Genomic DNA, 142,543 nt, shown 5'->3' on the forward strand with positions numbered 1-142,543 from the left:
ATTTCATTAATTTGCTTTAAAACTTAAAGTTTATTCCACTCACCTCTGGCTAGCTCTGAAGAGACTCTGAAGCAGCTGGCTCACTGCTGGGGGTCTCGGTTCCTCAGGTCCGAACCTACACAGGTGGACTCAAATGAGGGACCAAACATACATGAACATGACTCTAAAATACTCCCCAAAAACCCCCTAAAACATCCTGAAAACATCACATGAAAACATGCAAGAAATGGCTGAACAGGGCACTTTCGGCGGCAGGTTCGGCGGCCGAAAGTCCCTGTGCAGCCGAAAGTCATGCAGGTTCGGCGGCACTTTCGGCGGCCGAACCTCCCAGACAGAGACGAAACTTGAGTTTCGGGGGCAGGCTTCGGCAGCCGAAACTGCCTCCACAAGGGGGTTCGGCGGCCGAAAGTCACTTCGGCGGCCGAACCTGAGTTTCTGCCGAAGGGCAGAAACTTGGTTCCCTTGTGTCCACAGCCTCCAAAACGCCTCAAAACATGCATAAACTTGTTTCTAAACATGCATACACATCATACAACACACCTAGGGGTCTCAAACTATGATATACCCCAACTACAACACTTCAAACACACAAACATCAACATACATTGTTCATCAAAGCATCAAAACCCATAAACCTAACAACAAGCCTAAACATGCATTCTACCCCATCAACTTGCATAAAACTTTCATAAAGCATAAGAGAAGCATAGATCGAAGCTTACCTCTTGAAGAAACGAGAGGAAAGGCGATCCTAGCTTGGAGATGGAGAGATTGAGCTCTTTGAACCTCCAAGTACCCAAAACTTGCTCTTAGCTCACAGATCTTAAAAAAGGAAGTTAAAACTCATGAAAACCATGAAAGATCTAGGGAAAACATTCAAGATTGAGGGAGGAGCGGCGGAGACTCACCTTGGCCGACAATGGGAGAGAAAAAGCTCACCCGTGCGGACCAAAGGGACCCTTTTATATGTGGCTGGCCAGGCCACGTTCGGGGGCCGAAAGTGCCTCCGTATCCATGCAATGTTCGGCGGCCGAACATAAGGTTCGGCGGCCGAACCTGCACTTCCCTCACTCATGCTTTCGGGGGCCTAACGTGCCTCCTAATCACATGCATGTTCGGCGGCCGAAAGTCAAGTTCGGCGGCCGAACCTGGGTTTTCCTTCAAGCTATATTCATGCAAAAACTCATTTAATTTCTTACTTAAAAACATGAAATACATGAAAACATTTCATAAAATCATAGTTTTACCCTTCTAGAGGTTTCTGACATCCGTGGTCCCACCGGACGGTAGGGATTCCGATACCGGAGTCTAGCCGGGTATTACACCAGAGGTGAGTGGAAACAAGTTTAATGTTTTAAATCAAGCAATTAAATGTTTTGAGCATGTTTCATGCATCATGATGACATGTAATAGGCTGATTGCATTAGTTCACGAATATGTCGCATTGCATTTCATTTTGTGGTTGTGGGTGAATGCTGTATGATCCAATTAGTCCACGAGACTTTATATATGTTATGACAGGAAGACCAGGACCCCATGCTACGGCCTGGCACGAGACTTTATATATGTTATAACAGGAAGACCAGGACCCCATGCTACGGCCTGGCACGAGGCTTTATATATGAGATGACAGGAAGACCAGGACCCCATGCTACGGCCTGGCACGAGACTTTATGTATGTTATGACAGGGAGACCAGGACCCCATGCTACGGCCTGGCATGAGACTATGTTGGGACTAATTGGTGACAGGTTCACCCTTGATGTGGATTGTCTGTGATATGATGCATTTCATGAAAGCATGAACTTTAATATAATGTTTTTAGTTTCTGCTCACTGGGCTTTTAGCTCACCCCTCTCCCCTAACCCCAGGTTTGCAGGTACGGGAGTGATAGAGAAGAAAAGAAGAGAAAAGTCATATGTATGTAATAGCTAGAGTATGTGGACATGACAAATGATAAGAATGTAATGTAATTATGTTATTGAGGATAGAGTTGTGCTTGACCATAGTATATGTTAATCCCTTGGTATGTACATGATCTTGTGTTTTGATATTGATGTAAACCAACTCACCATATGATGTATAGCCCTTGAGGCTTTGATGAAATCCCACAGAGGGATTAATGTTTATGTATATGAAGAATATAGTGCATGCACAGGTTGAGTTTGGTGAATGAAGAAAAAGAAAAGTTTTTAATTCTTATGTATGTTTGTTGATCATGTATGGGATTAAACAGGTGAACAGGATGTATGTAGGCTTGCTACGGGTTCCGGCGGCCTTAAGCCGACCTGAATCCTAGCGCCGGTAGCGGTCCGGATTTCCGGGGCGTTACATTCTATATAAGGGTAGGAGCTATGGTTGCTTTGTGTTATGAGGTGTTTTATGGTTTTATAGTTCTTTAGTTTTGAGTTTTGAGTTGAAATGACCTAAGGCAGTTGAGCCAAGTTCGGCCGCCGAAAGTAAGTTCGGCCGCTGAAAGTGTTTGGCTTCCGAAGGGAAGTTCGGCCCCCGAATGTTGCATGGTCTTGCCTGTGATTGGGCAGCCGACGATGAGTTGGCCAGCCAAGCTGAGTCATGGCGTTTGACAGATGTTGGCCTCAGATTCTTGCCATGAATTAGCCACGTCTTCTATGACTCATCTGCAAGTATTTTGAGCAGCTCATGCAGGAGTTTGCTCATTTACCACGTTTTTGAAGGGTTTGAAGAAAAGTGAGCTTTGAAGAGTTTGTGAGGGTAAAGCAGAGTTGAGCCGTTTCCCTTGTTCAGTACGTGCATCTTCCTGTTTATAGAGGTAAGGGACCCTGTTTTTCAGTTTTCTGAAGGTTTTATGGGATTAAAGGAAAGAAGATGCATGCTTAGGGTATAAATGAGTGTTTTGATAGTTTATGTATGTATATACATGTTTATGTGTTATGTTGGCTTTGTTGTTTGGGGTTATTAGCTAGTTTTGGACCCCTGTGATCATATACTCATGTATATGTGTGTTGAGGAATTGGTATATACATGTTTGGAGGTATTGAAGGGAAGGAGGAGATGGTTTGCCGTTGAAGCTGAGTTCTGGATGAACTCAGGTTCGGCAGCCGAAGGTTCATTCGGCCGCCGAACCTCTTGCATGGTGGCTTTGGCTGCCACAGCTTGCCCCCGAGAGTTTTGCATGTTCGGCTCTGTTTGAGGACTTCGGCCGCCGAAGGTGCCGCCGAAGGTGCTTGAGTTTCGTCTCTGGAGAGGACATTCGGCCGCCGAACCTGCCGCCGAAAGTGTTCTGTCCAGCTTTTCTTTTGCATGCTTTGCATGGCTAGTTAAGTGAGTTTCAGGGGATTCTTGGGGAGGATAATAGAGGTATTGATAAGTTAGTTTGGTCCCTCATTTGAATCTTTATGTGTTTCAGACCAGAGGAACCAGAGAGAGCAGCAGTGAGTACTGCTCCAGAGGTAAACCTGCAGAGTCAGTCAGTCCAGATAGCCAGAGGTGAGTGGAACTAAACAGTAATCTTTGAATTGAACTATAAACTGCTTTTCGCATATCTCATGCATCATGATTATGCCATAGGTTGATTGCATTAGTATTCACGAATATGTTGCATTGCATCGTTATTTGATGATGTGAGTGAATGCTGAATGATCCAATAGTCTCAGACAGGAAGTCCAGGAGCCTTTGACTACGCCCTGGCAAGTATAGCAAAGTCCAGGAGCCTTTGACTACGCCCTGGCAGGTTTATAGTAAAGTCCAGGAGCCTTTGACTACGCCCTGGCAATGGTAAGTTCACAGGTGTTATATACACATATACATATATGACAGGAAGACCAGGTGCTCGATTCTACGCCCTGGCACAGAGGTACTGGGACTATGTGGTGACAGGTTTACTCTTGATGTGGCTTGTCTGTGATATGGTGCATTCCATGAGATCATGTTTTACTGAGATGTTTTACTGTTCTACTCACTGGGCTATAGAGCTCATCCCACTCCCTTAACCCCAGTTTTGCAGGTTCAGTGTACAGTGTACAGGGACAGTCCAGCAGATTACAGGAAGAGTAAAGAGAGTTGTAATAGTTTAGAGTGGACATGTAAATTGTAAAAAGATGTTATAGTTGTGTATACCGTTAGAGTTGTGCTTGACTTAGTGATGTATGTGTTATACATGATCTGGATATGTATCTATGTCTATGTTTTTCTGTATGTTTTATAACCAGGCTTAACAGGTATGTGTTAACCCATCTAGAGCAAGCTCTAGTCAGGGGTACAGAGTACAGAGTACAGAGTACAGAGTACAGAGTACATGAGTACAGAGTACAGAGATAGTTCATGCACAGGTTAAGCCTTGGTTCAGAAAAGAGTTTTATTTTCACAGAAAATGTATGATCATGTATGAGGTTTACAGGTACACAGAGAGTATAGCAGGCTTGCTACGGGTTCTGGCGGCCTTAAGCCGACCTGAATCCTAGCGCCGGTGACGGTCCATTTTGGGGTCGTTACAGATTGGTATCAGAGCCCTAGGTTCACATGATCGGACCTATAGAGACAGTGTTGGGCTCAGACAGGTTAGAAGTGGTCAAGCACAATAGGAAATCATGTCCACTAGGATAGGGTTTTCAGTCCTATCTGTTATGTTATGCCATGAGTTAAGCATGTATCTGATTGATATGTGATATGTTTGTGCTAAAATGGTATGTTATATGTTGTGTTTCCAGAGTCAAGATGCGAGGAACTCGTCGATCAGCTCGATTGACTGGAGTCCCACCAGAGAATGAGCCAGCTGCTCGTCCTCCTGCATTGCCAAGAGCAAGGTCTCAGAGATCTAGCAGGGAAGGTACGTCAATAGACCCTAGAAGGTCTGTCGACGAGAGCAGAAGAGGAACAGCTAGGGGAGGAAGATCAGAGGAAAGGAGGGAAGCTATGGAGATTGATCAGTCTAGAGATGATAGTATGGGTATAGGCAGTTTTGAGGAAGGCATGGGAGAGTCACAGGGAGGTGCTCAGACCTCAGGTTTTGGCTATCCAGAGTATCCGATGGGAGGTATGTCGGAGTACTCGAGTTTTGTGCCATATCCTCCGTATATGCCTTATATGCCTTATCCTTACTACCCACCATATCCGATGTATCCCTCTTCCCCTACCCATCCAAGTGCAGCACACCTAGAGCCAAATGAACCAGTATTACCACCAGAACCAGTAGCCCCTGTTATTGACAGACATGAACCTAGCTCATCTGGAGGTAAAGTCCAAATGACGGAGTATTTGAAATTGGATGCTCCTAAATATAACACAGGAGATGATCCATTTGATTACCTCAGAGCAGTTAGGATGATCACGGGTGAATTGGGTGCAGATGATAGGAGAGCCATTGAGATGGCAGGTTTCACAATCAAATGCAAGAAGGCCAGAGAATGGTTTAAGAATTATGTGGAGCCTAGAATGGACAGCATGTCATGGGGAGAGTTCGCCAATGAGTTTGCAGGGTGGGCTTTTCCTGACAGTTCCAGAGAGATGAAGATAATTGAATTTGAACAGCTGAGACAGACAGATGAGATGAGTGTTGATGAATTCACAGATAAGTTCCTGGATTTGCTTCAGTATGTGGGTCAAGCCTATGATACTGATCAGAAGAAGGCGAGGAGATATACCATGAGACTTCATCCCAGGTATTCTTCTTTGATTCTTCCAGCAGAAAAGGAGAGTTTCCACACCATAGTGGACGCAGCCAGGAAAATGGAAGCTAGTGCCAATATTCAGAAACAGTCAAAGGCACAGGCTTCGGGTTCTAAGGCCCCCAGTTCAGGTTCAACAGGCAGTAAAAGATGGGATAGAGCGAGAGGAACAAAGAGTAAGTTCTGGAATAAAGTCAAGTCAGGTCTGGGAATAGGTAGTGGCTCAAGCTCTGGCACAGCTCCAGTCTGCAGACGATGCGGAAAACCACATGGAGGAGTTTGTCGGTTGGGATCTACAGCTTGTTTTCGATGTGGACAGGAAGGGCATATTGCTCGGGATTGTCCACAGATGACTTTTGCACCATCCCAGCAGATGAGTTCAGGCAGTGTGGTACAGCCAGTTGTCCGGCCAGCAGCTCCAGTCATGCCTCAGACTAGTGGCAGAGGTAGAGGGAGAGGGGTAGCCTCTACTTCAGTAGCAGGTTCCCGAGGTGGAAATCCGGTAGCCCCAGCACGGATTTTCACAGTGACACAGGAGGAGGCTAACACGTCGAACACAGTGGTGTCAGGTAATCTCATCATTGGGTGTTCAGATGTGTATGCTTTGATGGACCCCGGTGCTTCTCATTCCTTTATTGCTTCGAGAGCCATAGAGAGGTTGGGTTTGATCAGGTCTGAGTTAGAGTATCCTCTCTGGGTCAGTGGACCCAAATGCGACCCATCAGTGGCAGTGTCAGTCTGTCGTTTCAGTCCAGTGTTTATCGATGGTAGATACCTTCCAGCTGACCTTGTGGTTCTAGATTTGACGGATTTTGATGTCATTCTAGGGATGGATTAGTTATCTACATATAGTGCTACGTTGGACTGTCGAGAGAAGTTAGTGAGTCTCAGAGACCAGGATGGGTCAGAGTGTGTCTTCAGAGGAGACATGAGAGGTACACCCAGAGGTATGATTTCAGCCCTTCAGGCTCGTCGTTTGCTTAGGAGGGGTTGTCAGGGGTTTCTAGCTCATGTGAGAGAGCTAGACAGTCAGGTGAGGGAACCAGCCACAGTACCAGTAGTTCGAGAGTTTCTTGATGTATTCCCAGACGATTTGCCAGGACTACCACCTGATAGGGAGATAGGATTTGAAATTGAGTTACTGCCAGGTACTAGACCTATCTCTATTCCTCCCTACAGGATGGCGCCAGCTGAGTTAACATAGTTGAAAGAACAGTTGCAGGACTTGGTAGATAAGGGTTTCATCCGCCCTAGTACCTCACCTTGGGGTGCTCCAGTGCTCTTTGTCAGAAAGAAGGATGGATCCCTCAGACTTTGTATCGACTACAGACAGTTGAACAAGGTCACTATCAAGAATAGGTATCCTCTACCTAGGATTGATGATCTATTTGACCAGCTAGCTGGAGCAGGTTGTTTCTCGAAAATAGATCTGAGATCTGGGTATCATCAGTTGAGAGTCAGAGAGGCAGATGTGCCTAAGACAGCTTTTCGGACCAGATATGGGCATTATGAGTTCTTAGTGATGCCGTTCGGGTTGACTAACGCCCCTGCAGCATTTATGGATCTCATGAACAGGGTATTCAGTGAGTTCCTGGATCACTTTGTCATTGTGTTTATCGATGATATCTTAGTGTATTCCAGAGATGCAGAGGAGCATGCCCAGCATCTGAGGATCGTGTTGCAGACACTGAGAGAGCATGGTTTATATGCCAAGTTCTCGAAGTGTGAGTTTTGGTTACGGAGCATTGCCTTCTTGGGACATGTAGTATCAGCAGAGGGTATTGAGGTAGACCCCAAGAAGATAGAGGCTGTAGCTAACTGGCCCAGACCCACGACAGTGACTGAGATTAAAAGCTTTCTGGGACTGGCAGGTTACTACAGGAGGTTCGTTCAGAACTTCTCAAAGATAGCAGCTCCAATGACCAAATTGACTCAGAAGAACCAGAAGTTTATCTGGTCAGACCAGTGTGACGAGAGCTTTGAGGAGCTCAAGAGGAGATTGACAACAGCACCAGTGTTAGCTCTGCCTGTGAGTAATGAAGAGTTCACAGTGTTCTGTGATGCGTCTCGAGTGGGATTGGGTTGTGTATTGATGCAGAGTGATAGAGTAATCGCTTATGCTTCGAGACAGTTGAAGAAGCACGAGTTGAATTACCCTACCCATGACCTAGAGATGGCAGCAGTTATCTTCGCACTTAAGATGTGGCGGCATTACCTCTACGGGGTTAAATGCGAGATCTTCACTGATCACAAAAGTTTACAGTACATCTTAAGTCAGAGAGAGCTGAATTTGCGGCAGAGAAGGTGGGTCGAATTGCTCAGTGATTATGATTGTAAGATCCAGTATCATCCGGGTAAGGCGAATGTTGTCGCAGACGCCCTAAGCCGGAAGTCACTAGGCAGTTTGTCCCATATAGCAGCAGAGCGGAGACCAGTTGTGATGGAGCTTTATAAGCTCTTTGACGAGGGATTACAGCTAGAGTTGTCTGGTACAGGTGCGTTGATAGCACAGATGAGAGTGACACCTGTGTTTCTGGAGCAGATAGCTCAGAGACAACATGAAGACCCTGAGTTGATGAAAATTGCCAGGACTGTTCAGTCAGGCAAGAGTGTAGAGTTCAGATTTGACAGCAAAGGGATCCTTCGCTATGGGAGTCGACTTTGTGTACCAGATAGGGGCAGTGTGAAGGAAGACATTATGAGAGAAGCTCATAATGCGAGGTATAGTGTTCACCCAGGAGCCACCAAGATGTATCAAGATCTGAAACGGGTCTATTGGTGGCCAGCCATGAAGAAAGAAGTGGCGCAGTTTGTGACAGCTTGTGAGGTGTGTCAGCGGGTGAAATTAGAGCATCAGAAACCAGCAGGAACGCTTAACCCATTACCGATTCCAGAGTGGAAATGGGAGAACATAGCCATGGATTTTGTAGTGGGTTTACCAGTAGCGTCCAACAGGATAGACTCTATATGGGTGATTGTGGACAGACTCACGAAATCTGCTCATTTTCTTCCAGTACGGAGTAACTATTCTGTGGATAAGTTAGCACAGATCTATCTGGATGAGATCGTGAGATTACATGGAGTTCCAGTGTCTATAGTGTCAGACAGAGGACCTCAGTTTACCTCCCGTTTTTGGCGGAGTCTGCAAAGTGCGATGGGCACGAGATTGGATTTTAGTACTGCTTTCCACCCACAGACTGATGGACAGTCAGAAAGGACCATCCAGACCATAGAGGATATGCTTCGACTATGTGTGTTAGACTTTGGCGGTTCTTGGAGGCAGCATCTACCTTTGGTGGAATTTGCCTACAATAACAGCCATCATGCTAGCATTGGGATGGCTCCTTATGAAGCATTATATGGGAGGAAGTGCAGATCCCCTGTTTGCTGGGAAGAGGTAGGAGAGAAGGCTCTTGCAGGGCCAGAATTAGTCGACATTACCAGTAGAATGGTGCCCATGATCAGAGAGAGAATCAGAACAGCTCAGAGTAGACAGAAAAGTTATGCAGACGTTCGCAGAAAACAGTTAGAATTTCAGGAGGGTAATTGGGTATTGCTGAAAGTGTCTCCAATGAAAGGAGTGGTTCGTTTTGGGAAGAAAGGTAAATTGGCTCCACGGTACATTAGACCCTTTGAGGTGGTACAGAGGATCGAAAATGTGTCGTATAAGCTGGATTTACCTGCTTCTATGGAGAGAATTCACCCGGTATTTCATGTTTCTATGCTACGGCAGTTTGTGTCAGATCCAAATCAGGTTCTGAGTGAGCCTGAGGTGGAGATTCATACAGATCTCACCTATATAGAGCAGCCAGTGCGGATTCTGGACACACAGATCAGACAGCTAAGGAACAAGGAGATTCCGATGGTGAAAGTTCTATGGAACCACCATAATCTAGAAGAGTGCACCTGGGAGACGCGGGAGTCTATGCTCCAGCAGTATCCATATTTGTTTTGAGGTTAGTTTTCGCTGTTTCACGTGTTAATTGTGTGTTTTAGGAACATCCGAGGACGAATGTTCTTAAGGAGGGGAGAATGTAATACCCGGCTCGAATCCGGCACCGGAATTCCTTTTGTCTGATGGAATCCGGGGTGTGGGGATTCTATATAAGGGTAGGAGCTATGGTTGCTTTGTGTTATGAGGTGTTTTATGGTTTTATAGTTCTTTAGTTTTGAGTTTTGAGTTGAAATGACCTAAGGCAGTTGAGCCAAGTTCGGCCGCCGAAAGTAAGTTCGGCCGCCGAAAGTGTTTGGCTTCCGAAGGGAAGTTCGGCCCCCGAATGTTGCATGGTCTTGCCTGTGATTGGGCAGCCGACGATGAGTTGGCCAGCCAAGCTGAGTCATGGCGTTTGACAGATGTTGGCCTCAGATTCTTGCCATGAATTAGCCACGTCTTCTATGACTCATCTGCAAGTATTTTGAGCAGCTCATGCAGGAGTTTGCTCATTTACCACGTTTTTGAAGGGTTTGAAGAAAAGTGAGCTTTGAAGAGTTTGTGAGGGTAAAGCAGAGTTGAGCCGTTTCCCTTGTTCAGTACGTGCATCTTCCTATTTATAGAGGTAAGGGACCCTGTTTTTCAGTTTTCTGAAGGTTTTATGGGATTAAAGGAAAGAAGATGCATGCTTAGGGTATAAATGAGTGTTTTGATAGTTTATGTATGTATATACATGTTTATGTGTTATGTTGGCTTTGTTGTTTGGGGTTATTAGCTAGTTTTGGACCCCTGTGATCATATACTCATGTATATGTGTGTTGAGGAATTGGTATATACATGTTTGGAGGTATTGAAGGGAAGGAGGAGATGGTTTGCCGTTGAAGCTGAGTTCTGGATGAACTCAGGTTCGGCAGCCGAAGGTTCATTCGGCCGCCGAACCTCTTGCATGGTGGCTTTGGCTGCCACAGCTTGCCCCCGAGAGTTTTGCATGTTCGGCTCTGTTTGAGGACTTCGGCCGCCGAAGGTGCCGCCGAAGGTGCTTGAGTTTCGTCTCTGGAGAGGACATTCGGCCGCCGAACCTGCCGCCGAAAGTGTTCTGTCCAGCTTTTCTTTTGCATGCTTTGCATGGCTAGTTAAGTGAGTTTCAGGGGATTCTTGGGGAGGATAATAGAGGTATTGATAAGTTAGTTTGGTCCCTCATTTGAATCTTTATGTGTTTCAGACCAGAGGAACCAGAGAGAGCAGCAGTGAGTACTGCTCCAGAGGTAAACCTGCAGAGTCAGTCAGTCCAGATAGCCAGAGGTGAGTGGAACTAAACAGTAATCTTTGAATTGAACTATAAACTGCTTTTCGCATATCTCATGCATCATGATTATGCCATAGGTTGATTGCATTAGTATTCACGAATATGTTGCATTGCATCGTTATTTGATGATGTGAGTGAATGCTGAATGATCCAATAGTCTCAGACAGGAAGTCCAGGAGCCTTTAACTACGCCCTGGCAAGTATAGCAAAGTCCAGGAGCCTTTGACTACGCCCTGGCAGGTTTATAGTAAAGTCCAGGAGCCTTTGACTACGCCCTGGCAATGGTAAGTTCACAGGTGTTATATACACATATACATATATGACAGGAAGACCAGGTGCTCGATTCTACGCCCTGGCACAGAGGTACTGGGACTATGTGGTGACAGGTTTACTCTTGATGTGGCTTGTCTGTGATATGGTGCATTCCATGAGATCATGTTTTACTGAGATGTTTTACTGTTCTACTCACTGGGCTATAGAGCTCATCCCACTCCCTTAACCCCAGTTTTGCAGGTTCAGTGTACAGTGTACAGGGACAGTCCAGCAGATTACAGGAAGAGTAAAGAGAGTTGTAATAGTTTAGAGTGGACATGTAAATTGTAAAAAGATGTTATAGTTGTGTATACCGTTAGAGTTGTGCTTGACTTAGTGATGTATGTGTTATACATGATCTGGATATGTATCTATGTCTATGTTTTTCTGTATGTTTTATAACCAGGCTTAACAGGTATGTGTTAACCCATCTAGAGCAAGCTCTAGTCAGGGGTACAGAGTACAGAGTACAGAGTACAGAGTACAGAGTACATGAGTACAGAGTACAGAGATAGTTCATGCACAGGTTAAGCCTTGGTTCAGAAAAGAGTTTTATTTTCACAGAAAATGTATGATCATGTATGAGGTTTACAGGTACACAGAGAGTATAGCAGGCTTGCTACGGGTTCTGGCGGCCTTAAGCCGACCTGAATCCTAGCGCCGGTGACGGTCCATTTTGGGGTCGTTACAGTTATTAAATAAACAAATTTCAGTTTACTTACCTGATAGTAATACTGTAAAAGTCTGTTATACTGCTTCTAACATGCTTTCAGAATATATGCACCTAGAAAATATTTTGTTTGTTCCAAAGTTCAATTATAATCTCGTTTTTGTTAGCAAACTGATCATAGATTCCAAACTAAGTTGTCTCTTCCTCATTTGTTGCATTATTCAGGACCCTCTGACTAAGAGAGTGGTTACTATGGGCAAGGAGGAGACAATTTTATACAGATTAAATCAGATGAGTTTTTTACCTGTTGAGATTGATAAACAATTGGTTACTATTATGAATACCATACCTGGCATACAATCCTTTGTGAATATCATGCCTTTTACATCTTCAGTTAATAAAGAAAGCCACTTTAAATTTGAATCTTGTATTTCTGCTGTTAATATCATTGACTGGCATGATAAACTAGGCCATGCATCTCTTGGAAAACTAAAACATATTGAAATGCTTAAACATACTGAGGGTAACCCCTTAGAGTGTCAAACTTGTCCTCAGGCCAAGCAGGCTAGGTTGCCCTTTCCCCTTAGCTATATTGTTGCCAAGGAGGCCTTTGACCTCCTGCACATAGACATTTGGGGACCTTATAATATAGAAAGTATCATAAGAGCCAAATATTTTTTAACTATAGTTGATGACCATACTAGGGTTACCTGAACTTTCCTGATACACCTTAAGAGTCAAACTGTTCATGTTTTATCTACGTTTCTGAGTATGATGCAAACTCAATTTAACACTTCTGTTAAGACAATAAGAATAGATAATGGATGTGAAATTCTCAATAATGAATGCTCCAGACTATTAAGTCAAAGGGGCATAATTCATCAAAGATCTTGTCCTCATACTTCTCAACAAAATAAAGTTGTTGAGAGAAAGTATAGACATATTTTAGACACGGCAAGAGCCATCAAAATTCACTCTCATGTTCCTAAAACTTTTGGTCTGAATGTATCCTCACTGCCACCTACTTAATAAACAAACTTTCTATGGCTCAATTTGGGTGGCAGAGCCCTTATGAACTACTCTATGGGAAGGTCCCTGACTATTTCCATCTCAAAAAGTTTGGATGTCTTTGTTTTGCCACAAAAATAAATACTCACAAAGACCAATTTGGTAGTAAGTCCATTAAGGCAGCCTTCATTGGCTATGCCAGTAATCACAAAGCTTATAAGCTCTATGATCTAGCTACTGGTACTATCTTTGTTAGTCATGATGTTGTTTTCTATGAACATATTTTTCCTTTTAGCACATCATCACTTCCACCAACTGTGATGCTGCCTATTCCAATACATGATTCAGAACATATCCCATCCTTGCCATTACCTTCTCCTTCTCACCCTTCGTCCTTTTCAAACCCATCTGGTCCTCGGAGGTCATCCATAGTCACTAAACCTCCTTCTTAGTTGGAGGACTTTATTGCTTCAGCAACCACTACTGTCCATCCTTCTCTTTTCTCAATTTGCCTTATACCTTCATACCATACATATGTTCTGAATGTTTCTCACATCCCATAACCTACTACTTACACTCGACATCCCAAAATACCAATTAGATTAATGTAATGCAACATGAGTTGCATGCACTGGAACAGAACAACATTTGGACAGTTATAACCCTTCCCAAAGGCAAGAAAACCATAGGTTGCAAATGAGTTTACAAGGTAAAATGTAAACCCAATGGTGAAATTACTAGATTCAAGGCCCAGTTGGTGGCCAAGGGCTACAACCAAATTGAAGGTCTAAACTACAAAGACAGGTTTTCTCCTGTTGCAAAATTGGCTACTGTAAGAATTCTCATTGCCCTTGCTACTCATAAGCAATGACCTGTGTTCCAGTTTGATATAAACAGTGCTTTCCTGTATGATACTTTAGAAGAGGAAGTTTATATGCATCCTCCACAGAGGTATGATAAGGCCTTACCAAGGCAAGTCTGCCTTCTGAAAAGATCTTTATATTGCCTTAAATAGGCCTCTCGGTAATGGAATCTTGAATTTATAAGCTTTCTCAAATCACTTGGTTTCAATTAGTTTGCTCATGATTATTGCCTTTTTGTTAAATACACTAATGCTTACTTTTTGGCATTGCTAATATATATGGATGACATTATTCTTATTGATACATCCATACTGCTATGACTGAGATTAAATATACCTTGCATTCCAAGTTTACCATTAAAGATTTGAGTTTTTTCAAATATTTTTTCGGCCTTGAAGTGGCCAGGTCCTCTAATGCCACTCTTTTAAGTCAAACTAAATTTGTTTTTGATATTCTGAGGGATGCTGGTATGTAATCATGCAAACCAATCCCCTTTCCTCTACCTAAAGGCTTGCACCTTTTTCTGGATATAGGAGGTATTCTCTCTGACCCTCATGCTTACAGTTGCTTGATTGGGAGATTACTTTATGTTAATCTAACGATACCTGACCTCAATTATACTGTTCAACATCTGAGTCAATTCATGCATCAACCTAGAAAGCCTCATTGGGAGGCTGCTATGCATGTCCTTCTATACTTGAAAGGCACTATACATCAAGGCTTATGTTTTCCTGTTACTGCAACAATGCCTCTCACAACATATTGTGACTCTAATTGGGCATCTTGCACTTTGTCCTGAAAATCTCTTACTGGATTCTGCATATTCTTTGGCTTTTCATTGGTTTCTTAGAAAACCAAGAAATAGCTCACTGTGTCTAAATCCTCTGTTGAAGTAGAATATTGAGCAATGGCTAGTACCGTTTGTGAATTATTATGGATTTCTTATATTCTTCAAGACTTGCAAGTACCTATTCAGCTGCCAATCCCTTCACATTGTGACAACAAGGCTGCCTTGCACATCACTGCTAATCCGATTTCCACGAACGTGCGAAATATATTACTATCGATTGTCACATAGTACATGAACAACTTCCGCGCGGATTCATCTATCCCTCACACGTCTCAACTAGTGCTCAGCTTGCAAACCTGCTCACTAAGCCGTTATCTTCAGATTAGCATCAACAATTGTGTTCCAAGTTGCCACTGGTCTCTATCCCAGTTTCAATTTGCAGGGGGCATGTAGAGAATACATGCTAAATAATGGTTTATTGTATTTTATGTTTGTGTATCTCATGGGCATGTTTATCCTTTTGAACCAAATAAAAAGGGACTATTTTGTATTTTCTCCTAGCTCTCACGTGTCACACTTCATGTGTGCAGTAGGACTATATAAGTCCTTCTTGAATAGGTCTCAGACCAATTCTTATACATTTATTACAATCTTGATTAAATCAGACATGTTTCTTTCTTGTTTTTCTCTTCAAATCTTTCTTAAATATTTCATGTTTTAGTAATTTTAAATATTTTTTATTTTTAATTAATTTTGAAATGAATTATGTCTGAATAGTGAGATATGGCCAACAAATCAAGTTTATTAACTAATTAAATTATAAAATTATAGGGCTTAGCACTTGTCCGAACTTGGGATTAATTTTTTTTTTTAAGGCTATAGTTGGCGAAGCCCACAATGTTAATTATATAAATATATAGTAGCTAGGAATTATGATGTGTGGCTACTTCTTTCACATGTGGGCTATTTAGATTTTGGATTTATTGGTTTTGTTAGTTTGTTGTTGTTTCTAATTATTATAAACTAAACTATGTTCCGAAATTTGTCTATAATTAGGTTAAATTCTTTTTCCTTTTCCCCTCTCAATTGAGGTTTGACATTGATAGAGCACTCTTCCAATAACTTTTGGGGTTTTGTTTATGTAGTTTCATAATAATTTCTATCTTTATATCTCCTGAATTGTATCATCACTACTTAGTCTTAGGCATAGGCCTCAACACTAAATCATTTCACTTCACATCTTTTTCCCAGCTTTTGGGTGTCTTCTCCACCGTTGATTATGACAATATTGGCTTCTTGTTTCACTGTCTGAAAGGGAAATTTCTTGAGATTCATTAAACTTAGAGGGAGCTATACTTTATAATTTATATGCTTAATTTGACGTTGTAGCCGTTTTAATTGACAATTTAGCAAAGTAATGGCCATGTGCAATGTTTATTGCTTTAATTAAATAACACAAAATTGGATTATTGTGTTAGGTAATCTTGCATTCGCATTTTAATATTAACTCATAGATACTAATTAGCCCAAGGCTCCAAGCTCCAAGCTCCACAACCACAGGGAAAGTGTTAATTTACCCTTTTTTAAATATTAAATAATTATATAATTAAATGCTTTTTTATTTCTGTCTCTGTAAATTTTTCACCCGGTTTAGATATATACCAAATTGCCAAATTAAGCCTTTCATTATTTCGATACCTAATTTAATATTTACTTTTCTGGTTAGCTATATTGAATGGACCATGCACAGAGGAGACGATGTCAATAACGTAAACCTAACGATAAAAGTCCAGTTCTAGGGTTAGGTCCACAGTAAATTATGGAGGGTGAATCAAGAAATTAGATGGATAAATTTCATAATACCAAATTAAAGTACAAAAAATAAATCATGAAAAGAAAATGGTCCCCAATTAACTCTTCCAACTAATTTAATTCAATAAAGCTGAAATTTTCATAGCCCAATTATTTCTATATGATTGTAATATGAATAACCAATTGAAAAAAAGAACAATGAAATAATAACCCGGCTTGCATTTTTTTTTTTTTAAAAAAATAGAAGATTGGGTGTGAAAATTAAGCTTTTTTGGGATTTTTATCATCCTAAAAACAAAAGCATCTTGATTTTTTATTATTTTTTAATGTTTTATTCTTTTTAATGAAATTATTAAGATTTTTTATTAGTGAAATATTTTATTTTTTTGAGAATAATGATTTACGAGATGCAAATTTTTTATATATTAAATATGAAATTTAGAGATGATTTGATGGACTTATTAAAAGACTATTATTTTTTTTTCTTTATTTTCTATAAAAAAATATTGCTGCAAATATTTAGAATCACAAAAAATATTTAGATTATGAAAAAGAAAGTAAAATTAATTTCAATAATATACGTATAATCTAATTGTCAAAATTTTCAATCAAATAAATTATTAAAAAAAAAAGGAATTAATTAAGCTGAAGAACCCTAATTCAGTATAATTATAGCTGAGACTATGATAAATCCAATAGTGATACGTAATTTCAAAGGTTTATTTCCCAGTTATTGGTATGGATAAAGTATATAAAAAGCCGTTGATAATTTTTTTGAAGACGTAAGATTAAACTGATTTGAGTATTAAGCGGCTTGATTATTGAAGCCGAAATTAAGCATACCATAAATATAATGAGGCTGTCCCAACAGTATCATAGCCGTAGGACATGCTTATTATTAATAATTAAAAACAATAAATTTATTTAAATTTATTTTAAAAAATGTTTCTGTTTTTTTAATTAAATTATCATTTCGTAAAAATAATTTTTCATAATACCGTATCGTTACGGTGATGGGAAAAAGGGAAAGCTAAGAGAGACCAAGAAAAGGACAAAAGAGCATGTGGTAATAATAAAAAAATGAAAATTAGTATAGTTTAGTAATTTACTTAAAATGAAAATCCAAAAATTAATTTAAAAAAAGAAACTGTGACATGGTGTACACGTGCACGTGTTTAGTTAACTTGTTATTAAGCCCCTTCTTCGTCTGTCCATCTTCTTCTCTTCTAAGCCTCTAATCCTCTCTCTCTTTCTCTCTCTCTCTCTCCCGCACGACTTACAAAGTGAACAAAAACAGTAATGGAAGAAGCAGATTCAGTTGAAACACAGAGAAGAAGATAATCCAATTAAGAGGAAACTGTTAAGCGAGGAAAAAGGAAAAGAAAAAGGAAAACCCATTATATATAATATTATTTGTATTTTATAATTGCATACAGATGTTGCAGTAGTCATTGTTGGGGAGGTACTCTGAGCAGAGCGCAGAGAAGCCAATCTCAAGTTTTATTCTTATACTCTCTATATTTCTATCTCTTTTCTCTCACTGCTCAGTCCTCATCACAGTCTTAGACAAGTACATTCAGTTGTTCAGTTGCTTAAGGTTCCCTCTTGGGGGTACCAACGTATCCCTTCTCATTCTGCATTCTTTGTCTCTTCCCTGAAATTCGCTCTCTCCCCTTGCTTCAATGTTTCTTTCTTGAAATTGTCTGCCAAAAATGGTTGAAGAATCCTTAGAAGCAGTGCCCTTCGACAGAACTGTGGAACAGGTCTATCTCGTTTTCTTTCTTCTTTCTTTTTTTATTTTCAAATGATCGAATGAGCGATCTTTCTTTCTTCTCTTCTCTTGTCTGCATTGTAAACTTATTGTGTTCTCTCCTTTTCAACTTATTTTTAGTGTAAATTGAGTGATCAATCACTTTATTGACTTCCCAATTTGTTCTAAGCTTTATCAATTCAAATTTTGCTTTGCTTTGCTGGATTTGCTTTATGCATAACTTTTTAAGCAAGGTTGATTGATTAGCCTTTCCGAGATCATGTTGTATTTGATTCTCTCTTATCCCTCTCTTTTAATAATCAAATTTGCGTTGCATTATGTAATGGATCCTTCTATTTGTTTCTCATTTCTAGATGAAATGCTTCTTGTAATTCGTTTTCTTGTTAGTCATAACTTATGTCATGTCCTTGTTATACTACGATAGTTGGGATCTCTGTTAAGGATTTCACAGAGTTGTCTGTTCTTTCACATTCTTGTTAGCAATGCACTTCCTTTTGCATAGGTATACAGTTTTTTTTTTTTTTTTTTTTTTTTTAAAAGAAGAAAAATCTGCAAAGTTTGGCTTCTGGGTTCTCAAGTCTTTACTGTCTGTTAATGTCTTTTTGCTTCATGTGATTCTTCCTCTAATTTTGAACTTTTAACTTTGGATTTTAACTAACACTTCGATTTTGCTCTTTTTTTTTTTTTTTCTATATTTGTTCCTTGTTGATTTATTTGGTTTGTCCGAGGTGGGAGTCTTATTCTTAAAAGTTATATTTAATGGCATGCAGGCAATTTTAGCTTTGAAGAAGGGAGCGCACCTGTTGAAATGTAGAAGAAGAGGGAAGCCCAAGTTCTGTCCCTTCAGGCTTTCTACGGTAGGTACATATCAAAAGGGCAAGAGGTTGTGGTCACTAATGTGAGAATTAATGATTAGCTGTTAGTTCCATTGCTTAGTGATTATGTTGCTTCTGCTTTGATAATAGTCTTAATCAGTCAGTACTGAGTACTTCTCCAAAGCCACCTGCTTCAGCAACAACTTTCGTTGCAACAAAAAAAAAAACATCTGTACTCTTTTTCTCCTAAAATATGGGTTCTCAATTGTTTTTTTTTTTTTTTTTTTTTTTCATTTTTGGTTAGTTGAGGGTGGATTAGTATTGAGAGCCTGTTTTTTTATAAGAGAGATGTGTGGTTAATCCATTGGCATTTCCTGCTGAAGCTTTGTTGTATCTTGGTGTTTCTGTTTTCTGCTTGCACTTTTGCAGTAGATATGCAAAAATTTTAGTTTTGTTTCATGTTTCAGGATGAAAAATATTTGATATGGTATTCAGGACAGGAAGAAAAGCAATTGAAATTGAGCTCAATTGTACAGATTATTACTGGCCAAAGGACTGTATGTAATCAAGAATGTTTATGTAAATTAAATTACATCTTAATTTTGTTCCCAGTTGACTCTTTGCTGTTATGGTAATAGTTAATTCAATTGTCACAGGTCAATTTTCAAAGGCAACTTCAACCAGATAAAGAGCATCAGTCATTCTCACTGATCTATGCTAATGGTGAACGTTCGCTAGATCTGGTAACTTCTTGAAAGGGTTTTATATGCACAACTGAGCTATCTTACATGTCATGTATTTCATTTTCTAAAAAAGATTCATGGTTCCATAATCTTTGGCATAGATATGCAAGGACAAGGCACAGGCTGATTCTTGGTTCATAGGTTTAAGAGATGTTATATCCAGATGTCACCGTTCTAGGCCTTTTACTGGTCTCACATGCAACAGAGGGGCACTTAGTTGTGTAAATAGCCCAGCTGGTTATATTAGAAGGAAGCATAATCTGGGAATTCTGGAGAATGCCGCAGAACTTTCGCAGGTACTGAGATCATGTATGACAAAAGAAGAAATCAGCATGCATCAGTTTTTGTAAAGTTAATGAGTAGCTCATATCAATATAATGTTACTTTACATTTTTCTGGAGTCATTCATGAGGTTTAGATATTATTGCTTAAGCAGTCCTCTGTAATTTATCATCCTGCATGCTGAAAACCTTTGATGTATTGCATAGAAAATCATTACCATGGTTCAGCTGTTATTTAGAGTGCCACAAAATCTCTTTCATGCTACTCATTATAATTATTGGATTTTGTTGTCTTATATCTTGAAGGTGCGCAGCTTATGTGGAAGTCCTACTCAGTCACTGTCAGAGAGGTGTTTTTCTGATGGTTTGTCTCTTTCTTCTGATAGCTTTTGTTTATCAGAATCAAGTCTTCAACAAGTGCAGAATACTATGGATGTCTTTGTTCCAAATTCACCATATGTTGAACGAAATATCAAGAAATGTGGATCTATGCATGCTTGTTCTGAATTTCCAAATGATATGTCACGTAGGTTTGTTGCCCCGAGATACAGATCTCCAAAGATAAGGCAAAATGACATCCTGAAGGATGTTCTGATCTGGGGGGAAGGTGTGGAAGGAGGAAATATAAGAGGTATGGTTCAGAGGATTGGTAACCAAGGCATGCAAGTTGATGCTTTAGTGCCAGCATTACTGGACTCCACTGCCATGATAGATGTACAAAGCATATCGTTAGGAGGGAGACATGCTGCCTTGATCACCAAAAGGGGGGAGGTTTTCTGCTGGGGGGAGGGAAGTGGTGGAAAGCTTGGACATAAAGTTAACATGGACGTGAACTACCCCAAACTTGTTGAATCCCTGGACAGTGTCCATATAAAATATGTTGCCTGTGGTGAATACCAAACATGTGCTCTGACACAGTCTGGAGAACTATACATGTGGGGTGACAACAAATATGGTGCTGATTTAGGTGACGAAGTGAAAACCAGAAACCATTGGTTACCATATAAACTTTCTGGCCCTTTCGATGGTATAACTATATCGAGAGTTGCTTGTGGAGAATGGCATACAGCAATTGTATCCTCATCTGGACAGTTATTTACCTATGGAGATGGAACTTTTGGGGTTCTTGGGCATGGGAATCTTCAAAGTGTTTCTCAGCCCAAGGAAGTTGAATCTCTAAGAGGTTTATGTGTCAAATCTGTTGCTTGTGGATCGTGGCACACTGCTGCAATCGTGGACATTGTTGCTGACCGATTCAAGTATAATTCTGTCGGTGGGAAATTATTTACATGGGGAGATGGTGATAAAGGAAGACTTGGGCATATTGAGACAGGAAAAAAACTTGTACCAACTTGTGTTTCACAACTTCTGCAATATGATTTTATTCAAGTTTCTTGTGGAAGGATGCTTACTGTTGTACTTACCAATACAGGTAAGGTCTATGCAATGGGAAGCTCAGTGTATGGGCAATTAGGTAATCCACGGGCCAAAGATAAATCAATCACAATTGTTGAAGGAAATCTTAAAGAGGAGTTTGTTAAGGAGATATCATCAGGATCATATCATGTTGCTGCCTTGACGTCGGGAGGAAGTGTATATACTTGGGGGAAGGGGACAAATGGGCAGCTAGGATTAGGCAACACTGAAGATAGAAACTCACCAACTTTTGTTGAGGCTTTGAGAAACAGGCAGGTTGAAAGTATAACTTGTGGATCAAATTTAACTGCTGCAATCTGTCTGCACAAATTTATCTCAGTTACTGACCAATCAGCCTGTAATGGTTGTAGGACGCCCTTTGGACTTGCAAAGAAGAAACATAACTGTTATAATTGTGGTATTCTGTTCTGCCATGCATGCAGCAGCAGGAAGGTCATAAATGCATCTTTGGCTCCTAATAAAAGCAAGCCTTCTCGTGTCTGTGATTCATGTTTTAATCATCTACAGAAAGTTACATCTTCAGGTAGAATATTGAAGCTTGAAAATCACGGTCCAAAGCAGAAATCATCAGCGAATAAGATGTTATCAGATGAGAAAGAATGCAGGGGGGAAGCAACACCAGCAGGAAGTTATATACTGTCATTGAGCCAGTTGTATAATCTCGATGCCCAAGGTGGTCAGAAGAAGACTCATAAAAGTCAAGGGGAAAAGGAGCAGCAGTTAGAAACTGTCTCTTCCTTTTCAGCCGCATTGCCACGATGGGGCCAAGTCTCGTGCCCTGCTGTGTTTGAATCATATTATAGTAAGAACGACGCCTTTCCAGTGGACTCAATGTCAACTGTTTCTAGTGCAATAAATATAGATGAAGGCATGCTTGAAGCAAACAAGAAGCTTGCTGAAGAAGTTCAGAGACTAAGAGCAGAGGTAATGGCTGCATATGGTTTAGCTTCAAATTGTATGTTATTTATCCTTGGTGACTTTCTCTGCTTTCATTGTATTGCACTCTTTCTTCAGAGTGCAAAAACAAAATGACATGCTCATTTTTATACACACAAATGAAAGTTTTCTCATGAAACTGAAATTAGCATCACTTGTAAGTATAAAATGTTAGCCTTAGCCATCACCATTTTCACCTGTTTGATCCTTGATATGTGTTTTTTATATATAGCCCATGGATTGCTTCAGTTTGTTAATTAATCTCTATTTGAAGTCGTATTCTATAATGTAGTAATGGACCTTGGTAGACTGTTATGCATGACAATCACTTGAGTAAAATAAAAGTTGAGTCAAGTGGCTCAGAGAATGTATAATCTACTTTCCACAATTAGGAACTGACATCGAAATGAGAAATGTCTAGGAGTATAGACGCTGATTAAAGAAATCCTGGAGTTGTGCTGATGAGTCCAATAACTAACCTAGCAAAGAGTTTAAAATTACTCAAGTTGGAAATCAGGGTTATCGACAGGGCTTCAAACATTGGGCTAAATGCTCAGGGGTGCAAGATTTTGGTTGTCATATTGGGCTATTTTCATGGTTATGACTCTCTTTTGCTGTTTGGTTCTTTTGCATATGTGGTAATATGGCACTTGATGTTGTTTTATTCTTCTGGAATGGAGATATTTCTCACAGTGTTTTTCTCTCTTGGCTTTTTCATATTTGGGAAGCATGCCTGAACATAACCTTTTTGTTTGCTGTAGGCTAGGAGACTCGAAATGCAATGTGAAATTGGAAACCAGAAGATTGAAGAATGTCAAGAAACTATAGAGAAAACTTGGTCTGTGGCCAGAGAGGAAGCAGCTAAGCGTAAAGCAGCAAATGAGATTATAAAAGCTTTGGCATTAAGGGTAATTTATTTCTGTGACACGGCATAGCTTACTAAGTTATTTTGTTTATCAGCACTTCAGTAAATAGGCATTGTTGTGCCAATATAATTCTTAGATTAAGCAATAATCGTTGAGCAATGATGCAGCTTCATGGAATGTCGGAGAGAATATCTGCTGGAAAAGAAGCAAAAACTGGACTTGATGTGAACGCTTCCCAGAACACTCGGGCATATACAAACAGCCCTACTGTGACTCCAAGGCCTCCGTTTTCATCTATTCATTTGCCTCCTGAAGTAAAATTACCAAAAGATAGACAAGTAGATAGTTTATCAAGCTCTCCTATTGTATTCTCTAATACATTGAAGTCCCTGGATGGGAGAGGATTGTTCCAAGAAAATGGCAGATCAGAGGATGAATCTTCTGTCCCGAGAACAGACTCTAGGCAAAATGGAACTAAAGGCTCAAGACTTGAATGGTTAGAACAATATGAACCTGGTGTATATATTACATTCACAACTTTGCCCAGCGGGCAAAGGGGGCTAAAGCGAGTCAGGTTCAGGTAATTTCTTTCATCAACCATCCTGTTCCTGTTGGTTCTTCCAAACTGTTCTGAGTGACATTTCCAAACTGTGTTTTGCAGCCGGAAACGGTTTTCTGAGAAAGAAGCCGAGCGATGGTGGGAGGAGAATCAAGTTACGGTATACCAGAAATATGGCATTGAAGGATACGTCAACTCAAACCAAACCCAGGTAAAGAGCTAAATTTGAGTCATCCTCTATGCGATCACATTGCTTCTCACAGAGAGACAGGCTGAAATTGCACATTCGCCAAAGATATAAAAATTCCAGGCAATGGAAATTGCTTGTTGCAATTCGGAAATGAGATTTTAAGTGGTTCAGGAGAGGTGGAAATTATTTTCTTGTAATGTACTAAAAACTTGATGCATGTCTTGTCTCCTTGATTACCCAAGGCGTCTACGTATAGTCACCAATAAAGCAAGTTCTGAATGACACATTCAGGTGATATCTCAGTTGTTAAGGCAAAGAGAAATGTTTGAATGCAGGTAAAAGCTTGGTCAAATCTGGTCAATAAACCGAAAATCGAATAAAATGGGAATGATAATTAACAATTGAAAATCAAATTACATCGAAATTTTCAATCTTTATATTGTAAAATTTCTACAAACTAATGTTAATATCTCAAATTAACAATTGAAAATCTAAAAATCAAAACTCGCTGTTCAATAAAATAGCTAAGATTTATTCTTCAACATCCTAATTATCTAAGAGACAATGGCTTGCTTTCCTAATTAAAGAATATTAATAATACAATTATACATAGCATTTCCCTTTTTTCTTTTTTTCAGCCCTAAGATAAGATTCATGTGAGGCTTAGAATTTAGGGCATTCAAACTTCAAGGTTGATAAGTGGGAAATAAAAAAGATTTCCTTTCGGCAATAATAAATTATATAATAATATTTCGTTTCTTTTCCAAAATAATAACATGGTCTGAACCTGTGCATTCAAATTTGCTTTTCTTATAAGAAGCCAGGCATTTCTTTCCACCCAACTATTGTTTTAAATATAATATTTCCTTAAAAATGAAAAAAAAAGGTATAAAAATAATAAATTCATAATTTCTTTCACTCAGCTTTGTTATTCTTTTTCCTTTCGCCCTTTTCCCATTTTACTTGTTAAATCATAAATGGGAAACATTGTTTTAGGTGTTTCAAGAATATACACATCATTGATTCTCATTATTTAAAAAAAAATAAAAAATTTTAATTTTTGAGTTAATATGTTTTAAATAATTTTTTATTATAAAATTTGAAAACTTATATGTATCCATAATTTTTAAAAAATAAATTTTTTTTTTTTTTTAAAAAAAAAAAAAGGACAATGCTGTTGTAGTGTGGTGAGACGAGAACAAGAAAGAATAAACCCAAGAAAAAGGGGAAAACACATAAAGATTGATTGATGTAAAGGAAAAGCATGGGATGACAATTCTCCCAAGTCATCCTGTACCGCCACGTGTCATCTTTTCTTCACGGGCCTACAACTGGCCCCACATGCCTACAACTTCATCGATTCCACCTATGTTAATGTCCTGTCTCTTTTACTTTCTTGTTTTTTTTTTTTTTTTTTTTTTTTCCTTTAAATTTGTTATTATTCCACTTAATTTTTTCACAATACATAAAATATAATGAGATTATTATTAAATATATCTACACATATCTAAAATATAATGAGATTATTATTATTATTGATAACAAAAGCAAATCCACGAGTTGATGACTTGTACTAACAAAAACATCTTATATGTTTTTCAATAATTTAAAATAGTGTATTAATAAAAATCAAACAACAACCAAATCAAATCCATGAGAAAGAACAAAAATACAATACTCTAAGAATTAAAGAGAAAGAATTTAAGATGTAATTTCTTGTGAGAAGGTAGCAGTAGCTAGCAATGGCATCCATAGCACAACCCCTTTTCGTAAGAGCAGTTAATTTACACATAAGACTTAGTTTAGGTTACCAAAGGAAGTTAAAAAGTGCAATCGAGCTTTTCCTTAAAGTATTGATTCTAACCTTATAATTGGCTGATGGAATCATATCAATAGTCTTTGCAACCCCATATACACACATTAACAAGAAGCAATTCTTAATAAATTTTAAATTAAATGCAATGTGAAAGAAAGTATAAATTTATAGGATATGGAAGAGTTGAGAAATGGCCGCCGAAATTCTTTTAGTACATAACAGTTTCTCGTTAACGTTAGAGATGCTTGATCTAACGTGAAAAGGCCGGTAATGCATGGAATTCAGATATGGCATGTGTTGTTCAAGATTCCGAGAAAGGACAAGAATGAAGCATGGGATAATCGGGCACACAGAAGAGAGATGGAGGGGTCCTCAATCTTGAGACCAACGATAACAAGAATAATTTCATGGGAAAAAAACAAATGAAAAGTGCAAAGGGTGTTAGAGGGGGGCAGCCTCCTTTGCTTTTCTTCTATTCTCTTCTTTTGTTATTTCGTCTCTCTTTTTGTCTTCTATCAAAACCCCCCCACCTCCTCTCTCATTTTGCCTCTTCCTCCTTCTACCCTCAGCTCTCTCGCTCTCCCTCTCCTTAATTTCTCTTGGCTTTCGGCCTTCTTCTGCTCAAGGTCTCTATCTCTCTCTTATCCTTGTCCTGTATCGTTCATGCAAAAGATCAGGTTTATTTATTAGTTCTTACTGGGAATTTTTTGCATTTTGATTGTCTGCAGTTGGTTTTTGAAGGTCGGTCTCGTTCTTTTTTCCCTGGTATACGAGAAGTTCATTTTTTTTTTCCGCTTTTGGATTGTCTTCATCAAGAAAGATACAGAAGTTCCAAAGAAAGAGAGAAAGAGATGGCTCCAGTTTCATTGCCTCCTGGTTTCCGTTTCCACCCTACTGATGAGGAACTCGTTGCTTACTATCTCAAAAGAAAGATCAATGGACATAAGATAGAGTTAGAGATCATCCCTGAAGTTGATCTTTACAAGTGTGAGCCATGGGATTTACCAGGTACTATAGATAAATTGGTTTATATATTCCCTTCCCTATATATATCACACTTACTTTATTCTTTTTTTCTTCCCCTCTTCGTTTTTTTTTTCAAATCATAAATTTCATGTTCATCTCAAACCAATTTTGCTAGAATGTTGCTTCAATATTGAGGTGGTTGCGTTCTACTTCATATTTTTAGTGTTTATGCAATGTTCCCTACATGAACACCACATAGTAAATATTGAGCGAACATTAGGGAGAGTAATATTGACAAAAGGAACTAAATTAATTAGCCTCAATTTAATTTACATGCTTTCTTTCTCTCGAAAATTTGGAGAAATGCCTAGTGTGATTTACAAGCCAAACGTACAATAATAACAGTATCATCTTCTATATTTCTGGTTTAATTGATTTTCAGGGATATTGATATGCGTCATCCTTAACCATTGCATAGAGAAAAGCACCTAATATATATGCAATCTTTTTCATTACGTGATAATATTGATTTGACAGTGTGCCTTATATGTTGAAGACCACAAATGGGTCGCCACCCTTTTTCTAAAGGTGGTGGACACAAAGAATGGCTCCAAATACTCTCTAGGGGTGCCTGTTCTTCTTTTTTCCCCTAATAATGATGTTTATAAATCTACTTACATGCATTGATTCTGCTTTATTGGTCAAATTTCCTAAGCTTTAGCAAATCAAACATATATACGTTTTCTAGTGTAAAAGTAGGTACTTATTGGGACGATAAGGCATATGGTCCCACCATCTTTAGGGTTCCTGCAGCTGTGAACATGAAATCTGGTTGCAGCAATAAATTAATATCCAAGTCAAAAAGCTAGAAGGAAAGAAAAGGATTGCATTGTCTGCAAAAGATATGAGTTACGTTCCATCCATTTTGCTTTTTCATTTCTTTAACATATTTACCTCTTCTATGGGCGAAGCCATTGCTATTTTTCAACATTTTGCCAAAGCCTAACACAAGACCAAATTGATCCATTGATCTTAGATATCCCTCTCTAAAAAGATAAACATATAATGGATGGTTAATTAATTTTCAGTTACTTGCTAGTCAATCCTATCGGTTTTTATATCTTTACTTTATAATTATAAAGCTCAAGCATGATTTCAGTTTGAGATAATGCATGTAATAAGAACGAATCATGGTTGTTACAGGGAAATCATTATTACCCAGCAAAGATCTAGAGTGGTACTTCTTTAGCCCTCGAGATCGAAAGTACCCAAATGGATCAAGAACTAATCGTGCAACAAAAGCTGGGTATTGGAAGGCCACAGGGAAGGATCGAAAAGTGAACTCCCACACACGTCCTGTGGGCATGAAGAAAACCCTGGTTTACTATAGAGGTAGAGCCCCCCATGGTGCTAGAACCGGTTGGGTAATGCATGAATATCGCCTCGATGAAAGAGAATGCGAAACTGCTTCTGGCCTGCAGGTGGAGCTCATTTATTTTATTGTACAAATACTTTTCAATTAGCTTCGAATAATATGTTTTGATGAATAATTCAGTGATCATGGAAAAATTTTCAGGACGCATATGCACTTTGTCGTGTGTTCAAGAAGACTGCAAATATCCCCAAGATTGGAGAGCATTTTGCCTCAACATCAAATCAAATGGCTAGTGAACTTTCTTCTAGTATGGAACTATATTCAGAAGGAAGATGTGAAGATTTTGAGAGCTCAAATTATCCTATGCCTTTAGACACATGCTCACCCAGCATTGCCAATAATGGATCCCCTCTTCATCTGGGTGAAACAAGAGATGGGAAATGGGGGCAATGCTTGTCAGAAGAAGCTTTTGGCTTCTCATCTCCATCGTTTTCAGGTTATGGAAATGTTCCTTATTACCCACCATCAAAGGTACAAATATCTGAAATAAGACACTAAATACAAAAGGACAACTGATAGAGTGTCTTACATACATATTTGTATATGTTTGATTTATTTGCAGGTTGATATAGCATTAGAATGTGCTAGGTTGCAGCATAGATTTTCACTGCCCCCATTGGAGGTAGAGGACTTCCCTCAAGTGGGACTCACTGACTTGAGAGTGATGCACTCAAATCCCACGTATGATCAAAACACAAATAGTACAGATATTCTGCAGGAAATCCTTTCGGTAGCTCATGCATCCCAAGAACTGATAAATCAATCTAATCTTCAAGATACATGGGGTGGAAATTATTCTGCTGATAATAATGACTTCACTTTCATAGCTGGGAAAGATGCTCATGGTCATCTCTATAGCGACATTTGCTCTACGAGATGTATGGACAAATCATGGGAGGATCCTAACTTAAGGTCTATAGAAATTGGAAATTTGGATGAAGATTTCAAGACAGGGAGGATGATAGAAAACTTGAGATGGGTAGGAATGTCAAATGAAGAACTAGAGAAGGTACAATTCCTTGCTTGTCATAAAATCTTTTTTTTTATTTTTTTTATTTTTTCATACTCAAAAAGAGAAAAATGCCTCGTAGAATAGCTGCATCATAATAACCATGGATTTTCGCCTTTTATAATTTCAGAGTTTCATGGAGGAACACAAGGTTGTCCCAATAGAAAATATTTCGACTTTCCAGACAAGAAAAGAGAATGAATTTCAAGGTAACACTAGCATATATATATATATATATACACAGTTGCATGTCTTTCCTTTGTTTTTTGGCTGCATAATTTATTTTGACAACTTCTTTAATTTGCAGGAGAAAAAGGAGACTGCTTAGGATTCAATGGGACAGATGATTATTCACTCGAATTCATCAATGATGATCCTAACGGTAACTTCATCGATGAAGGAAATGTGGATGATTTAGCAAGTTCGCCAAGCTTCGAGGTTGTTGAGGAGATCAAAGTCAATCATGGAATGTTTGTTTCGACTCGCCAGGCAGCTGAGACATTTTTTCACCGATTAGTGCCTTCCCAAACTGTCAAGATCCACTTGAACCCCGAGATGACTGATAGCTTCTCAATACAGAAAGTAGACATGCAAGGTGCACTAGATGAGACAACAAGGTCCTATAACACATTTTCCAGGGAAAGTAAATTCCTGGAAATCAGCAAGTTAATTATACATCCATGGAAGACAATGGCAACAACTGTTATTTGCATGATTCTGATAATCCTGATGCGGTTTTTTGAGGTGGGAGAAAATGTGGGAAATGAGAATAAGGTGATGCGGGGTTTCAGGGAAATTGGCAACGTGAGGCCCAAGAAAAAGGAAGAAAGAAACAGGTGCTGGAATGAGAAAACTGAAAAGGATTTGGTGGTGAGCATAAGAGGTAGGAATCAATTTAGTGTTTTACTAAAGAAATTAGGGGTTTTTCTAACAATTTCTTTGGCTGTTTGTACCATGTGGGTGAACCATGTCATCCTTGCCTCTTGAATTTCCATTTTTATTATTTTATTTTTCCATCTAACAAATTATAACTTAATTTGGGGTAGAAATTAATGGAGCCTTCTCTAATGGTGAAGGCAGATTTCTTTTATTTTATTTTATTTTATTACATTTGTATTCATTCATATATTACAGATACTTGTAATTGAATAATTGTCTCAGAATTAATTAGACATCAAATTGTTTTTTTATTTTTCAAACATTTTAAAAGAATTGTTATGGTTTGATTTCATGATTATGCATTATAAATTAATTGACAAAGGATAGAACAATGCTTCTAAATTTGAACTAAGAAAAAGGATAAGGAAAACAAATTTCATTTATTTTACAAATGATATTCTTTCAATAATTTTTTGAAATTCGGCCACATTAACTAAAGCTGAAGCCTGTATGTCAGATTGGGCCTCCAATAGTATTGACTCTTATATACCTGGAAAATTCTAAAAGAAACAAAGCCCACATTGAACATGGACGTACCTACGTTTAGGATTATACTTTGTAATTTTACTATTCGGAATTAACAATGTTTCTATTAATTTTTTAAGAAATGTGGTTATCAGAGGTTTTTAAATTTTGTTTATTTGATTATTATTATTATTATTTGATGTTCTATACGAGGTCGAATTCAAGAAAATAATGCTGACTTAAAATCCATGAAACCTTTCTTCAATTGACCGGTTCAACGTCTCAAGTTTTAGTCTAAATACGCGGAGTAGGCCGAATCGGTTGCAAGTTTACGACCAGTGAAAAATGATTCAGCTCGGTGATGTGACGTGAAAGAGAGCAGATGTTTCAATCACTTCGCAGCCCTACCCACATCCACACTTGAGGAAATTAAATAACCGTTTAGCATGGAGATGAATCTGACATGTCCATACGTACGAATCTGAGTAACAAAAACAAATGGCACTATAGTAGAAAACCGTTAGACGTCACTGGCAAATAAAAAAGAAGAAAAAAACAGAGAAACATATTTCTCTTCATTTAAATTTACACCGACCATAAATTCTATTTTTCAAATTTCATAACATCATTATTATTTCCATTAAAAACAATTCACATTTTTTATTTATGCTATGTATCTAAAAATTGTTAATATTTTTAATTGAACAAATCATGTGCTTGAAGAATAGAAAACGAAATAAACAAATCTCAAATTTATTATTTTTTCCATAAACAGAATTCAAGTGAGCTATTGATTCTAGCTAGCTCATCACTCATCAGTATGAAAAATAGGTTAAATTATAACAATATGCTTTAGTTTAATGATATTAGAATTATTTTAAAGAGTTTAGAAAAAGATGAAGCAGTGTACGGAGAAAGAAGAGAGTTGATCATCATTATTAGGGGAACCTGGGGAGAGCACATGGTAACACACAAACAAAATGAGTAAGCAAATAGAAGCCAGCAGAAAGGTGATAAAAAGAAGAAGACAAATAAGGCAAAGAAAGGGTTCACGGGTCACCAAACTTCATCAAATCATTCACACACCCTGCCCCACCACTTTGAATCCCCCATAAGCTGCTGCTGCTGCCATAGCTGGCTAGGTTTGGCAGTAGTGAGAAAAATCTCGAGAGATATACGAGGTGGGTTTTGTTTCTTCTTGGTCACTCGCCATGTCTTCTTCTTCTTCCTGTTGGGTGAAAATTTTGTTGTCTGTAGTTGGGTTGGTGACGTGTCTAGAAGGTGTAAATGGTGGAGTGAGAGTGAGTAACACATCAAAGATAGAAGAAGCAGTGAACTTCCATCTTTATTATGGACAGACCTTCAAAGTCATCAAGAATGCCGTTGATGGCAAGAGCTACCTTCTCATTCAGGTTTATATTCTTTTTCATCCATTAGCTTAATCACTTTCTTCGTTTTATCTTTTGTCTTCCTGCGGTGTTGGGTCACGGGACTAACACAGAGTTAGTGATATAGAAATCTACATATGCATTCTTTTCTTTTATTTTTGTCTTCCTGTGTTTGCTCACGAGACTACAGAGAATTCGCAGAAGCTTTCCTTTAAAAAAAAAAAAAAAAAATCTATATCATCTTTATGTTCATTCTAGAAGAGTGCTTATCGCAATGTGGGAAGAATTTGAAAGAAAATATTTGTGATTTGAAGGATATGAGATATTGAGTTTATGTGAATGATTGAAATTGAATGGTAAATCAACAGAATAAATCAAGGATGGCAACAAGGACAAGATACTGCGCCTCAAGGATCAAATCTTTTGTCATCCCCCTCTCAAACTTCTCTGCTGATACCCACTTCTTTCCAGGTACTCTCCTTTTAAAACAACTCTACCATCTTTTTACTTGAAAATCACTCCATTTCAATTTCTCTTACACTAAATTAATTACCATATCAAAATTTAATATAAGAGAGTGAAGCATCATTTCTTAATTTCTGATCTCTCCCTTTTGTCTCCGCTTTTTCATTTACAGTGTCCTTTTTCGAGGTGAGAGTCGTCCATTTCTGTAAGTTATAGTTCTATTATTGATCCGTGAGCTGCAGATTTAAACTCTAATGCTTAAAACATTACTAATATTGAATCTGAAAATTTGACAATTTTTTTTTGAATATTACAATATTTTTCTTTTATATATAGTTTTTACTTATTGAAAGATATAATATGGTGTTATTGGATTTGTTTTGTACATAATTTTTTTTTATATGTTTCCTCAGCTACTGGGCATACTGGAGAGTATGAAAGGCATAACATCAAACAATTTGGCTTCTGAATGTGCCTTAAAATTGTATGAAAGAGGAGAAACTGAGATGATCAACAGGAATGACCCACAACAATTTGCTCAATTTTCAGCCCATTTTGTTAGTGATACTGATCAATCTCAGGCTTGTAATTTTGCAAATTTTGTTCCTTTTGGAGAGGATAACCCTCTGCAGGTTAATTTTTCAACTCTTCTTTTCTACATTCACAAGTTTTGACTCACTACTTTCCGAGTTAAATCGTCTCCAGAACTATTATGTTACGAATTCCAACTCTAACCAAATCTAATTAAAAAAAGTTAAGACTTCAATTTCAAAAACTTTGTATTTACAGAGAGCAGAGTGGATCAAGTTCTTGGGAGTTTTTGCAAACCTTGAATCCAGAGCCAACCAAGTCTTTGACACAGTGAGAACTGCATTTCATACTCTTTTTTCTTTTTAGTAAGAAGGGTATGATTCCAGAATACTTTTAAAATTATTTATGAGAATAATAAAATATTTAACTTTGGCAGGTCAGACAGAACTATCTCTGCCTAGCTAAGGTTGCAGCAAATAAGACAAACTCCTTTAAACCAATAGTTGCTTGGATGGAATATTACAATGTTAGTATGAGAGGCCTTCACTATTTTTTTTTTTCTTAGTTCTCACATATATTACTAATTATTTTCTTTTTAACAAAATCATAGAGACTTTCAAAATGGGGGAGAAAGGAAAATCAGTGTGGTAGATGTTGATGAGTTTTCTCTTCCTTTGCAGGGTATATGGTCTTTCACAAAGGAAACATATAAGTTGAAGGTATATCGACAATAATTAATACCATTATTTATATATATTTTTTTAAAAAAATAATTATTATAAAAATTTATACAGTATGTGGAAGATGCTGGTGGAGAAAATATAGATAATTCCATCAACAAGATCACTTACAACGTCTCAAATCCTGATGACTTGGATGAATTACATGCAATTCTATGTGTAAGTTGCTTCTTAAAGATGAGTTTTTTTAATCATGAGATGCTCTAAAATTTTTCCTAACAATTTCTTTTTACAATTTGATCAGACCGTTGATGTGGTGATTGATGAAACATTCGCTCTTGATCCAGCTGAGTACAATCAATCAACCTTTCTTCAAAATGTGAATGTTGAAGATAAATCTTGTTTTGCATTTCTCACTAATCAAAGCTTATGGAGATATGATAAAAGAGTCCAGAATTCTACTGCACTTGGTAACTTTCTTCTACATTTTCCATTCCTTTTCACAATCAAATTTATTATTATACGTTTTATTATTCATATAATTGACTTTCCACAAAACCAAATTTTATTAAATTTCAAAAAATAAATTAAATAAATATCAGTAATTCTTTTTCTTCCTCCTCTTTCTCTCCATGTGATTGTGCAGACTGGTTTGATGGAGCAGTCTCCCAACCGCAATTGGTTTTAGCAGATCTTATTGAAGCTTTGTTTCCTACTGGGAATTACACAACAACATACTTCAGAAATATTGCAAAGGTAAAATCTTTTTTTTTTTTTTTTTTGCAATTCCTAAAAATTGCAAATATAATATAACTGAACTTTAGTCAACAAATTATATATTCAATTTTTATTTAATATGCAGGGGGAAGGGATTATAAGCATTGGAGCTAACATGTGTGACAGAGATACCTCCAATCCAATGGATCCTACAACAATAGCTTGTCAATGATGGCACTATTTTAAATATATTTGAAATTTTTTATTTGTTTTGATGATTTTTTTTTTCAAATTTTCATTTAGGATTCTAAAATTTAATATTGTTTAGTACATTATAATCTTTTTTTTTAAGAAATATATTTATTCATGAATGTTTTCCAAGTGAAAGGATTGTTGGTCTTGTATTATGCAATTTCTGTATTTTATTTGGAAGTCTCAGACTATTAATATTTTTATTTTTACAATCTAATTGAGTTCTTTTATACTTTAAATAATTTTTTATGATTCATATTGCCTTTACTATATTGATTTATAAATTAGGATTACATGTTAAACAAAATAACTACCTTCAGAATTTGAAGGCTTTTTAATAACATAATTGTTTTTTACAGAAAAAGTTCTCTCTTATCCATACCACACAATATACACATAGTTATAAATTTTAGTCTGCAAAAGATTTTCAGTCTTAAAAGAAATAACCTGAACAATTTCCTCCCTTTGTTAGTAAAAACTTAAAATGCAAAAATTGTTTGTCCTCCAAGGATTCTCTATTCCTACAAGTATTAAGGTTGTGGGAAATTCAGTTCCCTCTCCTTTCTGATGCACTAAAGAAAATTAAAAGAACAGGACAACATAAAGTGGGCAAATAATTCCGGCTCTAAATCTACTACTTTTGCTGCCTCATGGATACCTAGAATAAATAAAACAAGTCTTAAAACTCATTTACCACTCTAACTAGGATTGTTTGTTACAAAGCAACAATGAAACTGAAGCTAGCTATGCTAGTTACTGCCACCTTACTATTGAATCATTGCAGAGCTCCCTGCTCCTCGACAGACTTTCTCGAACCAAGCATGTTGAGGTCAACTTGGAAAGAGCAGAAAGTAGTTTTGAGTTCTAATTCAGTTGTCCTATTGGATTCTTGTTCCAAGACAAGTAGGATGGGTCACCAAGAGGCCTACAACAGCATAAAACTCATAACAGTAAACCAAAAAAGATCTCTATGGATGCAAAAATTATAATGTCAGTAGCAGAAACAAAGTGACATTCGGTCATTTTAGAAATGTCATTAAGATTTTGAAACCATCACTCACCTGGGCTTGATCACGTATACAAGTATGAAGCTTATTGCCATGAACAAGCAGAATCCCCCAACGGTAAGATATGCTCTGCCCAGGAAATCATTTTTTCCACCTATCCAACTCGTGGTTGAAAGGACCAGCTTTTTTTTACCTCCAAAACTGTAAGTATTATAATTATTCTGTATAGTAACTGTAATTATATCATTAGCCTCAAGGTCCGCTTCAATCCTTCCATAAAGTTTTCTGAAATTTGGCAGTGCTGCAGTACGCATCCAAACAATAAGATCCTCTTGTTCATTCAACTGTTTAATCAAAAGAGGCAAATTAGAATTATTGGACAAGAGGAAGAGAGCAGATAGTATATATGAGGAAAATATATGAAGTGAAATCTATTTTAACAAAAAAGAACACCAAAACAGAAGGGAAAAAAATGAGATAAGAAGATGGGGATGCTTACAGGTATGCTTGAATTGAGTTTTGCACCTCCAATTAAACCTCCACTCTGGAAATTTTTAGGATAGACATCAGACCCAAATTTATAATCTTGGTCACTTTTCCATGCTATATTTTTTTTGCTGACATCTAAGGCCTTGTTTTTCAGAGAAAATCCGTAAGTGTCATTGAATAAACTCCATGCGACAAGGCCACAAGGAACTATTGGGGCATTAGTTGGTGTGAGTGCTTCAGGTTTACAGTTATCTGTGTCTCTCTCACCTGCCTTGCTGCGCAACTGCTTGTCACTTCGACTTTTAACATATCTAGAAGAAAACGTTTCACATACTGATTAGAAAGATCATTCAAAAAATCTCAAACATCAAGGAGAGGGAGAAAAATGGCACAAGCAGAAGCTGTATACTTGCATAAATATGCCATGAGCATATAGAGCTACGAGGAAAATTTCCAGACTTCAAATAAAAAAAAAATACAAAAAATGTAATGATCCTATTTAGACCAAGGTTCTTGGCATGCCAAAGTCAGAGAACCAAATGGGTGCAAATATAAACATCAAAGAAGCTAATTCAAGTGCACTTCCTACTTCAATTTACAAAAATGAATATGAGGCTGCAACTCCAGCATGTGCAACAGCCTAGCAAAAATGCAATTCAAGACTTCCAAATTAAAACAAGAGCTCAGATTAAAAAAATTGCACTAGTAGTTATTTTGTAATGCACCATTTTTCTGGCAATTCAAATTATCACAATCAAGTTTTTCCTGCATCTTTTACTCATTGGATTTATTTTTCCTTTTGTACTATTTTGATCTTTTATTTCCAATGCAACATTTGGATCTCGTTTTGCAGATTTGTCTGTTGAGATGGTTTTCTTACTCAATTTAAAAGAAACATATAATTTGGAACTAAATTACAAAAAAAAGGAATAAGTATATAGATATCCACATCACACACACTTCATTATTTTCATAAAGTTCTCCAACTTTAACCAAAGAAACATCTTCTCATTCAAAATATCAGCTCCATCACCAGCAATTTCATTCCTCATCTCCTAATCCTATGACTCTGAGGAAGTTTTTGGAGATAGGTTATGGGTTTTTAAAGTATTAGGTTTGTTTGGGAGAAGGTTTTTTTTAGGAATATAAGGTTTTTAGACATTTCAAAACCTTCAAAATCCCCCACTTCTCAATCAACTAAATTGGTGGACTGGGTAAGTTTTGATACCTTACTCTAACTAATTTAAGAAACCTCCACTACTCTATCCAAACATACTATAAGGCCCTTTCCTTTGCATTATAAATTCCAGAGCTCAATGTATAGACCCGATGGCATAAGGATATATGTCTCAGTAGTAATTGACTAAAATATCTTCAATAATTCCCAGAAGATATCATGGTTGACAGCAATTTTTCAAAGGTCAATGCTGCCTGATTAAAGAGAACAAGTATAATCATGGTGATATCACTTTATTAAAAGTGTTGTTAGAATCCAAAAAGTGGAGATACTGAAAGCGTAAAATGCCTTGGAACTTGAAAGAAAAACTCCCATAGCATAATTAAGGTGACATTACTCTTCTAAAAATATTGTTAGAATTTAAAAATGTTTAGGTTTTAAAGGCATCAAATGCACTAAGGCTTGGAAGAAAGACCCTCATTAGAACATTACATTAACTTATCAACTGCTTAGAAATATTCTACAACTATGCTTTTAATAAGTAGAATAACAAACTTCTGAGGATGAAAACTTTTGAACATAAGAGGCAGTAACATCCATAATTCAGCCTCTTCCATTGGGAAAAAAGAAAAGGAATAGCCACTTTTCTACCACATATTTACCCCACATGAAGAAATTTAAAAAATTAGAATGGAAAACAGTTCTTGTACTCACCGACGATGGTTCTGATAGAAGTTATCCAGCTCATAATAGATAAAAACAGGACTTTTCATTTGCTTTGGAACCTGGAAAAATAATTTCAGTAAGTGCACTTCTTCATAAGATACCTGATGCTAAAAATAAAAAGATATAAGCACATCAATTCCATTGGACTAACAGTTATGGTCCTGGTACAGGTCTTGTTCGTTTTACTGCTCTGGATGTATTGGAGGGTATCATTTTCATAATTGGTAGGAATGCAAACCGTGTCATAGCGATCCACAATTTCCACCACCTATATGTTGCCCCCACCCAAATTAAAAAAGCCAGAGTTTCATGTTAGTGGTGCTGCCATCAAACTTCGCAAATGGTCTAAAAAGTCAAAGAATACCGTAACAGATTACATGTTCTGAAGCAAACAAAGAAACGAGGCCAATGGGGATGAAAATAATGCCAACACCAACGAATGTTGCAATAACCTGAAACCAGTTAAGAAAGGTTAGATTTAAAGTATCTATAGAAGATAAGGGAGAGGAAGGGGCATGACGACAGAAAATTAATAATAGCATATTTTGAACCACATACCCATCCTGGCGTTAAAATTGGTTTGCAGGCAGGAAGCTCTTGCTGCGAGAACCTAGAATCTGCATCCAAGAAGAACAAAGGTTGTCCAAATTTTTGCTACGGAGAAAACAATTACTCATCGGATAACCCTCCAAAAGGAAAATGGCGGTAGAGTGGGGATAAAGAATAAGCTTCTAGTTTGACATTTATAAATGAAATTCAAAGCAAAGACATCAATATTTCAACAGATGAAAAGGCATTAAAATCACCAGCCAAACAGGTAAGCATGCAAGCAGGTAGATAAACGAAAAATAACAACCAATCGCACAAATAGAACCAAATTCTTCGATCGATGCTAAACAGTTTACGGATACAAAATGATGAAAGGGGCATTTATAACCTACGTCCAAAATTCAGTAGAATAACCTTAAAAATCAAAGTGAATATCAATCACATTATTGATAGAATCATAGAAATGTCATTCCAGATACAAAAAAAAACATATGAAGTTTTTCAATAAAAAGAACAACGTAAACGCAAAATCAACACGTAAATCAAAATGGAGGTAGGAGAAAAAAGCCAAAAAATGACATTTGGGTTTCCTGGAATTCCTTCTAGCACGAGTAGGATCGGCCATGCCATCATCATCAGCACCACCAGAGCTTGTCGCTCCTCTCATATTCACAACCACCGGAGATGAAGATTTTCACTTGGAAAAATGAAAACAGATATAAGAAATGGCAAGTTTAAGGTGATTTTTTGGATTGTGTTTATCAGATAATAAATTCTCTTTTCCTTTTCGTACCTTTTTGGATGTTTTCTTCTTTTGTTTTGGTTTTCCATTTTCTCTCTCTCTCTCTTTTTTCATTTATTTTCCATTTATTATTTAGCAAATGAAAAAAACTGATGTTACTGTTAGGTGGCAGTTCCACCGGCGAAACTACCGGTCGTTCTCTGCCTTCTGTTTTTATCTCGTGATCTGCAGCACATACCAACACTTCAAGCTTTTTTGGGTGACTATTCGGTGCACAGTTATTATGTATATATATATACATATATATATATACAACTTTTTGAAATTATAAATAAAATTCAATGTTATATTTATATTAGTGGAATAATAATACATGGATAATTTTCTACATTTTATCATTTTTATTTATTTTATTTTTATATATATTAAAAATAATAATTTTTTATTAATTTTATTATTATTATTATTTTAAAAATATTAAATTTTATTAAATATTAAAATATATTTTAAAAAATAATAATTAATGTGAGATTATATTTAAAAATAAAATAAAATTATAACAGTTAATTTATATATTATAATATAAAAAAAGAGACTAATAATTTTAAAATAATAATAATAATAATAATAATAATAATACGGAGTAAATAAAATTTATTATAATTTTATATTCTCAATTTATTAAATTTTTCTACATAGAAAGACATCCCAAAATTCAAATCTTTAATTTAAAAAAAATATCTTCAATTTTTAAATTTATTAATAGCTAATAGGGCGATTAATAAGTAGATTTTTAAAATTTTTAAAAATATTTTAATATATTTTTTAAAATTAAAAAATTAATTAATGATATTTTTAATATTATAGAAACCACATAGTTATTTTCTTTTTTTTAGTCTATTATTTTTCTATATAATGCATTCGACATGATTAATTATTTTTCTTATACGATTACTCTCCAATTTGGCTAGCAAAGTTGAAAATCAAAGCAAGACAAATCCTTGGTACAAATTCAAATGGAATTTGTTTTTTCGCTGGTGTGGTTTACCGGATTGACAGGTGGCAAAAATGTTATCCTGAAAATTAGGCTATCAGTTTTTCCCAGTAATAATCTAATAATTGCACAGGAATGAATCTGTGGATAACTTGCCATCGTGAATAATCAATTACAAATATTCCACCCAAAGTCTGATTCACTTGGATTGTAACAGAGTAATTCATTACCCAGTTGAAAATTATTTATCTGTAACGGACACGCCAGTTCCTTATTTTTCAGAAATTACACAATTTGTTGCATAAGATCAAACGTAACAGGGGACCAATGTTAGGTGGCTCAGGCATGTCATCTGAGCTATGCTGCCTATTTGCAATCTTAAGCTCCGAACAACCTGAATATAGGTTCAAAATGCTTTCATATGCTTTATTGGAGAATCCAGAGGATAAGCTTTTTGAGATTCTTCTCTTACCTTTGCAATCGGGACTGACTGCGTCTTGTGCTGCACAGGTAAAAGAAAATGTCATATCAGGTTCTGTAAAGCTGAGCTGTTAAGAAGACAGAAAGCAGTTGAAATAGTTTGTGCATTGTCAGGATCTTGTTTCTACAGTATTCAATTCTAGATATAGTTCACAGGAACTGTTCTATTGATACTAGTTTCTTCAAACTTTTCAGAAACTTGAAAGAATTTGGAATCTAAATCACTATCTGGAAAGCTATTGCACCTGCAGTGGGGAGTTAAATTACTTGCCTTGACGGTGCTTTGCTTACAGTCTTCGTCTCTGGTTGCTGCTGAGCTTCTTCAACTGGGATAGGCACGTTCTTCACCTGCAAGTGTCACATTTGAAACTAGTTAAATCAAAAGCTTCATCGATATGGCTGTTTTTGATTTAGGACTACAGGCACCAAGAAGCAAATTCCATGATGGGTACAATAGCATACCAGCTTCCTGAATTGCAGATTATAGAACATTTGGATGTATCTTTGCTTTGCTTGTTTCTGCTCCTTGTTCAGCTGCCTCCAGAAAGTATACATGGAACCCATATTCAAGACCCTGTTTGCATAGATCTTCCAGGTGTAGCTGCAAAAGGCAATAATGAATTATGCAGCACGTAAACAGAGATAAAGTGCAGATGAGCTATTTGGTGATGCAAACACAAGTGTAGTTACCATTCATTTATGCGTTTCAACCCATCTTCTGAGAACTTATTCCAGTATTCTACATCCACCTTACACTTCTCAAAGAAGTCAGCGATTTTGTTGCTTGCTTCGTCTCCATCAATAGGATCAATGAGGAATCCGGAGACCCCATCGACAATTATTTCAGCTGGACCTCCTTGATTGGTTGCGAAGGTGGGTAATCCACAGTTCATTGCCTCAATGACTGTGAGTCCAAATGCTTCATACAGAGCTGGCTGCACAAAAGCTCCCTTTGTATCTGCAATGCAGCGATAGAGTTCTCCATTTCGCTGCCTGTCTGTCTGTGCTGCTATCCATCTGAATTGACCCTTGAGTTGGTACTTCTCTATCAAAGCATGCATCTTCCTAATTTCAGCCATCTCTTCTCTGTCTTTGGATTTAGAAGGATCAAAGAAAGCCCCAACTATTACAAGATTAACCAAATTTCTCAGCCTCTTGTTCTTCCCATACCACTCCGTTAGTCCAGTGAGGTTCTTTACTATATCAAGCCTTGCCATTGAGAAGATAATAGGTTTCCTCCTGTCTGCCAGATATCCACTTGTTTCGGAAATACATTAAAAGTAAGACATTAGATCATTTTAAATGGTTTTCAAGAGTAAGTAAATGATCTATGAATTATGACAAACACATACATGTGTTCTTCATTCTCCTCTTTACTATACAATAGTTCTTCAATGGCAGGATGAAACTGCGTAAATCTCTTCTGTTTCTCTGTATTTGGGAAGTAGACAGATTGATCAGCTCCAGGTGCAGCTATGTTGAATTTTGGATCAAAGACATTAATGCCTGAAACAACTCTACACAGCCCTGGAAGTGTGAATGCATCATGACGTTCATACTGTCCTGGTCTTTCTTTGCTGCAAATAGATAACTTTTCTTTTCAGCAAGACATACACAGGCTTTCAACACGTGTTCAGTAGTGTTAGTGCATTAATTTACTTCAATTCAAAGCAATTGTGCAATGAACTAACATTATTTATCAGTCTTCATGAATGAAAAGAGAGTCGCAAAAACTTCTTTGACAATAAACAAGAATGTTTTTGCGATTGTGTTATATCTATTGGTAGATGAAGAAGAAGAATAGTTTCAAACCTTCCTGCAATCTCCTGGTATGTGCTAGCTATGATAAAGTCTGCTGCATTCATTGCAATTATATCAGCTATGAATTGGCATGAGAAGTGATACTCGGGGTCTAATTCCTTCCACTTGATGTCTGAATCTTCATACTTTGTCTTCTCCAAAGCATGTGCTATAGTTGCCTAATTTCAAACCATTTTGAATTAGCATATTTTATTAAGTTCAAACTATAAAGTTGCAAATACAGCTATAAGCAAGGACACCTGAGTTATCCCAAGTTTGTTAGCCATGAGAGTCGCTGCTAAATTCCCATCAGTATAGTTTCCAATGATGAGGTCTGGTTTTCCTTCCATGAGATCTAGCACCTTAACTGTAACATCCTGAAATCATGAAAGAGAAGAAAAAAGTTTAATAAGTGACAGAGTTCCCTCAGGAAAACGATCGATGAAACAATAAAAGTCACTTGTTTCAAAACTGGAAATTGCCTGAGTGAACTTCTCAATATATGGATAGACATCGAAACGAGAAACCCACTGGCGGAGGACCCTGTCTTCAACGCTAAATGGCACCCGGAGAATGTTGCAATGCCTTGTGCCATTAATTGCTTCCAGTTCCTGGTTGCACTTAGTTCCACGAGCCTCAGGAATTAGTCGTGTGACCTTTTTACAGAAGAACATGATACACTTAAGCTCTCCAAAAATTTGACTGCCTAATCTAAATGTTTTCTTTCCTTTTTGTTGCATCGTGAACTTACCACTATAATTTGAGGCTTCACATTAAGTCCTTGCTGCTTAATCCTGAGAACCAACTCTTCTTCCAGAGCTTTCACTTGGTCCAGGATGTAGACTACCTGTTCAGAGTAGCGGCAAAGTTTGCTTATAAATGTCTCAAACACTTGTAGATTTTTTATGGTGAATCAAGGAATATTGAGTGAAATTCATTTACCTGACCACCAGTATCTGGCAAACCAAGGACGTTTGCTTGCCCAAAGTAGCCATGAGGAGAGAAAATTACAATATTGAATATCTTCGGCACCCGGCTAAAGAAATTCTCCAGGTTCACTGGATCTGGGGCTTGGAGTACTTCTGAGAGTGATCTCATTGTCTCCTTCACTCTCTCTGCTGTATCACCCCATCCCTTCTCAAAGCCCCACTCTTTGAAGCTACGAAAAAAAAAAAAGGTTGAAATCTTTGTATGATACACTTCTTTTATTTTCCTTTCTTGGTATTTGAGACTTGCTACTGTAAATACGATCGCGAAATGCAGAATATAAATAGATTCCGAGCAAAAATACTTTTCAGGTAAATCTCAGGAAAACTTCACCAATCCTGATAAGTCAAGTAGGTTTTGTGCATAAGAAGCTGATTCACCTTAGCTCAAATTTTTGGTATGGGGTGTCCCTGGCAAGTCCTGAGAGGTAAACTTCAGCAACTATCAGTGCCATCTGAAGCTTTGAAACAGTATTAAGGTTGTCATTGATCATAAGTTTCTGCAACAAAGCAAGAAATTAGATACATAATTATGGATGGTGTTTTGAATTTTTTTTTTTTCATTCCGATATGAAAGGGTTTTTTATGATATATAATTACATACCTCCCCTTGATGATTGAGTGATAGTAAGTAATCCACCAGAGGCTGAGCATTCTCCAAGCGCCCACTTAACTTTGAAGTGACGAACTTGGAAACAAAGTTGAGTCCATTGCCAATTGAAGAAGATAAGGTCAAGCGAGGCACAGAGAAATCAAATGCTCCAAAATCCACTTCCAATGCATTCACATCTTTTGCCCTGCAGTTCAAAGAGATGGAATTTGAATTGGTTTAAATAGAAATCTACAAATGAGTTTGTGAAAGAGAAAAGATGGGTAGGCACCAGGTCTCCTCGAATATCATTTCTTTGAATTTCAAGTATTCTGTAGCAGTGATTCCCTCAACAGTGAGATCAGCAGAGTTAACCTTGACATATTCCCAGAAACCAGGACTTGGTCTTATAGCAAAAGCTACATGTGGAGGATTAACGACTGCTTCCTGCAAATTTTATGCAACATAAAAGTGATCATTGTTTTCTAGCTAGATTGAATTATGATATTTTCTTGCAGTCCTGTATATAGTAAAGACAACAAAAATAAAGTGAAAGGTAGACACGAACCTGAGTGGAGTACCATATGTCGCCTAGTACACCTTCCAAGACCTTGGTTCTTTCCATCTTGTCATCTATCACATTCTCAATTTCATCCAGCAGATGCTGAAGCTTCATTATCCTTCTCCCTTTCTGCACGTACTTAGCGAAACACTTCTTCATATGATACCGGCTCTGTTTCAAGGCCTCCGGCATATTATCAGCCATAGAGTCTGAACGTTTCAAAGTTGGTCCAGAAGCCATTTTAATAAAAACTGGTTATAAAGAATTCGTGAAAGAGTTATAACCTTCCTTGAATTACGAATATGGTTTTGAACCTAGAAGATGTTGCAGCATTTATATAGAGCAAATGGTTTATACTATGTCATGTACGTGTTGAATGAGGTTTGCTTTTGCTGTAATCAAGTGATTGGATTTGAGATTTCTTTTGTGGATGAAATGGGCCCAGAAAGGAGAGTGTAAGAGGAGAAAGAACATTCCATGGGGTGAGAAAGAAAGAAAAAGAAAAAGCCAAAAAAAAAAGGAAGAAAGAAGGAAATCATCTATATACAAAGAGAGATTCCCGGCTGAAAAGGGAAATAAAGCAAATATATTATTCTTTTCTTTACGTGGTAGTAAAAAACAGGTGAAGAAAACTAAGTTGCCATCTTCACGGCAATCCTTTATTTGTCTCATCGTCGTATGATTGTATCTACCAACTTATGGAAACTTTGAGAAGCTATTTTTCTCGTCCTTGGCTTCTTTTATCACCAAAGTAAGCACTTAGCTAGTAATATTGTGAAAACTTGTCAACTTTCTCTTTTAAAAAGTACTCTCTCCCTACAAGGCTAGAACATCATATGGTATCTTTCTTTCTTGGTTCAGGCTTAAAAATAAAAAATAAAAAATAAAAAACTCGTGGTCATATATTTTTAGTCTCACTTTTTTCTTTTTATAAAACATGGATCACACATATATAAATCCACCATTAGGGAGCTTTGGGACGAAAATGTGTAATTCCTGAGATATTGTAAAATTTTCTTAGCATAGGCTAAATACATGTTGTTGTATGAATGTTAGAAAGCTAGTCAAATTGGAGGATTTCCCCCTTTATATTGTGCTCTTACGTGGTTTATCTTTACAAGGTTAAGACAAAACTGAGAATCTGTTTTTTCTATGTGATTTATAATGCCACTCAATCATGAACATGGTGTCACAATTTTGAAGGCCTATTTCGTTAGTTTGGTTTGGTTCTTTTTTTTTTTTAAGGTTTCTTTTCTACAATGTCTTATCTTGCATGTACATTACAAATTTATGAATTTCACTCCATATGATTTATTTCTTTCATGTCAATCTTGTGCAACATTAAAAAAAAATAGTTTTTCTTATATTCCAAAATTTATTTTGAAAAATTAAAATAATATTTAATTTTATAAAAAAAATCAATTAAATTTCATATTTCATAGCAAAGCTAATTAAGGACTATACCTAGAAAAGCTCAAAATCCAAACAACTAGTCTCTATACCCAAAGGACACAAAGTCCAAATTCGCCTAAGAGCTCTATAAACCATGGAGTCCTTGACCGAAAGAGAAAACCTGATCGACTTAAAAAAGAGACATGTAGCACCGATCATGTCCCTGACTGGGCCAACCATCAACAACAATTTCAAAACTAGCAATTAATGTTGTCTCCCACAACATAACGGATGGACCATCATTCTAAGATGACGAGCATTTGCCAGGCTTCAGATGGCAGCTTAGAGTTGATGCAGTGATAAGATATGGCTTGCCATAACAAACAGTAGTATAAAAAGAATCAACTTTTTTGGGAAGCACCATGCGCAAGCTGCAGCATGCAACCAACAATAAAGCCAGGGAGGAACAATAGATCGCTGAGGGTATTAGTTGAAGCACAGGAAGTGCAGCTCTTTAGCAATCCAATCATGCCTTCCCAGTCTATATATTGCTCTGCAAGCCACCATCAGCCAACCTTTCCCCTGCTCCGTAGTCTTCTTAATTTGGAGCAACTTGTTATCTTAAGCAAGGCGAGCAAGGGGCAGCCCAAGTTCACGCTAAAGGATTATAGACTTGGACTTGCATCTTAGGCTGCAAGAACTTTCTTTTGAAAAAAATAACGATATTAAAAGCCCAGGCCTAACACGGAGAGGATCCAAGACCAAGCGTTGAAGTTATTGACAACTGGCGGCATGTGCAATGCACGTGGCTGAGACGAGTGACCTATGTGGTGTTAGGGTTAAGAGAGGAAGGCCCGGCCTATAAATGATGTTCCTCGCACTTCATTCAATATTAGAAGGGGTCTCCGCCTCCTCGAGCTTTTATAGGAGAAGACGGTAGTGGTAGGGTTTATGGTTTTCTTCAAGGATTGTACTGTTTTTGTTCATAATAATTAAGCCTTAAATGCGTCATATACTGATTACCGGCGTTCAATATTGCTACGGACGCTGCGTATGAGCTGACGCTATATCTTTTTTTCCTTTTCTGCATATGACATCCTTCTTGTAGGAGCACGCTATTCTGCATTATTGGCAGATTTGGAGATATTTCTTTTTTTTTAATTTAATTTTTCTATTTTTGATCTTTTGAGAAAAAGAAGATGGAGGTATGATTTTTTCCCCAGATGATCGACGCTGAATATACTGTGCGATTTTTAATCTCCATTGAGATTCACAGCCAGTCTTGCTGATCCATCTTCTCCATCAAACTTCTTTGCTTTTTTTTTTTTACAATTTACAATTAATAATGGAGGTGATGAATATTTCCCCAAATGATCGACGATGAACAAACTGAGCGATCTTTCTCTGTTAGGAGAACCAAGCCAGAATTCTGATCCATTCTTTATCCTTTACCATCCTTATTATTGTTGTTGTTATTATTATTATTATTATTGTTGTTGTTGTTGTTATTATTATTATTATTATTATTAAGAGAAAGAGAAGGATGGAGATCTCGACGCTGAACGAATTATGCTATTTTCTCATTTGATAATGCAATTCAGGAGTTGGATCCATCTCTATCCGTGCAAATATTATTGTTAACGGCTATTTAATTAATTACGTATCTACGCGATGGAACATTTTAATTAATTTGTACACATGCTATATGCTCGATCATACATTGAAATCCGAAACTTTCGGAGTGGGACTAGGGAGACTGCATGGTTTCTTCTGACCATGCAATTTACATTGCCCCATTTCACAAGAAGTCTAAAACCCAAAGCCTCCCTACAGGACATCACCGACTACTCAACAGCCACCGTCAAAGGAAGAAGCAGAAGTGCAGAATCATGATTTTTTCATTCTATCGTAGACATTGAGGAGCGGTTCTGAGTTGCATCAATATTCTTTGTTCTTCAATTTTCACTGTATTAGAAAGAACAGTATTACAAATGTAAAGAATTATAACAGTAACTTAATTGTGTATGTTACCTTATCACCCCTTAATAATCCTGAATCTCATAGCCGCCAGAAATTTTTCTTCGGGTAAGGAAAATGTCCATTTTATAATAAGCAGTATTGAAAGGAATCAGCAACTGCAGATTATTTGATAAGGAAATTAAGCAAACCTGAATTTGTACACCACCCACGATGAGCTAAGCCCAAGCCCGTTAGTTGCTAAATTGCGTAGGTTAGCTCTAGTTTTTTAAGGAGAAATGAGTTAGGCACAAAGATTAAGGTGAGAACCAGCAAGAAAAGGTAAATATTGAAATCAGTAAAAATCTAAAAAATATTAATTTAGCCTCTATTTATTTAAAATAATTTATATTTAAAAATATATATAAAAATTATTTTTCTTGACACAAGTGAATACTTAACAATATATATTTTTCTTTATATATGCAAATGTTGTAGTTTAGCATGCCAAACTTAATTTACATCGATTAATATAGATTAGCCAAATAGGTTTACTAGATGGTTTTAACAATGTAGACATTTATAAAAGTATTGGCTAATTGGAAAAATAACTAAAAGGCTATTCATTGAAAGGTACACAATAGCAGAATTTTCCATCAAAATTAGTTCATTTCCACATACGTGGTACAGTTAATATAAATATTAGGTATGAGTTATTTAGTTCACATAGATGAATTTATTCGATCTAGTTATATATATCTTTTTCATATTTAGTAAATATTATATTTAAATTTACATTTATAATAATATTTATAAATTTGTACATATGTCATATAAAATAAATATAATTTAAACATTTTATGTAACTATTAAAATTTTAAAATATAAATTATCTTACTTCTACAAAAATATTAAATATATATTTTAAGTAAATGATCAATTAAAATTCATAAAATTAAATGAGTTTAGATTTTTTTAGATAATAATAATAATAATAATATGGTTCAGGGTAAATTTGGGTAATCCAACGTAATTTTAATCGGGATTCATTGCTATCCCACATATATTGGGTCTAACTAAATATTTTTTAATTATAAAATATTCTATTTCTATTAATGGAAAACGACACGATTGTATTATTGAACGTATTTTTTTTTGGATAAAAAAAAACGTATTTATTTGACATTTTAATATTGGCCGAAACAATTGGACGGCAACATAGGAAGAGCTCGTGTGTACACGTGTATAGAAAATAATATTAACCCAGAACTAATACAAAAGGGTGAAGTAGGTAACGTGTCAAACGCAGCACCCGCAAGCTTCCTACATTAAACGGTGCGTGCAGTGCAGGTGCATTGGATTTCTTAGTACCAATTGTGGCCCACCCACCCCACACTTTTTCACTTCTCGCCAAAATATCCTAGTAAAACTTTTTCTTTTTTCCCCTTTTAAATTATTAAAAAATATCTTTAAAAAAATCTGATTATTTAAATTTTTTAATTTAACTAAAAATTTTTTTTTTAAATATATATATATTTTTTGGCCGGTGTTCTACTCAAAACGAGAGCTTTAGAAACAATGCGAAACATAGCCAGCAAAATTTCCACTCACTGACTTTGGACAATTATGGGCCCTACCTCTCACCACTATCTCCACTTTCTCTTCTCTCTGATCCAATGTTACCTTCAGCTGTCCACTTAGAAACTGCCACGTGCACGATCTCACCCATTCTTACTGCTTTCCATTTGATAACGTTATCTTCCACTGATTGGGTGATCTTTCCACGTGTCCCTCCTCATCATCTATGCATTGCTCCTGGACTTCATTTGATTTCATAACATCTTCCCTATTTATTGTCAACAAAAATAATTGACTATCAATTTATTTTAATTTAATTTTGAGATTTTAATAAATACATAAATACCACCGCATGTCTCAGATGCAATAATAAAATTCAATGCAATCTTAATTTTTATAAAATAAGAAGAAACACTCTAATAATTTTTTTTTTAAATTAAATATATAAATGTTGGAGTCATTTTTAACCATTAACTAAAACAATGTCGATGCTTTTTGTAATATGAAAATAATTTTAATTGTTTTATATTATTGGAGTTAATCCAAAATCAACGAAGGAGTAAGCTTTCATGTCATTCCAATCCCTTGAGACAAAAATAAAATAAAAAAAAATAACTTTAACGAGGAAAAGCCATTTTCTTGTTTGAACAAACAAAGAAAATAATAAAAAAACAGATTTAAGTCGATAAATTAAGATATTAGAGAAGAAAAATAAAACGTATATTTTTAATATTTATTAAAATATTAAGTAAATAATATGTAAAAATATTATATATGAATAAAATGATAACTAAGTTTTACTAATTAAAATTTTAAAATCGTTTTAATATATAATATTATTTACTAAACTTGAAAATTAAGTTTATCTTATAATATATAAAAATATATTATAAGAAAACAATAAAATGAAAGGTTTTTTTGGTTTAATTTTATACAATAAAAACATTAATTACAAAGAAAATTAACGTAATTATAAAACACAATAAATGTTTCCAAGTTTTTAAGTAACAAAATCTCAATATGGCATGCTAAAAATGTTACCATTTGGATGAAAAACTAGCGTAAACGGCACTAGGGTCTCGAAGATTGGAGAGCTTAGTGGCCGTTAGTTTTTTTTTTATCCAGTAATTTGAAAATTTTGGCTTGATTTATGGGATGCTCCGTTTGAGTGGTTCTAAAATCTAAACAGCAAAAGGTTTCTGCTTTCTTCTTTCTTATTCTTTTTCTTTTTCTCATTTTCTTTATAATTTTGCCTGTATATTCCATTTTTCTCATACAAAATTTGGAATTTGAGAATATACAGAAAGGAAAAGTGGTGATAGACAGTTACCGATTCTTCTTCTACCTTTCTTTTTTCATTTTAGTAGTGGTTGTTTCTGAGGTTGTCTCTCTAATTATCTGTCTATTTCTCTTAATTATACTAACTATGGTTATTGGTCTTTTCACAGAGAGCTTACACAGAGCTCCTTTGCTGTTCAATCCCCTTGGGTATTGGTCTGTGTTGATTCAGCTTGAATAAAACTGGTGTTCTTTCTGATATTTGTATCTAAAGTCGAACTGGTTGAGAAGGACAGAGAGAAACTATCGAGAACTGTCAGATAGATAGCCAAAAAAATCTGATTCTGAACATGACTATAGCGTTACTATGGGTTGCCATTCCCAGTACAGAGGTTTCCAACTCCTTTGGATTCTTCCATTCGGTTGGGGCTCTAGATTCAGCCAAGTTTGGTTCTGTAGATCGAAGTTTGATGTTTAAGAAAAGAGCAAAAAAGGGTATGAACCAGAAATGGAAGTCCAGCACAGTGAATGTAGATTTGACGAATCCTTGCATAGGATTAGGTAGTGGAAGCAATTTACCTGTAATATCGAGCATGGTAGCCAGCTCGGCAGGAGAAATGGCCGTCTCGTCGGAAGAGAAGGTATACAATGTTGTGCTGAAGCAAGCAGCCTTGGTTAAAAAGCAATTGAGGTCTAGTGAGAATCTGGATGCGAAAACAGATATTGCGGTTCCAGGGACTTCGAGCTTGTTGAGCGAAGCTTATGATCGTTGTGGAGAAGTTTGTGCTGAGTATGCCAAGACATTTTACTTGGGTTAGCTTCCTTCTTGTGTATATGCATGTAATTCTAATTTGAAGGGATTGCTGGTGTTATTTTCTGCAACCTATTTTCAATGGAGATTGATTCTATTCTCATGCTGTGGCAGGAACTCTGTTAATGACCCCTGAAAGGCGAAGAGCTATCTGGGCAATTTATGGTGAGTTAGATATTTGATTCTAATCCATGCTTTTTATAATAAATTGAAGCAAGTGCATCTTATTTTAGTTGTCAAGGCTGGAATTGAGAAGTTAGATACAGAGATTGAAATCTAAATGGTTTCTGACTTTCTGTAATCGGATGCTACAATTGCTTATACAGTTTGTTGGTTGTTCCTTGGACAATAGTTTGGGCACAATCTGGTGAACAAGGGGACATAATCTCTTCTTGGACTAGAAGTAGAGGCCAACAAGGGCAAAATACAGTGTCAATATTATCAGATTATAGAAAAAGAAAAGGAGATGTTTTTCTTTTGTGTTTCTTATGATGGTCTCTGAACATGTAGTGTGGTGTAGAAGGACAGATGAGCTTGTTGACGGACCTAATGCTTCACACATAACACCCACAGCTTTAGATAGATGGGAGGCAAGGTTGGAAGATGTTTTCCAAGGTCGTCCTTTTGATATGCTTGATGCTGCTTTATCAGATACTGTTACTAAATTTCCTGTTGATATTCAGGTTATGCATTTTCTTTTAAAGTTAAACTTAACTCTGGTATTGTGCTTGTGCCTTTACAGTGAATATTCTGATTGTTTTGTTGTCTGGTTTCAGCCATTCAAAGATATGATTGAAGGAATGAGGATGGACCTGAAGAAGTCAAGATATAATAACTTTGACGAGCTGTATCTTTACTGTTATTATGTTGCTGGGACAGTTGGATTAATGAGTGTTCCAGTGATGGGCATTGCACCTGAATCACAGGCATCAACTGAGAGCGTTTACAATGCTGCTTTAGCATTAGGAATAGCCAATCAGCTCACCAACATACTCAGAGATGTAGGAGAAGAGTAAGTAGTCAGTGTTTCATGCTGAAATTTTCAACTACCATTTGCAGTGTGTTATTAATGAATTGTGCTTGTTCCAGTGCACGAAGAGGAAGGATTTATTTACCACAGGACGAGCTGGCGCAGGCAGGACTTTCAGATGAAGACATATTTGCTGGAGAAGTAACAAATAAGTGGAGAAATTTCATGAAGAATCAAATTAAGAGAGCAAGGATGTTCTTCAATGAAGCAGAGAAAGGAGTTACAGAGCTAAGTGCTGCAAGTAGATGGCCGGTAACCCATCAAATTAATGGATTTGTGTGTTGATGATTGATTTTCGGGAGCTTGTTATACAAATGATGGATTTGTGGCGTTTGCAGGTGTGGGCATCCTTGCTATTGTACAAGCAAATACTAGACGAGATAGAAGCAAATGATTACAACAACTTCACAGAGAGGGCTTACGTGAACAAAGCCAAGAAGCTAGCTTTCTTGCCAATTGCTTATGCAAGATCATTTGTTGGGTCGTCGAGAGTGTCGCCTCCTTTGGCAAACCCATGATATATACCATGAATATTATTTTCTAAATCTTATACAGATGAAAAAGGTGAAAGCAAAAGAAAAAAAAAATCAAAATTTGTATATTAGCTACTGTCATAATGCAACAAATATTCATTAGAAAGTGAGTTCGATGAATTCAATTTATAATTAAATATAATATAGTTATATTTTAATAATAAATTTAATTTAACGAGTAAACAAATTGTTCTGAAACAAACAATATATTGATTTAATTTAACTGAAAAAATAGCTTTAATATCAAAATTGTTTTAAGTGAATAAAAAATGGTGCAATGGGACAGGGATCCAAACCCAGTGGAACAGTCTCCAGTAACATTTATTTGTGGTTGAAGGCAGCCGGTTCGACTTGAGAAATCCGAATCAAACTGCACGGTTCATCAGTTCTGGATATTTTAATTAAAAAAAAAAAAGTCATATATAGTTTTAAATTGCAATTGCAACAGGCTAAAAAAAAATCACATTCTAATAATTAAATTTCAATTTAACACTTTAATGTAAAAAAAAAATTTTATTTAATTTTATTAAAAGTGTACAGTATTTAATTTAAATTAAAATAATTGATCGAATTAAATTAATTTAAAATTTTAATTAAATTTTTATTTTAAAAAATTTTGGTTATTTTAATTTAATTTTGATGAAAATAATCAATAAAATTAAATTAAATTAATTAATTTTAATAATATAAAAAAATTAAATTATAATTAAAATATTTTAATTAAATTTTATAATACTAAAAGAAAAACATAAAAATAAAAAAATTTATTAAAAATCTCAATCAATTAAATTAAATTGAAAAAAAATTAATTTAATTTTATCATTTACGCATGTATCATATGTTGCTGTCTCTATGAAACCCAGCTTCTAGTTGTGTTGTCAGTTGTCAAAGTTAACCTAGTAAATCTATGAGACAACTAACCAATGCAGACATATTTTTTATCATTTCCACATGTATCATATGCTGGTGTCTCTATGAGACCCAGCTTCTAGATGCGTTGTCTTGTCAAAGTTAAACTAGTAAATCTATGAGACAACTCATTAATTTTAAATTTTAAAAAATAAATTAATTTAAATTTAAATTTTTAAATTTATCCTCTTTCACCATTAAATTTTTAAAAATTTATTATTATGCTCCATTTCTATTTGCTAAAAATCATATCAGACATATTTCTATTTTTAATTTTAATTTTTTAAATTTTAATTATGTCTTTCTCAATTAATATCTATTTTTATACTTCAAGACACTGATTTATACTATTAACTAGTAATAAAATATTAACAATATAATTATGGATGATAAAATTATATTTTTTATTTTTATTATATTAATATAATTTCTTATAATAAATATAATAAAATTTATTATAATAGATATCTAATATAAAAATTAATAAATATGAGATTTATTATAATTATTAGAAATATATATAACTTTGATGAGCTGCGTTTAATTGACCGTTATCATGTTGCTGGGACGGTTGGATTAACGAGCGTTCCAGACATGGGCATTGCTCCTGAATCATATTTACTTGGAATAGTATCTTATTTTTTCCTTCTCTGTTTATTGTGGGTAAGCTTTTTCCGATGCACGTAGAGGAAGGATTTATTTATCACAAGATGAGCTGACGCGGGCAAGGCTTTTAGATGATGACGTATTTGTTTGAGAAGTAACAGATAAGCGGAGAAATTTCATATTAAGAGAGCAAGGACATTCTTCAATGAGGCAGAGAATGGAGTGGCTGAGGTAAGTGCTGCAAGTGAATGGCCGGTAACCCATCAAAATCCTTTGTCGAATACAAATAGTACTCTGAACTGAGAACCAGAGATCAAACAATTAATGCATGTTGAAAATCAACACAGTCCTGCTGATCTGGGATTCTTGCAAATATCTATAGTAGTTTACATGTGAAGGATAATCGATTTAATTTTTTTTGGCTTTATTATTGGGTTTCCGGAGCTTGTTATACACATTTACTTGTCTACAAATCATATATACATATGGTATTTGTATGGGCATTGCAATTACCGGCATCCTTGCTCTTGCACCGGCAAAATACTACACAAGGTAGAAGCAAAATGATTGCTACAATTTCACAAAGAGGGCTTGTATGAACAAAGACAAGAAGCTAGCTTTCTTGCCAACTGCATATGCAAAGGTCATTTGTGAATAAACCAAATGTATAATTTGATTTCTCATATTTTTCCATTTTACCTTTTAATTTTTTTTTATCTACTCCTTCAATTTTTAAATTATAAATAATTTGATTTTTAATGTATCTTTTTTTTTATTTAATAACAGAAATTTTTTCTAAAAAGATGAAAAAAAAAAAACAAAATAAAATTCTCATTTGCCTAACTAAATAAGCTAGTTATCTAACTCAATTTGAATTACAATCAATTCTGAATGATTGAATATTAAAAATTCTAGTGGATCACACCTAAATTCCCATCCCCTAACTTTAGAAAGGAAGAAAAATTTAGCGAACATGACAGTGGTACCAGTTAAATCAAGAAACAGCTCTACCACACAAATTAAATTAGTTTGGAGGACAAATAGATAATTTATAACAGTTTTCTCACAGAATCGAGTTGATAAACAGAAGTGTAGGGGTAATTATCAATGTTTGATCTAAATATTTAATTATTTTTTATTTAAAAAATATAATTTAATATATTATTATTTTTTATTTAAATTAATTTATGAATTTCAATTAAGCTCAATTTATCCTAAAAGTAATAAAATTTGTAAACTAAATTTTTTCAGTGAGAAACTGAATGAGGTTAGGAAAAAATGGTATACTTATGAGCAAGAGTTATATGCAGTATTCCAGACTTTTAAAGCTTGAGAGCATTATTTAATGGGGCGAGAGTTTATTATTTACACACATCATCAATCTTTGATCTATTTTAAAACTAAAAAACATGTGAATAAGATATATGCTCGATGAGCAACTTATTTTGAAACTTTTCATTATGTCATAAAATATAAGGCTGGCCATAGTAATAAGGTGGCAAATGCTTTGATTAGGAGGGCTGTTTTGTTGATTACAGTTAATTTCTGAAAAATTTGTATACTATAAATGATGACTTTGTTGATATATGGGTTATAGTCCAAACTCACTAGCCTGTCAATGGGTTCTTGATACATGATGGCTTTCTTTTTAAGGAGAACATGTTATGCATTTCTTGATCTTTTTTGCGAGAAAAGCTTATTCGGGAGGTCTATGGAGGAGGTTTGAGTAGTTATTTGGGGCGTGACAAGACTATTGCTGGATTTGAGGAGCATTTTTACTAGCCACAATTAAAAAGGAATTCAGGTCGGATGGTCTAGAAGTGCCCAATTTGTTAAATTCAGAAGGGACATTCGTAGAATATAGGCTTATACACTCCACTGCCTATTCTAGCACATCCTTGGGAGGACTTGTCTATGGATTTTATTATTGGTCTTCCACGTACTCAACGTGGATCTGATTCCATTTTTATTGTTGTTGACAGGTTCTCTAAAATAGCGCATTTCATTTCTTGTAAGAAAACTAATGATACTTCTCATGTGACAAAATTATTTTTTAAGGAGATTGTTCGTTTACATGGCGTCCCTAAGACCATTACTTCTGACAGAGATGTAAAGTTTCTAGATCATTTCTAGGTGATTTTATGGAAACGTTTTGGAATTGAATTTCGATACAGCAGTGCTGCCCATCCCCAAACTGATGGACAAACTTAAGTGGTGAACAGCAAGCTTGGCAATCTTCTGCTTTGCATCTACAGTAACAAGAAAACTGCTTAGGATCTTGCTCTTACCCAAACAAAATTTGCTTACAACAGTGTTGTTCACAGCTCCACAAAGATGTCACCATTTGCTGTTGTGTACAGGAAAGTCCCAGCGTATATAGTTGATCTTATTGTCATTCCTACATGCTCTCACAGCTATATTGCAGCAAGTAACTTGACAAAGCAGCACGTGAATATTTTCAAACATGTACAAGAATGTCTTACAAAAACCAATGACAAATATAAAGTTACAGCTGATAAACATAGGCGTTTCAAGTCTTTTAATGTCGGTGACCAAGTTATGGTTTATTTATGTAAGGAGCATGGTGGAGGACAGAAAAAGCATGACGCCAAGAAGATTGGTCCTTTTCGGTTCATTCAGAAGATTAATGACAATACCTATGTTATTAACCTCCCACATGAGATGAAAATTTTCAAGACATTTAACATGGCGGATCTATTTCAGTATTACCATACTGATGACAACTCGAGGTCAAGTTTTTTACAAGTGGAAGGAAATGATATGGAGCAACTAGTCTTGTACAACAGATTTGGACCGGACCTAGCTTTTGCTGCCGATGTCCGATAGAGACCCACGATAACTTTCCGGAAAGAAAATTTTGAGACGCACGACTTTCAAAAATGTGATAAGAACCGTAGGCCTGTGCAAAGTTCAATATGAAAATTCTATCGTTTAAGGAGTCAATTTTATATTTTAATTATTTTTTTAAATATTTTAGATATTTTCATAATTTTGCATATCAAGATTTCTTTTTATATTATAAATAGTCTACCTTAATTATTAGAAACTCATTTTTTAATATTTAAAAAATTTTAATAAAATTATTCATCTTTTAACTTATCTTTTCTCTTATTTTAATTAAATAATATTGATTAAAACTTTTGATGAAATTTAATTAATTCTTTGTTACAAAATTTTTAGATGATGACGTATTTGTTTGAAAAATAACAGATAAGTGGAGAAATTTCAAGAGAGCAAGGACGATCTTCAATGAGGCAGAGAATGGAGCGGCTGAGATAAGTGCTGCAAGTAAATGGCCGGTAACCCATCAAAATCCCTTGTCAAATACAAATAGTACTATGAACCGAGAACCAGAGATCGAACAATTAATGCATGTTGAAAATCAACACAAGCATACGAGATAACCATCTCTTGGTCTTATAGTTAGCCGCATTCAGAGTCCTGCTGATCTGGGATTTCTTGCAAATATCTATAGTAGTTTACATGTGAAGGATAATCAATTTAAAAATTATCGTGGATCACACCTAAATCCCCATCCCCTCCTCTAACTTTAGAAAGAAAGAAAAATTTAATGACTATGACAGTGAGACCAGTCAAATCAAGAAACACTTTTATCACATAAATTAAATTAATTTGAAAGATGAATAGATAATTTATAACAGTTTTCTCACAGAATCGAATTAATAGACAAAAGTTTAGAAATAATTATCGATACTTGATTTAAATATCTAATTGTTTTAAATTTAAAATATATAATTTAATCTGTTATTATTTTTTATTTAAATTAATTTATAAATTTCAATTAAGCTCAATTTACCCTAAAAGTAATAAAATTTGAAAACTAAATTTCTATTATTTTTTAATTTAAATAAGATTAATTTTCTTATTTTCTTCATTTACTTAATTTTTGGTTAATTGACTTTAAATTAGAACTTTTAAACCAATTTTAAAAAAAAAATTGAAAATTAATTAAATTAAACTTTTTACTAAGTACAAGAGTAAAATTAATCGTTGATTTTTAAATTCTCAATTTTTTGTTGATTCATTAAATACTTGTCCATTACACTAAAGTCTGAATTTATAATGCACTAAAATTTTTTATAGGATGACGGAAAAAAATCTAACTAAAGATTATAAATATATAAAATTTTATATGGATCGCACTCATTTTATAATATATAATAATTTTTTATTTTAATTTATTGGAATATAAAAATCTCATTTTAATATTATAAATTTAACCAAATAGCACAATAAAATATTATAAAATAGTGATATAGAATAAATGAACTAGAAAAATATTAAAAATTTACGTTCAAAAAATTTACGTATTGTCACTATATTTTATTTTTGTCCTTTATTTTGGATGGATTTGTAAATCTACCAGAGAACACAACCACCATATGCTGCTATCCCCAGGAACCCCAACGCGCCGTCCTCTTGTCAGTGCTGGATTTGTAAATCCGAGACGACTCACGTGGCAACCACCAATATATCACCATATATTGATATCTCCACGATTACACTGCATCCGCCATTAATTTTTTCTTCCCTATTTTTTTATTTATATCGTATATATATATGTATTTTTTTGTTTAAAAAGAAAATTATATTATATATTGATGCCTACACGACTACACTACATCCACATGTTATGTGACCAAAGCCAAGAAGCTAGCTTTCTTGCCAATTGCTTATGCAAGATCATTTGTTGGGTCGTCGAGAGTGTCGCCTCCTTTGGCAAACCCATGATATAAAAAAAACATCAAAATTTGTATATTAGCTACTGTCATAATGCAACAAATATTTATTAGAAAGTGAGTTCGATGAATTCAATTTATAATTAAATATAATATAGTCACTCACAAACTTAATATGATGGTAATTGCATCTTAATAAATTTAAGAGATTTCAAATTTTTTATTCTTCCATTTTTAATTTTTATTTAAAAAAAATAAATATAATATAATTATATTTTAATAATAAATTTAATTTAATGTTCTAAAATAAATAATAATATATTAATTTAAAATAAAGTTAATAATATATATAAAAATATTTAATTGAAAGGAAATAAATTATTATTATTAAATTTTAAAAGAGTGATATTTATTATATATATGTTTCAATAAATAAAATTATTATTTATCTCATTCTTATATTTATCAATAAATTAGGCTTTCAGATATAATTTGAATTATCAATAGTTTTTACCTTCCAAACATGATTTAAAACAATTTGCTCAATATAAAGATATTTATTAAATTTAAAATAATAATACTCTTATTAGAATTTATAATAAAAATTAAAAAGTAAGTTTTAATAATTTTATAATAAAAAATGATAAATAAGTAATCATGTATTCAAACTATATAGCAGTTTAAATACAAACATTTATGTATTTTTTTTAAATTATAAAAGATGATAAAACAAAATAAAAAAATCTAATGACTGAAAATATAGCTTTAATATCAAAATTGTTTTAAGTGAAATGGTGCAATGGGACAGGGATCCAAACCCAGTGAAACAGTCTCCAGTAACATTTATTTGTGGTTGAAGGCAGCCGGTTCGACTTGAGAAATCCGAATCAAACTGCACGGTTCATCAGTTCTGGATATTTTAATAATAAAAAAAATAGTCATATATAATTTTAAATTGCAAGTGCAACAAGCTAAAAAAAACATCACATTCTAATAATTAAAGTTCAATTTAACAGTTTTATGTAAAAAAAATTTCAGTTTAATTTTTTCACGGACTGCAGTAAATTAAAATAATAAATTTAATTTTTATTTTAAAATTTTTTTATTATTTTAATTTAATTTTAATGAAAAAATCAATAAAATCAAAATTAATTAATTAATTAGTAATATATTAATTTTAATAATATAAAAAATTAAATTATAATTAAAATATTTTAATTAAATTTTATAATACTAAAAATAAAATATAAAAATTTATTAAAAATCTTAATTAATTAAATTAAATAGTATTAAATTAATTTAATTTTAAACTGAACTAATTTTTATCATTTACGCATGTATCATATGTTGCTGTCTCTATGAAACGCAGCTTTAGTTGTGTTGTCACTTGTCAAAGTTAAAAGTAGTAAAACTATGAGACAACTAACCAATTCAGACATATTTTTTATCATTTACAGATGTATCATATGTTGCTGTCTCTATGAAACCTAGCTTTCTAGTTTTGTTGTCTTCTCAAAGGTAAACTAGTAAATCTATGAGACAACTCACGTGGCAATCAGACAAAAAAAAAAGTCATGTGGCAACACTATATTTAATGTCGGTTGTCTTGTAAGTATACCAGTAAATCTATAACAACTCATCCGCCAACATTATATATTCCTACCTCTATATTAAAACTAAGGGCTGTTTATACAAAAAAAATAAATAAATAAATAAAATTTTTCAATTTTTTATAATTTAATTTAGAATTTTAAAAATTAATAAAATTATTTAAAATTATAAATTTTATTATAATTATATATAATTTTTAATTATTTTTTTGAAATTTAATTTAAAATTTTAAAATTTAATTTAATTTAAATTTAAATTTTTAAATTTATTCTATTCCACCATTAAATTTTTAAAACTTTACTATTATGCTCCATTTCTATTTATTTGATGAAAAAATCATATCAGACATATTTCTATTTTTATTTTTTTTTTAATTTTTTAAATTTTAATTATGTCTTTTTCAATTCAATATTTATTTTTATATTCTAAAACACTGATTTATACTATTAAATAGTAATAAAATATTAATAATATAATTATAGATGATAAAATTATATTTTTTATTTTTATTATATTAATATAATTTTTTATAATGAATATAATAAAATTTACTATAATAAATACTTAATATAAAAAATAACAAATATAAAATCTATTATAATTTATATTGAAATTAATGACAAACTCGTAAGTCATTATCGAATAAGACAAACTCGTAAGTCAGAAGTTTAACCAGATTCCAAGCTTTTAGCCCGGATCAATTCGATTAGCAAAGTCTCAGTAGAATCGGCCTGATCCATCAATTAAGTAAAATTGACAAAGCCAAAAGACAGTCTAAGTAAAAAATAGTTCATCAATTAAGTAAAATTGACAAAATCAGAAGACAGTCTAAATAAAAAATAATGATCAGTACATGCTAAGATGAAATATCATTCACCATCGAATACACATCTCTATATCGCCGTATGTTCAAACATAACAAGGAAAGGATGTGGTGTGGAATTAATGCTTCCAATAAACTTTCTATTTCTATTATTAGTTTTTGTCGTTTTCTTTTTTCTATTTCTGTTATTAGTTTTGCCAAATTCGTTGCTTCTCCTGGATGTGTCCTTTCCCTCTCAGGCTCGCTCGCTCCCTCACTTTCTCATGTTCTCCGGATTTTAACCTCAACTATTAAGAATTATATTATTATTAATACTATTAAACTTTTCCTCTTATATAATTTAGGTTATGGAAGTTGATTAATTTTTTATTATAAAATATACTCAAAAAATAAGAATAATTAATTAAAACACACACAGACTTGGGTGTACTTCTCTAAATTCATATCTTCCTTCCCTAACTCCTTCTCTCACCTTAAACTCAAGGATAGACGATATTTATCTCTTTTTATATATTTAAATATTTTTAAAATCTGTATTTACAGTCATGGGCATTGCTCCTGAATCACATTTACTTGGAATAGTATCTTATTTTTTCCTTCTCTGTTTATTGTGGGGTAAGCTTTTTCCGATGCACGTAGAGGAAGGATTTATTTACCACAAGATGAGCTGACGCCGGCGAGGCTTTTAGATGATGACGTATTTGTTTGAGAAGTAACAGATAAGCAGAGAAATTTCATATTAAGAGAGCAAGGACATTCTTCAATGAGGCAGAGAATGGAATGGCTGAGGTAAGTGCTGCAAGTGAATGGCCGGTAACCCATCAAAATCCTTTGTCAAATACAAATACTACTCTGACCTGAGAACCAGAGATCAAACAATTAATGCATGTTGAAAATCAACACAGTCCTGCTGATCTGGGATTCTTGCAAATATCTATATATAGTAGTTTACATGTGAAGGATAATCGATTTAATTTTTTTTGGCTTTATTATTGGGTTTCCGGAGCTTGTTATACACATTTACTTGGTCTACATATGGTATTTTTTTTCATCTAATAACAGAATTTGTTTTTTAAAAAAGATGAGAAAAAAGAAAAATAAAATTCTCATTTACCTAACTAAATAAGTTAGTTATCTAGTTCAATTGAAATTACATCAGTTCTGAATGATTGAATATTAAAAATTCTCGTGGATCACACCTAAATCCCCGTCCCCTCCCCTAGCTTTATAAAGAAAAAAAAATCTAGTGATCATGGCAGTGGTACCAGTTAAATCAAAAAACAGTTCTACCACATAAATTAAATTAGCCTGAATAGATAATTTATAACAGTTTTCTCACAGAATCAGGTTGATAGACAGAAGCTTAGGGATAATTATCGATGCTTGATCTAAATATCTAATTGTTTTTAATTTAAAATATATAATTTAATCTGTTATTATTTTTTATTTAAATTAATTTATGAATTTCAATTAAGCTCAATTTACCCTAAAAGTAATAAAATTTATAAACTAAATTTCTATTATTTTTTAATTTAAATAAGATTAATTTTCTTATTTTCTTGATTTACTTAATTTTTGGTTAATTGACTTTAAATTAGAACTTTTAAACCAATTTTTATAAAAAAATTGAAAATTAATTAAATTAAACTTTTTACTAAGTACAAGAGTAAAATTAATCATTCATTTTTAAATTCTCAATTTTTTGTTGATTCATTGAATACTTTTCCATTACACTAAAGCCTGAATTTATAACGCATGGAGACTTTTTGTAGGATGACGGAGAAAAATCCACCTAAAGCTTCTGTGTTCATGGATCAAATACAAAATTTATTTAAACTGGATTTGTATGAATTTATATAAATAAATATATAAAATTTTATATGGATCGCACTCATTTTATAATATAATTAGATAATAATTTTTTTATTTTAGATTTAGTATGTGCACCGATAATAATTACAATTATTAATATAATTTGAAATACAAAAATCTCAATTCAATATTATAAATTTAGCCAAATAGCATAACAAGGTATTATAAAATCACTACAAGAAAATCTTAAATTACCAACGGACATTTCCGTTGGTAAATACAGAGATTCCGTTGGTGAAACGGATCACCAACGGATCTGTGACGGACTAAGTCCGTCGGGAAAATCCTCGTTGGTAATTTTAATCACTAACGGAATTGGTGTCCGTTGGTGTCACCAACGGATCACCAACGGAAATTGCCGTTGGTGACACCAACGGATCACCAACGGATCACCAACGGAAATTCCGTTGGTGACACCAACTGATCACCATTAGGTGTCACCAACGGAAATTCCGTTGGTGAGCTGTACCCTTGTTCATCCAATTCCCTTGGTAAATCATAAATATTTTCATACCTGTTCTCCTGTGCATTCATCCATCATCATCCATTCATATCCATCCATCATCATGTACATTAATAATACTACGTAAAAAACCAAATTACTCATTCAAATATATGTGAAACTTAAAGAATTTGTACTACAATTTTAATTTGAAATAAAAATTATGGGCAGCACCATTATGTGCTTCAGCTTGTTTATAACCATAAGGTCCTCTCTTCAAAGTTCTATTGGAAACTATATTAGGGCTCTTGGAGATTCTCCTTGTTCACTTTAGGAAAGCAATCATTCTTTACACGTTCATTTAACCTTGTCTTTGCCATTCGAACGTTGTTCATGGATTTTCTCTCGCACTTTGTAGTTGAATTTTTGTCATGTTTTGCACCTTCACAGCTGCCAGGACCCTGGACACAAAATCAAAATACATAAATATATATGTATTAAATATGTAAAATCAACTAAAAAAGTTAATTTCATGGAGATGTCATTTTCAAAGCAGTATAATTGAAGATGTGTAGTTAAGAGTGAAAAATGAACAATGTAACTCCAATCTCAAACTTATAAAGGACTGCCTGCACTTTGGATATAAAAATTTTAGAATGACCAATTTATAGAAATTCCTGTCCATTCTTTTTAATATCAGAAAGAAAAGAAAAAGATCCTATATTCACAAAACCAAAAGATGCTAACTTAGCAGAACATAAAAATTTCACTTGAAACAAATTGAATACAAGGTTTCATGTGGATACAACTGTGCATTTTGGAGGCAAGTTCAGATTTCAGAGTGATTTTGATTTTACAAGCAAACGATTTAGGGATTTCATTTAGGAATTTGTATTTGGCTTCCAGTGTTCTACATGCCTGAAATGTTTGCATAGCTAAATGAATTAAGACTGAAACAATAATATTGAAAAGATAGAATGAAGTCTTCTCATAATCCCACTATCATTACCTGCATACTCTTCCAGATTGTGCGTCAAAATAGTACTCTGTATACCCAGTAGCTGCAATATAGCTTCACAGAGTCAGATCTAATCAGCTAAGCATCTGGAGCTATATTATCAAATTGTATACAAAAGCCTTGAAGCTGTGGTTCTATAGACAGTAGAAGTTTTAGAAGAAATCCATCCATAGTAAACACCATTTCTCTTGTGATATATTTTTCTACAGAATTTTGCTTTTGTTTTGATGCTACCACACTTTCAACTCACAGATTCTTGAGCTGAATCGCTTGTTTAGCATAATTCATTTTGCAATAAAAGAATTCAAAAGAATTATTGCAAAATCATACAAGATTTTCTCCTTTTCAAATAAAAGGCTTTTGAGCTAAAAAGAATTGAATTCTTTCATTCCAAACAAAAGAATCATTAGAAAATAAATCAATTGAATTGAATTTTTACGAAAGTCTTATTCCAAATGGACAGAATACAGTGAAAATTCTAAGGAAATACCAGTTATCTACAGCAATAACATGTCTTTTATGATGAGTTTAATGTGAGATCCTGGAGCATACCAGAGAGAATAGGCCTCCAAGAAAATGACATGATACAGCTAAAACGCCAATGCCCAATTCCCTTGTCCTGTAACCAAACAAAGTTTTTGGTGTCAAGAGTTCTCTAAGGAAAATCATTAACCAAAGCAAAAATAAGACACTCTATGACTGTTAAGTTAGTTCAGCGTTTTGACTGATACTTAGATGTTGAGGAGCTAACCACTAGTGTTGGCAAAATCCATGAATGAAACTTCCTCAGCTCTGTTGAACATAATGCCTAAAACACAATGATCTCACCTCAAAATCTTCCCACTTTGTAAGATTCATATTCGACTTCTCAATAAGTAATCCGAAATTTGTACAGTTTCTCTTGAAACGTGCAAGTCCTCTAAATGAACCAGCTGGATCGGCAAATTCACAATCCTCCTCGTATGCATTGAGTGTGAGATTTCCTAGTCATTGGAAAAGAATGATTATGACAATAATTTCTTCCAAAACCCATAAAGCACAAAATTAAAGCTTTTCGTTCAAATTGTAATTAACCAATTATTATCAGGTAGATTACTATACAGTATAATCGCCTTGATAATTATTTTGATCATTATCATCTGATTAAAGACGAAGCAGAAACCAAAAATAAAAAATAATTAGTTATGAAATGTAAATGTAAATGTGCACTTGTCCAAGTGCACCAGCAAGTGCACTTGTCCAAGTGCACCTGCTGGTGCACTTGAAATGTGCACCTGCTGGTGCACTTGGCAAGTGCACCAGCAGGTGCACAAGGCAAGTGCACCAGCAGGTGCACAAGTGCACCAGCAGGTGCACAAGTGCACCAGCAGGTGCACAAGTGCACCAGCTGGTGCACTTGTCCAAGTGCACCTGCTGGTGCACTTGTCCAAGTGCACCTGCTGGTGCACTTGAAATGTGCACCTGCTAGTGCACTTGGCAAGTGCACCAGCAGGTGCATTTTCCCATTGCACCTGCTGGTGCACTTGCCAAGTGCACCAGCTGGTGCACAATTGTAAATGCACCTGCTAGTGCACTTGGCAAGTGCACCAGCAGGTGCAATGTGAAAATGCACCTGCCGGTGCACATTTCAAGTGCACCAGCATGTGCATTCTATATCACTACTCAATAGTGATGAATCAAAGAAAAACTCCCTTTCACATGACTATCATGCTCATATTTTATACAAGAAAAATGCAGCATTTTCTTAAGGAAATGATTATAAACTTCATTCTCCACTCATTTTTCTATGTACAAAAGCCAAAAATTAAGGATGGAGAATATAATCTAGATCCAAATTAAATAATTTCTTTCATCTTTGCAAAGCATTGATCAAATGGCCTTAGATTAGTCTCTCTATGCAAAGAATATATAAACATAAAGTGACCTAGCTAGTAGCTAGGCCAAATGTGCTGGTGCAATGTGAAAATGCACCTGCTGGTGCACTTGCGAAGTGCACCAGCAGGTGCATTTCCAATTGTGCACCTGCTGGTGCACTTGGAAGTGCACCAGCAGGTGCATTTCCAATTGTGCACCTGCTGGTGCACTTGGCAAGTGCACCAGCAGGTGCATTTACAATTGTGCACCTGCTGGTGCACTTGGCAAGTGCACCAGCAGGTGCAATTTAAATTGTGCACCTGCTGGTGCACTTGGAAGTGCACCAGCAGGTGCATTTCCAATTGTGCACCTGCTGGTGCACTTGGCAAGTGCACCAGCAGGTGCAATGTGAAAATGCACCTGCTGGTGCACTTGCCAAGTGCACCAGCAGGTGCAATGTCAAAATGCAAGGAAACTGTGACGGTCTTGAAAAAAAAATCTATGATGGGAACGGGTTGAGCAAAGAAATAAAACAAGCATAAATGTATCATAAAATTAACAAGCAAAAAATTAACAAGCAAAAAATTAAACAAGCAAAAAATTAAACAAGCAAAAAAATACAAAAAATTAAACAAGCATAAATGGCGGCGAACCTTTTGATGGCGGTGGACGTTGGATGAACAGGGCAGTGAACGGCCGAGAGGTTGGACCCAAGTTCCGATTTCAGTGAGCCCGTGGATATTGATGCTGAGAATAAGCTCCGTTGTCGACTGTCGATGGCGGCGAACCGTTGATGGCGGCGAACCTTTTGATGGCGGTGGACGTTGGATGAACAGGGCAGTGAACAGCCGATAGGTTGGAACCAAGTTCCGATTTCAGTGAGCCCGTGGATATTGATGTTGAGAATAAGCTTCGTTGTCGACGGTTGATGGCGGCGAACCGTTGATGGCGGCGAACCGTTGATGGCGGCGGACGATGCACTTGGCAGTGAACGACGGCAAGGTTGGAGACAACTTCAGATTTCAGTGATTTTGATTTTAAGGAATTAGGTCTTTCATTTAAGACTGGGATTTTGGCTCCAAAATTTTCACCCACGGATTACTGACGGATGGCTTCATCCGTTAGTAGGCCGTTAGAGTGATTCCGTGAATCCGTTAGAATAACTGACGGATTTCAAGCCGTTGGTGAATCCGTTACTATCGTTAACGGATTGCAAACCGTTGGTGAATCCGTTAGTGATACTAACGGATTTACCATCCGTCAGTGAAATCCGTTAGTGAAATTGTGAATTCGTGTAGTGAATAGTGATATATAATAAATTAACTAGAAAAATATTAAAAATTTACGTTCAAAAAAGTCAATTTTCAATCTTACAATATAAGATTTTTTATTTTTAACTAGCAAAATACTAATATTGCAATACTATAAATGTAAATTACTACAAAGGTTGTAGGAAAAATAAATTATATAACATTTAATTATGTGGTAAAAGTCCTTATAAATAAATTTTTACCCCAACGTCTACTCAAATATTAAAATATTATGTTATATTACTCATATGATATTATTGTAAACATGAGCCAACATATAATATATATTTATTATTGTTCTAATTTTTCAAAAAAAGAACTCAGAAAATATTAAATAGAGTTATATAAAACTTGTGAATATGCTTATAGTAAGAAATTAAATTTCTAGTAGGAATAAAAATTATTAATAAATGTATTAAATTCACTATTAAAATATTTGGAGACAAAATTAAAATTTATCATTAAATCATTATAAAAATATATTAAAAATTTTAATAACAATTTTTATATTTAGTAATAAAATTTAGGTGTTTATTCGATAATTTTTTTCCACTAAAATTTCATTGTAAAAAGTACAATTTATTATAGTGATTTTGACGGATGATAGCCCATAATAGAAATCCATCTATTTATGGTAGCTACTTCTTTTTTTAATTATTTTTGTCCTTTGTTTTGGATGGATTTGTAAATCTACCAGAGAACACAACCACCATATGCTGCTATCCCCAGGAACCCCAACGCGCCGTCCTCTTGTCAGTGCTGGACTTGTAAATCCGAGACGACTCACGTGGCAACCACCAATATATCACCATATATTGATATCTCCACGATTACACTACATCCGCCATTAATTTTTTCTTTCCTATTTTTGATTTATATCATATATATATATATATATATATATTTTTTTTTTTTGCTTTGTTTAAAAAGAAAATTATATTATATATTGATGCCTACACGACTACACTACATCCACCTTTAATTTCTTTTTCCTTTTTTGTCAAAGATAAGACAATGGTGGATTAATAGGTTGAATCTGCAAGTTCCCAAAATTTAATTATATGCACTTATTATTTAATTAATTAAATTTATAAGAGTACTATTCACCATTTTAGTGCATTTCGCTATTTAATATTTTCAAATAAAAATTAAATTAAATTTTATTAATTTTTTTTAAAAGGAGTTTATCGACAATTGAATAAATGTATTTTATATATGTCCAAATTATAGTTGTATTTTAGTGATTTGAACCTTTAATAATTAAATTGTTTTCTCACCACCGATTTGTAAAGAGTGCAATATTATTTGAGCTATAAAAGCAAGGGTTTGTGAATCAAAATAAACAAGAGAAGGAAAGAGTTGGGAAGGAGAAGAAAATGGTAGTAAAGGTTTATGGTCCAGTGCGAGCTGCCTGTCCACAGAGGGTTCTGGCTTGCCTTTTGGAGAAGGATGTGGAATTTGAGATTGTTCAGCTTGATCTTGATTCCGGCGAGCAAAAGCAACCTCACTTCCTTCTCAAACAGGTATTATTTTTGTAACTTGGAAATTAAACTTAAAGATCTAAGCATATCAGCTTGTATAATATTTACGACTTATATGTATATGAGTAATTTTTGTGTTTGTAATCGCAGCCATTTGGCCAAGTTCCAGTCGTAGAGGAGGGTGATTTCCAGCTTTTTGGTAAGACTCTCTTCATCCTTATGTATTCCCAACTTTTCTCAAAATTATTTGCAGGCAGTTCTTTAAAAGAAACAAAAACAATATATATAATGTTATTAATTTTTTCTAAATATAAATATGCACCTCGGAAGCGAAAAAACAATTTTAATTTAGGCTCATTTTTTTTTACAAAAAATATTTATACAATTTTTTTCCTTTAAAACATTTAAAAAATTTAATTAATTAAAAATATTTCTCTAATTAAAGAAAAATCAATACATTTTAATAAAAATAACTTTTTATTTTACAAAATTTATTTTTTTAAAATAAAACTGGTTAAGATTCTTTAAAAATTTTATTAAATAACATTTGATTAAAATAAAATTTAGAAAATAAAAAGTTAAAAATTAAAATATAAAACTAACTTTCTAAAATAATAAAATTTTTGTTTCGAACTTTATAATAGAACTATTTATCACACTTTTAAAAATCATATGTTTTAAAAAATTTTTTTTGGACAAATTATTGTGAGTCTCCAATAGATTTCAGCGCATATAAATCTAATATAAAATTTAAAACTAATTGCTATGGATTATTTTTATATTTTAAATATTTTATTAATTAAGACTTGTATATATAAATAAATATGTTAATATATTTTATTTTTAAATTAAAAATAAATAATAAAAAAATAAATTATTTTATTAAAAATATTTTTTTATAAAAATATTTTTTAAATATATATAAATTATTTTTAAAAAAAACGAAAGTTTACTCGTGAAATAAATAATTAACTCAAATAAATAAATATACAAGAAAATAGCATCTGTTAATATTAAGATTATATGTGTTTTTTTTTTCTCTAAAGATTAGGTGTTACATCTATCAATATAAAACTAAAGCAAAGAAAAATATGGTACTCTCTTTACTTAGCATTTTCCTTTTGTTAATTTTTACAAATTTTTTAGTTTATTTTTATTTTTCTTCATTTTAATTGGACCACTTTAGATTTCTTTAGTTTAAAAGTTAATACCAATTTATTATTAGTAACTATATCTATGGAAAAATTAATAATATTTATTATTAATTATAAGTAAATAGAAAATCATAATTAAATTTCTTTATAAGTATAAATTTTAAAATTAAATGAAAAATTATTATATATATATTTATATATACTTTAAAGCTGATTACATCTATATCTAGATAAAACTAAATTTAATTTTTTTTAGATTTTTTAGTTTTTTCTTATTTTCTTATTTTTATTAAACCAATGGATATCTTTTAATGTTTAAAAAAATAATATTTACTTATTGAAATTATAGATCCAAGTTTATTGCATTCATCTGAAAATAAGGCTAGAGAAATTACTTATATATTGAAAATTTGCATTAGAATCTAGGGCAATCATAAGGTACTACGCATCGAAGTATGCTGATCGTGGATCAAATCTACTTGGTAATACATTCGAAGAGAGAGCTGTGGTGGATCAATGGCTAGAAGTGGAAGCCCACAACTTCAATGATTTGGTGTACAATCTGGTGTTTCAACTCGTGATTCTGCCGAGAATGGGGCAGCACGGGGACTTGAAGTTAGCCCGCAGCTGTGAGCAGAAGCTAGAGAAGGTGCTAGATGTGTATGAGCAAAGGTTGTCCAAAAGCAAGTATCTTGCTGGAGAATCATTTACACTTGCTGATTTGAGCCATTTGCCTGGCATTAGATACCTGGTGAATGAAGCTGGAATGTATCATTTGGTGAAAGAGAGGGAGCATGTTAATGCTTGGTGGCAGGATATTTCAAGCCGTCCTGCATGGAAGAAATTGATGGAACTTGCTGGTTTCTAGTTGGCACTCGTCCCTAAGATAATCTATGTGTACTGTCGTCCAAATAATTTCAGACTATTTTCATCGTGTACTAGGTAGTTGATGTTGGTAATGTAATGTTTTTAATTTAGTTTATTATAGTCTATTAAATAAAACATAATTTGTTATTGTTATTTACATTTTATTATAAATAAAGGTTTTCAAAATAATAATAAAAAAATAGAAAATAAAATGAAAAAAGAGAGAACATAAAAAAAAATAAAGGATGGGCAATTTTAGCAAAGGTAGTGTTTTTTAACATATTTAATAATAAAATAATAATTCTGTAAAAAAAACAAAGCAAAGCTCAATTGAAAAAACATAGCCAAGTAAAATGTCCACAACGCTGTTGCTTGTTAATTGTTATGGTTTATTCTAAATACTATTATTTCACAATTACTTTAATGAAAATAGTGATTTGTTATAAAACTAAACATGTGATATTACAAAATTCTTTATTTTATTTTAAAATATTAAATTTAATAAATATGTAAAATTAATTTTTAAAAAATACATAAATATTTACTTATAAATAATTATAATATTTAAAAATTAATTTATAAAAATATAAAAATAAATTATATTTAAATAAATTATTTTATTATAAAATAATTTTTTAATTAAATTTATAAATATTTAAACTAAATTATATATTTTATAAATTTTAAAAATTAAAATGTAATTTATTTTAATTAAAATTATTTTTATTTAATTTAAATACCACATTAATATTTGCTAATAATTTTAGATAAAAAATTTTAATCTATTAACGGTATAAAATTATTATTTTTTATTATAAATTAGATTATAAGACTATGTAAAAGTAAAAGTTTTTTAAATTATTCCTTAAATATTTATTTCTCAGAAAAAAAAAAATATTTGTTCCATGGGAAGCATGTATTTGTAGAAAACCCTAACAAGGACTCTGCAGAGGAACGAAGACGCAGAGGAACGAAGAAGAAGACCCTGATCAAGAAAAGGTTGAAAAGAACAGAAAACTAAACGTCTACACAGATCCAAACTCTCGTCACCCTTAGGTATGCCAATGGTCATCGTTCATCCCATTCCCAATTTAGGGTTTTCTAATCGACCCGCTACTCTCTGATTTTAATCCTCTTATTCATCACCCCAAGGATATGTATGTGAAGTTCGAAATATTTAGGCTGAGATATTGATATGAGTTTTCGCGATTGAAGTTTTGGTGGCAATCTATTTTAGAGGGATAAGAATGTTCACATGAATTTTTGTTCTGTTAAAATTTTTTATGTAATCTTGAAAATTTTCATGTGTAAATTTGTTTATTTTAGCTTCCTAGAAATCAATAACAATCACATTCCGGTCAAGTTTTGTGCAGTTGATATTGTTTTCTGGGAATCCATGAACATTTTAATTTTTTGGTATTTAAATTTTCGTATTTACAAGTTATTTTTAGTTCACTGTTCGTATTTTAATTGCTTCACCTGGCTGATATCTATGTCATATTTAGCCGATGGTTTTCTGCTATCAAGATGCTTCTATTTGCCTGTTGAAAGAATCAGATTTTTGGATTTAGAGAATTGCAGAATTGGGTGTTATCTGACTTTGTGGAGAGGATTTTTTTTTGAGGATTCAAGTTGTAAAAGACGAAGCCAAGGTCGAAGGCATGGGAGTTATTGCAATTTCTGATTTGCTGTGATATAATTGTGTCTGTTTGTGCATATATTACAGGACGGGATTTAGAACATTCTGAGCATCACCGAGAGCCTTGCAGGGAAGGGGAGGGTTACGCCAGCAGTTTTTTGGCTTGCAAAGAAATGGATCCTGGTCGCTATGGTCTCCAGCAAGGATGGGATAATAACAGCGTAATTGTGGTTTCCTCCTTAATATCACATATATGGGATGATAATACAAGAAACTTTTAGGGCTCATGTGATAGTCCATTTTTTTTGGGGCATCTCATCCATAAAGAAAAATAAGAGAAAGCTCTGGGGGCAGTGAGGATATGGAATGGATTTGCCTAACCTCTATCATGATTGATATTTGTTGCTGACATAGCTTATTCTCTTGAATCCACAGGCTCTGGAAGGGTATGGTGGAGTCCACGAGCCAAACTACCGGTGAGTGCTGACCAGTGCTTCTCATTGTGACAATGGTTAAGTAGTGCTTATGGGTAAAAGCACTTCTTTGAAAGTTCTCTTTACATTTTACAATGAATTCCTTTGTTATGATTTATTTGAAAGATTTTGCTACATGGATTCTGCTTGATATCTGAATGTTCCATTGATTATGGTCATGGTGGTTTCTTTTCTATTTGTTATTTTCCATTTGAGTCATGATCTTGGATTTTATCTTTCTCTTCCATCCAATTTTGTCATACATTGGCAGGGTGGGTGGTTCATATGATGAGAGGAGATTTCATGATGAAAGATACACCAGGGATAATGTCTATGCAAGAAATGCTTTTCACCGAGATGTCCTAGAGAGGGAGAGCTATCCACCACCTCCTGCTGTTGGTCTTTGGCCTCAGTCAAGAAGGCGAAGTTATGAAGAAGATTATCCCCTTGATAGGGAGTCAAGGAGACATGAGAAAGCATATGTGGACTCATACCATGCGATGGATACTTTTCGAGATCGTGATATCGATTCATACACGGAACTTGATAAGTTCCGTGATGGCTATCGCAACGTGGAAAACTATCGTGATCATGGGTTTGATAGGGGTGCCAGGTTTGGAGCACGTGATCGAGATGATCATGCATATGATGATTATGATTACAGGCCCCGCAATTCCAGCCAAAATAGGGAGGACAGCCGTGAGAGGGATTATGAATATGGTCGACATAGTTATGATTCAGACTATGAGAGAGGCAATAAAAGAGAGGGAAATTGGAGGCGGCGCGATTCCCGTGATCGAGAACGTGATAAGAGAGGTTTGAGTCGAGAAAGAGATCAGAGTCCGCATAAAAGGCATGAACGATCTCACTCTCGTGGACGTGATGACCGTCCTAGATCAAGGTCCCCTCGAGGTCGAAGTCATGGTCGAAGTCAACGAGAGGACAGTTATGAGGATGGTCAACATGAGAGGACTGAAAGGCGGAGAGACCGTGAGGAGAAGCGGCATCGAGGGAATTACACAGTGGTATGTTTGTAATTATATTGTCTAGGATCATGAAGATCAATTTGTTGCGACTTAAAGAGTTCTAATGAGGATTTTAATTTTAATTTTTATGTAGGCCCCATCTGCAACTGTTGTTGTGAAAGGTCTATCACAGAAGACAACTGAGGAAGACTTGTATCAGATACTTGTAATATCATGCTTTATGTAATTGTTCTGAATTTTTCTGTTTCATTTTGTATGCATGTTTCTTAATATTTCAATCTCTTGGTTGGCTATCAGGCTGAATGGGGACCTCTCCGCCATGTGCGTGTGATCAAAGAGCGGAATTCTGGCATTTCTCGTGGATTTGCTTTTATTGATTTTCCATCTGTGGTGTGTATTATTTATGCATAACCTGGCACTGTTCTGTTTTATCTGTTGGCTTTTAGTAATGGCATGCATGGTATTTTGTATTTTCCTCTCTGAACCAGGATGCAGCTTGTGCTATGATGGATAGGATTGGGGATGATGGTTTTGTTGTGGATGGCAGGAAATTGTTCTTTGAGTATAGGTATTTCTTTTTCTTTACTTACCTTTTTTTTTTTATTGTTTTCATCGTTGCAAACTATCATGTTACAATTCCTTTTGTGATGTTAATATCCATGCCTAGCAAGTTTAAGTAGTAATTGGAATTCATGTACGTGAAATCTGCATTAATTCTTACTTATCTGCCTGTTTTTGCCTTATGTTAATTATCAATTTCCATGTGATTAACAATATTGCAATGAGAATGCTATGCAGCCTATTTTAACATGACAACCATATGGTATGTTTCTGGCTTCATGATAATTGCCCCTTTGGATTCTGTTGTCTTTCAGTAGTAAGCCAACTGGGGGGGCAGGAGGACAATTTGGTCAAGAAAGTGCTGTGAAATCAGGCCATAACAACCACAGAAGCATCATGGTACCATCTGATTGGATGTGCACCATATGTGGTTGTGTCAATTTTGCAAGGCGAACATCCTGTTTTCAGGTTTGTTTTACCATTGCTTTTCTTATTCTCAACTCTTCCTCTCTATTTTTGCTTCTTTTTCTTTTTTCATTTCTTGAGAGATACAGCTTGAAATTATGAACTCTACCTAAGCCACCACAGCCCTGGAAAAAAAGAACCTCCAACCACATGTTAGTCCTAGGTGACTTCTTCACTTGGTTTTTGAGGAATCATTAGACCTGGGTATTGAATTTTTGGTGGTAGTTCCATTGGGTTATTAGATTTGCTTATATATAATCAATATATGCGAAGGTCAGTATTATGCTTATATTATCATACATATAAATTGTTTATATACAAGCCACAGTTCAAATGTCTGTTTGATTGGATGTTTTATGTGTTTATCAAAATTTATGTGGGAAGATCTGTCATGTTACTGCTTTGTGTGTGGGTGACCATAATTAAGTGTAATAGACTTGTGGTTCTTCTCTTCAAAGATGTTAATATATTCAATGTAATGGACAAAGAGAATGTTTGCTTAAAATACTAGAACACTACAAGGTTTAGTGCAATTAGCAATTAGGATCATGCTTTCAAAAATATGCATTTTATGCCATTGCTACCACTGGTTTTATTTGAGGTGGAAACTGTTCTATGATTTTGTAATTCAAGAAACAAGGCTCAATGAGGTCTTAAAATTCTAGGACTCCTTGATCCATAGATCCTGCTGAAGAAAATTCTCAAACTCGTTTTTCCACATGCTGAGAGGTTAAAATTGCTCATTTACTAAAAATTTTATGATATCATGAAAAACAAAGGGAAAAAACGGAGGTTGAAAGACATGCAGAAGCTGATCCTCCTCTTTGTTCGTCTTCTCTTTTTCATAAAAAAAAAAGCCAAACGAATCTGGGACTAGAGTATTCAAAGGCTAAATTCGGGTCAAAACTATTTATATCATACATTTGATGTCAGTCTTGTCTGCATTTGCATGCTGCAGGAACTAGTGCATAATTTTTGCAAGGCAGGCACTTGTTAATTATGATAAATCTTTGTACACTTGTGGGTATGGGAAGGCAGGTGGCTAGGTTTTTGTTTGTGGTTAGTGTTATGAATATAAAGCTTAATTTGAATGGTCCAGACTCCAGAGTATACGAAAGGAAATGAATGGCTTGGATTAAAACTTAAATTTAGACAAAAAATTGAAAATGTTGTGCTGCTGGTAATCAAACACAAGCTGACCATTTCTTTCCATTAACCTTTAACCACTAAGCTACAATATTGGGTGCTGCATTTATTTGTCAATGTAATATATTAGTTTAGTGTTTCTGAAAATTTTCCTTTAAAATTGAACCAAACTGATTAAACCACTTCTTCAAAAATTTAAAACTGAATCAAAATTTTAAAATGGTTGATTAGGTTAGTTATTTCAGTGTAATTGAATTTTGCTTGCCCCTACTCGTGGCATCATAATTATTGGCAATCATGATATGAAAAATTGTTTGTTTGTTGCAGTGTAATGAGCCAAGAACTGAAGATGCACCAGCAGCAGATATAGCTTTATCAAATCCAGCTTCTTTGGGAAGGAAAGGATTCGAGGCAGGTTGGTTTGAGCTTTTGCTTTCTCTTAGCATGTTCTCGTTGCTACAACTTTCTAAGTGATACTTAATCAGGTCCTACTCATGTATTGGTGGTTCGTGGATTGGATGAAAATGCTGATGAGGAGATGCTTCGTTATGAGTTTTCTAAACATGCTCCAATCAAGGTTCAAATTGCTAAATTGTTTATTAAAAAAGAATTCCTTCTCAAGGAAGGTGCAGAAATTTCATTGTTTTATTTTGCAGGATCTCCGTCTTGTTCGGGACAAGTTTACTCATGTTTCTAGAGGATTTGCATTTGTACATTTCCATTCAGTAAGTCCACTTATTATTGGTGAATTTTTTCATTAAATAGTTGGTTCTTTCAATTCAAATATAAGATTTTCAAAAAGGTATTATGAGCTTTTGGGGGAAATTTTGCAAATATCATATGTCAACTCTGCAGTCAGTGAATATAAATTGTGGGTTGTGTTTTCTTTTCTTTCTTGTGTTTTCTGATAAACCTACTATCTTTCCCTTAAGATTGTGAAGTCCTCAAAAATTATCATTTTTACCTGAGTTTTGTGTCCAGTTATATTCGTATTCATTATGATTTCATCTATAATAAGTCATAGCTTAATTGCCATCTAAAAGCCTAGGGTTTTCCTGCATCATTAAGTTTGATGATGAATTATTCCCTCCCTATCAATAGACCTTTACAATCATAGAAAGTGGTAATTCTTGATGCAGTTCTATGAGGAAATGAAGAAAAATTAATGATGATCCACTTTCTGTGTGCACCCAGAACAACTGACGCTATATCTCTCCCCTCACTCTGTGGGATCACATTTCACTTTTGTACAATAAAGAATAGTTGCTTTTTAAAAAAATTTTGGGATATATATAAGATGAAAGTAATGCTTGGTGCATTGTAGGTTGAGGATGCTACTAAAGCTCTTGAAGCCACTAATGGAACAACGCTTGAGAAGAATGGACAGATTTTAAGAGTAGCATATGCAAAAAGCATTCTTGGTCCGGGATCTGGGGCATCGGGCCATTCTCAGTCAAGCAGCCTAGCGGCTGCTGCAATTGAGGCGGCAGCATTTGCTCAACAGGTGATCACATATTCTTCCCTCAACCTTTGGTTTCTTTTCATATGATACACTTTTAATTGAGGATAGATCAGGAGAAAAGATAATGTAAGGGGTGACGAAGTAGCAGGACCCACAAATTATAGATAATCATTTACAGGGAACAAATGGTTCTCGGCAGCTTGTGTTATCCATGAATGTGCCCATTTAACAAAAACTAATCCATCGTCACTAGAGCTATATCTAATTATATTACAGTGTGAGTGAGCTATATTACCAATCCTTTTTTGCTGCCTAGTTAATGCATGTAAATTCTCAAATATCTATCTACCTTGGTTGCAACATGTCCAACCGTCATTTTGCTGGGAATTATTCTTTGCAACTTCCTCTATACATCACAAATAATTTGGTTTCCTATGGTAAGCTGAAATGGGTATAAATCATCTGTATAATGGTTCTTAACTTGCAAGCAACTCGATGTTCATAAATTTTTGCAGATTCTCTTTTACAACTTGGCCAACTTTACCCTTTCTAGTCTATGAATAGTTATGACTAGGCTGTTGATGGTATTGGTATTATGCCACCTCTAGTTTTTCCATTTGTTGTTTCTATCTTATTGATTTATCAGTTCTAAAATCGATTAAAGCTTTGCCTTCTCTCTTTTCTTAGTACGATGCTGTTGGATGGGCACCAAAGGAGTACAATCCAGATGACAAATCTGCCAGTGCGCCAGAGCAGAATGGTGGGGAGGCTACAGTTCAGAAGGATGGTTCGGCTCCACAATCTGGCTTTGTATGGGATGAAGCATCTGGTTATTACTATGATGCTGCTTCTGGCTTCTACTATGATGGAAATACAGGTTCCTTATCTTTTCCGATTTAGGAAATGACAATGAATCCTTTAGCAAGCATTTTGCATCAAAGAGTGAATACATACGATTTCAAGTTGTATTCTGGCGCAGTTGGTGAACATTAACAAGATTCCTGTTGGCTTTTTGCTATAATGAAAATAGTCAATCCTAAAATTGCAATCTGGATTGCTTTTTGATAGTGGAAACAGTCAATACTACTTGTTTTACTTGGCACCTTGTAAATTGATTTTCCAGCATTTCTTCTCTAGGTTCTAACTCCAGCTGGTAGCATTCTATTACTTTTTCACACACTCTCAAGTAAAGAAAAGGTGTACAAAAATTTTCCAATCGTTGCTACTATCATATAAATGGTTATACATATATGACAAAGAAGAGAGGTAATTCCTTTATGGAACTGGAAAATGAGATCCATTGCCTGCTTTTTTCTGGGCTTTTTAATTCTTCTTAATAATAAAATTGAATATTTTACAAGTTGCTCAGACTGACAGAAGAGTGTACGTATTCTTACAGTAGATTGTAGACATTTGCTGTCTGTGTGTCAAGGGGCAACTTTGATCCTTTGTCGTGTGTTGAGCAAACTTGCTTATGTAAAAATTTTAACATGCATATGTTATTAGAATAACTTGTGTGGAAGTTTCCAAGGGTGTTGTGTTGGTGATATTCTGGAGTATGAAGGTTGACAGTTATGTTTTCTTGCTGGTGGTGGCATATTTATATTAACTGAAATTATAATTGCTAGTGGCCTTTCATAGTTCCACTAATATAGAAGTATTTTGTTCTCTTCCTTGGAGTTGAAGCTCATTTATAATATTTATTCTTAAGCTCTTGGTAACTCTCCTCTTACTTCGTTATATCTTTCATGTCCCTCTTATATGCAGGTCTTTATTATGATGGTAATGCTGGGATCTGGTATTCATATGACCACCACACCCAGCAGTATATTCCTTGCACAGATCAGAATGACAATAAGACATCTGATAAACAATCTGAGCATTCCAAGCCATCAGATACTAACAATAGAAAAGTAATCATCTCAGCACCAGCTGCCACCATTACAGCTACTGAGAAGGCTGCTTCATTACATGATGCAGTCCAGGCTGCTGCTACAGCAGCATTAGCTGCGGAGAAGAAAGAAAAGGAGAAGTCTAAAGAGATAAAGCTTGCTTCAAAAAGCAGTATTTTGGCTAGCAAGAAGAAAATGAACAATGTATTGACAATGTGGAAGCAGAGGAGTAATGAAGGGCAAGCAACTCGTGTTACTGTTGATGACAATCAGCCATCTGGTTCTGCTGATGAGAGGTCGTTTTCTGTTGGACAATCCATGAAGAGCAAGTTCAAAACTGATACGATCACTGCGAAGGAAAGTGCTGTGTCTACTTCAGGAATTATCACAAGCACTGCGGTTGCCCAGGCTGGTTTGGAGTCTCCAGTCAAGCCAAGACCTGTAAGTAATAGCTCTGGGGGGGCTCTTATGGGGGTCATAAGGGGCTCTGGTCGAGGTGTTATGAAGTCGGATGCTTCATATTCAGGATCATCCACTATAGTTTCTACCTCCACTGCTGTCGGTGGTACATCAATAAATGCAGATGCATCTGCAATTGCAACTCCTTTCAGAACAGATGCATCAGCATTGGGTTCTTATGCACCACCTGCATCTACTGGGAGTGGCAAGAGGAGGTTTTCTGAGATGCCACTCTCTTCTGCTTCTGCTCAGAAGGAGCAATCTCAGACTACCTATAGGGATCGTGCAGCTGAAAGGAGGAGTTTGTATGGTTCATCGTCTTCGATGGGAGATCTGCCCGGTTATGGTTTTGGGGATTCAAGTAAGTTTATTTAAGAATTCATTTTGGATAGGCACCTTTATTGCATGTTACAAACTTGTAACATAATATGTTTATCTGCTGAATAACTAATCAGAGCCTGGGATGCCTGTCAAATCTTAGTTTTTTCATAACATTTCCAGTTGTCCAAGTTGATGGATCCATTGCTTGTATCTCTCTTTATTGCGATTAACTTGTGAGGCATCCTTTGTGTTTATCATTCTTGAACTTTCAAGATCGGGATTTGCCATTCAAAAAGGGTTCTTCGGATTCAATGCCTTTCCCTCCTGGTGTTGGTGGAGGGCGTGGGGTTGGAGATGCCAACATCAATGCTCAGAGTTATGAGGTGATTACAGCAGACAAAGCAATTGATGAGAGCAATGTGGGCAATAGAATGCTCCGAAATATGGGCTGGCAAGAAGGCTTGGTATATTTTCCTTCTTCGCACAGAAAATTTCTGATCTTAATCTTCATTCTACTTGTGCAATAGAATGTGTTCTGTAAAAACCTTTTTTTTTTTTTCGGCTTTTCTTAGATTGTCTTTACTATTATTACAAGTTGTGCCTTTTGCATTTCTTATTCCTCCTTTCTACAGGCATTACGTATTCTCATGTTTCTAAATGGCATATCTTCTACAGTTGAAATGGTGGCCTTTAGGTGCTCATTTGTAGCATTATGTACCGCTTGATTCTAACAATTCCATCTGGGGATTCTCTTTTTTTTTTTTTTTTTGGGTGGTGTATGATATGATTGACAGGGCTTGGGGAAGGATGGAAGTGGAATGATAGAACCAGTCCAAGCACAAGCCACAGAACATCGAGCAGGACTTGGGAGTCAACAGAAGAAATTGGATCCTAGCCTTGAGGTGCAGGCCGGGGATAGTTACAAAACTCTCATTCATAAGAAGGCTCTTGCTAGGTTCCGGGAGATGTCTGATACCTCTTAAATACATGACGAATGAGATTATTCAGCTTGGTATGATGAGGTAGAAATTATGGCATTGTGCATAAAGGAATGCATTTTAGGCAATTCAGTACCCATTTATATTGTAATTGAATATCTTTCTTTAAGAACTAGTCCCTGTAGAATTGTAAAAATTCATATTCTTAGAAAGTTTGGGAATTTTGGTAAAATCATTGGGGTGCCTTCTCATGATAATCCTTGGCATGGGATACATCATTTTCTCAATTTCATAATTTTTTTTAAAAAAAATTAAAACTTTTTAAATTAGAGTTAATATATAGATCGATTATTATAATTTTATTTAATTTTATTTATTTTAAAATTTTTATTAATTATCAAAATATTTATTAGTATTTAATAAAATTTAAGGTATTTAAAATGAATATAATTAAAAAATTAATTTTTTAATATATATAAAAAAATAAAATGAATAAAATAATTGAGTATTATTTTAACATTCATTTCATTACCTTACACCTAAGTTGTATGTACACCAATAATAAAAGTAATATTAATATGATGGCAATTTAATAATTTTCATTGTTATCCTACTAAGTCTCAGCATGTTAATTGAATAATCGATAGTTAATTCTACTTTCATATTAAATAATTAATAAAGATATATATATTACATTTATTATAAAAATATACATATAATTAATAATTTATTATACAATATATAATTATTATATATTAAAATTTATTTAAACACGAAAATTTGTAATTAATATAAACTAAAGAAATAAAAAAAATCAAATTTCATAAGCTATCTGTTAAAATTTACTAACATTAAATGAAACACCCTTTTAATGGGATAATATGAATATTCTTTCATCTAAGACAAAGAAGGGAAAATGCAGTAATTCTGCTAATTATCATTTCCTACTGTCCGTTGAAGTTGCTCTGTTCTCGCATGGGCCTGCCCTGGGTCCTTCCTTTGATCCTACTATACTACGTGCAAAATGGGTATGAAATTTAATAAAATAAAAATAGATGGATAAGAAAATTATCCAAGGATAAACCAGTTCACATGCTACCTTATTTAATTCAGACTTTCATTTGAAATTTTGTGGAGAAATTATACAAGAATCCCACAAAAACATTAAAAAAGAAAAGAAAACGAAGCAGACAAGGAGGTTAGGGCAAGATGAGATCAAGGAGATGGACGTTTGGAATCGATAAAATGTTGAAGAGCTTGAATTTGCTGGGGAGTTGGAGGAGTTTCGTTGTTCTTGATGGACCTGTGGACGTCATATGTTGGAGCAATTTTTCAAATCATGTATAATATAAAAAATATTTTTAAAATCATGCAGGATCCGAAAATATTTTCGGATCCTGTGTGTCAACGCTGATAGTTCGCCAGTCATATTGGCGAACCCAGAAGTTCGCCATCAATAATGACGAACTTCATGATGTTCGCCACTCATAGTGGCGAACATAACTTGTTCGGCACCCATGGTGCCGAACAAGTGGAACCGTGCCACATGAGCAGAGCAATCTGCTCGCGTGGCTGCAGCGTGGCATGTTCGGCAATAATGGTGCCGAACATGCATAATTCAATGATTCGTCAGAGATTCCTGACGAAGCATTGACCGCGAAAAGAGTTCGGCATGCGTGCTGGTACATGCATGCCTCTCTGCTTTTTTTTTCTTGGGGGGCCACGTACGGCCCTGCATGCACTAGTAAGCTCTTCTGCCGAAGAGCTTTCTTCTTGAATAAAAAATAGAACGCTTTATTAAAATAGTTTTAAAAATAAAAAACAAAATAATTTTAAAATTAAAATTGGAACGCTTTATTAAAATAATTTTAAAATAAAATATAAAATAATTTTAAAATAAAAAATAAAACGTATTAAATATTTTCAAAAATTAAAACATTATATTTTTAAATAACCATTAAATTTTATTATTTCTTAATTTATATTTATTTAAAAATTTTTAAATTTTATTATTAACAGTCAAATAAATTTTATTTTCGTAGAATATTTAAATTTAGAAATTATTTTAATTTCAAATATATAAATTCATTAAATAATAAATTAGAAAATTTATATTTATAAATTATAATAATAATATTAATATATTTTAATTAATATTAAAAGATAATTTTAATTTATTATAATATTTTATTAATTTTTGTAAATTTTTTTGAATATATATTTATTTTATACATATTTTTTTCAGGCTACAGAAATTTATTCGGCAGTAGTTATGCCAAACAATTTCCTATGCCCCATAGTTAAAAAATTCTTTTATCATTTTGTTTTGTTTTATATTTTATTTTTATTTAAAATATATGATAGTTAAAAAATATATAATTTTAAATATATAAAAATTAATATTATTATTTTTTAATTGATAGCAATAAATAAATTTTAATTTTTTAATATATTTTATTAATTTAATTTTTTACATTTATAATTAATTTAATTTTTTAAATTTATAATTATTTTAGATATTTTATTTTCATGCTTCAGAAATTTTCCTGTAGCATGTCACGCCTGCATGCACCTAAGCCAATGCACGTGCATGCATACAGGGCCTGCAGGGCCGTGCAAGCCATCTTTACTCAGCTAAAGATAAAGGGTTCGGCACTTATAGTGCCGAACAGTTTCTTCGGTCAAAATCTCATCAGAGATTCCTGACGAAGCCTTGATCCTATCTCTGACGAGGCCTTGATCCTCGTGCGTGTTCGGCACCTTGGGTGCCGAACATGCCACGCCTGCAGCTCCCTCGTGTGTATTCGGCACCCTGCAGCCACGGGAGAGCCACGGGAGCAGCTTCGTTGCTTCGGTGGCACAAATGAGGCTTGTTCGGCACTCATATTGCCGAACAAGCGTAGTTCGGCACCCATGGTGCCGAACTTTCCATTCTTCGGCAACATAAGTGCCGAACAAGAATGTTCGCCAGTATGACTGGCGAACTATCAGCGTTGACACACAGGATCCGAAAATATTTTCGGATCCTGCATGATTTTAAAAATATTTTTTATATTATACATGATTTGAAAAATTGCTCTCATATGTTGTTGAAGCCAAGAACAGAACCCTGTTTATAGTACCACTCTATCTATCAATCAATCAATCATTCCCAATTTATCAACACACACAAAGGAAAAGGAAAGAAAAGAAAAGAAAAGAAAAGAAAAGAAAAGAAAGCTTGACGAGAAAACATCCAATCCAAAAAGTATAATAATCGTAACTCACCCAGAAGCCATCAGTGCTATTTGCCTTGGAAATACATACTTCCCGAAGATCTTCATCCTCTCTCTCTTCTCTCTGTCGGCTAATCGGACCAACCTCTACTTTCCCCTTTTCATGAATTGGTGGGCCGACTTAGGAGTTTTTTTGGTTGGTTTAGAGTAAATTAGTTCCAAACCCAACCATAACCAATGCAATTTAATATTGGTTAATCATAGTCTCATATTTATTAATTATTAAAATAAATTTTATTTAATTAATATTATACTAATTATGAAATATAATAAAAAAATTATTTATTCATATTGAACAGCAAATTTACTAAAATAATAAAAATATAACTAAAAAATATAAATTAGAAATTATTACAAAAATTAAAATAAATAAATAAATTAAATTTAAATATTACATTTCAAAATAATAAAAAAATAAAAAATATTTAATTAATTTTATAAATTATATACTTCTAAATATTTCAAACTAATAAAAAGTTAACTTCAAAATAAAATTTATAATTTTAATTTTTTAAAAATGAAAAATTAAATAAAAAATTCAAAATAATTTCTGCATATTGTTATAACTTTTTCAGAAATATGATTAATTTTAATTTCACATAAATTAAAATGTAAAATAATTTTTCACATTAATTTAACTCTTTTTTTCTATAAATGTGGCTAATTTTAATTTTATACAAATTAAAAAATAATAATTTCTGCATATTATTTTAATTTTTTTAAAGACGGGATTGTAATTTTAATTTTACAGAAATTAAAAAATAAAATAATTTATATATATTATTTTAAATTTTTAGAAATATAATTAATTTTAATTTTATAGAAATTAAAAAATTATTATATCTAAAATAATTAGAAAAAAAATAAAATAATGTGTTTATAAAATATACTGCAAATGTAAAAATATAATTAATTTTAATTTTTAAAAAATAAAAAATATTTCTAATAATAATTGTAATACCCGGCTAGAGTCCGACATCGGAATGCTACTTTCCGGTGGCATTTCGGATGTCGGAACCCTCTAAAAGGGTAGTAGATATGTTTTTCTAAAAAATTTTAGTATGTGTTAATGGTTTAAGTGTAAAAGGAAATGAGTTCTTGAAAGAAAAGAGTCAAGGAAGAAATGCGAGGTTCGGCCGCCGAAGGTGAGTTTCGGCCGCCGAACATGCATGAGTTTTGATTTCACGTTAGGCCGCCGAAGGTGATCTGGCCAGCCACCTATAAAAGGCCCTAGGTCGGTGAATGTATAAGATTTTCTTTCCATTCACAGACAGAGGTGAGACCATGATCTTCCTTGGGTGATTTTCATATTTTCTTCAAATCTTGCAAAGTTTTGATGAGTTTTATGTTGTTTTGAAGCTTTTGAGCAAATTAACCAAAGTTTTAAAGTTGGAGACTTTGAGGGAGAGTTTCTCCATATCTCCATGTTGGGATCGTTTATCTTCTTGTTTGTAAGAGGTAAGTGAAGATCCTGAACTTCTTTTCATGTTTTATGAAGGTTTTATGAAGTGTTTGGGTAGAGATGCATGTTTAGGGTAAGTTGAGGTTTGGTTGATTTGTGGTCAAAGCATGCTTATGTGTTTAGTTGTGTTGTTTGTTGGGGTTTTAAGTTAGTTTTGGACCCCTTTGTGCCTATACTTGAGTATATGCAAGTTGTGAAGTTGTGGTTTGCATGTTTGAGTGAGGTTGGGTACGTTTGCATGAAGCAGAACAAGTTTCTGCCTTACTGGAGAATCTAGTTTCGGCCGCCGAAAGAGGGTTCGACCGCCGAACATGTTAAGGAGGTGGTTTCGGCTGCCTAAGCTTGCCCAAGCTTGCCCCCGAAAGTTTAGACTTTCGGCTCTGGAGGAGGGTTTCTGTAACAGCCCGGAAACCGATACCCCTCCGTAACGGCCCGAACCGCCACCGGCGCTAGGATCCAGATCGGCTTAAGGCCGCCGGGACCCGTAGCAAGCCAAACATACATCCTATCACCTGGTCAAATCCCATACATGATCAAAACTTTAACATAAAAACTGAAACATATGATGTATAAACCGAGCTTGTCCTGTATGCAACATAACTGAAAACATAAAGAAACCCTTTCCAGAGTCCTCATCATAACTCTAGCTGGGTCAACATAACATACATCAAGCCGGAGTCACATCCAAAGAACTAGAACCTAACCTGTGCATGCATCAAACCACAAACATAAGACCTCCTCTAGGGTCCTCATCAAGTTACCATAACGTGGTAAACAGCACATGCCACAAGATTAGTTCAAACACAACTGAACCTCTAGCATAACATACATCATGTATTAAACAGGGACAAACCAAGTCTCAGGGCCAAGCACAGTACTAATCCATAAACATAACTCCAAATTTACTTTACATTACAACAACTCAATTACATTACATCATGTCCATACTAACAGTACTAAGCTAATACTATTACAAAGGCATAACCTCTGCTCTATTACATAAGCATAACTTTACCCTGACGTCTTCCTGAAAACCTCTGACCTGCAAAACTGGAATTAGGGGAAAGGGATGAGCTAAAAAGCCCAGTGAGTAGAAACATAGAAAACAGTTCATTAATTACATGCTCTCATGAAATGCGTCATAACACAAAGAAATCACATAACTGTCTCTGATCCGTCTCGGGGCTCATGCTATTCCCCACGGACTGTTTTTAGAGAGTTCCTTTTTTGCTAGCATCCTTTACTCTCAAGGATCAGACATGACCTCAAAAATCCCTCTGTCGGTGCCCGGCTCCCCCAAAGGAGCTCACACAGGACTTTCACATACATGACAGGGTGCCTAGTCCACAGAGAGCTCACCAGGACTTTCCTACATGTACTTGTCCGGCTCTCGAAGGACTCACCCAAGACTCAATGACAGATATGGGCTATTGAAGTCGCCTTGGTCCGAACCTCCTCAATCAACATATACACAGCAATTTATGCAATGCGTCACATTCGTGAAACTAGTGCAATCATCCTATTACATATAAACATGATGCATGAGCATGCTTTAGGCATTTGATTTTTATTAAAATAAAAGATTAAGTTAGTTCTACTCACCTCCTGGCAGACGCTGACTGACTCTGCAATTGCTAGCACTACTGGCCTCCTCGGTCCCTCGGGTCCGATCCTACACAGGTGGACTCGAATGAGGTGCCAACACACTCTAAACAACTCATAAACAACTCCCCAAAAACCCTCTAAAACATCACTAAAACATGCATAGAAAACACCCAAGGAACGGCTGGACAGGGCACTTTCGGCGGCACCTTCGGCGGCCGAAAGTCCCTTCCAGAGACGAAACTCGGGTAAGTTCGGCGGCAGGTTCGGCGGCCGAAACCCCTGGACAGAAACGAAAGTCCTTCCTTCGGGGGCACGTTCGGCAGCCGAAAGACTGCCTCCCATGCAGGTTCGGCGGCCGAAACTCCTTTCGGCGGCCGAACCTGGTCCCCTCTGGACGACAGGTCCGATTCTGCCAAGCCAAAAAACCAAACTCAAAACACCCCAAATCCTTACATACTCTCTCCCAAACATGCATACTCACTCCCACATGCATAAAGGGGCATAAACTAACTTAAAACCTCAACAATACATTCACATAAACATACATTGGGCATAAAACCCACATAAATCCTAACATGCATATCTACCCATACTCTACCATCAAACTCTATAAAACTTACTTAAAACTTCATTAAACATAAGGAAAAGCAAAGATCTACACTAACCTCTTGGAGATCGAGGGTTGGTGTGACCCGAACCTTGGAGATGTGGAGGAAACTAGCTCCGGGGTCTCCAAGCTCCAAATCCTTGATCCAAGCTTAAAACTCTTCAAAACCAAGAATGAAACTCATGAAAACATGAAGGGGATGAAGGAAAAGATGAAAACGGCTAAAGGAGGACAAAAACTCACCTGAGCTCGAGAATGGGGAGAAAACTCGCCCATTTCCGATCTGAGGGCCTTTTATAGGCGGCCAGCTAAACCTCCTTCGGCGGCCTAACGTGCCCCCCTAAACTCATGCAGGTTCGGCGGCCGAACTTGACTTTCGGCGGCCGAACCTTGGCTCGTTCAAACAAGACTTTCGGGGGCCAAAGGCGCTCCCGAAGCCTTTCCATGTTCGGCGGCCGAACTTCACTTTCGGCGGCCGAACCTGGCAAATGCCTCCTTGGTCTTTTCTTTTCAAAACTCAATTCTTTTTCATTTAAAACCATGAAATCATCTGAAAACATTTTAGAAAACACATTTTACCCCTCTAGACGCCTCTGGCATCTACAGAAACTCTAGATTCCAACGAAAATTCCGCCGGAAGGTAGAGATTCCGATGCCGGAATCTAGCCGGGTATTACAGTTTCGGCCACCGAAGGTGCCGCCGAAGGTTAGGGACTTTCGTCTCTGGAGAGAACTTTCGACAGCCGAAGTGCCGCCGAAAGGGCTTAGGGTTCGGCTCTGGAAGAGACTTTCGGCCGCCGAACCTGCCGCCGAAAGTGCCATGTCCAGCCTTCTTTTGCATATTTTTCTTGATTCTTTTAGGCTGTTTTGTGGGGGGGGGGGGTTTTAGGGAGTATTTTAGAGTTGTTCTTGAGCTAGTTTGGTCCCTCATTTGAGTCCACCTGTATAGGAACGGACCAGAGGAACCGAAGAGAGCAGCAGTGAGCACTGCTTCAGAGTAGTCAGAGTCAGCTCAGAGTCAGCCAGAGGTGAGTGGAACTAAACTTCATGTTTTAAAGTGAGAAATTAAATGTTTTGAGCATGTTTCATGCATCATGATATGTCATAGGGTGAGTGCACTAGCCTACACTAATGTGACGCATTGCATTATTCTATGCTTGTACGGATCGGACATAGTTTTGGATTCACTAGCCCTCCGAGTAAAATCCTGAGGAGCCCTAAGAGGGCCGGGCACAGAGCACCATAGGGTGCGTAGAGAAGTCCTGAGTAGCTCATTCGCGGGCCGGGCACAGAACAGAGGGAATTTTGAATCTGTCCGTCTGAGATGGGTGATTTACTTGTGATGTGATGCATTCCATGTGAGCATGTTTTATTTACATGTTTTATTTGTTCTACTCACTGGGCTAGTATAGCTCATCCCTCTCCTTTAACCCCAGTCTTGCAGGATCCGAGTCAGAGGGAAGTCAGCAGGGTACAGGAAGAGTAAAGAATTTTGTAATAGCATAGTGTGGACATGTACTATTGTAAAGAATTGGTTTAGTATTGTATAGTGTAGAATATTGTGCTTGACCCATGTTGTAAATCCTTTTTGTATACATGGTCTATTTATGTGCTTTGAATGTTTTTCTCAGTATGTGAAAACCAGGCTTAACAGAGTATGAGTTGAACCCGTCTAGAGCAAGCTCTAGTAAGGGGTTTTATAGTACAGAGATAGTGCATGCACATGTTGAGACTTGGTTCAGAGCATCAATTTTATGTTTTACAGAAAATGTATGATCATGTATGGGATTTTACAGGTGCACGGAGAGTATAGCAGGCTTGCTACGGGTCCCGACGACCTTAAGTCGACCTAAATCCTAGCGCCGGTAGCGGTCCGATTTTCGGGTCGTTACAATAATAATAGAAATATATAAAATTTTAATTAATATTACATTCAAACCAACACAAAAATTAAGGAAGAGAATATAAAATTAGAATTATAATATATAATTAGATATTAAATAGTTATTTATTGATTAACTAACAAAAAAAATCTATAAAAATTAGATAAATGGTAAATTATTCAAATCAATCCACAATTAAAAAGACATAACTATTTAATTAAGTCTATTAGTTTGATTTCTTTTTTCTATTAAATTCACATTATAATCTTATATTTTTTAGAAGACTCCAAAATAATTTATTTATTGAATATTAGTGAATAATTTTAAGAGTAAAATATATTTATTAATTATATTGAAGTTATTTATGGGAGTGTAAAATTTTGAATTCAAATTATAATAAAAGTAAATTAATAACAAAAAGAAGTTATTAAATAAGAAGGAAATATATATTGTTTTGTTGGCAAGTCTTCACATCAACTGAAAGCAAATTTCTTTCCATAGGGACAACAACTGAAAGCAAATTTCTTCACAAAGACTGGAATTTCCCTTTTTTTTGTTTGAAGAAAATCCATTCTTAGTGCAAATTAAGCAGAATGGAAAGTTGATGGAAAATATACAATTGTTTTAGGTCAAAAATATGAAATCATTCTTCTCTTTTACTTGTCTAGATGTTCAAAAGTTTAAGTCATTTCCATGCTTTTGGGCTTTTGCTAAATATTTTCCGTTGGGGATCTTCGGCTGTAGTGTAGAAAGGTGGGGTATGGCTGCCGGCTGCCGGCTGCAGGCTGCTTCTTTCGGTGATTATTGATTCAGGAGTTGGGTTGGCTTTATTACTCTTATTATTATTTAAACAAATCAAATGGTTCTTTTCAAAATAAAAAAAATCTAATGGTTGTTAGGGGGCGTTTGGATGGGTGCAAAAAGAACGGAAGTGGTAAAGGCAAGGGATTTTATATTTATTATTAAAATATTTAGATTTTAAATAAAATTAAACATCACCCCAAAATTTAAAAAATTAAAATGAAATTTACTCTATTATCTAATTTTTTAATACTTCAAATATTATGAAAAATATATTTTTTAAAAATACGCAATAATTGTAAATTTAATTTTCAAAATTATCATATTTACTTTAATATTTTTTAAATTATTTTGACCGATAATGATATCAGTTTTTATATTGATAATTGATAAGTATAAAATTATTGAATGTTCGGAACATTGAATTTTAGTATTATATATACATATATGGAGTAAAAAATACGCCATATAATTAATTTAAAATATTTTATTATTTAATTATGCTGATATAAAAACCTCTTGTTTTTATAAAAATATTTATTAATTCATATTTTTGTATTGAAAATATTTTAATTTTTTTATAATAAATAAAGGACTATAATTAATAAATTTTTTATAATTTTAAAAATATATTAATATATTTTTTTAAAATTAACTAATAAATTTTTATATAATACCGGATATAATTTTTTTTAATTAAAATACATAATATGATATTTTATAGATTAATTTATTTCAAAGTAAAACATTGAATACGACTCCAAACATTAGGATCTTGTCTTCTCAAAAAATAAATACCAGAGAAAAAAAAAAGATATTCTGTTGCTCATCCGAATGTATTTATTTATTTATTTATTTATTATTACATCAGACAAAAACATAAAATTTGTTGAAATAATTATATAATATTAACTAGACGTCAATAGACACATATATTAATAATTTAAAAATTAAAATTTTTAATATTTATAAAAATTAAATTAATCGAATTTGAAAAATTAAATTAATATAATTTAATTGTTTCGGTTTGAATTGATAATTAAACTTTTTAATAATTTTTTTTATATTTTAATTGTAATTATAATTTAATCAATTTATATAATAAAAAATAATATATTATTACTCATTAATTAATTTGATTTGATTTTATTAATTTTTTATGAATTAAAATTAAATTAAATTAAATTAATTGAAATTTTTAAAAATAAAAATTATTTAAAATAAAAAATTAAATTAAAATTTTAAATTAATTGAATTTAATAAATCTTTTCATTAGAATAGAACGTCTGTGCACATGTGACAACCTAAGACACACACAGGGAAGAAAATGAGAAAACATGCAGAGTGTGGAGTCGTGTCCATGTTTTCCACGATCAGTACAAATTCAAACCACACAAAATATATCTTGGTTATGGTCCTCTCGAAATGACTTGGAAACCACATATATCTTGGTTAGGCTCACTAGCTTCATTGGAAAGCCACCACTCGCTGGCTTGGTTAACAAGTACTCGCAATTGACTGGAATGGAATACCTGCCTTTTCCATGTATTTGATTTATTTTTTTTTTTTTATTAACAAAATTATTTATTGTATTAATAAAATTTCATCAAATAAAAATAAATATAATCTCAATATATCTAATAAATTTTCTAATCAAAATATGAGTAGATAAAATAGTATTACGACGAATTTATCTAACAGAAATATCAGTTTTAAAGTCTAACAGAGATATACAATCATACAAAATTAAATTCCTATATAAGATAATTTGATAAAAATACTTTTGAAGTGTCTGTCTAAACCATGCATAAGATAATTTGATAAATATGCTTCTCCTTCTTTCTCATCTTTCGAATATAAATCATTAAAATTTTCCGAACAAAACCACGGAAAAGAGTTTTTACAAGATAAAATTTGAATAAGATTTCAAAACTAATTTCGTTGTTGCGATTCCGAAAACTCATAATAACTGGTAAACCTCCATTAAATATTAACTTATATCTTCTTTCAAATAAGCAGGAATCGATTGTATAATCAATGGCCCCTTCACTATATTTTCAGAATCAACATTATTGAAAAATCAAACAGATATTTTTTGTTCTAATTTCATAATAGATATCATTCTAAAACGTACTATAAATCTATTAAAAAAATTTATATATTTTGAAAATTAGTTAGAATTGTACGATGAGAAGGTTCCATATTGATTTCACCTCCACAACTTTAATTTCGTGGCCAATAACACACTTCTTTAATGCTATCTTCTTCTTCTACCGGATCTTAGGCCTGTATTTAGATTCTCATTTTTTGGTTGTACTGGTTATTTGAACGTTGAATTCCTGTCGTTTAACTACTTTTTTTTTTTGTCATTTGAATTCTTTTTTATATCGATAAATTCCTTTTTCTGATTAAAAATAAATATCTAATAAAATTTAGCATATATTATTATGATTATTATTAAGAAGTTATTTATTTATTTTTAAGTGAGGGAAATTTGAAACAGTAGACTTGATGAGAAAGCCAAGCAAAGAGGGAAATGTTGACCTTTTTTTTCAAAAAAGAAAAAAAAGGAAATAAACTGCTTTTGCTTATCTTCTTTTTTCTTCGTTTTCTCATGAAGGAAAAGTTGTTGAAAGGGAAAGTTCTTTGTTTAGAAATTTCAACTAAACTTCTACGTTAGTTCTCTTTTAATTCTTCCAAGGAATTCATAGGTTAACAACCCTTCTTTAATTTCTGTTTAATTATTCTATTAATTAATTTCAATTTTTATTAATTATACTTCGATATGAGAAATTTTACTCATTCAACACGTCAAGTTTATCCTATTTCCTACTTTGACCCCAATTTGTCTTCAATTTTCAATTTGAACTCAAAATTGTCTATACTGAGAAACACGAGTCAAGTAAAATACTTTTATTATTTTTTGCTTTTTATACTAAAATATCATATTATGAAATCAATAATTGAAAATAAGTTGAACCAAATATTTTTTTTTAAAAAATTTCTAAAAACTATTGCTTCAATTTAATTATTCAATTATAATATCTCTACTTTCTTTTAATTTCTAAAAGAATTAGGTTTATACGTATTTAATAAATATTTTTTATAAATGTTGAGCTCGTAAATAAAACAAATTAAAAATTATTCCATGCTACAATTGCCATTTTTCTTCTATGTAACTTCCCTGGTTGGTATAGTCTTCAGCCAGTAACTAGAAAAATTAATATAGTGCCAAAATTTCCACCCTGAATTCAAAAAATTCAACAAAATAGATTTTTCAAGAAGTGCTCGTCCCATTTTCAAGAAAAAATTGAGAACTAAACAAGAAAAATCCAAAAACATTTATAGGTCAAAATAATAAGAATTGGTCTACGTAGAATTCCATATTACGTAAATTTTATATTACAATTACTAAAAAAAATTAAAAATATTAAATAAGATGAGGGTTGTTTCTCATTTATAATCAAGTCAATTATTTATTTATTTATTCCAGTCAAGAAAATACAAATTGAAATAAATAAATATATAAATAATCAAGTTACGAGCTATAATAAAATCAGAGTCTTTAAATCTGATGTATAAAAAATACAAAGTCAAAGTATATATTAACAAAAAATAGAACTGTAAAGATATATCTAAAAAATTAAGTTCTCTATCTTTCAAGAATCTTCTACATTTACAATTGCTCCTCCGTATCAAAAACAAATTAATTAAAAGTAATTTTCTGCAAATTTTTTAATTAAAAATTGAAAAACATATGAATATTATGGTATATTTTAATATTCATGCGAGTATATGGTTTTTAAAAATTATTTAGAATATTATGCAAAATGAAAAATTATTATCTAAAATCGGTTAACTATGTATTTAAAATATTAAAAAATAAAACCATCTTTGTTAAAAAAAATTATTTATTTATATATTAAATGGATAATAAATTGTGTTTAGATAAAATTTTTTTGATAAATATGTGAAATTTACATATTTATTTAATAAAAAATATCCACTAGATATGTATTATTTTTCTGACTCTATACTAATTGAATCAATTCGGTTTAAACTGATCTAAATAATTTTTAAATTTACTCTTTATTTAATTTAAAATAATTAATTTAAATTATTTAATAATTTTATACAAACTCTTATATATAATTTTAAATTTTCATAAATCGTGAATGTAGGACGCGGACACAAAAAGCTGAATATCACACTATAAATCCAATTTAAGGATATGATACAATAAAAGGAAAAAGAAAAGAATAATCAGCATAGCATATGGTAGTTCAGACAAAGTGTGAATGATGAATCTGAGGGGAGATAGAGTGAAGTGAGGAAACAAAGGTATGGGGGACCTTAGCTAGACCAGTGTCCACATTAAACAAACAGATTGGTAGTTTAATTTCTTTTTCACTTAAAAAAAATAAATTGGATAAAACAAATGATGGTGGTTGTAATTTAAAAGATATAAAAGCAAGTGGTTAAGTCAAGCAGCCCCGCATCCTGCCAATGTGAAACCCATAAAAAAAGGCAATTTGGGTATCTTGAGTAAAGGTCAAGAGTCTGTAGTATCTCAGCAATTTCTCTATTTTAAGTTCCACACTTTCTGTTCAATTTTCCTTCCCCTATTTAAACCTCTCTCTCTCTCCCTCGTTTCCTTCATCCTTCTTCGCCTCCATCCACACATACTTTCTTTCTCTTCTTCTTCTTCTTCATACCCTTTCTCTTCTCATCACCTTCAAATTTTAATTAATTAACTATGGATTTGCTACCAAAATGTGATGCTAATTATGTTCCTCTTACCCCTTTAACCTTCTTGAACAGAGCTGCTCAGGTTTATGCCAGTCGCACCTCTGTTATTTATGAAGGTACCCGTTTCACTTGGCGACAGACCGACCACCGTTGTCGCCGTCTCGCCTCATCTCTCCGTTCTCTCAACATTGTAAAAAACGATGTTGTAAGTGCTTCATTATCTCTTTATTGTCAAGTTGTTTATACATATGGCTTGAAAAAATAAATTTCTAATATATTTGCGTGGCTCTGTGTAGGTGTCTGTGTTGGCTCCAAATGTTCCAGCTATGTATGAGATGCACTTTGCAGTTCCAATGGCAGGAGCTGTCCTCAACACTATCAATACTAGACTTGATGCCAAGACCATAGCCACCATTCTTCGTCACTCCGAAGCTAAAATCTTCTTTGTCGACTACCAGTTTGTTCCTTTGGCACGAGAGGCCCTGAGGTTGCTCATGGATGATCATTCTCAGGAGTGTGTTTCCTCTGAATCGAGTTTTCCACTGGTTATTGTCATTGACGATATCGACTCACCCACTGGTGTCAGGCTAGGTGAGCTAGAGTATGAACAACTTATCCACAAGGGTAATCCTAATTATGTCCCTGAACACATTGAAGATGAATGTGATCCTATAGCCTTGAACTATACTTCTGGAACCACCTCAGAGCCTAAAGGAGTCGTTTACAGCCATAGAGGTGCCTACCTTAGCACTCTTAGCCTTATTCTTGGCTGGGAAATGGGAAGTGAGCCCGTGTATCTATGGTCACTTCCCATGTTCCATTGCAATGGCTGGACCTTCACTTGGGGAACCGCTGCACGCGGTGGAACCAACGTATGCCTACGCAACACCACCGCTTACGACATGTACCGCAATATTTCTCTTCATAAAGTCACTCACATGTGCTGTGCCCCAATCGTTTTCAACATCCTTCTTGAGGCTAAACCTCACGAGAAACGTCAAATAACTTCTCCTGTTCAAGTACTCACCGGAGGTGCACCACCACCAGCCTCATTGCTCCAAAAGATTGAACCACTAGGATTCCACGTTACGCATGCATATGGCCTGACAGAAGCCACTGGACCAGCCTTGGTTTGCGAGTGGCAAGCTAAGTGGAACCAGCTCCCGCAAGAAGATCAAGCAAAACTCAAGGCGAGGCAAGGGATCAGTATTCTAACGCTGGCTGATGTTGACGTAAAAGATCTAACGACAATGACTAGCGTCCCCAGAGATGGAAAAACAATAGGGGAGATTGTCCTGCGAGGAAGTAGCATCATGAAAGGATACTTCAAGGATCCAAATGCCACCTCTAAAGCATTCAAAAATGGCTGGTTCGCAACAGGGGATGTTGGGGTCATCCATCCAGATGGGTACCTTGAAATCAAGGACCGATCAAAGGATGTCATCATATCTGGTGGTGAAAATATCAGCAGTGTAGAATTGGAATCTGTGCTTTACAGGCATCCCAGAATCCTGGAGGCAGCTGTGGTGGCAATGCCACACCCTCTATGGGGGGAGACTCCCTGTGCATTCGTGGCCCTGAAAAAGAATGCAAATGGGAAAACAGATGACCTTAAAGAAGCTGATATAATATCCTACTGCCGGAAAAATCTTCCCCACTTTATGGTTCCAAAGAAGGTGGAATTCTTGCCGGAGCTACCCAAGACCGCAACCGGAAAAATTCAAAAATTTCAGTTAAGGACTTTGGCGCAGACTTTTGAGGTGTCCAAGAGTAGCAGTGAGAATCAGAAGCTTTCCAACAAAAAGAGCGGCCAATCTGATCAAGTCAATACAAAAATACCGAGATACATCACTGAAACTCATGAAAACGTTCTTGCCCTGTCTCGTCTTTGAACAAGTTTTAGTTAATTAATATTATTAAATTCAAACTTCCAATAAGATTACTTGTACAGAGAAAGAGTGTTTTTCGTGATTTTATAATCACTAGACGTTCATGTTTATTTATTAAAAAAAAAAGAAAACTTTCAGGTTTATTTTATTTTTATAATTTTATTTTATTTCAATAAATCATTTAGTCAAAATATAAAATAATCATTTTAGCTTATATCTCTATTATTTTTCTAAAGTAAAATTAAAATTTAATAATTTTATAAATATCAACTTACGAAATAAAGCACTTATTTCAAATTTATAAGTATTTAAAATTTGAGCATTTTATTAAAAAAAATTAACATCTATGTGTTTCGTGAAAATATTTTAAATGGCTGAAAAGTAAATTGACATAGTTTATAAATATATTTATTATTAATATTATTAAACAAATATCAAATAAAATATGTAATAAATTTTTAAAATTAAATGAGAATAAAATAATACATGATAAATTTAGTGTTTATAAGTATTAAAATAAAAGTCTAATCACTCTCAACTTATTTTTTTAATTTATAAGTTAAATTTATACGCTTATAAAATATTATAAATAAATATATTAATTTATAAATAATATTTTTTTAAAATAAAAGAAATATCATTAATTCAAAATAATTAAAGAAATTATATACGAAATGATAAGAACCTAAATTTTTTGATCTGATTCAGAATGAATCGATATTAAAAGAATATAAGTAAGATATCACTAGAATATGAGCGATATCATTCGCATATTTAAAAATAAAATTATAATTTATTTTCTCATAACCGAATAAATTAGTTTGACTTGATTTAGACAAATATTTTTATATTAGTTAACTTTTTTTGTAAATTTTTCTGTATGTTCCCTTAATTAACGTGTTGACTATAACAACTAAGTCAAATAAATATCGTGGGAACTTAAAAAGGATTATCTCTTTTTTGTTTTTAATCTGTAAATAAGTGTAGTTTTGTAATTTCACAACTCCATTAAATATCTTCTATTTTGATTTATCTTTCAATAAATAGAGTATTTTAAAAATATTAATTAATTTCATTATTTTTATTTGTATAAATATTTTAATTGAAGCTCAATATATAATATTTTTTTATCTCTATTTTATTAAAATTTTATTGCTCTCTTTTTAATTGGTGTTGAAAAATCTTAAACCATGGATAAAAAAGTGGAGGGAGTAGATAGCTAGCTGGGAAATGGAGTTATATAATTTTGTATGCTAACAGTTTCAATTTAAACTCACTTATTAAAATAAAATCTTATTGATTTTTTTAGCTTAAATCAAGATAAGCAAAAAAATTGACTTAAACATTAGTAAAGTGAACCTTCTTGCTTTTTTTATGTAACTCAAAAAATTGAGAAATTTAACTTAACAATTTTGGTTTTTTCAACTTGAGCTGAAATTAATTTTTTGTTATACATTAAAACAATTTTTTTTAAAAAAATATTAAGTTGAATTTTTCTAATATATATAAAAATTAAATTAAATTTTTTTTTAAACATAAATTAAAAATTGAGAAAATAAAATATAAAATCTCTCGTATTTACTCAGATACATTTAATATCAAGAAAAATCTATGAGTATAATAAAATTAAATATTCAACCTTTGTTTCTCTTAAAAAATTAAAACTTTTTATATTTTAATTTCAACGAAATAAAAAAAGTCAGAATTTTTTATATAATTAAACATATATATTAATTTTAATACTATTTAAAAATGAAAAGGTAATTTATCAATAAAAAAAGAATTAGTCTATCGAAAGTTGGATTAATTAAAAAATTTTATAACCAAATTAGCATACAATGCTGAATTGAGTCTAATATTTTTGTTACAAAAATAAAACATTATCTTGATTTTGTTGTAATAAATTATTGTTATATTTTTTAAACAACCGTCTCAGAATTTTTAAAAATTAAAATTTATTATTTTGAGAAAATAAAAAATATTTTATTTTTCAGAATTTTATTCAATAAAATATCGTTTTATAGAGATACTAGATAACATTATTTTGTATTAATAGAAACACTTTTTCAATAAGAACCCAATTTCCCTATTTTTACTCAAACCCATGACCAGCTGTTGCAAAGATCTTTTGATAATCATCTTAAAGATAAAAACATGAAAGAACACCCAGATGAATCCAGTAAACAAAGACAAACTACTTTTTAAAGAGCAACTTGAATTTTAGCAAATAACATTCATAAATCTTACATTTTTGCCGAATGAAAATATTACATTTTTGAGATTTGAAGGGGAAATGCCGCTTCATGAAGTTCACACCTTAAAGGTACAAGTTGGAGCTTCTCCAGGTGACCAAGATTCTCTAATGCATGCCTTTGACAGTTCTCGGCAGCCATGACACCAGCTGAGTAAGCTCCGTACACAGATCCCTGATGATCCATGCTAACAGCTTCCCCAGTAAAGAAAAGACTTCCCAAGGGTGCACAAAGCCTCTCGTACACATCTCCTGACTTTCAGTCATCCAGAACAAATTATATGCAGAATAACCGAGTGAGTTTGGGTCTGTTCCCCAACGCGAAACAAGATACAGAACCTACTCCAAGCACAACCACCAAATGACAGTCAGAAAGTTGACGTAAATCATCAACACTAGTTTGCTTAAATTTCAGTCCTCCAGAACAAATTATATGCAGAAAAATGCAAGAAATAGGCATGAGTACAATAGCAACTGACAATTAGAATCCAACAACACGCATACACACCATCGCTTTTATCCCTGGAAGCCATACTTTTTCAAATAGATGGCCTCAGGTAGATACAGCATATAAATCCTCTTGAAACTAAAATATAAAACTTGGTGAAAAAGAAATTACCGGCTCTGTTGCATCGGGAAACATTTTCCTCAGAAGTAAGATCACAAAATTTGCAGCAGACTCATCAGATAGCTTCTCAAGATCATATGCAAACCTACCAGCGGCCATATAGACCAGTACAGGATAGCCAGTTGCCTTGTGAAGATTGAGAAAATAACCACAAGCATAAGAAGTCGGTGTGACAATACCCAAGAATTCCACATTTGGCCAAAATACTTCATCAAATTTGATTGCAACCTTATTTTCACTGCCAACACCGATATCTGAAATTGCAGCAACTTTCCAATCTGGCAAGTTGGGTTCAAACTGAATTAAATTGGCTTTTAGAATCCCAATGGGTACTGTAACAATAGCAGCATCAGCTATAAAGTTCCTTCCATCCTCAACCATGACCATCACCTTATTAGGCCCGTAGCATATTTTTGTTACCCTATTTATCAAGATTCACGAAAGAACGAAACCTTTATTTGCACCAAGTGTTATTGTTACTCATAAATATGCAATCCCATGAATGTGAGAGAAATCAAGTGATTTTAACAGCTTCATGTAAATCCCCATGCAAAATTTGCATTCAAGCACTCAATCCCTTTCTTCATTATAATATTTTAACCAATTACAAATACAAATTTCTTGACAATTTCGTTTCCATGTTCATTCACATGCTAAAAATTTCAATTGCAGCTGATGTTACAGGCACACTTCAGCAAGCATTTATGTAAATGACGCATGGACATGGGTGGATTCAGTATGTCATCTCGATTTTTCACTGCTCATCCACACAGGCCTTCCAACAAACAAAACCAGGAAAGCAGTTCATATAATATGCATTTATTGTAGACAACTTACTCTAGTTCTGAGCTGCTACAGATATGCACAACTTGATTCTAAAATTCCACAATTAATTTGACTATCATCCTTTAGGCTAAAGAATCAGGCATCAGGACTCACACTCAATAGCAAAATAGAAACCACGTGACTTTCAGAAAAGATGTGAGAATATATAGTGAAAATGAAGAAAAATAAACCAAAAGGACAGGAAAGCTACATGTGAAAGAGGAAGCTTACAATATCATTATAATAGAACTCCTACCCTTAACCTTCCTTTTTTTCATGTCCTTTTGCACAGGTCATTTCTATATTTCAAGTCAAATGTAGCTCAAATTGTTCCAAAATGACAAGCATATGTTAATGTCTTTTGCAAGATCTTTTATTACAGGAATATAACCTTGTACCATAAGTCCACGCCCACCAGAAAGGACATGCTCCTGTCCACAAAGAACAACCTTAACTATGTAGCCACGCATAAGATAAACCCAAAATGATCTTAACATAGAAAAGCTTGATATTGAAAGAATTTCTCATGAGAAAAAATAAAACCATAAATATACATTACAATTACAATATCTAAAATTTTCATTTCACTTCATGTTAAAAAACCTCAGATTTTTTTCCCCAATACATTGGATGAGCCACACAACTGAAATTAGTGCTCATCTTACCACAACCCTTCCCACTCTGACTCCAGCAAAAGTATACCTGAGATATCCTTGTGAAAGTTCCAAGCCTATACAACTGGGGTGTCCCTTTAGAGATAGCCATGGAAGTTCTTTAATGTAAACAAGTTCCAAGCCTTACCAATATAATGTCATACCTTGCTTTGCCTTAGTTTTACACACCATCACTAAAGTAGTTGATAAATCTTAGCAAAATCACTTAATTTCAATTTATATCTATTCCTCTAAAAACAATTCATTTTGTATCTATTCCTCTAAAAACACTCTACAAATTTCTCAGCTATTTTGAAGATCATTCTAAGGAGGACCCTCCCACACTCCTAAGCGTAAATCATGTCCGTCTTTATTTTATGGTCTAATTTCCTGGTCTATTTTTATTCAAATAGGTGTCAGGCACTACAAAGATTATGATATATGGAACTTGCCTGATCCCACGTTTCAGTGATATCATATCTGCATCAACTGCAAACCAAGTTTCCATTCTACATATGTACCATTGCAACACTTCATTTGCAAGTCCTTCTTGCCTACAGTACGCAAGCACTACTGAAGAATCTCATGCTTAAATCAGAATTCAGGAACGTATATATCAAAATTTCTTCTTTCCTACACCTTATATTTCATCACCAGAAGGGTTACTAACGATTGGTGGGTAGGTAAGGGGGAGGGGGGAGGTATATGTTACCATGATGCTCCCAAATCCACCGGATAACCAAATGAATAGTCAAGTATGAATACGACCACCAAGTCTATCTCGTGATTCTAGCACAATTACCTAAACAATAGCAACAATCTGTCACTAATTCATGCAGATGCATGTGCATATATTTGGGTGCTGGCAGATGTATAAAAAATCCTCATCCACAATTTGTACTTTATTTAGATGCTAAGCTAGTAAGCTGACATTGAAAGATGCATCATAGAGGATTCTTGCAGCAGCAAGCCCTGAAATTCCAGCACCAATAACAATGACTGTATGTAGTGAACTGTTTTTCCTCTCAGTTTATGAAGCAAAAGTGCCTAGTCATAAGATCAAACAACTGGTAAAGATTCGGCGGTTTCAAACTGAAATTAGGTGCTTTATTAAAAACAGAGAAGATGAGAGACTGTTTCACATACGTATTCAATTTCATCTCTCTCTCAAAATCCAAAACAGACTTAAACTCATAACAGGGCACTTTACAGACAACCAGGATGTGTAGTGACAATAGCATCCTGACTATCTCCAACTAATTACTTTTCCTCAGGTATGAGTATTAACTAAGAGAATATATGTCCAAAAGTTGAAATTGACACCAGTTCAAAATTTTCAGTTTTCACGCTTTTTCTTTTTCCTAGTTCCTACAAACGTCCAGATGTCCTTACCCGAAACAATTGTTCTATTATAAAGTGAAGAGTTGAAGCAACCACGATCAAAACCAGATTTTCCTACTAAGTCTTTTCTTGAACAACCAATAAACTTCTTAAGCATTCATCTTTTTCAGCAAATGTACCAGCATACATGGGAGACATTCAAAGATTCAAGAAACAAGTCTAAAACATATCAACATAACCATGAGACACAAACATGGAACACGCTTTAAGAGTTGAATTATCAAATAAACATGAGTCAGGACTGCGGATGTCTGACATAATCTAGACTACTACAACAATACTATTTGAATCCTGCATAATTCTCAAGATAAATGAAAAAAAGAGGATAAATAATAAAGGTGGCTATTCAATAAATGGATCCAACGGGCTCATTGGTTTGTGATGGGAGAACATTTAACAGTATTTGCTCTGCTAGTGCAAGACAATAGACCAGATAAAAATAAACCAAAAGGCGCCAGTATCTACTGTATCAGTTATTCAAAATACCAAATTACACAAGGATTCATTGTTCCCCAATTAATGGATCCAATCTAAAGAAGAGAATGCTATACAAAGCTGGTCGGCATTATAGTCCTTACTCTTAAAGGGTAGCCATTTAGAGAAAGAGAAGTGGCTAAAAATTCCAGAGATGCCTATCATCGAGCAAAGCAAATGGATGGAAGTCTTTACAAAATAATAAAAAATAGATAAAGAATAAATTAAGACGCTAAAGAATGATCCATCCAAAAAGAGTTTAAAATTTAAAAAAAAAAAAAGTCTTACATTAAAATTATTAGTAAAGAAATCAAATGCATCGCCAAATATTCTTGTTAATGTGATGTAGCTATAGTTTTTTGGGCCCTGTATTTAAAGTTCATACATGGCCTGTATGGGATCCTTAGATCCTCAAGTTGGAATGGGCCTTCACATCAATAAACTACTGTTGCCTTTGAGAATAGCCTAAAAAAATTGCAGTGGCCCCATTACTGATTACTCCGCGTTTCGATTGGGACCGGAGCAAGCGGCCGGAAAGGAACCCGATATCCTAGGGACTGATCGTCACACAGTAGGGCTCAGAAATGGAAGTAGATAACGCTCGCAGCTACAACACCAAACGCAAGCGCGGCGGCGACTCTCCGCCACTCCCTGCGTCCAACGGCAACCCATCTAACGATAACGATAGCGACAACTTCGATCTCTCCCTCTTGGAAGTCGCCGAGAAATCCCAAAAAGAAAGCGCTGTCGAAGTGTTGGACCTTCGTACTCTAAAGAAGCTTGTCCTCTCTTTCGAGCGCCGTTACAAAGAGAATATCGAGGCTCGCCTCAAGTATCCCGACCAGCCTGAACGCTTCGCCGACTCCGAGATCGAGCTCCATCAAGAGCTCCAAAAGCTCAAACTTCTCGCCGGAGGGCCCGAGCTTTACCCGGACCTCGTCAATCTTAACACTATTCCTTCTATACTTGGCCTCCTTTCTCATGATAACACTGATATAGCTATTGACGTGGTCCAGTTGCTCCAGGACCTCACCGACGAGGATGTTCTTGAGGATAACGATGAGCCTGCACGTGTCCTTGTTGATGCCCTTATAGAAAACAATGTATTGGAATTGCTGGTTCAGAATCTGCAGAGACTATCAGACACGGACCCTGATGAGATGTCTGCTGTGTATAATTCACTTGCGACGATTGAGAATTTGATAGAGGTGAAGCCGGCGGTGGCGGAATTGGTGTGTGAAAGAACCAAGATACTAAGGTGGTTGTTGGGGAAGATAAAGGTGAGGGAGTTCGATAGCAACAAGCAGTATGCCTCGGAGATATTGGCCATTTTATTGCAGAACAGCACTGCCAACCAGAAGAGATTGGGGCAGATGAATGGTGTGGATGTGGTTTTGCAGGCTGTGGCGATGTACAAGTCCAAGGACCCCAAGAGCTCCGATGAGGAGGAAATGGTAGAGAATCTCTTTGATTGTTTATGTTGCTTGTTGATGCCATTGGAGAACAAAGAGAGGTTTGTAAAGGCTGAGGGTGTGGAGTTGATGATTATTATTATGAAGCAGAAGAAATCTGCTTATGGGTCTGCCATAAGGGCGCTTGATTTTGCTATGACCAAGTACCCGCCAGCATGTGAACGGTTTGTAGATGTATTGGGTTTGAAGACAGCGTTTGCCGCTTTCATGGGTAAGGCAAGTTTCTCCAGCTTTGCTGCTTTTCTTTCCACAAATTTTTAGTAGCATTCTTTCTTTTCTTTTTACCCCTTCAATGCTAATTCTTACATGCATTTTACTTATTTTAAGGCTTAAATTTTTCCCAGACAAGTGTGTAACATGTCACCTTGTAATTAAGGACAGGGACAGGGATAGTTCAATAAGCATGATACTTTAATTTCCATTATTTAGTTCATGGAAAGTTCATGGAAAGTTTGAGCTCCTAGTAACAATTTAGAACCTTTTGTAATTTCTGGTTATTCGCTTTCTTGCGTTTTGTGAATTTATTAGGAAATGGGGATTAGAGTCAAAGAAACTCTTATCTGGTGCATTTCTCCATGGAAAATTTGTCTATGTTGTATTAGTTTCTATCACTTCCGAAAAGCCACAAACGTCCCTCATCTCTCATGCTGGCATTTTTTATTGTTAATTTGTTATTCATGGCAAATTCTGAGTACCTCTTCGGCTCTTCCACTGCATAATGCTATAAAGAAATGGATATGTTATTTTAAAGGCCCTTTGTTCTCTTTGAGTCTTCTTAGATGCTGATAAAACTTACCTGTTTTCACCTTCTATCTTTTAGATCCCCATGAGCAAGAAGAACAAGAAAGAACGGTACCAAGAGGAGTTAGAAGAACGCATTGTATCCCTAATTGCATCATTATTTGGTAAGCAGGCAAGTTAAACACTTTTAAGCACTATGTGTTGGTGCATGAATTAATTAGAAGCAGCCCTGCCTTTGCAGTTCCTCCCTAGAAAAAAAAAGAAGTTGAGGAAGGGAGAGAAGGGGAGGGGGGGAAGGTCGGTAAAAAGAAAACAAGGAAAGGAAAAGTAGCAAATGGTTTCAACTGTATACTTGCTAGTTGCTACTTAATTGACGTTTGGCTGGTGTGCTTTCGGAGTTGTTCATCAATTGTGACCTTGTCTTTCTTGAAGTCACTGTTATCTCAGGTCCGCAATTGATGAAATTGAGGCAACATTATAATTGTAATTATTATCCATTTTGTCACTATTTTTAATAAAGGAATGTACTTAATGGCCTTTGTTGGAAGGGTTGAAAATGAAATTATCAAAATCAGTCTGAATGGTTTTGACATTATAAGTTTTAGTTTATATTTGACAATTTAATTCTTTTCTTTTTATATCATGCTTGATTTGCAAACTATAACCATGTGCCATTACATTTGATTTTCCATGAATTGCTAGTGAGGGCAGTGGCTGTAACTGTACTGGAAGCATACTGTTGGGTCTAATAGTAAATAGCTAAATCCACAAAATGATATTGCATTATGCAAACAGCAACATATTCTTTCCTAGAATGTTAACTATACTGTGTGTTTCCCCATCATGATTTGTCAACTGATATTGCTTAAAATTTTTTCCTTTTCTAGGTGGAATTTTGAGAGGTTCTAGAAGGGAAAGATTGCTAAGTAAATTTGTGGAAAATGAATGTGAGAAGATAGACCGTCTTATGGAGTTGTATATCAGGTAATGATCCCACTTGTTTCTTTTCCTTTTCAACAATACTAATACTGGAGGCAGATATAGTTTGGATTTCTAGGATTAAATTATATAATTTCCACCTTTCTTTCATCTTCTACTCTTTGTAGAACTGATGAACTGTAAGATGTTCTGGCTTCTACCTCACTACTTCTGCATGTAAAGCAACATGGGTTCTTGGGTAAATTCCCTTTAAATAGATTCATGCCACTAACATTGAGTAACCTTGACCAGATATTCAGATAGAGTAAAAGTAGAGACTGAACGGATGAACCAGCTTGAACTTGAAGATTTAGAGGTATTTGCTTTCCTATTTTTTCCATCTCATGTATGTATTTTTCTTTGAAAATATATATTATAAAATACTGAGAATTTTGCAGATGGATGAAGAGGAAAGATACAATCGTAGACTGGAATCTGGGCTCTATACTCTTCAGGTCAGGTTTTGTACTGCTGATTTCCTGTCGGGTTTTGCCATTAAATTAGTTAGTATATAAGTGGATTTGTTTGTGTTGCAGACTGTATAATGCAGTTCTACAAAGTTACTTGAAATAAATTACATCAACCACAATGTAGCTTCACATCGTTGTCAACTTTCAATGATTAAAGCATTGATGTTGTTCTTCTTGGAGTTTGGACCCTGGTAGTAATAGTGCAGCAAATCCCATACCGCTTAAAACATTCCCAAACACCAGGAGAAGATGACCTTACTCTAGTTCTTGAAACCTAAAATCTTAACTACGAGAATAGAATTTATAATCCCATTTATATATGATTCTAAAATGAGATATCACTAGATCAACTTGTAGCTTAAGAACATAATCTGAATTGAATTTAAGAGAAAAAGAAAAGAAAAGAAAAAACTAAGTGCATTAAGTGTTATCCAGTTATTGATTTGACTAAAGAACAGTCAAAGGAGCTTGTCAACTTGTAAAGCTCAAGCATGAGGTGCCAAAGTGAGTGCCTAGTGAAATTAACATTTTGGTTTGTAAGAATTTTGACATCTTATGCTTGTGAGGTACTAAAGGCACAAGTTCTGGAAGGTGCTAAAATTTGGCATCTTTGCTTGTGACGCACTAAAGAGAAGTGCTAAGTACTGCTTAAGTACTTTGTCACCTTTCTTTCCTTTGATTTCACTGGTAGGATCCTGAATCCTTCTATGCAAATGTACCTTTGGTTAAACTACTCATTTGTCATTATTAAATCCTAGATCATACTGCTCTTCCTCAAAACCATAAATCAATGAATATTTCATGTTAACTCGGAGAAGTGAAGCTGATGGGACTTTATTTTGATATAAAATTCAAACATTTGGTTTTCAAGTACTTTTATGCTATTGGATTTTTTTGTTTAAATTTCTAACATTGGTTTGCATAAATCTGCAGTTGATAGCAGTTATACTGGGTCATCTTTGGTGCTCTGAGTAAGTGTGCCACCAGTTATAATTATCATTGCCTACTCATCAGAGAAGTTCTATATGTAAATTTGTCTTTTGGTCATCATTCTTTCATTTGATTTGGATTTTGTGAAGGCACTCCCGAATGAGAGCAAGAATTGAACTACTACTGAAGCAGCATAAGCTTACTAGGGAGGATGTTAAGGATATACTTCAGGTATGTTCTATGAAAGTCCAGCTTTAATCTCTAGAGTTCCCAATCTTTTATCTTTGACATGTACCATGCATTTATTTTTCATAAAATATTATTTTGCTTCTTGGGCGAATATGGATGGTACCCATGCTTTTGTAAGCTCATTGTGCCTATCAATGGCAGGCTTAAGCTATAATCACTAGACTTCCCACTCTTTTATCTTTGACATATACCATGCTTTTATTTTTCATAAAATATTTTTTTGCTTCTTTGAATGAATATGAATGGTAGCCATGCTTTGTTGAGCTCATTGTGCCTATCAGGTTGGTTGAAGTCTAAGGATGACTCCCTGGGCACTAGTCTGGCTGTCAGTTTTGTTGTTTGTGAGACCACTTGATTTGTCTAGCACATATAGATTAGCCTCATATTGTGCGTTCTTTCATTTGCAATTGTACAATCATTGGTAAATTAATGTGAACTAGTACTGAATCAGTTATAATTTTTCATTTTATGATTGTGATGGACAGCTAGAATTTCCTTGCCAAAGTACTAGTACTAGATGATGGCCTATAGATTTCTATATGCTGGTTCAGGTGTGTAAGATTTGGACTACACTAAAGCCATCTGGACCAACTTGGTCATCATCTAATAGGCCTGTTCATCTCTTTGAAATTCCCTCTTATATGTGGTCAACAGATGCAATGTGAAAAGGAATTTCATAGGTTTAGGCTTTTAGGAAGATCAAATTTTCAATTCATAAAATATATTGGTGGGATACCCCTTTTTTTCTTGCGTGTTTTTGTATGTAAATGGGCTATGATGACAATGAAAATCAATGGTTGTTTTACTTGTTCATTTGCTTCCTGTTAACTCGATAGGAATATCATGACAACATTGGTGATCTGGATGGACCTGAGGAGAAAGAGCGAGCACAGTCAAGGATTCAGAAATTTATCTCGGCATTTTAATATTTTGATGCTTTGTTAGAGGCATAGATGTTTTGGTAAGGTTAAGTGTTGCGATATTGCAAGTGTCATGCTTATTCAATTAAGCCTTTGATGTTGAAGTACTTGTACCATAAGCAGTGAAATGGGAAAAACCTTTCTGAAAAGTTGATGTTCAATATGAAAGTTAAAATCTTATATGGGAAGAATTTTTTAGCCCCGGGGGATATAGAACCCAACCCCTTCAGGGCAGCAACGCACTGCGCACGCTCCCATGTGCTACTGTATTGTGCGTAACTTACTGATGAAACTAAGACCTTGAGGAAGCAAGCTTAAAGACAACCTCGTTTGAAATTAGGCTGTGTTCTTTCGGATGCAATCTTCCCTTCTTTTTCCTCTCTCTTTGGAAAATTTGCAATTATGTTATGAACTTCTGATAGATACTATTGAAATCAAGCTGTTTGATACATGTTCAATTAATCGGCCATGTACAACAATTTTAAAAAGATAGAATATTTACCTCATCAGCCATCTTGAATCCTTATTACTTAGGCTTTTGCTCTACGCTTGTGTTATATCTGGTATACAATACAATTAACCTTTCTATTAAATGTTAATTGAAGTTTTGATTTCATAATATTTTATTACGGTGCACCAAACATAGTTTTAATACATATTAATTTATTTTTAATCTTTTAAAAATGATATCATTTAAATTCCGTTAGAAATTTTCATTAATATTGTTTGGTTAGACGAAATAAAAAAAAAATAAATTAAAAAATTAAAAATTTTATTAAAATTATTCAAAAGTTGAAAAATGAGTTTATAAAATTTTAATATATGAAAATATTTAAAATATTTAAAAAAATAATTAAAATGTAAAAATCAAGTTGGGTATAAATTTAAAGTAAAATTTAAAATTAATTATTTTATGTTATCTTGATGAATTTTTCCGTAATCACCATGCAAGTTTCCCTTCTTATTTTGTTTTCCTTTTAAAAGCGATGAGAATGAAACAATTAATAAACTGAAATCAAACGTTGTACATGCTGGTTGTATATGAGCAGAGTCAAAAGCAGTTGATCCATCCATTAGACAGAATGATGGAAAGGATCAGCTCCACAGGTACTTACTCTATGAACATTAGATGAGTTTACTGGCTATCTCATTGGAACAACAAAATCCCTGCTATTTGTAGATATATAATAATAATAATAATAATAATAAAGATTACCATCAATCGCTTTTCATTCTACATTTAACAAGATATAATGTGATATAGGTTTTTTTTTCTCTAATTAGGGGTAAATGGTAAACGGATTGATAGAGTTGAATCCATTACCTCCTAATTCAACTTTAATATTAGTTACCGTCATATTAACCCATCACTTATAAATGTGTTATTTGTACGAATCTCCCCAACCTGCAACAGTTTAAAAAAATGAAAGGCCGGCTCGGCCCACTAACAAATCAGGCCAGCACTTCAGAAGCCTCCTGAGCCCCTGGCGTCATTCATGTGACTCTGCCTTGTGTGGACGTTGAGACCAGTTTACGTGAATGTCTTCTGCGTTGCATGAGCGGCATCGCGAGTTCTCCAGTTCCTCCACTATCTGGCTGGTTGCTGCTATCTTTACCCCAAAGATAGCCGAGTAATTTATGTAATAGGTAAACGGTGACAGTCTTAAATCTAGATTTAAGGCAGAATTAATATGACAACTGTACATATCACCTAATAGTTTGGAGAATAATTACTATAAATATCATGCATAAATCTATCAGTGCATTTACTTATTAATTACCATTTTTAAATCAAATTTATCAATTGATTTATTCTTCTGACCAATTCAATTTGATAAAAATCAATTAAATAATTTCCTAAAAAAATAAAAATAATGCTTTCTAAGATTTAAAAAAATAAAATAAAAACCTAAAGATTAAACCAAATGAGATCAAGTTTGATCATTTGATTCATATTATAAAGTCGAACGACATACATAAAAACACACACAGACACAAATACACAACACAATCAAACATACTAAATTAAAAACACTTAAACTGGTCTGGCAGTTTGTTGCATAACTTAGAGGTCCCTGCAGCAACTGCATGCACACTAGGGCTGAAAAGAAAACCATAGTTGAGAGAGTACCCTCATCACACTTGAACTAAACTTCCAGAGATTCATATCCCTGAGGTCCTTGGCCTCTTATTTGCCCGTCCAGGGTTTGCACTGAAACCTTCCTGATATAAATTTCTGAGACGTTCCTGATACAAATTTCTGAAAGTTTCCTGATACAAATTCCTGGACCTTTCCTGATAAAAATTTCTGGGAACCTGACTGTAGGGAGAGAAGCTGCCTCTAGTATAACCCAGACTTGGAGAAGGTGGAAACGGTGCAGCTGGAAACGATACAGTAGGTTGTCTGTAAGCGTCCATTCCATAATATGTGTTGTATGAATTTATCAGGTTTTGGTATAGAGTTGGAACTCTTCCCATGGTATTGAAGTCATGTCCATAGTAACTTCCACTGCCTATGGTTGCACCTCCATATCCATAGTATGGATAAGAAAGCATCCTCTGTGCATTTCTCAGTGAATTGTTCAAATAGTTAGTTTGTGCCTCCTGAAACCTTGTAGAAATGTTCGCAGGCTGCACAAAAGTGAAAAGTAGATCAACTCTTCCAAGTTATTACCAAATTCAATTCATATAACTGAGTCCCACTTTCTTACAAGCAACAATGCTCAGAACTGAAGACTAACATGATAATAAATCATGTTGGTTTAATTATGAACAAACCCAGAAATGATTCTCACAGTTAGAGAAAGAATTAACGTTACCTCCACTGGCGCATACAGACTACTCGCACTTCCCTCACCAACTTTTGATTTGCCCTTGTTATTGTCGTATGAGGATCTGCAATACGCAACAGCACAAAAGTTGCACATGTAAGATTGATTGCAACCTCAAGATAAATTTTTTTCAATGCAAAGTATGTGTGTTTATGTAAATAAATCAGTAAATATCTTACAGATTTTCTCCAAGTGATGACGAGCCCAAGGAGCTGCTTGAGCCTTGTGGGACTTGAGAACCTAAGGAACTTTGAACTAGTGGAATTCACAGTGAAACAAATTAAATGTATCAGAAGGTTCTAAAAGCTTTTGTTTAACCCATCAATGTGCACTTCTCCCTCTATACATTATAAATCTTATAGTTTCTCTCAATCAGTCATTATATTGCATTCAAAGAAATTAGAAAAATTAACTATTTTTTTCCTTTCAGCATATGTGATTGTTCATTCGGAAGGTTCTCTCACACGAATATTATCAACCAGAAACTCACCGTTTTGGTTCATCTCACACCACTGGCTCACTGAATCTGGATTTTGCCTGTACTTCTGCAATATTTCACATAAATAAAGTTAGTTACTCATAGTAAATGCCAGTCTTCCTTCTGTTTAGAGCTGTTACTCAGAAAAGGAAAAGAAAAAAAGCTTCTAAAATGGAAACAATATTCATGTGAAGAATAGTTGAAACAGACCTGGAGGTGGCTCTTCACATGGTAAAGAGTTAAACCCTCAACCTTCATTGAGTTTAGAATATCCTTTGGACATGCTTCTGTTAATATGAGTTACCAGTCATGACATGGAGAATAAACATGTAAGATAATGAATGTCAATATGCTTCATATAATCACAAGGTGAGCTAGTGAATGGCAAGTCATGCAGTCAGTCGTAATTACTTTGGTTTTTGAAATAACAGACTATAAACTGCAATTTTTTATAATTAATTTAATTCTCAAAAAAGGAAGCTTTTGGTGTGGATTGCACAAATGACGGCACCCTAAGAAAATAAACAAACAATAGCAACATTTAATACCCAATTTGTGGAAGACAATGATATGAACTCTAGAATGACATGAAGCAAAACTGTTAAGCTAAATTCGATTATGGGAATATATAAAATAAAATATACTAAACACGCATTCCACGTGTCGATAACTAAATTAATAATAAAATATTAAAATTATCATATTTTCAATATAAATTAAAAACGTGTATAATATAATAAAAAACGACAAATACACATAATAAATATTATATAAGCATCTTTTTAATTAACGAACTTCTTATAACGAAATATATAAAAAGAAAAAATAATTAAATATAAAAAAATTATATCAATTTTGTATGGATCGAAAACGATAAATTTATCGATGGAAAATGATAAATTTACTCAATCTATATCAAAAATATTCCTAAGATCTACAGAATTATAGGATCCATAAATTTAAAGCTAAGACTGTAACACAATCTAAATAAAAAAAATAAAAAACACCCAAAAACTTGATTGCATTAGCCAGCTACTTAACATTCCCTAAATAACATTTCCTTGTTATAAAGATGAAAAAAGAAAATACTTTTTCCCCTTAAAAGCAACGAAATTATAATTAGATTAATAACCAAATGAGCTTGATTAAAACAAATATAATTTATGAACTCAATCTAATTTTTAAACCAAGAAATAAAGCAGTCACTCAGATATGAAAATGGTTACTAACTTTTCGGTCCACCAAGGTCATTGACAGCCTTAAGAAAACATTGATGGAGTTCAAAGGTCCAGCGAAGACGAGGTTTTAGATCAGTAGTGAATAAAACAGAAGGTGGCTGAAGCTCCTGGCTTTGGTCGTCTCCCATCTCCTCAAAAGGAAAATCGTAGTCGACATTGGCCATGTCAAGGGTTGGGGTCACCACCTCCGTTTCCTTATATGGACCAACATGATCGAGAACAAAGTTATGAGATGGGGTTTCATCCACCACCACCCCCTTCCCTTTATCATCAGATGAAAAAAATTGATCATAGCCAAAGTTAAAAGGAGGGTTTTCCCCAGAAGAAAAACCATGGCTACGAACCATGTTAGGAGTTGAATCCATCACCGTCATTTCACTATGGACATGGTCATAAGCCATGTTAGTATTCCGGGTGACGATGATATCGTGGAGTGCAAGAAATACATCGTCATTGTCCAATTCATGCAGTGAAATGAACTTGAGTTCAGGATCATTTTCGAGTTGGAGCTGGCGCTCAAACTCACTGGAGAAACCAAGATCAGTTAAACTGGTTGGCACTCCTTTTACATTTTCAGAGCCATCTACGCCTGGTTGGGCGTTGGCGGCCGGAACATCCCCAACATCTCCTGATGGAAAGACGTTCATTCTTATCAGTTACTCTCACTCTCTAACTCACTAATGGGCGTTCTCTGCACTGGGAACTGGCACCCCATATCAAGACCTAATATACTGAAAAAATAATAATAAAAAAAGGAAGACATCTGAGAAGACTGGCAGGAGAGCCCCACTAGAGGGCCATACGATATGGAAAAATAATAAAAATAATAACAAAAAAATTAAAATTGCAATAAATAATAGCTACGTAATGCCAAGAGAAGACTCAACCGCCTTGTTGTATGCATTATAGAATGGAAGGAAGATTCGTGCATTGAGATTAAAGAGATGAGAACGAGCGAGGACGTAAATGGAAGAACAGATAGAAAAACAAGAGAGGGGGATGTGGCGTGGAAGGTGTGATTCAGCATTGGGAGGTGACTGAGAGTCTCAATTCCTCTGATCTGTTATGGCTAATGGCTTGTTCTGCTGCATGTAGGGAAACGTGGAAGCCTCTTTTCTTAGTCTGTTGCATGTATTGCTGAGCTGGGTTTTGGATTTCGAGGTGGATGTATTCAAGTGCGCATTGCCAGTATTTGTATTAATCAAAATCTCTTCTTTTTATTTTTTTAAATAATGGATTTAAAATTTAATCAGGCACGAGCGTTTTCCATTTTGATGTTTTCGGACCACCTTTTCCAAAAATAAACCAAACTCTTCACTCCTTCTACCTAATTACATTCTACCCTGTAAGCAACGGGCGCGTGGATTTTCCACCTTTTTTAAGTTTAGGGTACATGCATGTAATAAAACTTAATTATATGAATAACATAATTAATAATTTTTAGACCCCATAATTCAAAAAGTAATAATGGATTCACAGATTTAGTGGGTAACATGTAATTTCAGATTTTATTTCTTTAATTTTTAATTTTTAATTAAAAAAATAATAGTAAAATTTATATTTTTTAAGTTTAGAGTACATGCATGTAATAAAACTTAATCATATGAATAACATAATTAATAATTTTTAGTTTCTATAATTTTAAAAATAATAATGAATTCACAGATTTAAGTCGGGTAACAAGTAATTTCATATTTTATTTCTTTAATTTTTAATTTTTAATTTTTAATTAAAAAACAATAATAGTGAAATTTATTTATTTTTTAATATTAAATTTTTAATATTGCATTCTACCTTGTCAATGTAAGATTTCCATATGACTATTATGAACATGTTTGATATTGAGGAATAAAAAATATATAATTTTTAAATGTAGTTTGGAAAAGCAAATTAAAAAATATTTTATTATTTTTGTATTTTCATAATTAAGTTAATAGTTTTTAATATATTTTAATTAATATATTTAATTAATTAAATGAGCACGGGTGGGTTGTGACCTCCCCCAGTCTCTCACCGAATCGGACCACAGTTAGAAGATGAGATCAGGCATTAGGAGGAGGTTTCCATGATGACGACTTCATGGTACCTGAAAAGTCCATGTAATAATCCGAGGAGAGCTTGAATATTTTCAATTTCAATTTCAATTTTAGAGGGAAATATTAATTATAATTTGCTTATTGGATTCCTTTTATTTCATTAAAACGTAATAATTTATTTCGTTCTTATCTAAATAAAAGACAAAACATTACTGTTGGAGTCCTTCAATGCCAACGGCTTATCAGGAAAAATATAAAATACCTTTAAGTCAAAAAATTATATTATTTATTCAACATAATATTAATTAAAACTTCAACCAATGAATTATCAGAAATATGTCCCAATAAAAAACCAGAAAGAAGAAAAAATCATGGGAATGTGATTAAATTTCACTTAGACTGTGGATTATATTATTATTTTAATTAAAATTCAGGATAACATAAAGTTCATAAGATGTGGCTGGCACATGAGGTCATGATATATATTTAATAGAATTTTAATAATTTAAATTTAAATATAGTATCTATCATTATTTTAATTAATAAATAAATGGTTCATTAATTTATAGATTATATACACTTGACTCAAGTATCTATATATATTTGAGTCTTTTATATGTCTAACGCTATCAATAAAAAGTTTAATTTATAGTATATTTAATCTATATAATAATCTATTTATATATAAAAACAAAAATATGGTCAGCAAGCAGCAACCCATTGCCTAATATGAACTTTTTTTAATCATATTATATTAAAATCTCTAAAGTCAATTATAAAACTCATTTGTATTTTCTGAAATCGATATTAATGATATTGAAATGATAAAATTGTGATACTTGATTTGGGTAATAAAATTTTTAAGAAATAAATGAATCAAGTTTATATATAAATAAACGGATAACTTTTTTAAAATATAAAAGATAATTTCCTTTTTGAGAGTTGATGGAATATTGCATTGCAGAATAGCAGAATATCTTTTAAAAAAAAAATAATTGCACTTTCAGTATATTTTTCAGATGGCTTATTTTTATTAAATAATTAACATATTTATTATTTAGTCTATTAATACCATACTTGTTAAAGTCATCATAATACACACAATCAAAGTTAGGTATGGTGAGTGAAATTGAAATTATACTTAATGAATTATGATTTAAAAAGAATTCATCGATCAAATTATTTTTTTTTTGAAAATAAAGTTACTGATTGTATTAATAAAATTTTATCAAACAAAAAGAGATATCATCCAAAACAGAGAGACGATTATGCCTGATAGATCTCTAGCCAAAATATGAGCAGTTAGAGTAGTATTACGACGAACCTATCTAATAGAAATATTAGTTATAGAGTCTAATAAATATTTACAATCATTCAAAATCAAAATCCCTGCATAAGATAATTCAACAGAAATACTGCTCAAGTAACTGTCTAAATCCCTATATGAGATAATTTGGCAAAGATATTCATAATTTTTTCTCATCTCTCGAGTATAAATCATTAAAGTCTCCCGAACAAAATCACGGAAAAGAGTTTCTACGAGATAAAACTCGAATAAGGTTTCAAGACTAACGTCGTCCTTACGATTCCGGAAACTCATAATAACTAGTAAACCTCCATTGAATATTACCTTCCGAAACAACCAAATCAATAAAATTTAAAAAAAATCAATCACAAAAACAGACTCATGACTTTTCCACATTAACGAAATGTCTCCTCACAATCATTGTCTATTGACTTAAAAGCAACCATCAAAATGTAAAAAATTATGAAAAAATTTCATAAGATAGTTAATAACTTTTGTTTCCATTAAAAATAAAATGTCCGGCTTGTAATTAGGAATCAAATCATTCAATGCAATAATTGTCTGATAATTGTCACCATAAATCTGTCAAAAAGGTTTACATATTCTGAAAAATTTATTGGATTGTATGTGAAAAATATTTTCACCATACATAAATCATAAGTAACGATCGGAATATCTCTGAAACTCTTAATAGAGATAACAACATCTTTTTTTTTATTAATAGTCAATTGACGCAGATCACTTTTTATGGGAAAGAAAAAAAAAAAGATAAGTTTAAAAATGCGAGAGCATCAAATTATTAAGAAACCATGTAGGGAAAATTGCGTTAAAAGTCAATTCCAATTAACCTCGATCAAATTATAAACTCTTAATTTAATCTAAATCACATAATTCGAATTGAAAATTTCCACGTTTACCATCAAAGGACACCTAATATAAACTTTCTAGTTTTTACAATTATTATAATATGGAGAAGGAATTGGGCATGTAGTAACGCTTCACGCTTGTGAGAAGCTGCTGTTTGAATTATTTCCTACAACCCCAGTTTTAACACATGCACTTCGAGTTCGAGAGAGAGGCACCACACAGATATTATATTTTATTTTTAGCCGTTGAGAAACAACCTTATCATTTAAATTTCAAAACAATGTGCCCAATTAAATCCGTAAACGGTAATTACAAATCAGTTCATGCTTGAAAAATATAAAAAATACTTTAAAATGACGTTGAATAATATTAATTTGAAAATGTATTTTTACAATTTTTAAATTGATGTAGTATTACATCATCAACCAAAATTTAAATTATAGTAAAATTTATGTAAAAATTTTTAATTTCAAATTAAAATTTTAAAATTGAAATATTTAAATAAAATTATTAAAATGTATAAATATTTATTTTTTAAAATAAATTACTGATATAATTGGAAATCTAAAATTTATATTCAGTAATGAAGAAACTTATTTTTAGTTTTTATTTTAAAATTTAATCAAAATTATAATAAATATAAATATTAAATTAATTTATTTAAAATTTAAACGTTTTAAAAAATAAGATAAGCATAATTTTTTTTTCAGCCCATTGGCCCACTGAATTATTGCTCAATGGGCCGGCCTTACAAGCTGAATTACTTTAACTTATCACACGGGCTGCAGCAATGCATGCGTTGTGGAAACAGCTAGATTATTGAATTTTAAAAGATCGTTCTAGTTATGAGCTGGTCAATAGTCATCGCCGGCTCATCGTCCTCAACCCTTTCCTGAATATAAAGACAGAAGGATTGGATTCTTGTGCAAGTTTACGAAGAAAACATGGCCGCAGCGGAAATGGGTTTCCTAAAAGAGTATGGATACGTTGCTCTGGTTCTTGTAGCCTATTGTTTCCTCAATTTTTGGATGGGTGCGCAGGTGGGCAAGGCCCGCAAGAAGTACAAGGTTCCGTATCCTACTCTTTATGCTATAGAATCTGAAAACAAAGATGCCAAGCTCTTCAACTGTGTCCAGGTCTGCATTTTCCTTCCTTTCCTTTTGCATTTACATGGAAATTTTTTATGGGTTTTGGGTTTTACAGTTTTGACAGTTTTGGAATATGAAATTATGCGCAGAGAGGGCACCAGAACTCGCTAGAGATGATGCCGATGTTCTTTGTGTTGATGGTATTAGGAGGATTTAGGCATCCCTGTCTCTGTGCTTCTCTTGGAGGCCTCTACATCATCACTCGTTACTTCTATTTCACTGGCTATGCCACTGGAGATCCTCAGAAACGTCTCAGCATTGGGTTAGTTAATAAGTTTCTCTATAATTCTATTTACCAATTAATTACTTTGCCTCAGTTGTTTCACAGTTAAGAATTGAAACTTGTGAGTAAATTATAGAAATTGCATATGCTGAAACAGGTTTTTCTGGGTTTCGTTCTGAAAATTTGATATGAGGTTTTGTTGGCTGTTAAAAGAAAATTATTCAAGAAAATTTAAGGTCTCCTTGAATTATTATTATTATTGTTATCATATCAAAATAAAATCTGTGAAGCTTGCCAGTTATTGGAAGTAGTCAAACCGCCTAGAGCTTAACATTCAAATCAAAACTGAGAAGCTCATAGAAAAATAGCTTAAGAATTTCCTAAGCTGTAGCCATTAGCCAATAAGCAATTTCCCTACTGAACCGGTGGGTTGTTCACTGTATGATCTTCAGTCCACAGTTTGGTTTAGCATGTTCCCTTCCCCCACCCCACTTACTTGTTATTGTGTTCAGGAAAAACTAGACCGTTGGTCAAACTGAACTGACCAAACTGTATTTTGAACTTCTGTACTTCTGTAATAGGGTAACTTACATTTCAGTCTTTGAGGTCAGTCTTTGAGGTGTACCGTCCATAATTATAAACACGGATCTTAGTTAAGGCTGCAGCAAACCAAGCTGTGATTGAATGGCTTAAGCTTAGCTTCTAGAGCTTGTTCAAGCCATTAGCAAGCAATTCAAGTGGAGCTTCAATTTCTTGCCTCATTTAGGTCTTAAGCAACTTTTTTCAAGCTTTTCTATAATTATTTAATTTGTTAGTAGCCATTGCGTGCTAGCGTTTTCCCTTACTAGTAAATGGGCTGCCAGTTGTAGCACACAGTGTAGTTGTTAATAGGAACAGCGGATTGAGATTACTAATGACAGATGGCGCACTTTGGAGTCCCAGGAGCTTCAATTTCTTGCCTCATTTAGGTCTTTAGCAGCTTTTTTTGAGCTTTTCTGTAATTATTTAATTTGTTAGTAGGCTCACTTCTAGACTTGAATCAGGATTATTAAAGGGAAATTTACTATTAGTTGGTCCTTCAGTTTTTTAAATCTAATTAGTACACGTTAGGCACTTAAGAGCAGCCAATTGAATAATTTTAGTGATATTATTGTTATATTATATAATTTCAGTAATATATTTTATATCTTATATATTTTCAATATGATCTTATAATTTATATTATTAAAATTATAGGATTCTATTTAATGAATTCAAATCTTAATTTTATAAATTGTTAAATAGTATATAATAGAAAATTGTAAATAAGTAAAGGTATAAACAAAATAATTATTTGAGAGTTATTTAAAACTTAATAAAAGTTTAGTTCCTATGTGTATATACACTCTCTTTAATTATTTTTATATTTAATATCACCTAACTACTTTTATAAATTAAATTATTCATATAATTTAAATATGACTCTCTCTATTAACTATTGAATAGTTACTAAAAATATTATCAAATAATCATATAATCTAATTAATTATTAAAAATTTCTAACAATATGATTTAAATGATTTAATTTGTTAATCATAGTTTATTATATATATATTTGTTATTTCAACTATAAATATATTAATCACTTTATAGTTTTAATTATATTATATGAGTGAATCACATATTAGTAATATTATCTTTATATATTAATTACACATGTATTTTTGCATTAAAAATATATAATTAATAATTATATATAAAATAATATAATATTTTTATTGAAAATTATATAGAATATAGATTAATATTGATATTATTATTGTTTAAATATTAGTATTATTATTTTTATTATTATTTTGATATTAGTTATTTACTATTTTAAAATAAATGTAATAATATCATAATTTTATTTGAAAAATCAAGATTTGAATTGAAATTAAAATTAAAATTAAATAAGAACCAAAATAAGTGTCGGAACCGAACCTAAACCGTAATGAAATTGCTTAGAACCGTATCGGAACTGTACCGAAATTTAGTTCCAAGTATGGTTTCTAAAAATGAAAAAATTGGAAGTTTGGTTCCGTTCTGGTTCTTAGCAAGAATCGCACCATAACCGGAACCGAACAGCCCTGGTCTCAAATCAAGATATTGATAATGGAAGAACAATTGCATCTTTATACAATAGTTCCTGATGGTTATTTCTTGCTGATGACTTGATGCAAACTATAAGAGTAAGGCTGGTAGAATCTTGAAAACAAAACTAAATATTTTGATTTTTTTTTTAATAATATTTTTTACCACTAATAGGGACTTTCTTCCATTTATGCTATTTTGTGATTGCATATTCTTCATATACAGGAAATATGGATTCTTGGCTTTGTTAGGACTTATGGGGTGCACTATCTCATTTGGCGTTGGTCTTCTTCGAGGATAATTTCTTGTTTCTGACATGACTATGGGTTGTTTCCTGTAATCTCTCATACCTATCCTTCTTAAAACTGTTTGGCTGCCTGTTGAATAAGTGCAAAGCCTTTGTTAAAGACAGATATTCTCAATGTAAAATGTTTTCTTGAGACGCACTTTTGGACATCGATAAAAGTATTAACCTTAGATGGTTTCTCAATTTAGTTTCTGTACCTGTGCTATTTGGAAGCGTGATGGTTTATTAACTTCTCAGCACCTTACTGTACCTGTGCAGATGCTGCAGTTAGTAGTTAGTACTTGATTTTTGTTTTGGTACAATTCTAAAAGTGGAATTATTGAATGGTTTGATGCTTTGGAGGACTTGGATTGTGGGTATTCTTAGGTTCATGCATACTGTTCTGCTCTTGCATTTGGGGGGGAAAAAAAATAAAGAAAGAAAGAAAGGGAGGGCCTTGGATATTGCATGTGCAATTTTCAGTTTAAACCGAAAGCCATACCCAACCATACTGATTTGGTTCAATTTTCAATATTAAATAACTTCGCTTTTTTATTCTTTTTTTTTAATAAAAACCAAAAAAAAAAAAAAAAGAGAGAGAGAGAGAGAACCGACTGATTTGTAAAATTGTGCATTTCCCTACCTATGCACATGTTCAGCCCTACCTTGTAATAGAAGCCAAAATGACGCTCCCTCTTCTATGCCTGTCTAGAAAAAAATGCCCCTTTTATTGTTCTTCTTCTCTATAACTCTCACTCTTAAACCCAACAATTCATTTTCAGTATCTCACTCTTGCTAGTTGCTGTCACCATGTCTTCTCCTTCTTCCCTTTGTTTTACATATTAATTATCTAGGATTCAAGGATCTGAGGAAGGCAATACCTCCGAGTCCCACTTCTTCCCTTAAACTGCTGACGCTTCTTCTCCTTGCAAGAGCAAGTGATGGTTGTTTGACTGGATTTGTGGATGGTCCTTATGGTTGTTTGACTGTAGCTTATGGGTGTAGATTTGTTGTATGTTTTCATTCTATGTTGGGTTTGGATTTGTTGTATTTGTAAAATGATAGCTTCCTCGATGCTACTAGGAAGAGTTGGCGAGTATTGTCGTTGTGTTGTTCATTAGGTAATATCAACAGAACCTATTCTAATCATCGAGAAGATGATGCCTTATCATTTTGTGGATTTAGATTTGTTATATTTTGCAAATAATGCTTCTGAATGCATCTAGGTATTTGGAACCAAACTTCACCATTTTGATTCAGTTTAATTTTATTATTTTCACAATTTGATTTGGTTCCGATTGGTATAGGTTCTTCAATCTTAAATAAATATAAATTATTTTTCACATCAAACAGAGCATACTTAATCTGTGGAAAGCTCAAGTTTTTGAACTCAAAGGTATGCACTATCACTGTGAGTCGAAAACAGATGATTCCTATTCCCACGTACAAAAGGAGCCTTACAATTATGCCACCATGGTTCTGTGCTTCTTTTTTTTTTCTCTTAAAATTCTTATATGTATATTCTCCATGCCTCTCTCTCCAATCGATGCTTTTTTCTCTTTTTATTTTTTCTTCTTCTTCTGATTGTCTCTCTTCCTCCTTGGTCTTCCCCTTTCTTCCGCTTTCTCTTTGCTATCATTATGTCCTCCCACTCCCTTTTCTCAATTTTTGTTATCAAATTTAGAAACTTACAGCAATTCCAACATCTCTAACTAAAATATTATATCTGAACTAATTAATTTATTATAAATTAGGTAAACTACAAATACTCTAATGCATATTTATAAACATTAAATTATTGTTCAAATTTACTATTAATAATTAATAATTTAATAATTATTATTATTATATATAAAACTCATTTTATATGTAATGCACTTATAATTCATTTGACATTAATATTTATAAAAAAAATTAAATTGATGATTAAAAAAATCTTTCGTAGATTCAAATTTATTAAAAATATTCAAAAAATTCACATTATTTACTATATTACGTTGTCACCACAATTCTATAAATTTTGTTTAGAAATGAATTTTAATAAATGGTGAATTAAGATAAAATACGTAAAATAAAACATATAAAATAAATAAATATTTAAAAATTCATAAAAAATTAATAAAATATTATAATTAAATTATAATTTATCTATTTTTATTAATTAAAATATATTAATAATAACTCTATTTTTAATATTTATAAATATATCTTTCATTATAAATTAATAATCACTTAATATCCAATCGATTAATAATTTATCTCTCATTTTATTATGAAAATAATTTTTAATAATATTTATTATAAAAAAAGTTTTTTACTATGACGGTAACATACAAATTTATATATAAAAAAATATTATTAAAACAATATACTAATTTAATATAATATTTACTATAAAGTTTATTTTTTTAAATTAAATTACCATTAAGTATAGAAGCAATATTTTCATTTTATTTTTTTATTTTAAATAATAACCTATTATCAATAAAAGTAACACTTGATTTATGTTTAAGTATTTTTAAATTTAAATCATCTGACGTATTATTCATTAAATTTATATTTTTAAAATTAAATTAATTTTGAAATTTAAATAATCCATAAAATTCATTACTTAATAAAATATTATTCATAAAACACTTTTATTTATAAAAATTTAAAATTTATTTATCTGAATTTAGATAATTTAACAAATAATTTTAATTATATAAATAGATTAGAAACTAATTAAGTGAAATAATTACTTTTTAATAATAAAAGTAGCGTATAAAATTAAATTACATAATAAATGAATAATTTTAGAAAAAAATTTACGTATTAAAGTTGAAATTTTAAAGATAAAAAATAAATTTTTTAAATTGAAAAAAATAGAGAATAAGAGGGAGAAAATAAAATCAACAACTAAAATTAAATGAACTAAATAGTATTGAACGGAGATAAGTGTAACGACCCGGAAATCGAACTGCTACCGGCGCTATGATTCAGATCGACTTAAGGTCGCCGGAACCCGTAGCAAGCCTACTATACTTTCTGTGTACCTAATAAAATCTCATACATGATCATGCATTTTCATAAAAATTTAAACTTTCCATATTCCAAGCTCGACATGTGCATTCAACATAAAATGTATACATAAAACTCACACTAAAGCTATCATCAAATGCTCTAGTATGGTAAACATCACATGTCTTAAACTTGGTTCAACATAACTTATCATAAAAACTTTTACATAAATAATCATATTCACAGGGATTTACACAAACATAACTAGGGCAAAGCACAAAATTAAACCATTACATGGTACATGTCCACTACTATTCTATTACATAAGCTATATCAGCTACTATGCCGACTTCCCGCTCTATCTCTGATCCTACAAACCTAGGGTTAGGGGAAAGGGATAAGCTACAAGAGCCTAGTGAGCAGAACATAAAAACAGTTTAATAAACATATGCTTTCATGAAATACATCACAACACAAACAATACACATCAAGGATGAACTTGTCACCAGTAACCCTCTACATATCCAAATAATGCACGGCCCTCGACGAAACTCCTCAGGACTTCCTCTTAAACATAACATAACATATCCAACTATGCCAGGGGCGTAAAATGGACCTCGACCTGACTTCCGTATCATATCATATCATATCATATCGAGGGCTAGTGGTTCATCCAATATCCATCCACATCAACAGTAAATTATGCAATGCATTATATTCGTGAATTCTAATGCAACAACCTATTACATAACATGGCATTCATGATGCATGAACATGCTTAAAAGTTTGATTACTTTAAAAATAATATATTAGTTTAGTTCTACTCACCTCTGGCTGACGCTCGACTGACAAAGACGCAGCTGGCTCACTGAAGGCCTCTACGGTCTCCCTGGTCCGATCCTACACAGGTGGACTCAAATGAGGGACCAAACACATCTCTAACAAGACTCTAAACATCTCCCCAAAAACCCCCTAAAACATCATAAAACATGCATTCAAAACAGGCAAAGGAAGGCTGGGTAGAGGACTTTCGGCAGCAGGTTCGGCGGCCGAAGGTCTCTATAGATCCTAAAGTCAGACACTTTCGGGGGCAGGTTTAGCGGCCGAAGGTCTCCACAGATCCGAAAGTCACCAACCTTCGGGGGCAAGTTCGGCGGCCTAACCCCTTCACAGATCCGAAAGTCCTCCCTTTTAGGGGCAGGTTAGGCGGCCAAAGGCTGCCTCCACAGGCAGGTTCGGCGGTCGAACCTTGCTTCGGCGGCCGAACCTGGGTTCTCTAGAATGGCAGAACCCGATTCTGCCTTAACACTCAGCCACCAAAACTCTCCAAACTCATACCCAACTTCTCAAAACATGCAAAAACTCACTCCATCAAGCATAGGGGGCATAAAACTAATCTAAGCCCCAACAACAACAAGAAGAACATCACATAAGCATACATTCATCAAAAACCCAACTAAAAACCTATAACATTAGATCTAGCTATATCATGCAATTTTAACCCTTAACCCTTTTTAAAACTTGCTTAAAATATATAAAAAGGCAAGGATCTACACTTACCTTTTGAAGATCGAAGGTAGATGTGACCCAAACTTAGAGATGAGGAGGAAAACGGTCTCCGGAGGCCTCCAAGCTTTAAAACTTTGGATTCAAGCTTAAAACTTCAAAAATAAACGAAAACTCATGAAAATTTGAAGGAAAAACATAAAATCATCAAAGGAAGGGCAAGAACTCACCTTTGCCCAAAAATAGAGAGAGAAACTCTCCCATATTCGGATTGGAGGCCTCTTATAGGTGGCTGGCCAGACCACCTTCATAGGCCGAAAGAGAGCTCCCGCAGCAGCACCATGTTCGGCGGCCGAACCTGGGCTTGTCCCTCAAAACATTTTTTTTTCTTTTATTTTAAAACTTTAACTCAAAACCAATCAATAAAATCATGAAAAACATTTTGTAAAAACATATTTTACCCTTCTAAGAGGTTTCGGTATCCGAGATTCCGAATTCCAATGGGGATTTCATCGGAAAGTTGGAATTCTGACACCGGAGTCTAGCCGGGTATTACATTCTTCCCCCCTTAAGAACATTCGTCTCCGAATGTTCAAACAACACATAAGCAAACATAACATCAAAAAAGCACATAAAACTTAAAACACTAACCTTAAAAGAGATAGGGGTATTGCTGGAGCATGGACTCTCGGGTCTCCCAGGTGCATTCTTCCATATTGTGGTGATTCCAAAGGACTTTCACCATCGCGATTTCCTTGTTCCTCAACTTTCTGATTTGAGTGTCTACGATCCGCACTGGCTGCTCAACATAGGTGAGATCCCCTAGGATCTCCACATCAGGTTTGTTAAGAACCTTGCTTGGATCCGACACGAACTTTCGTAACATGGAAACATGGAAACATGGAAAACTGGATGGATTCTCTCCATAGAAGCAGGCAAATCTAACTTATAAGATACATTCCCAACCTTTTGCAAGATTTCAAAGGGTCTGATTTACCTTGGAGCTAGTTTACCTTTCTTCCCAAAACGAATCACCCCTTTCATAGGAGACACCTTGAGCAATACCATATCTCCCTCCTGAAACACAACATGTTTCCTGCGGACATCTGCATAGCTCTTCTGCCGACTCACAGCAGTCCTGATTCTTTTTCTAATAATAGGCACTACCCTGCTGGTGATCTCAACTAACTCTGGCCCTGCCAAGGCCCTTTCTTCCACTTCTTTCCAGCAGACAGGTGACCTGCACTTCCTCCCTTATAGAGCTTCATAAGGAGTCATCCCAATGCTAGCATGGTAACTGTTATTGTAGGCGAACTCCACCAACGGTAGATGTTGCCTCCAAGAACCGCCAAAATCTAGCACATACATTCTCAACATATCTTCTATCGTTTGGATGGTCCTCTCTGACTGTCCGTCAGTCTGTGGATGGAAAGCAGTGCTAAAGTCCAACCTTGTGCCCATTGCGTTCTGCAGACTCCGCCAAAACCTGGAGGTAAATTGGGGTCCTCTATCTGACACTATTGAAACTGAAGCCCTATGAAGCCTGACGATCTCCTCCACATAAACCTGTGCCAATTTATCCACAGAATAGCCACTCTTGACAGGGATAAAGTGAGCAAATTTGGTCAGTCTGTCCACTATTACCCATATAGAGTCTAATCTGTTGGACGTTGCTGGTAACCCCACTACGAAATCCATTGTCACATTTTCCCATTTCCACTCTGGAATCGGTAGTGGGTTGAGCATTCCAGCTGGCTTCTAATGCTCTAGCTTCACCCTTTGACAGATCTCACAAGCGGACACAAACTGCGCCACTTCTCTCTTCATAGCTGGCCATCAATAAACCCTCTTCAGATCCTGATACATCTTGGTGGCTCCAGGGTAAACGTTATACCTAGCATTATGAGCCTCTCTCATAATGTCTCCCTTCAGACTTACGTCATCAGGTACACATAATCTGTTTCCATTCCGGAGGATCCCTTTGTTGTCGAATCTAAACTCCTTATTCTTGTCTGACTGAACAGTCCTCGCAATTTTCACCAACTCAGGGTTCTTGTGCTGTTTCTGTGCCACTTGTTCCAGAAACACGGGTGTCACTCTCATCTGAGCCACTAGTGCACCTGTACCAAACAACTCTAACTGTAAACCTTCATTAATGAGCTTGTAAAATTCCCTCACCACCGGTCTCCTCTCTGCTGTAATATGGGATAAACTGCCAAGTGATTTCCGGCTGAGGGCATCTACCACTACATTTTCCTTACCCGGATGATACTGGATCTTGCAATCATAGTCACTAAGCAGCTCTACCCATCTTCTCTGCCTCAGGTTCAACTCTTTCTGACTGAAGATGTACTGCAAACTTTTATGATCTATAAAGATCTCACATCTTACCCCATACAGGTAATGCCTCCACATCTTGAGTGCAAAGATTACAGCTGCCATCTCTAAGTCATGTGTAGGATAATTCAACTCATGCTTCTTCAACTGTCTAGAAGTATAAGCAATCACCCCTTCATTCTGCATTAACACACAACCTAGTCTCACTCGGGACGCATCACAAAACACTGTGAAGTCTTTATTACTGGTAGGCAGAGCTAACACCAGTGCTGACGTCAATCTCCTCTTTAGCTCTTCAAAGCTTTCCTCACACTGTTCTGATCAAATGAACTTCTGATTCTTTTTTGTCAAACTGGTCATATGAGCGACAATTTTGGAGAAGTCTTGGACAAACCTCCTGTAGTAACTCGCCAAACTCAAAAAGTTTTTGATCTCTGTCACTGTAGTGGGTCTAGGCCAGTTTGCTATCGCTTTAACTTTCTTGGGATCTACCTCAACTCCCTTTTCTGACGCTACATGCCCCAAGAAAGAAATGCTCCTCAACCAGAACTCACACTTAGAGAACTTGGCATACAAGCCGTGTTCTCTCAGGGTCTGCAACACTGTCCTCAGATGATGGGCATGCTCTTCTACATTTCTGGAATACACTAAGATATCGTCAATGAAAACAATAATAAAGTGATCCAGAAACTGGCTAAAAACTCTGTTCATGAGGTCCATGAATGCTGCAGGGGCATTGGTCAGCCCGAATGGCATTACTAGGAACTCAAAATGCCCATATTTGGTCCTGAAAGCTGTCTTTGGCACATCTTCTTCTCTAACCCTCAACTGGTAGTACCCGAATCTCAAATCTATTTTCGAGAAACAACCGGCTCCTAATAGTTGGTCGAATAGATCATCAATCATGGGTAGCGGATATTTGTTCTTGGTTGTTACCTTGTTCAACTGTCTGTAGTCGATACAAAGTCTGAGGGATCCATCCTTCTTTTTCACAAACAGGACCGGAGCACCCCAATGTGAGGTACTAGGTCGGATGAAACCCTTATCTACCAACTCCTGCAACTGCTCCTTTAACTCCTTTAACTCTACAGGTGCCATCCTGTAGGGAGGGATAGAGATGGGTCTGGTTCTTGGCACCACTTCAATTTCAAATTCTACCTCCCTAGTAGGTGGTAAACCTGGCAGCTCGTCTGGAAAGCCATCTAGGAACTCTCTGACTACGGGCACTAAAGCTGGTTCCCTGACCTGACTGCTAAGCTCTCTAACATGAGCAAGAAAGCCCTGACAACCCCTCCTGAGCAACCTATGAGTCTAAAGGGCAGATATCAAACCTCTAGGCATCCCTATCCTGTCCCCTCTAAAGACTACCTCTGATCCATCCTGATCTTTGAACCTGACTACCTTGTCTCTACAGTCCAAGGTAGCACCATGAGTAGAGAGCCAATCCATCCCTAGAATGATGTCAAAATTAGTCAAATCTAGAACTACAAGGTCGGCTAGAAGGCACCTACCCTCAACAAACACTGGACTGAACCGGCAAACTGACTCTGCCACAGATGGATCACACTTGGGCCCACTGACCCAAAGAGGACACTCTAGCCCAGAAGCTATCAAATCCACTCTGTCTACGGTTCTCGGAGCAATAAAAGAATGAGAAGCACCAGGGTCCATAAGAGCATACACATCAGAACATCCAATAGTGAGATTACCTGACACCACCATGTTCAATGTGTTAGCCTCCTACTGAGTCATGGTGAAGATCCGTGCTGGAGCTGATGGACTTTCCCTGCGGGAACCTACTGAAGAAGAGGTTGTCCCTCTCCCTCTACCTTGACCTCTGCCCTGTGACATGGTTGGAGCTGCTGGCTGAGTTACACTGCCAGAAGCTGTTCGCTGGGACTGAGCCATCATAACTGCACTGGGACACTCACGTGCCATGTGCCCCTCCTGTCCGCATTTGAAACATGCTGTAGTCCCAAACCGACAAACCCCTTTGTGCGGCTTACCGCACCTCATACATCCGGAGCTATCCTAACCAGAGCTCGAACCACCACCCATTCCCAGACCAGACTTTAACCTGTTCTAGAACTTGTTCTTCTTAGGATTGGATTTGTTCCACTTCTTACCCTTCGTGGCAGCTTCACCCAGAGAGGAGAGATCAAAATTCCCTAAACTTGGAGTTTTGGAACCCGAGGACTGTGCCACCTGCTGCTTTACTGTCCCCTGAATAATGGCACTAGCCTCCATCTTCCTTGCTGCATCCACTATGGTGTGGAAACTCTCCCTCTCTGCTACTAAGATCAGGGAGGAATACCTTGAGTGGAGTCTCATGGTATACCTCCTGGCTTTCTTCTGATCCGTATCATATGCCTGTCCCACAAACTGAAGCAACTCTAGGAATTTGTCTATGTACTCATCTACACTCATGTCTTCAGTTTGTCTCAGCTGCTCAAACTCAATCACCTTCAATTCCCTTGAACTGTCTGGAAAAGCCCATCCTGCAAATTCATTAGCAAACTGCTCCCAGGATAAGCTATCCAGTCTCGGATCCACATAATTTTTAAATCACTCCTTTGCCTTCTTACATTTAAGAGTGAACCCCACCATCTGAATGGCTCTACTGTCACTAGCCCCCAACTCATCAGTTATCATTTTCACCATTTTGAGATACTCAAATGGATCATCACTTGTTTTAAACTTGAGAGCATCCAACTTCAGAAAGTCTATCATTTTCACCTTGCTCCCATCTGATGGGTTGGGTCTAGATGATTGGGTTTCAGGAACCCCTGGTTCTACTGGGGGAGGAGGAGGTGGTGCAGCATTTCCTGGGTTAGGGTTTGCTGGATTTTGGTAGTAAGGTGGGGGTGAAAACATCAGGTAAGGTGGATATGGAGGGTAAAAGGGAGGATAGGGCATGAATGAGGGATATGGGTTATAGCTAGAGAAATCAGATATGCCTCCCATCGGATACCCCGGTCCCTATGGGTAGGGTTGGTACTGTGGTGGGTAAGCAAAACCCGAGGCCTGAGCGCCTCATTATGATTCTCCCATGCCTTCCTCTGACATGCTCACACCCAAACTGCCATCCCTCCTCTGATCATCTTCCACTGATTCCCTCACATCCACTGACATTCTACTCGGATCTGTTCTCCTCCTGTTTACATCAAAAGACTTTCTAGGTTCCCTTGATGTATCTCCTCTGCTGGTTCTACTAGACCTTGCTTGTAACGACCCGAAAATCGGACCGCTACCGGCGCTAGGATCCAGATCGGCTTAAGGCCGCCGGGACCCGTAGCAAGCCTGACATATAACCTGTAAACCTGTATAATCCCATACATGATCCACAACATACATAAAAAAATTAAATCTTTTCTTTACATGAACATCAACCAAACTCAACCTGCACATAAACATTAACATAACATTGATCCCTCTGTGGGATCTCATCAGTGCCCCCAAGGGGTGACATAACATACGTTGAGTTGGTTTACATAAACATCGTAAAAATCTCTAAGATCATGTGTTAAAGGGATAGCACAATCTATGGTCAAGCACACACTAACATCCATAAACCTCATTACATAACTATACTGTACTTTTATATTACAATTTGATCATGTCCATTGCTAGCTATTACATAAGCATGACTTCTTTACTCTATCTGGACTCCCGCACTATACTGTACCTGCAAGCCTGGGGGTAAAGGGAGAGGGGTGAGCTAAAAACCCAGTGAGCTGAACTATAAAACATTTTAACACTATGCTTTAATGAAATGCATCATAACACAGACAATTCACATAAGGGTTGGGTGAACTTGTCACCAATTAGTCCAAGCTAACATTGTGCCAGGCCGTAGCATGGGGTCCTGGTCTTCCTGTCATACATACATTACTTACCATTATTCCAGGGCCTCCTCTGGGCTCCTGGTCTTCGAGTCACAATCGTGCCAGGCCGTAGAATGGGGTCCTGGTCTTTCATTTCCGTGCCAGGCCGTAGAATGGAGTCCTGGTCTTCCTGTCATGGACTAATTGGGTCATCCAACATTCACCCACATCAACAACAATAGATGCAATGCGGCATATTCGTGAAGCTAATGCAATCATCCTATAGCATAATCATGATGCATGAAACATGATAAAACATTTAATTTAAAAGATTAAGTTTAGTTCCACTCACCTCTGGCTGACTCTGACAACACCGAAGCAGCTGACCTCACTGCTGGGGTCCTCGGTTCCTCGGGTCCGAACCTACACAGGTGGACTCAAATGAGGGACCAAACATACTTGAACATAACTCTAAAATACTCCCCAAAAACCCCCTAAAACATCCTGAAAACATCACATAAAAACATGCAAGAAATGGCTGAACAGGGCACTTTCGGCGGCAGGTTCGGCGGCCGAAAGTCCCTCCAGAGCCGAAAGTCAGGCAGGTTCGGCGGCACCTTCGGCGGCCGAAACTCCCAGACAGATCCGAAAGTCTTCTTTCGGGGGCAAGCTTCGGCAGCCGAATGCTGCCTCCACAAGGGGGTTCGGCGGCCGAAACTCCCTTCGGCGGCCGAACCTGGTTTCTGCCAGAAGGGCAGAAACTTGGTTCACATGAACCCCTTGCCTCCCAAAACCTCAAATCATACATAAATCTCAACCAAAACATGCATACAAGTTCCTAGGGGTCTCAAACAGTCATATACCCCAACTACAACACTTCAAACACACACAATCAACACACATTGTTCAAAACATCAATATTAACCCATAACTCAACCTATAACCTAACATGCATTTCTACCCATAGATCTTGCATAAAACTTATTTAAAAACACATAAGGAGCTTAAGATCGGCTCTTACCTCTTGAAGATCGAGAGGGAGACGACCTAAACTTGGAGATCCACGAAAATGAGCTCCTGAGTTCCCAAAGCTCCAAAACTTGGTTTAAATGCTCAAAACTTGCAATGTGAGTTTAAAACTCAAGAAAAATGGAAGAGATTTGGAGGAAGAACACAAGAGTTGCAAAGGGAAGGTCGGAAGCTTGCTGTGGCCGAAAATGGGAGAAAACTCGCCCATTTCGGCTAAGTGCCCCTTTTTATAGGTGGCTGGCCAGGCCACGTTCGGGGGCCGAATGTGCCTCCGCATCCATGCAATGTTCGGCGGCTGAACTTGACTTTCGGCGGCCGAAATTGGACTTTCCTAACTCATGCTTTCGGGGGCCTAACGTGCCTCCAAAACGCATGCATGTTCGGCGGCCGAACTTGACTTTCGGCGGCCGAACCTGGGTTTTCCTCCAAGGACTTTTTATGCAAAAACTCATTTAATTTCATACTTAAAATCATAAAACACATTAAAACATTTTTATAAAACATGATTTTACCCTTCTAGAGGTCTCCGGCATCCGAGATTCCACCGGACGGTAGGAATTCTGATACCGGAGTCTAGCCAGGTATTACATTGCTCTTGGCAGAGCAGGGGGTAGGGCATCCATGCCCTCATTCTCAGGTGGAACTCCAGTCAATCTCGCAGATTGACGAATGCCTCGCATTCTGTTTTCTGAAAAATGACATACAACACATAAATATTAGCATCATATGGTTCATGTGGATACACATGAACCCACAACATATACATAACATATCATTAATGCACATGCATACTATCATGGCATTACACATCATCATCAAGACAGGACTCTACATCCTATCCTAGTGGATATGATTTTTCCTAATGAGCTTGCCCTTCTATAGCATCTATGAGCCCGACACTCTAGGTCCGACCATATGAACCTAAGGCTCTGATACCACTCTATAACGATCCGAAAATCGGACCGCTACCGGCGCTAGGATTCAGATCGACTTAAGGTCGCCGGAACCCGTAGCAAGCCTATTATACCTCCTGTGTACCTGATAAAATCCCATACATAATCATGCATTTTCATAAAAATTTAAACTTTCCATATACCAAGCTCGACCTGTGTATTCAACATAAACTGTATACATAAAACCCACACTAGAGCCCTCATCAAATGCTCTAGTATGGTAAATATCACATGCCTCAAGCTTGGTTCAACATAACTTATCATAAAAACTTTTACATAAATAATCATGTTCACAGGGATTTACACAAACATAACTAGGGCAAAGCACAAAACTAAACCATTACATAGTACATGTCCACTACTATTCTATTACATAAGCTATACCAGCTACTATGCCGACTTCCCGCTCTATCTCTGATCCTACAAACTTGGGGTTAGGGGAAAGGGATAAGCTACAAGAGCCTAGTGAGCAGAACATAAAAATAGTTTAATAAACATATGCTTTCATGAAATGTATCACAACACAAACAATACACATCAAGGATGGACTTGTCACCAGTAACCCTCTACATATCCAAATAATGCCCGGCCCTCAACGGAGCTCCTCAAGACTTCCTCTTAAACATAACATAACATATCCAACTGTGCCAGGGGCGCAGAATGGGCCTCGACTTGGACTTTCTCTTACATCGTGCCAGGGGCGTAGAATGGGTCTCGACCTGGACTTCCATATCATATCATATCATATCATATCGAGGGCTAGTGGGTCATCCAATATCCATCAACATCAACAGTAAATTATGCAATGCATCATATTCGTGAATTCTAATGCAACAATCTATTACATAACATGGCATTCATGATGCATGAACATGCTTAAAAGTTTGATTACTTTAAAAACAATAGATTAGTTTAGTTCTACTTACCTCTGGCTGACGCTTGACTAACAAAGACACAGCTAGCTCACTGAAGGCCTCTACGGTCTCCCTGGTCCGATCCTACACAGGTGGACTCAAATGAGGGACCAAACACATCTCTAACAAGACTCTAAACATCTCCCTAAAAATCCCCTAAAACATCATAAAACATGCATTCAAAACAGGTAGAGGAAGGCTGGGCAGAGGACTTTCGGCGGCACGTTCGGCGGCTGAAGGTCCCTACAAATCCGAAAGTCAGGCACTTTCGGGGGCAGGTTCGGCGGCCGAATGTCTTCACAGATCCGAAAGTCACCAACCTTTGGGGGCAGGTTCGGTGGCCTAACCCCTTCACAGATCCGAAAGTCCTCCCTTTCAAGGGCAGGTTAGGCGGCCAAAGGCTGCCTCCACAGGCAGGTTCGGTGGTCAAACCTTGCTTTGGCCGCCGAACCTGGGTTCTCCAGGATGGCAGAACCCGATTCTGCCTTAACACTCAGCCACCAAAACTCACCAAACTCATACCCAACTTCTCAAAACATGCAAAAACTCACTCCATCAAGCATAAGGCGCATAAAACTAACATAAGCCCCAACAACAACAAGAAGAACATCACATAAGCATACATTCATAAAAAACCCAACTCAAAACCTATAACATTAGATCTAGCTATATCATGCAATTTTAATCCTTAACCCTTTTTAAAACTTGCTTAAAACATATAAAAAGGTAAGGATCTACACTTACCTCTTGAAGATCGAAGGTAGATGTGATCCAAACTTGGAGATGAGAAGGAAAACGGTCTCCAGAGGTCTCCACGCTTTAAAACTTTGGATTCAAGCTTAAAACTTCAAAAATAAACGAAAACTCATGAAAATTTGAAGGAAAAACATAAAATCATCAAAGGAAGGGCAAGAACTCACCTTTGCCCGAAAATGGAGAGAGAAACTCTCCCATATTCGGACTGGAGGCCTCTTATAGGTGGCTGGCTAGACCACCTTCGGGGGCTAAAAGAGAGCTCCCGCGGCAGCACCATGTTCGGTGGCTGAACATGAGGTTCGGCGGCCGAGCCTGGGCTTGTCTCTCAAAACATTTTTTTTCTTTCATTTTAAAACTTTAACTCAAAACCAATCAATAAAATCATGAAAAATATTTTGTAAAAACATATTTTACCCTTCTAAGAGGCTCCGGTATCCGAGATTCTGGATTCCAATGGGGATTCTGTCAGAAAGTTGAAATTCTGACACTGGAGTCTAACCGAGTATTAGAATAAGGATTTATTTGATAACAAAGTTAAAGAATTTAATTTTATAAAATACAAAATATTTTAATTGGATAATTTTAGAATAAGGACTAACTAATAAATTTTTTAAATATATAGGAATTTAATGTTAATTTTTTCTGATATATGTAAAACTACCTAAATATCGCTACACAATTTAAAATTTTTTCAGAGGGACCCTTGGTCATCCTCTGGCTCCGTCATAGTCACGTGATAAAGATTTGATAAGAAAAAATGCGACACAGCCCGAGAAAAGAAAGATCCAGACACCTCAAACACTGATTCATCATCAAACTCGCCTTTCTCTCGATAGGATAATTTTGGTATAAAGTTATCGTTATAAGACACAGCTCAATATATCCCCATTATGTCTGTAATCACATCACCAACCTTTTAGATGATGATATCTCTTATCAAACAGTCGGATACATCATCGCAGGATTATCGGGAAGTGTCATATTTATCTCCACCTTCTTACGGTATAAAAGGAGAGGAATTACAAAGTCAAAGGTACGATATTCTATAACACCATTCGAGTTCTAAGTAATTCATTGCATTCTCTTTATTCTTCAATGGCTTAAGCGTCGGAGTGGCTGCCGTGGGCACCCACCATCTCACGTTCTCTTATTTGCAGGTCTAAGCTAATCACAACGTAGTTCCCTTTTAGCCAATCACAACGTAGCTCCTTTACAGCCATTTCATCAATCTAATCTATACAACATCATTTGGTTCCATTATCGGAAAATCTATTGAATCCTCTCTATTCACTTGGATTATGATCGGACTCCTACTCTTTCTCTCGTAGAAAAATATATCTCTCTCCTTTCACTCTCAAAATGGTCGATAGTTTGTGAGCTGCTGATAATATTGCTACCAACAAGGGGGTCATCAATTCTTCTACTTCTGACAACAGATAAAATACGCCCCCATGGTCAATGAAGCAGACCTCAATAATTTAAGCAATGAACAGATACTGCAATACATTCAAAGGTTGTAAACTACTCTCGAACAATACAAGACACGGGAAGAGGCATCAAATATGGCTTCTGGAAGAAGGGAGGAGGCTTCTGTAGACACTCCGAGGGCTCAGGCAGAAACGGTCAGGATGCGACTTAAAGGAATGGTCGAGTCCGAAGACGAATTAGACAAAACTCCAAAATGCATCAATTAAAGCTAATACGGGCTGTGTAAAAGTACCAAAAGAAATAAGAGGAGGATTTAAGCCTAGATAGCGCCTCGCCCCTCTAAAAAAAATTAGCAAAAATCTTTCCAACAAAATTCAAACTGCCTAGTTTTGACAAGTATGACAGAATAACAGATCTCATAAGCCACCTGAAAAGCTTTAGGATGACCATGTTGTTTCAAGATATCAATGACTTTGTATTGTACCGAGTGTTTCCATTAATACTCACAGATTTAACTAAAAAATGGGCTCAGGTTTAGTTCAAAACTTCATACAGTTTGCTACGTTATTTAAATCTAAATTTATTACTTGCATACCTCCTAAAAATTTTCCTCTGACTTGCGGAAGATCTGCCAAAGGAGGGCGAGTCTTTAAGGAGATTTATCTCACGGTTCAATGTTGAAGGTGTACAGGTGAAAGAGTTAAATCATAAGATAGCATGTGAAACATTAAATAAAGGAACATGCAATGTTAAATTCATGGATTCCTTAATTAAAAATTCAATCGCGACGTATCAACAATTGATAGATAAAACTCAGAAGTATATCCCGTTGGATGACAACGTCTAAGTGATAAAAGAGGATAAGAAGGTGAATCAAAACTAAAGTCAAAAGCCCAATAGGCGAGGATATAAAAGACATCATAGGAGTTATTCAATCTCCCAAATGAGGGATGATCAAAGTAAGTATAAGAATTACACTCCATTAAATGACTTAAGACTTGTATTTTAATGTGAATCAGGAAAAATAACAAAAAAATCAAATGGCCGCCCAAGCTCAACTCCGAGAAAATGGAGAAACAAGATAGGACCAAGTATTGCTGTTTACACGAAGATCACGGGTATACGATGAAAGAATGTCGGCAACTAAAGGATGAGATCGAGAGGCTGATAGGGAACGATACTATTTGGAAGTTCGCCAGGAAGGGCAGGGAAGAGAGAAGACTTGAGCTTGAATAAATAACTCACGAAATCACCCTTAATCGATAATCTGTAGAGGTTATACATGTAATAACAGAAGGACCTCGGGATAATCAAGAAAAGTAAACAAGCTATAGATGTAATTGCCAGTTCGGTAAGTTGGGCGAGAATTGAAAAAGACCTTTTAAAGTCTTGAAGGTTATTCGCCCATAAATCTTATAAAGCTGGCCAAGCTGGAGGGCCGAGTGATTCTCTACTCTTGATATTTTTGTAACATAAGAAAAATTTATCAATAATAAAGTTAACGAGGTATTTTCATATGTTGTGTTGTTTAGTAATAAAGAACGATGTGATTGTCTTCCTCAAAAAGAAAAAAGATCAATGAGACAAGAAAAGGTTGCAAGACGGATTCCGCCAGGCCAGATCACAAGGCGGGTTTCGTCAGACCATCCGAGCATTGGTCCCACTAAACAAGGCCACAAGGTGAGTTTCGCCAGGCCAGGTCACAAAGCGGGTTCCGCCAAACCATCCGAGCATTAGTCCCACTAAATAAGATCACAAGGTGGGTTCCACCAGGCTAGATCACAAGGTGGGCTTCACCAGACCATCCGGGAGTTAATCCTATTAAACAAAGCCATAAGGCAGATTTCGCCAGGTCAGGTCACAAAACGGGTTCCACCAAACCATCCGAACATTGGTCCCATCAAACAAGACTACAAGGCAAGTTCCACTAGACCATCCGGGCATTGGTCCCACTAAATAAAAGTTACAAGGCGCGTTCTGCTAGGTTAGGTCACAAGGTGGATTCCATCAGATCATCCGGATGATGGTCTCACTCATCAAAAGCAATCATAAGGGGCCACAAGGTGGGTCTTGCTAGGGGCTGATCACTTATAAAAAAAATTATAAGGCATGACTCAGGCCACAAGGCAAGCATAAGTCAAGCTAAAAAAATGGGCGAGGGTCTCACTAATCAAGGTCTTTGTGTCAGGCCATGAGGCAGATTTTGCCATATTCAATTACCGAGTGATAACCCTATATAAGACTTTTTTGAGACATTCGAGACACAAGGACAAATGTTTATAGATGAGTATTGGCCTCAAGGTTATAAGAAATCCTATAGGATATTTCAGACCCGAGGCAGGCATTTGCTAGGCCAAATATTCAGATATTATCTCTCGTATTCAAAGGTTTTCAAGCTATTTATTACTACTACGGTGGACGGGTGTTAACCTTTAGTGATTCTTTAAAAAAATTATTTAAGTCTTGAAAGAGGGCCATGAACGAGCATAGAGTATATAGACACTCAGTGAAAATAACGACATAAGAAAATATTTTCATTGAAGTTATAAAGGATTAAATGGGAGGACGAATGTCTTCAGGTTCTTCCTCCCGAGTCTCTATTACATCGCTATTTTTTATATCTATTTCATTGTCTGTAGAGACTTGGTCACTGGGGCTGCCCTCAACTCATCCCTCCTTTTCAATCTCAACTCCTTCCTCTTCAAGGAAGATGCCGTCTATTTAAGAAAAGTCTTCAAAAGAAAATCATTTCACCAGCTCCTTTTTTACCGAGTCTTGACCTTGTATGAATATCTCCCCTCCTTGGGCCACCGTCTCCTGCAGTTTCGCCTCAAGCTCAGCAAACCTGGTAGAAGTAGCCCGGGCCTCCTTAGCTTGAGCTTGAAGCTCTAGGACTTGGCGATGCAACAGGTCACCTGTTCCTTGGCAGTCTTTGCCCGATTTTCAAGGACCAGCTTGAAAGGATTGGCCTCATTCAGCTTAGCCTGGAGCTTATCCACTGATTTTAGAGTCTCCTCTATGGTGCCCTGCACTTCATCGACCTAAGTCTTCAACCTCAAGCACTCCTCAACCAAGAGCCTCCTATCTGTCTATCGGGTGCCAAAATCCTGCCTCAAGTCTTTATGATGCTCCTTGGCCACATAAGCACAGAGGGCACAGTTCAAGGTGGAGTGCATGACATTATCAAAAAGCTTGTCTGTCTAGAACTCATTTAAGCAGTGGCGATCCGCGGGCCTCAGGGCACTTTTGATTAATAAGAGGTCTAGAGTGGGATCATTGAGAAGTGAGGGTGCTTGGTTTAGCGCCAACGTCAGCTGTTGGATGCTTGGAGGCCACGAGAACTCAACCCCCATGCTTGTAGGAGCAGAATCAGATGGAGTGGGACAGCAGCAGGAATCTCAGAAGCTGGGGCAGAAGCATGATAGCTTCTTCTACGGGGTGAGCGCTCTTAGCAGGGGGACTAGTATCATCGCAACAGCCTTGCCTTTACGGGCAGCATGCGCTACTTTAACAAATTTGCTTCTCGATCCAGCTCTATCTGCAAAAAAATAAGAGTAAATAAGCAAGATAATTTGAAATTTAAAAAGGGCAGAAAAAAAGTACCCTGATATCTAGTGAGGGAGGTGTCGTCTCCAAGGCTAGGGAGGCTAGACAGGTGAGAATCCCGAGTCTGGCTTGCCTGAAAGACTCTGCCATAGCAAAATGGCTCTCCTCACTGCCTG

General features: G+C 34.9%; 12 protein-coding genes, 1 long non-coding RNA gene and 2 other non-coding genes across 27 annotated transcripts; 11 read left to right on the forward strand and 4 right to left on the reverse strand.

Moving 5' to 3' along the window:
• Window positions 1-17,572: 17,572 nt before the first annotated feature.
• On the forward strand, window positions 17,573-24,275 carry LOC110602881 (PH, RCC1 and FYVE domains-containing protein 1). The gene is made up of 9 exons (XM_021740462.2): window positions 17,573-18,099; window positions 18,878-18,964; window positions 19,390-19,479; window positions 19,579-19,665; window positions 19,767-19,961; window positions 20,253-22,307; window positions 23,081-23,227; window positions 23,353-23,765; window positions 23,847-24,275. Exons 1-9 carry the CDS (start codon window positions 18,049-18,051, stop codon window positions 23,965-23,967), a joined length of 3,246 nt encoding a protein of 1,081 aa, XP_021596154.1. The 5' UTR covers window positions 17,573-18,048; the 3' UTR covers window positions 23,968-24,275.
• A 1,965-nt stretch (window positions 24,276-26,240) lies between these two features.
• Window positions 26,241-30,304, forward strand: LOC110602913 (NAC domain-containing protein 86). 2 transcript variants are annotated; one of them, XM_021740513.2, is made up of 7 exons: window positions 26,241-26,376; window positions 26,479-26,758; window positions 27,920-28,197; window positions 28,293-28,622; window positions 28,714-29,160; window positions 29,291-29,369; window positions 29,468-30,304. In XM_021740513.2, exons 2-7 carry the CDS (start codon window positions 26,602-26,604, stop codon window positions 30,145-30,147), a joined length of 1,971 nt encoding a protein of 656 aa, XP_021596205.1. In that variant the 5' UTR covers window positions 26,241-26,376; window positions 26,479-26,601; the 3' UTR covers window positions 30,148-30,304. The 2 variants fall into 2 exon arrangements, with proteins under 2 accessions (XP_021596205.1, XP_021596213.1); XM_021740521.2 differs by having other exon boundaries at window positions 26,265-26,758.
• Window positions 30,305-31,606: 1,302 nt separating this feature from the next.
• LOC110602925 lies at window positions 31,607-34,814 on the forward strand. 2 transcript variants are annotated; one of them, XM_021740530.2, is made up of 11 exons: window positions 31,618-31,976; window positions 32,321-32,423; window positions 32,590-32,603; window positions 32,831-33,049; window positions 33,207-33,278; window positions 33,385-33,474; window positions 33,629-33,667; window positions 33,743-33,847; window positions 33,933-34,098; window positions 34,275-34,384; window positions 34,491-34,814. In XM_021740530.2, the coding sequence occupies exons 1-11, from the start codon at window positions 31,776-31,778 to the stop codon at window positions 34,575-34,577; spliced, it is 1,206 nt and encodes a 401-aa protein (XP_021596222.1). In that variant the 5' UTR covers window positions 31,618-31,775; the 3' UTR covers window positions 34,578-34,814. The 2 variants fall into 2 exon arrangements, with proteins under 2 accessions (XP_021596230.1, XP_021596222.1); XM_021740538.2 differs by lacking the exons at window positions 32,321-32,423; window positions 32,590-32,603 and having other exon boundaries at window positions 31,607-31,976.
• A 216-nt stretch (window positions 34,815-35,030) lies between these two features.
• Window positions 35,031-39,487, reverse strand: LOC110602938 (ALA-interacting subunit 1-like). The gene is made up of 8 exons (XM_043954055.1): window positions 39,125-39,487; window positions 38,555-38,613; window positions 38,374-38,448; window positions 38,148-38,264; window positions 37,985-38,055; window positions 36,104-36,404; window positions 35,659-35,948; window positions 35,031-35,522 (listed from the first exon to the last, which is right to left on the reverse strand). The coding sequence occupies exons 1-8, from the start codon at window positions 39,210-39,212 to the stop codon at window positions 35,462-35,464; spliced, it is 1,062 nt and encodes a 353-aa protein (XP_043809990.1). The 5' UTR covers window positions 39,213-39,487; the 3' UTR covers window positions 35,031-35,461.
• Window positions 39,488-40,406: 919 nt separating this feature from the next.
• On the reverse strand, window positions 40,407-45,019 carry LOC110602887 (sucrose synthase 7). 3 transcript variants are annotated; one of them, XM_021740472.2, is made up of 15 exons: window positions 44,705-45,019; window positions 44,429-44,583; window positions 44,152-44,344; window positions 43,929-44,047; window positions 43,504-43,720; window positions 43,313-43,408; window positions 43,044-43,217; window positions 42,822-42,938; window positions 42,574-42,740; window positions 42,114-42,338; window positions 41,452-42,018; window positions 41,224-41,362; window positions 41,033-41,109; window positions 40,754-40,783; window positions 40,407-40,675 (listed from the first exon to the last, which is right to left on the reverse strand). In XM_021740472.2, exons 1-15 carry the CDS (start codon window positions 44,936-44,938, stop codon window positions 40,660-40,662), a joined length of 2,526 nt encoding a protein of 841 aa, XP_021596164.1. In that variant the 5' UTR covers window positions 44,939-45,019; the 3' UTR covers window positions 40,407-40,659. The 3 variants fall into 3 exon arrangements, with proteins under 3 accessions (XP_021596164.1, XP_021596196.1, XP_021596187.1); XM_021740504.2 differs by having other exon boundaries at window positions 41,007-41,109; XM_021740495.2 differs by having other exon boundaries at window positions 40,407-40,783; window positions 41,007-41,109.
• A 2,270-nt stretch (window positions 45,020-47,289) lies between these two features.
• Window positions 47,290-47,384, forward strand: LOC122723160. The gene has a single exon (XR_006350099.1). It is a non-coding gene; the product is annotated as a small nucleolar RNA Z103 (small nucleolar RNA).
• Window positions 47,385-47,435: 51 nt separating this feature from the next.
• On the forward strand, window positions 47,436-47,528 carry LOC122723159. The gene has a single exon (XR_006350098.1). It is a non-coding gene; the product is annotated as a small nucleolar RNA Z103 (small nucleolar RNA).
• Window positions 47,529-50,662: 3,134 nt separating this feature from the next.
• On the forward strand, window positions 50,663-59,573 carry LOC110609953 (phytoene synthase 2, chloroplastic). 4 transcript variants are annotated; one of them, XM_021749804.2, is made up of 7 exons: window positions 50,663-50,819; window positions 51,073-51,715; window positions 51,828-51,878; window positions 52,224-52,396; window positions 52,490-52,725; window positions 52,803-52,995; window positions 53,082-53,382. In XM_021749804.2, exons 2-7 carry the CDS (start codon window positions 51,253-51,255, stop codon window positions 53,259-53,261), a joined length of 1,296 nt encoding a protein of 431 aa, XP_021605496.1. In that variant the 5' UTR covers window positions 50,663-50,819; window positions 51,073-51,252; the 3' UTR covers window positions 53,262-53,382. The 4 variants fall into 4 exon arrangements, with proteins under 4 accessions (XP_021605496.1, XP_021605494.1, XP_021605498.1 ...); XM_021749802.2 differs by having other exon boundaries at window positions 50,816-50,949; XM_021749806.2 differs by lacking the exon at window positions 50,663-50,819 and adding an exon at window positions 59,516-59,573 and having other exon boundaries at window positions 50,838-51,715; window positions 53,082-53,212.
• A 4,825-nt stretch (window positions 59,574-64,398) lies between these two features.
• LOC122722275 lies at window positions 64,399-68,265 on the reverse strand. 2 transcript variants are annotated; one of them, XR_006349210.1, is made up of 5 exons: window positions 67,786-68,265; window positions 66,030-66,261; window positions 65,831-65,897; window positions 65,270-65,321; window positions 64,399-64,721 (listed from the first exon to the last, which is right to left on the reverse strand). It is a non-coding gene; the product is annotated as an uncharacterized LOC122722275 (long non-coding RNA). The 2 variants fall into 2 exon arrangements; XR_006349209.1 differs by having other exon boundaries at window positions 66,107-66,261; window positions 67,786-68,263.
• Window positions 68,266-69,767: 1,502 nt separating this feature from the next.
• LOC110608778 (glutathione S-transferase F11) lies at window positions 69,768-72,097 on the forward strand. Its single transcript, XM_021748071.2, has 3 exons — window positions 69,768-69,965; window positions 70,074-70,122; window positions 71,497-72,097. The coding sequence occupies exons 1-3, from the start codon at window positions 69,819-69,821 to the stop codon at window positions 71,943-71,945; spliced, it is 645 nt and encodes a 214-aa protein (XP_021603763.1). The 5' UTR covers window positions 69,768-69,818; the 3' UTR covers window positions 71,946-72,097.
• A 737-nt stretch (window positions 72,098-72,834) lies between these two features.
• On the forward strand, window positions 72,835-82,521 carry LOC110609573 (SUPPRESSOR OF ABI3-5). Of its 5 annotated transcripts, none has more exons than XM_021749245.2 (16): window positions 72,836-73,000; window positions 73,671-73,804; window positions 74,019-74,059; window positions 74,328-75,081; window positions 75,176-75,247; window positions 75,340-75,432; window positions 75,531-75,610; window positions 75,921-76,071; window positions 77,542-77,629; window positions 77,700-77,791; window positions 77,871-77,939; window positions 78,539-78,718; window positions 79,364-79,553; window positions 80,444-81,388; window positions 81,622-81,812; window positions 82,143-82,521. In XM_021749245.2, exons 2-16 carry the CDS (start codon window positions 73,757-73,759, stop codon window positions 82,329-82,331), a joined length of 3,183 nt encoding a protein of 1,060 aa, XP_021604937.1. In that variant the 5' UTR covers window positions 72,836-73,000; window positions 73,671-73,756; the 3' UTR covers window positions 82,332-82,521. The 5 variants fall into 5 exon arrangements, with proteins under 5 accessions (XP_043809991.1, XP_021604938.1, XP_021604937.1 ...); XM_021749244.2 differs by having other exon boundaries at window positions 72,837-73,000; window positions 73,450-73,804; window positions 75,918-76,071; XM_021749243.2 differs by having other exon boundaries at window positions 72,837-73,000; window positions 75,918-76,071.
• A 14,041-nt stretch (window positions 82,522-96,562) lies between these two features.
• LOC110607773 (trans-cinnamate:CoA ligase, peroxisomal) lies at window positions 96,563-98,700 on the forward strand. The gene is made up of 2 exons (XM_021746943.2): window positions 96,563-96,873; window positions 96,965-98,700. Exons 1-2 carry the CDS (start codon window positions 96,676-96,678, stop codon window positions 98,558-98,560), a joined length of 1,794 nt encoding a protein of 597 aa, XP_021602635.1. The 5' UTR covers window positions 96,563-96,675; the 3' UTR covers window positions 98,561-98,700.
• A 2,124-nt stretch (window positions 98,701-100,824) lies between these two features.
• LOC110604601 (probable polyamine oxidase 4) lies at window positions 100,825-104,412 on the reverse strand. Its single transcript, XM_021742846.1, is given in 8 exon segments — window positions 100,825-101,067; window positions 101,070-101,147; window positions 101,428-101,861; window positions 102,599-102,692; window positions 103,363-103,468; window positions 103,627-103,703; window positions 103,846-103,886; window positions 104,307-104,412. Coding segments are annotated over 8 exon segments (1,179 nt in total).
• An 838-nt stretch (window positions 104,413-105,250) lies between these two features.
• Window positions 105,251-110,698, forward strand: LOC110609200 (beta-catenin-like protein 1). Its single transcript, XM_021748621.2, has 8 exons — window positions 105,251-106,477; window positions 107,082-107,166; window positions 107,890-107,986; window positions 108,233-108,296; window positions 108,379-108,435; window positions 109,384-109,421; window positions 109,530-109,611; window positions 110,466-110,698. The coding sequence occupies exons 1-8, from the start codon at window positions 105,374-105,376 to the stop codon at window positions 110,553-110,555; spliced, it is 1,617 nt and encodes a 538-aa protein (XP_021604313.1). The 5' UTR covers window positions 105,251-105,373; the 3' UTR covers window positions 110,556-110,698.
• Window positions 110,699-120,111: 9,413 nt separating this feature from the next.
• On the forward strand, window positions 120,112-123,278 carry LOC110605058 (microsomal glutathione S-transferase 3). Its single transcript, XM_021743365.2, has 3 exons — window positions 120,112-120,441; window positions 120,543-120,715; window positions 123,014-123,278. The coding sequence occupies exons 1-3, from the start codon at window positions 120,250-120,252 to the stop codon at window positions 123,087-123,089; spliced, it is 441 nt and encodes a 146-aa protein (XP_021599057.1). The 5' UTR covers window positions 120,112-120,249; the 3' UTR covers window positions 123,090-123,278.
• Window positions 123,279-142,543: the final 19,265 nt, after the last annotated feature.

Source organism: Manihot esculenta, chromosome 2, assembly GCF_001659605.2.
Source record: "Manihot esculenta cultivar AM560-2 chromosome 2, M.esculenta_v8, whole genome shotgun sequence".
NCBI classification, from domain to species: Eukaryota; Viridiplantae; Streptophyta; class Magnoliopsida; order Malpighiales; family Euphorbiaceae; genus Manihot; species Manihot esculenta.

Coding starts and splice junctions, on each gene's coding strand:
- LOC110602938 (XM_043954055.1), bottom strand. CDS start 39,212: ATGAGAGGAGCGACAAGCTCTGGTGGTGCTGATGATGATGGCATGGCC. Junction 38,449..38,554: donor CAATTTTAACGCCAGGATGG/GTATGTGGTTCA, acceptor AACTGGTTTCAG/GTTATTGCAACATTCGTTGG. Junction 38,265..38,373: donor CTTTGTTTGCTTCAGAACAT/GTAATCTGTTAC, acceptor GGCAACATATAG/GTGGTGGAAATTGTGGATCG.
- LOC110609200 (XM_021748621.2), top strand. CDS start 105,374: ATGGAAGTAGATAACGCTCGCAGCTACAACACCAAACGCAAGCGCGGC. Junction 106,478..107,081: donor TTGCCGCTTTCATGGGTAAG/GCAAGTTTCTCC, acceptor TCTATCTTTTAG/ATCCCCATGAGCAAGAAGAA. Junction 107,167..107,889: donor CCTAATTGCATCATTATTTG/GTAAGCAGGCAA, acceptor TTCCTTTTCTAG/GTGGAATTTTGAGAGGTTCT.
- LOC110602913 (XM_021740513.2), top strand. CDS start 26,602: ATGGCTCCAGTTTCATTGCCTCCTGGTTTCCGTTTCCACCCTACTGAT. Junction 29,161..29,290: donor CAAATGAAGAACTAGAGAAG/GTACAATTCCTT, acceptor TTATAATTTCAG/AGTTTCATGGAGGAACACAA. Junction 29,370..29,467: donor AAAAGAGAATGAATTTCAAG/GTAACACTAGCA, acceptor TTTAATTTGCAG/GAGAAAAAGGAGACTGCTTA.
- LOC110609573 (XM_021749244.2), top strand. CDS start 73,757: ATGGATCCTGGTCGCTATGGTCTCCAGCAAGGATGGGATAATAACAGC. Junction 77,792..77,870: donor CTAAACATGCTCCAATCAAG/GTTCAAATTGCT, acceptor TTTATTTTGCAG/GATCTCCGTCTTGTTCGGGA. Junction 79,554..80,443: donor CTACTATGATGGAAATACAG/GTTCCTTATCTT, acceptor TCTTATATGCAG/GTCTTTATTATGATGGTAAT.
- LOC110605058 (XM_021743365.2), top strand. CDS start 120,250: ATGGCCGCAGCGGAAATGGGTTTCCTAAAAGAGTATGGATACGTTGCT. Junction 120,442..120,542: donor AGCTCTTCAACTGTGTCCAG/GTCTGCATTTTC, acceptor AATTATGCGCAG/AGAGGGCACCAGAACTCGCT. Junction 120,716..123,013: donor CAGAAACGTCTCAGCATTGG/GTTAGTTAATAA, acceptor CTTCATATACAG/GAAATATGGATTCTTGGCTT.
- LOC110602881 (XM_021740462.2), top strand. CDS start 18,049: ATGGTTGAAGAATCCTTAGAAGCAGTGCCCTTCGACAGAACTGTGGAA. Junction 19,480..19,578: donor TTATTACTGGCCAAAGGACT/GTATGTAATCAA, acceptor CAATTGTCACAG/GTCAATTTTCAAAGGCAACT. Junction 19,962..20,252: donor ATGCCGCAGAACTTTCGCAG/GTACTGAGATCA, acceptor TATATCTTGAAG/GTGCGCAGCTTATGTGGAAG.
- LOC110609953 (XM_021749804.2), top strand. CDS start 51,253: ATGACTATAGCGTTACTATGGGTTGCCATTCCCAGTACAGAGGTTTCC. Junction 51,716..51,827: donor TGCCAAGACATTTTACTTGG/GTTAGCTTCCTT, acceptor ATGCTGTGGCAG/GAACTCTGTTAATGACCCCT. Junction 52,397..52,489: donor AATTTCCTGTTGATATTCAG/GTTATGCATTTT, acceptor GTCTGGTTTCAG/CCATTCAAAGATATGATTGA.
- LOC110602887 (XM_021740472.2), bottom strand. CDS start 44,938: ATGGCTTCTGGACCAACTTTGAAACGTTCAGACTCTATGGCTGATAAT. Junction 43,409..43,503: donor TGCCAGATACTGGTGGTCAG/GTAAATGAATTT, acceptor TACTCTGAACAG/GTAGTCTACATCCTGGACCA. Junction 42,741..42,821: donor ACAAACTTGGGATAACTCAG/GTGTCCTTGCTT, acceptor GTTTGAAATTAG/GCAACTATAGCACATGCTTT.
- LOC110602925 (XM_021740530.2), top strand. CDS start 31,776: ATGTCTTCTTCTTCTTCCTGTTGGGTGAAAATTTTGTTGTCTGTAGTT. Junction 33,279..33,384: donor CCAACCAAGTCTTTGACACA/GTGAGAACTGCA, acceptor TAACTTTGGCAG/GTCAGACAGAACTATCTCTG. Junction 34,099..34,274: donor CCAGAATTCTACTGCACTTG/GTAACTTTCTTC, acceptor GTGATTGTGCAG/ACTGGTTTGATGGAGCAGTC.
- LOC110608778 (XM_021748071.2), top strand. CDS start 69,819: ATGGTAGTAAAGGTTTATGGTCCAGTGCGAGCTGCCTGTCCACAGAGG. Junction 69,966..70,073: donor CTCACTTCCTTCTCAAACAG/GTATTATTTTTG, acceptor TTGTAATCGCAG/CCATTTGGCCAAGTTCCAGT. Junction 70,123..71,496: donor GGGTGATTTCCAGCTTTTTG/GTAAGACTCTCT, acceptor AATTTGCATTAG/AATCTAGGGCAATCATAAGG.
- LOC110607773 (XM_021746943.2), top strand. CDS start 96,676: ATGGATTTGCTACCAAAATGTGATGCTAATTATGTTCCTCTTACCCCT. Junction 96,874..96,964: donor ACATTGTAAAAAACGATGTT/GTAAGTGCTTCA, acceptor GGCTCTGTGTAG/GTGTCTGTGTTGGCTCCAAA.